Raw genomic sequence first — 142,664 nt, forward strand, 5'->3', positions numbered from 1 at the left:
ATGACCTGAGCTGAAGGCAGACGCTTAACGGCTGAGCCACCCAGGCGCCCCGAGATAAAAATATTAAAAGTACAAACCCCAGGGAGGTGACTGTTATCAGAAGTAGAACAAAAGGGGGAAAAGTTATTTGAAATTTAGACAAATGAAAAAGCCCGTGGCTTCTCCGCAAATATTAGTAGAAAAATTTAGTCACCTCAGCAGGTAACCTTAACTTATTCCATCTGCCAGAAAAATACTTTGGATCCAACTGTTCTTTATAAGCTACAGTTTTGCATTATCACACCCATCTCAATGCTAAAATTTTTATTTTTTTCAATGCTAAAATGTTTAAAACAACAAGTCTGATTGTATGTTTCCTGTGTGTTTATTGTAATGTGTGACATTTTCTACCTCCAGATGGTATTACCAAGATGAATGTGTAAAAGAGCTCTATTTCACTGGCTTAAAGAAAATTGTTCATACAAATTTGGAATTCATAAAAATTCTCAAAAATAAAATAGGAATTTAATCCAAATGAATTTCAGGTTCCCACAATCTAAGAAATAGTTGGTATTAAAGCTAATTTAAGGTCGCTGGTTTGATTAAAATAGGCGCATAGAGTCATCAACTTTGGGTAGAATGCAGACACTCTACCTGGTTTATTAGCCAGATGAGTTCATGTTATTTATGTTTGCAAAATTTGTCAGCCAAAAAATACCTTATAATGATGGATGATTTTGTCTGATGTCTTCTGAAATTTTCATGAGTAATTCAAATATAATCGTTGGAAGTAAATGATCTACATGGATGTAATAGTTTTTAGGTGAACTTTGTAGCAGGAATTATGTTTTGTGGCATGTGTACTTGAAGATCTTTTGGGAACCTTAGAGCTTTGTTAAGTTAAATGATAGAAATTCATTGAGTGTCTAGATCATTTCCAAGTAGGATCAAACAATGAAATATCAATTCCTTAAGCTAGGTTTATCTACTTTGGGGTTCCTTATGACACAGAAGCTAAAGATAAATTTGGGTTTATTAGTAAACATTTTTCCTGCTTTATTGAAAGATTGTGCTATGAAGAAGTCTATGTTTCTGCAAGTTATGAAATGTAATTATAAAGTTGCCAGTCTAAAGAATGCTGGTGTGTTCACAATGGCTTAGTACTTCAAATTAGTACTAGGAATTCATTTCTGAGGATTAAGGATTCTAATTTCTATATGTGGCTAAAACTACTAGAAATAACAAGGGAAACAACTCTGTATATAAGGAAAGTAGATGTGTTTTGAGTAATAAAAGGCATGAAGTATGGAGAATTTTTATTAAAAAAAATAATAATTTTGTCCTAGAGCAATGCTGTTTATTTAAAGAGAGAAAATATGTGGAAAAAATCTGAATGCTAAAAGAGAAAAAGTTGTAGAAGGTTTATGCAAAAGAAATCTTTGAAAAGAAATTTTAATGTGTGATCAAGCTAGCTAAGATTAAAAAGAATTTATTTTTTAAGATGGATTTATTTTAAGATGAGCTTTAATATCAAAAGAACATTGGTACAAAATTAGAATTTGGTTTTTCTCTCTGTTAAAAGGATAAAGTTTTCTTAGATTATTGGTCAGGTCTTAATAAGAAATTGTAAACAAAAGTTTTTCTTTACCTTTAATTTAATCTGCCTAGAAAAACAAAGATTCTTTTTTATGGCTATTTAACTTTCTGTATTTGCCTACAAAGTCTTTAACTGTCACTTCGGTTAGATGGGTAACAAAATAGTGTGTCACAGTGACCTATGATCCTATCTTACCAAGTGTTTTTAAAACCTTACTGATATTTTTGACAAACTTTCCAAAACTCAAATTCTAAATAAAGTCTTTTTGACCTTTAACTTTGAGTTTTTCCAGGGATTTCCTGCAACAGCTCAAAGATTTGTTTTGGCTCCTTATGAAAAGGAAGCTATTCAACGAGGTAGGCTTATTTGAAAATTACATGGAAAGCATGGTCAAGTAAGAAATAATACTAAGCCTTCTTTATATTGTGTCTGGATAGAAATTCCAGAAACCATGCAAAATTTCTGGAAATCCGGTATGTCCACATATAACGTTAACCCTTGTAATTCGAGTTAGTATCTTCAAATGTGTGTCCCCCCATGTAACCAAATGTCCTTGTCCATGGCATTACAATGCACTCTCATCAGATCTCCAACCGTGGCCATCTTTAGGTTTTTCGTCATTTGCAGACACTCGTAGCTTTACTCCGATGCTTTCACAGAAGCTCCCTGCACAGATGTCTCATCTTCAGAGAAATTCGTGGGAGAGAATCTGGCAGATAGTCTAGAATACACACGTCTGATAACTGTCAGAAGGCACAACTGAGCTGGGAAGAGCAAAAGACTGCCCTGCGTGTCCTTGAAGGGACTCTCGCAGGTCCTCCTCACTAACCAGACAGCGGCCAGACTTCAGAGACCCAGCCTTGAATCTGACAGCGGAAGAAGGCTCCACCTGCCATCTACAGATGCTGGAGGCCTTCAGGTCAAATTGACGGGGAAGAGAAGTAGCCGATGTCGAGGTAGATGGCTTCCTCCCAAGACACTGGGTCAAGCATGACATGCTTTCGTCTTCTCTTTCTTTCCTTTATGTGGATGCTGGTCTGGAAAGATAATCCCATAGTCTGTAGCCCCCAGACCACTGCTAAGGGGGTAACTTCGCCTCTCAGACTCCTGGATGTGTCTTCGAGAACTCCCATCTGTCCGCTAACAGAACCACCTAGCGGACACGGTCTGTGCCCCGATGGGGTCTGTCTGCAGGTGGTCATCCTATCCTTGCACATCACAATGTCTCCAAGGCTGGGACTGGGCCGGGCAATGCATCTCACACTGTCTAGCCGTGCCGTGAAACACAAAGTGCTGTAAGACATCTCACTGGTCGATTCCGCTGGATTTACAGCACCGAGTTAGAAAAAAACCTACCGGAAGGCATTTGTAACTCAGGATTCACTTCCTTTGGCCTCACTTCCTTGGTTAGAAATAATAGAAATAAGAATGTGACCAGAAACCTCTCTCTAACTCTTGAAGAGATTGCAGAACCCACTGCTAAGACCATAGCTGCCTGACAAAGTCCCTTAGACCCTGGCCAAAGTTGTTCTTGATAACAGGACAGCTCCCGATTATCTGTCAGCCCAGCAAGGAGGGCTCTGTGCTCTGGCCAGCACCACCGCCCGCACCTGGACGGACACTTCTGGGAAAGGTGCATCTCAGTGACATAAGATCACTGAGCAAGCCCCCTGGCTTTAAAAAGTGGCTCCTTCAGCAAGGTCTTCCTTTGACCTGATCGTTATTGGTTTGGGTCTCAGGGACCATGGCTTCGAAGTGCACCCCAGACGTTGGGAATTATCCTACTTGGAATAATCATGATAATCTCCCTGGTGCATTGCATTTTCTCAAAAGCTTTAAATGCGTGTTCGTGACCACTCGCCACCAAGCACATGATCCCCCCCAGACTGAAACCTCAGGAAAAGAACAAACAGGACAACCGACCTAACAGTCATGAGCCTGAAGTCCTGATCTGTGACTATCACGGAGAGTGAACAAAACATCTCGTCCTGGGAACTCCATGCCCACGGGGAGCGACAGAAGAGGTAAGAACCACGGAGCCAAGGGGACAGGGGCACCAATGCCTTAGTTTTGATCACATCTCTCAGGTAACCAGACAGTGTGATCAAAAGGGGGGATTAGAAAAAGCGAATGGTGGGACTAGAATAGAGTCACTCACGCCCGGGGCAGTTGAAACTCCCCCGCGCCCCCAGAAATGTGACCTTTAACCAGCCAACCTGGAATTACCTGGTCAGCACTGGGAGGTGATCCACCGATAGATCCTTTCTAGTCCCCTTGGTGGGGCAACCTTGCCCAGGACAATATGTGCTGTGCTCATAATTTCCTTTTTTCCGCTCCCTTTCTGCGCAGCTAGATGGAGCTCCCCTCTGCTTGCCAAGACGAGACACTGCCTGATTCATGAACTATCCCATCGAGCCCCTGAGCTCTTCAAGTCTACTTGGCTGAACGCTGTTTGTTAGCGGTTAGAACTCCCCTAGGCCACATCTGTGTGGTGGGCGTCCCACTATCGCATGACAAAGCACTAGAGGCCGGTGTAGACATCCACACAGCACCAGCAGGTGCAGTCCCCTCGGGGTCTGGTGCCTGAGACCCCGACAATCCCGCAGATTTCTCTCCCCGGAGGTCCACGCGGGGCGAGCCCTCCACTCGCCGCCCTGAGCGCCTCACTGAGCCCATGAAGCCAGGCGAGCAGGGTTCAACCAGCCGCCCTTGAAGAGAGAGAGGACAGGGGCCACAAGCCAAGGACACAGGCAGCTTCTAGAATGAAACAGAGTCTCCCCCAGATGCTCTGGAAAGCGTCTTGCCCACACTTTGCTTTTAGTGTTCGTGAGACCCGGGTCAGATCTCCGAGCCTCAGAACTGTAAAATAAGACATCTGTGCCACCAAGTTTGTGGCAATTGCCGCCGCCAGAGGAGACGAATGCACGTCATCTTTGCATGGCGAAGGGGCCACAGACGGCCTCTTGGCAGAGCAGAGACTGCTGCGAGGGGCCTCCCGCCTCCGTCGTCCAGAAGCTGCCCGCACATAATGGGCACGCAGTCCCCTGGTGTCCGTTTGGCTTCTGGTTTCCAGCACACACACGCTTCAGCTGGGCTGGTTGCAGTGTCTTCTTCTCCTTCTTCTCCTCCTTCTTCTTCTTCTTCTTCTTCTTCTTCTTCTTCTTCTTCTTCTTCTTCTTCTTCTTCTTCTTTTAACTAAGCTTGAAAAAAATAGAATGAGTTTAGAGGTGAAGTCCCAAGATCACAGGTTTCCTCTTCCTGCCAAAAGCCAAAACTGGATGTCACTTCAAGGCATCCCATGCCTCTGCGGGACCTGTTTCCCGGGGGACAGCCCCCTCCCCAGTGAGGTTACCATTGTATTCTGAAAACAGCTCTGTGAGGAGTCTTCACCTGCTGCCTCCACCCTCATCTTTGTTATTCAAATATTCCAGTGGACAGAGAAGGAGCCTTTACTCCCCTGAAAATGGGAAAATGTTGCATCGTAGCGGGGAGGGTGGTGCTATGACCAAGACAGTGTGGATGGTTCTACAAATACCGAGCAGTCTGAAAGGGCCGCTTTCCACACTCACTTAAACTCGGCAGACTTCAGTGGGGAAGAGTCAAGAAGCAGCTTCTTACAAGACAAGTAGTTTACCTGAGGAATGAAGGGACCTTTCCCTAAACGTTTTGAATGCAAAAGCATAATGGACAGCGATGAGACCTTCCCTGAGTTTAGAATGCAAAATGTGGGGAATTTTAGGGGAAAATTGGTGGCTATGGGCATCCCTAGATGTTCTTGGGGGTGGGGTGGTTTGACGTTGTTTTATTGGGATACTTAGGTTGAGCAGAGAGTGCTCCCTGTGAGGTGTAGGGGTGCTCCGTCTGTCAGGGCAGGTGGTGCCCGGTCATTTCAGGGGATGACCCAGAGGGAGGAAAGATCGGGAAGGAGGGCTATTTCAGAGAGAGATGTTCAGAGGGCTGGGAGCCCAGAGACAGATGGTAAGGAGATGAAAGGCAAATACTGAGTCAGAGCAAAGCAGGAAGACAAAAGACAAGAGGATGAGATGCAGAGGGAGGAAGAAAACAAGACATCCCACGCCGGGCGGTGGCCCCTCTCCCAGCAAGGCTGCAAGGACTGTTGGTCTAGGCCACCGCCACCGTATTGTCACCAGATTCCAGACCGGAGGGTGGTCTGATGATGCTGGGAGGGGCCTGACATGTGGGGTCCGGCCAGAGCCCCCTCCCTACCGAGGGCCCAGGTGTACTCGTTGCCCAGAACCAGTACCCGGCAGAGCAAGGAGATATCACATCATCCCTCCTCCAGCCTCTGAGAGCGTGTCCTCAGGCCCCAGGCCCGGCTCACCCGTGTGCGGAGAAGCCAGGGTGTCCCAGCCCGCTCTCTGTCTCCCCAGCACCTGCGTGCTTTCAAAGGAAAGGACGAAGAGGTCCCTGGTCTGGGTCATCCAAAGGGACCGGGTGGTCCCAGAGGCCCAACAAACAACATCCTTCCCTTGGAGACTTTGGACATTTTTTTTCTTCTTCTCTCCAAATTTCCCTTCTTGTGAACTATAAACCCGACAGGTAGCTTTAGCCTCTCCCATCGGGAGCCAGGGGACAAACCATGTCAGGACTTGGCCTCCAGCCGGCCATGGATAAGCCCCAGACCCTCTCTTCATTCCTGTGACACTTACCGAGGAAGGAAAGGCTTGCATTTAAGGTTTTCCCCTATAAGATGGGAGTCATGGTGGTTTAGAGGTGGTTTAAGTGAGGGGACATATGTAACCACCCCCCCCCCGACATAATAGCATATGGCCTGTAGACAAGACCCCAGGAGCCTTAGCTATAGTGCCGTATGAGTTTCCCATCGTTGCAATAACAGACTATCACATACCTAGTGGCTTAAAACCAGGAGAAATGTCTCCTGTTACAGTTCTGGAGGTTAGAAGCCTGGCATGGGTCTGCCTGGGTCAAAATCAAGGTATTGGCAGGGCTGTGCCCTTCTGAGGCCTCGAGAGAGAACCTGTTCCCGTGCCTTTCTGGCTTCCGAAGGCATGTACCGCCCTGGCGCCTGGCCCTCCATCACCGACCTCCCTCCCGGCGGCTCCCTTCCTTGCTTCCGAAACTCCCACCACCTCCTTCCCTTGTAAGGACCCTCAGGCAGCTGACTGGGCCCTTCGTAATCCTGCACAGCCCACAAGAATTCGTGGGGACACTGTTGGGGTTATTCTGTCTTCAACGGGTATGGAAACAGGATGCAAGCATCCTGAGGCTTGCTACAGTAAAAGGAAAGGCCTGGCTGGGCAGAACTCAGGTGGGATTGAAGGAGCAAGCCTCGGCCCCCACACGGGGAGTGGCATGGGGCCCCTGAGGGGTGTCTGCGAGGACACTGAAACGGACCAAACAAGAAACAGGGTCTGGAACGGTGACTAGGAAACCAGCAGAGAAACTGGACAATTTCTGCCAAAAGCGGAAGGAGATGGGGACAAGCAAGTAGCAGCTTAAAAAAAAAAAAAAGTGAGCTGAAACAGCTTATGACTAAGATATAGTCAATGCATGAAGTCTGAAAGCACAGGATGGAGAGCTCCAGAAATGGGGCAAACACCTGTTTAGAGCTATGGAAATAACCCCCGGCAGAATTACAGATACTCTCTAGCATCACAGAATTCCCTCCCTGTCCCCTTTCTCTCATGCTGTTTGTTTGGTTGTTGGCACTTCCCTTTTGCTGGAGTAAAGCATCCAGAGACAGAGAGCATCTTTTGGGGTCCCTGCTTCTTGCAAATCCCCCTTGTTTGGCTCTCCCAGAGCCAGGTTGCGTCTTCTGGAAACCTGCAGACAGATGACGCTCTTCCATGCTCCCTGCTGCGATGCTTGGGTCCAGCTCTTCAAGCCCTGATTGGTGGGGTCTCTGCGGGGAGGGGGTAAAGGCGCGTGTGCTCAGACAACTGCACTGAAGCAGAAGTTCAGCGGGTGCGTCTGCGCAGGCCTGCTCTGCTTTCCCGAAACCAAAGGCGTGAGCCTCATGACGGCAACTGTCCCTGACACCTTCATGCCTTGTACTCCCGGGGTGCACTGGAGCCCCAGCTCAGGGAAGCAGCCCCCTGAGGCTGTACTTCAAAAAAATGTCTTAGCACCGAATGCATCATCGATTTCCTTTTTTAAAACTGTGAGGCCCAGATGTCTTACTGGCGAAAGAAGTACGTGGAAGACGTGGCCCGGGGTGTTCCTGGAAGGGGGTCAAGCGTGAGCAAGAGGAACTCGGGAACCTCTTCTGCCTTTTGTTGTATCCCAGTGGTTGGACACGGAGGCGGGGGAAGCGGTGTGCGAGCCCTTGCACACTCGGTTTCTCACATAGCAACTGTGCGTGCGGCCCAGCAGGTACCACTCAGGGCCACGACGCTGCAGCCGCATCCTGGGCCACAGGCAGACAAAGGTGCTTCCGGGATCCAGAACCAGGCGCTGACCACGAAGGCAGGCAAGCCAGGCCGATGACCCCAGGGCCCTTAGGGCCTGAGGAAGAGGGTCCCGAGTGAAAGGACTCAGAACCCACATTCCTAACCCCTCAACAGGGGAAAGCACAGGAAGCAGGGGCTTCCTGCCAGAGGATCCCGAGATCCTGTTCACCCTCTTTGGATTGTTATCTTTATTAGTGTTTATTTCACTTCTCTCCTCCCAGAATGTGAGTTAAGTCATTCCCGACAAATCCTCTGACGCCTTCAGAAAGTCCCGAACACCTGTTAGATGCGGAGACCCACTGTTTGCCATCCTCCTTCCCCCAGGAGCACACCCAGACGTGAGACCCCAGGGAAGGAGGTCGTCCGGCAGGTGCAGGGCACCCAGCAGGCGTGTGACAGGGAGGGGAAGGGACCAGAAGGCAGCAGGTGAGGGGCACGACCAGGCTGCCATCCCTGCGGGACCCTGGAGCTCCACCCCCTTGCAAGTGGAGACCCTCCCTCAGCGGGGCCTGGGAGATGGGCATGTGTTCACCCAGAGGCCAGTCGGCAGGAAGGCACTGCCAGGCTGTGAATTCCCATGTCTGCATGGACGTGGACAGAGAGGCCTCCCGAGGTTCGGGAGGTGATGCTGGGCAAAGAGGAAATGCAGGTAGAATCTGGGCAGAGCCCACAGGCCAGACAGCTATGTTGGTGACTCATCAACAGCTCCTGTGACATTTACATTTCGAGGGAAGCTTCTGGAACCTACCAAAGGCAGATCCGGGTAAAGACCGTTCCTTCCAGTAGGTGGCCTGCACAAACCAAGCCTCAGAGGACTCACTGTTGCCGACCCTGAGGGCGGTGGGAACGGGGGCCGACTGTGTGGGACGAGCCCTGCTCTGCCCCCAGGAGCTCTGTGATCTCCAGCACGTGGCTTAGCGTCCCTGTGCCTCACTTCCCCCCTCGGTAGCATGGGCTTGATGCTCCTCCTTCCCTGGGAAAGTCCTTGGGAGCGGCTCACACGGGCACATACATAAAGCCCTTAAAGAGTGCCCAGTTCTCATTCTCTATCTTTCATGAGTTGCTTTTGTTTATGAATGCTCTGACGGCCTGGGCGCTCAAATGAAAACGAGGCATCGTTCTGCCACGAGCCCGTCTGCAAGACCCGGGGTGCGTGTGCGTGCGTGTGCACATGCATATATGTGCGTGAGCCCAGGAGCGGGCCACACAGGCCACCGGCCACCCGAAGAGCCCCTCCTACTTTATTGGGATCATCTGACCTTCAGTTCTGAATCCCAGTAGCTTGTAGGTGTACATGAAAACAACCTGCAAAGAAATGAGGTTGTACGAGACAGCCTGAGACAGGCATGCATTCTTTATGTTGGATTTCGGGACGTTGACCGTATCCAGTGCTTGGTGATGGGACACCACTGCGCTCAGCCGTCGGGCACCGGCCGCTCCAGCTTCCATTACAAGCATGTTAATAACTTCTATAAACAGACGTGACGGAAAGCACACCACCTTCATCACTTCTTTTCATGCATGGAATAAAACAAGAAATCTGTTTGCTTTTATGCCTTTCTTACACCTTCCAAGGAATAATGTTCAAATGGTGCCTCCTAACAAGATAGGATTTCATCTGAATCTATTGCTGGGCACTCTTCCGAAACCCCTCCAGATTCGACCCCTTTCAGCGGAGGTTGGTTTTTGCTGGAAGCGGTTAGATCGTGGCAGGTGTGAGCCTGCACTGCCCTCTGCTGGACGGTAGAGGCCAAGTCAGGCAGGGAAATGCTTCATTTTCACTAAGTTTATAAAAAACCATACAGGAGCTTTGCCTGGAGAGCAAAGGGAGGCTGTTACAGTTGCAAAGTCTCTCACTCTTGAGAGGCAAACATAGGAGGTCAATGGTGCACTTGGAGCTGGAGGGACCGTAGGGGTTGCAAGGACAGCTAGGTTCCAGATGGGCCAGTCCCAGAGGTGCCATCTTGGGCACGTTGGTCAACTGCTGTAAGCCTCAGCTTCTAACCTTGGAACTGGGTTAATCCATAAGGATACCCCAGGATTACAGAAGAAAATGTATGCAGAGTTGTTCGTTGGCAGAGTGTTTTTCCATGAACGCTTGTTATCATTCCTTAAAAAAGGCAGAAACTCGAAGGACTTGGCAAAAGATCCCAAAGTCATCTGTCTGCTTAGGGACAGAAGAGAGGGAAATCCAGGCCGGAATCTTCCACCTTCCCCTGGTCCTGGGCTCCAGTGAGCTCCTTGTGCTCCCCAGTTCCTGCCTCAGTGGATACTTGGCCTCGACCCTCTGTCTGGGCAGCCCTGTCACCCCAACAAGGAGATGTTGCCACACCTGGGCTGAGCAGTGTGCTGGTGGGCGCTGCAGAGACCAACGTGAAGCTAGCGCAATTCTCAAGGTGGGGAGACATTCCCATGCGCCGTGCGTAGCTGGGTTGGGACAATGGGGTCTGAGAGCGAGGACCATCGGCTGACTGAACTTACTGAACCATACAAAAGTTCACTCATTCACTTTATAGTCATTTATTCACAATATTGATGAACACCACTTGCCAAGCAAATCTTCTTGGCACTCATGTTGATGGGGCTCCAGATGGCTTCCACCACGCCCTCGCACACCTGGCGGGTGGACTGGTTCCCCTTTCATGTGGTTTGTCACACCCCCAGGACTGCCTGTAACCCTGACCGGGGCATGCTCAGAAGATCCTGCAAAGCGAGCAGTCCCTCTGTAAACAACTGAAGCAGCTGAGGGCTTGTGTTGTCTTAAGCTGTATGTCACCAAAGCCACATATGTGCTAGCCGGGACCATCCAGGCATCGTCCCAACACCACGGCTGTGCTTTCAGTAGATCCCACGGGCACAGCGACCACTGCGCCTCGGGCCCTCACGGCACCGGGGCATTGCACAAGGATGGATCTAAATCACCACCACTCACCGTTTGGATTGGAATTCCAGAAATAATCCCAGTGGGGCCACCTTCCGCCGAGTTCAATCTTTCTTGTCACACACTTCTCATCAGATCATGAGAATGATCATTTTTGTCTTGCAAAATGGTTGTAAGAAATACAGATAGCAAGTGTCAAGTCCCTGGTTGCACACTTAGAATGGGCACTAAGTAAATGGTAGCCCCCCATCATTTCTCACCCAGACAGAATACATATGTGGACTGTGTGGTGCAAGGTCACGTACCTACGTCGGTGCAGATAAAAACATGCATGCGGATTTCTGATATTTGTATAAAATATTTACTGACACTGGAGAAGAGGAAAGAATATACACTTGAAATTATAAGGGGTAAATACATTTACTTAGCCAAATGAAAAATTGAAAAGACACTGCCTTGGGGCGTGAAGACAGCTGCTTTCTCTGTCTCTTGAGGCAAAGGAAATATCTTTTATGGAAAGCTGTGGAGATTGCCACTAAGTAAAAATGAGATTTCAACTTGTTTTAAGGAATGAAATCAGTGTTTCCCTTCACTTGTCTTCTTAAGTATCCTGAGGATAAAAAAGAGATCTCATCTACGGGGATGTATTTTAGATTGACCGGCTTACATTTCCGCCGTGCAAGGAGTTATAATCGTGCTGTAGAAATGCACCGTTCCTGACACACTCAGCAGTCATTGCCTCCCCACCCCCAGGGGAAGGTGTCGTGCAGGAGCACCTGCTACTTTTGGACAGACAAGTGATGGCAGGAGGGAGTTACGATGACAGCATCCTCATGCGTGAGGTCACAGGGACAGCCAGCCTCTGACATCAGGAGCCAGACCGTATGGTTCTAGCACTTCCCAGCTGTCTGACCTTGGGCAAGTTCCCCTCCAACCTGTGCCTCAGTTTCCTCTATATAAAATAGAGATGACAGCACCCCAACCCTATTCTAAGAGTAAATCCATTAATACCTAGAGAAGCACATCATTACTACCGTTTGTGAAATAATGCTTTTGACTTTACTGATATTTTAAAACCCCTTCAACTCAAAAGAGATGCCAAGGCTTCTTGTCTTGGAGAAGTTGACCTTGACAATAATAAGGAAACTCTCTCAATCAAAAGCATGGAAAACATGTAGCTGACAGCATACTTAATGATGACATAAGGAATGCTTTTCCCTAACACTGGGAAGGAGATAGGAATGTTCACACTCACCAGTTCTATTCACTGTTGTATTAGAGGTCTTAAGTATTGCAATAAGACAAGAAAAAGGGAATAAAAGATATTTCTAAAAAGCATAAAGATAAGAAAGGAAAAATATAACTGCCTCTGCTTGCACGGGATATAATTGTTTGCATCGAAAATCTTAAGGGATCTACGAAGAAACTATCATAACATACAAATGAATTTACTAAGGTTTCAGGACCCAAAGTAAATGTACAACTTGCCAATGTATACCTATATACCCATAAACCAACAAAAAACAACAACAAACTCACAAAAACTTATACTATCTTACAATACTATTAAATTCTTAGAAATACATAAAGTAGTGCAAGACCTAGTCACTGAAAACTATAAAACACTGCTGAGAGAAATTAAAGAGGAGTGAATTAATGGAGAGGTGTACTATGTTGATGGATTAGGAGATTCAACATCGTTAAACTGTCCCTTCTCCCCATATTGATCTATGGAGTCAATTCAACACCAATCAAAATCCATGGAGGAAAGAATAAGCTAAATGTTTATATTTATATGGAAAGGAAAATGACCTAGAATAACCCAGACAATCTCAAAAAAAGAAAATCAAAATGAAGCAATTACAGTCCATGCTTTTTCTTACTGGTGTAGAGTTAAACATGTAGCACGGTATTTATTTAAGGTTAAATAGATCATTAAAACCAAATAGAAAGTCTAGGTGTATATGGTTAAGTAATTTTTAACAAAAGCATCAAAGCAATTCAAAGGGGAAAAGGGAAGTCCTTTCAAAAAATGATGCTGAAACAACTGAATATTTGTATAGGAAAAACAACAACAACAGCAAACAAACCACAACTTCTATCTTACAGCATACACAAAAAATATTTCCAGATGGACCAGTTTCATTAAACCCACAGCTGTAAAGTTTCAAAAAAAAATCTAAGAGAATATCTCATGAGGTTTCAGAGTTCTTAGACCAAAGATAACACTAATCTTAAAATTTAAAAAAAAATGATCAATTTGACTTAAAATTCACAAAGTCTGCTCTTTTAAAAGAACAATAAGAAAATAAAATGGGAGAAATTTTTTGTCACGTGTTTATCTGACAAAGGACTTGAACCCAGGATATATTTTTAAAAATCTCACAAATCAATAATCTAAAGATGAATATGCTAATATTTTTAATTGAGCTAAATATTGGACAAGCACCTTACCAAAAATAATAATAATAATAATAATAATAATAATAACAGAAGGGTCAATAAGCATCTAAAAGTATATTCAATGATCACTGGTGATCAAAGTAACTAAAATCACAGTGAGATACCACTATGCCCCCCACAAGAATAATTAAAGGATAGTCAGGGAACATCCCCTGTTGGGAAGGATGGAAAGCAACTGGAATTCTGCAAAAATCTTATACTTGAGATGGAACAACTTTGAAACTCTGTTGGAAGTTTCCCTTAAAGTTCCATAGAATCTATGATTTGGCAATTTCCTTCTAGATCCTAGAAATTAACCCAAGAGAAATAAAAATGTAAGTGCACACAAAAAAAGACTCATGCAAGAATGTCTGTAGCAGCTTTATTCAGAACAGCCAAAAACTGGACACAACTCAAATATCCATCAATAAGAAATGGACAGATAAATATATATTTGATAAAAATAAATGGAAAAGCAACATAGGTGAATTTTTAAGAACCTGACATTGGCGAAATGAAGCCAGACACACAAGAGTATACAAATGTATGATTCTATTTAAGTTCAACAATATGGAGGGAGGGAGGAAGGGGGAGAGGGAGGGAGGGAGAGAGAGGGGCGGAGGAGGACATGCGGGCTTCCATAGCTGGAGCAGAAGGTAGAGGCTGAATGGACTCCGGCACAGCCATAAGACCCCGGGTTCGATGCCTGTGAGTGACTCCCCCTCTTTCTTGCTCCATTCCCCTAGCTGCCTTCTTCTTGGTCTTCTCTCCCCCTCCTATTTGCTGGCCCCTTTCCTCCATCCTCAGGCAGGCTTTCTCTGTGAGCCAGGAGATAGGGGGCTGTGTCCTCAGGGCACTCAGCCCAGAGGAGGAGAGGCCCTCCCTTTCCCGGAGTTCCGATGGCAAATCTGGAGGAAGCTTCCGGGTGGGGTCTGCATTACATGCCCGCCATGTGCCCATCACCGCATGGGGTGGCCTGATGAGCCCAAAGATAGCCGAAAGGAGGGAATAATAAACATAATAGCAGAAACGGACAAAATAGAGAATGGAAAAAAAATCAACAACATTGACAAACATTTAGCTAGACTAAGAAAAAAAGAGAGAACAAGTCAATAAAAATCGGAAATGAAAGAGGAGACACGAGAACTGATGAGAAAGAGATGAAGAGATGGTGAGAGAGCCCGGCAATCGGCACGGGGGGTGGCCGTCTCCACGCGCCCGTGTCCTGACAAAAGAGGGTCTGAGCCCCAGAAGGCAGCTCAAACCCCAGAGGAGACAAGTCTCAGGAAGTGAAAGTGTTGATCAGTGGAGGAAAGAACGCTACAAAAATTGGAGTTCCCCCAAAATGGAACAAAGATTCTAGGGCTTCTCAGATTCTCAACGCAGCCCCCTTGGAAGGAAAGTGCGGGATGCGCCTCTGTCTCCGTGCAGGGAGCGAGCCGCCTGGAGCCAACTCGGGGAAGGGGGTCCCCGGCCAAGCCCAGGCCGGAGCCGACTCGGGGAAGGGGGTCCCCAGCTAAGCCCAGGCCGGCCAGGAGGGGAGTGCGGTGTGAAGACAGTGGACGGGGCTGCGCTGGCCCCCCGACCTCACACTCTGGTGTTTCCCTGGACCCTGCTGGGCTGTGGGTACTTCCAACGGGCTGTCCCCAAGGTCATGGACAGAGTGATGCTGTCTGGAAACCGAGTGCTTTCTTCAAACCCAGTTTCCTCCACTGGTAGAAAAAGGGAAACAATTTCACATATAAAAGCACGTGCTCACTGTGAAAGCTCAGCCAACACAAGGAAGCTGATGTGTTCCCTGTGGTGTAACGGCCACTTTTTCTGAGAAGTCTTTTTTGGGGGGATTTTCGGCAAGGTTTTAAGTTTGAGGCTCCTGACTTGAATTTCCAGGCATCTGCAACTAAGCAAGCTGTGGTGATTTACTCCCTGCCTGAGGCTGATCTGGAACAGGGACACGGCCAGCCTCAGGGCCTCACCCCTGCTCGCAGGGTGAGAAGAAGGGGTACCCTGGGGAAGCCAGCGCCCCGGGAGCCCACACCTGTCTCTCCTGCGGCAGCCCAGAGACCGCCTACCTGTGATCCTTGCTCTCACCCCCGATGGCCCTCAAGCTCGTCACCAGGTCCCTGATGGTCAGGGCCGGTCAAACCCAACCCGTGATTGTATTTTTAATCATTACGATGAGAAGCTCTTTGCTGTTTCTGCTCAATTGGACGGGCACAGAAGGGATTTAATTTGGAATTCAGGAAGAACTTTGCAGTGATGGGAGTTTTGCATCTCTAAGAAAGATAACTGAGGGTTTCCTTCTGTCAGTATGGGCGGAAGATCCTCGGTTGCTTAAACATAAGCAGGGGAGTTTTTCGTCTCCCTCTCGTGTGGTTTTTTTCTGTATTAGCATCAGAGAAAATCAGATCTGAAAGAGGGCTTCAGATGCAGAAGGCAGGTCTTCCTGCTTCAAAACCCAAGGATGAAGGCGATACTGTCAGTCATGCAGTTTAAACATGGAGGGATGCTGAGTGGGCGTGGGGTCCGGGTCAGGCTGCGGGGACAGGGAGGAGAACATGCTGGAAAAGCCGGCGACGTATGAGCAGAGCCCTGCGCTGACAACAGCCTTCATCATCAGATGCCATCGCACTTGGGGGAAGCCGGGAGAGGCAGGTACGGCCACAGTCCGAAACATCTCTGCCACTTTTCTACAAATGAAATTATTCCCAGACTAAAAGTTTATTAAAAAGAAAGGACAGAGCAGACGCCCGGCTGACTCAGTCGGGTCGAACATACGACTGACTCGTGATCTTGGGGTTGTGAGTTCGAGCCCCACGTTAAGCATAGAGATAACTTAAAAATAAAACCTTTTAGAAAAATAATAAAGGACAGATTTCCATTTATTTGTAGATTTCTGAGTCAAATTTATTTTCTGTACTGAGTGATAATACATGTTTAACCCCGTAATGTATATGTAAACCAGGACCCCCAGCCAAGATCTCCGAAGGTTAGACAAATGAAGAAACTTCGTCCTCATTGTCATCTGCGAGATAAAATGAAAAGGTTCAAAACACTTAAAATCTTAATGTAGGGTAAGAAGAACTTAAAGTGAGCACCACACATTGAAACAAAAAATAATGTTTGAACCTGATTCTGCCATGTAAGTACGTAATTACCCTGCTATGTAAGTACCATAATTTTTTGAATAGAAGCATCCTTTTAAGAAGTTTAGGTAGTAGCAAACCCTCCAGGGAAGGCAAACAGAACTTTCTGTTTGCCTTTTACATTTTTGTTTCCGTCCTTTCATTACGCTACAGGAAAGAGGGAGAGTGGGCAAGCCTGTGGCAAACATCTCAAGTTTAACATAAGATTTAATGTAGGCCCAGATAGAATCTCCGTCTTCTGAAGGTGGGGGGTGGCGGGGGTGGCAGGGGCAGAAGAAGGTGGCTGGGGGTGGAAGGGGGGTGGCGGGAGTGGCAGATGTCTGACCACAGGCAGCCCCAGTGGGCTCTGAGGGTCGTGAGACCCATGTTTTTTCTCCCTGACTAGGACCTACCAGCCAAGCCAGCTCAGAATAGCTGCTCAGTCCCAAGAGACTTGAACGTGCTTGTCAAATTAGAACCCACCTTCTGGTGACACGGACGTCGCACCGTGCCCCGCCCCCCGCCGCCCCGGATTTGTGTAAGGCATCAGCTCCTTGAATACTGTAGGTCTTCCATCCCAGAGGTCAGCACACTTGCTCTGTACGGAGCCAGACAGTAAAAATGTGAGGTTCCAAGGGCCAAATAGAATCTCTGGAGCCTCATCTGCTTTGTTCAGCATTTGTGTGTGTTTTTAACAACTCTTTAAACATGCAAACACCGTTCTTGCCGTGGGAGGGCATATAAAGGGGCCACTGGCCAGGTTTGGCCTGTAGCTCTAGACTGCCAGTCCCTGATGCCTACGGACATCATCTGTAATTTTTATGTTTTATAAAAATATCTCAAAGGAAAAAAAAAAGGCAAGTCCCCGTCAAAACCCTTTCCGTGACATGACCAAACATTCCTAGACCTGCAGGGCCGTTGCACGGGGCAGGCCTTCTTCTGACCCTGGCCTCTGAGTTCCGGGCAGGAGGGCTGTGGGTTTGTGGGGTTTGTGGCAGAGAGCCACGGGCTCACACAGACGCTGGTCACGGACCTCCGTCGAGGCCCAGAGGGACCCAAGAGCTCCCCAGGCTTTGAGGCTGCGGGGCCCACTGCCTCCTATCTCAGGTGCTGCCAGGAGTCTGAGGGTGTTCCCCCGCTGTTCCGTCACCTGAGCCACACGGCCAGCTGCCTCCCCGCCTGTGCTCGCCTCCCTCTCCTGCATGCCCCCTCGGACCTGTTCCGACAGCTACGGCAGCAGCCCAACCAGGAAGGACCTTCAGAGCTCTCCTCGCAGCTTCTCCGCTGAGACCCCCTGCACAGCAAGGATGCTGAGACCAGCTGGACAGCACAGGGCCGTCCCGTCCCAATAGAACCATCATCCCTTGTCCCTGATCCCTGATGGCGAGTTATTCCAATGCTTGGAGTGCTCAGGATGTTTTCAGCCCTCAGTGCGGCCTTTGATGGGTCAGGAGAATGCAGAGTGAGGGACGCGTTAGGGATGCCCCCAAACCACAGCTTACAGAGGACCAAGGCGGACGCGTGGGCAGCTCCCAGGCATGGCGCAAGGATGGAGGGTATGGATATACGTCCCATCTCCCACTGCTCCAAGCTGCCCATCCTCTGACCGTGACCATGGGCACTACCCCTTCTAAATTCTCAAGGGTCTAACCACACTCCAAAATGTTCCTTCTCTAGTACAGAAGGTTAGAGTAGAGAACGTGTGTATATGGTACCTTACGAGCTGTGTTCCCCTTAACTGCAGGCAAGATCAATAGCGACCTTGAAGTGCTCGGGTTCTATGTGGCTGGTGCGTCTGTTTGATTTAACAGAAAGGTTGTTCTGGTCTATATTTCCTATCAAGGAGTCTCTATCATGCCATCAAACACCAAAAGGGGGGAAGTTAGTTAAATCAGTCACTCAAAAAGACAGCAGCCATCGGCCTCTGGATTACAAAGTAAACTAACATAAACACATTCTATATCACCAATTATAGTTTAACAAACTTATAATAAATATTCATGTGCCCAGCTGCATCTGTGCAAATACAACGGAGTATGGAGTGGTCTGTCCTTGCTTTTTTTAGCTGCTCATCCTAATGCAGGTCACCAGAAACATGGGAAAGATTTAACACTCGGAATGGATCACCATTAGAGAATTAACACGTGTGTCCAGACTCACTTTTCTACTCGACAGCCGTGAACTAGAGGGCAACGTGCCTCCATCTCCCTCCCTTACCTCCTCCAAACTGAATTCAAGAATCTGTGCTTGGAGAGTCCACACACATATGTGCTTGCTCAGAATCTACTGATATTAGAAGTGAAAATCCCATCATGCCTAGGGAGGGCTGTTCCTACCAAAGAAGAGTTTTTCAAATCCTGAAAACGCATTATGTCTAATGAAGCAAAATTACAGAGCTACCTCAATACCTCGCATATTAGACAGATGAGGGCAACAGAACAGAAAGGCCGGAAATAGACCCAAGTGGTGATGTAATTTGGTATTTGATAAATATGGTATTTGTCTTCCTCTGTCTGACTCATTTCACTTAATATAATGTCCTTGAGGTCCATCCATTTTGTCACAAATGGCAAGATTTCATCATTTTTTATGGCTGGATCATATTCCACTGTATATAGATCTCACGTGTTCTTTATCCAGTCATTCACTAAAAGACACATAGGTTGTACTCTGCTTTTCTCCGCTGTATCTCTGTTGTATCTTACTGTATCCCTACAGTAAATAATGCTGCAATAAACATAGGGGTGCATATAACCTTTTGAGTTCGTGTTTTCCTGTTCTTCGGATAAATATCCAGAAATGCAATTTCAAGATCGTAGGGTAGCTCTATTTTTAACTTTTTAAAAAATGTTTTAAAGATTTTATTGATTTATTTGACAGAAAGAGACACAGCGAGAGAGGGAACACAAGCAGCGGGAGTGGGAGAGGGAGAGGCAGGCTTCCCGCAGAGCAGGGAGCCCGATGCGGGGCTCGATCCCAGGACCCCGGGATCATGACCTGAGCTGAAGGCAGACGCTTAACGACTGAGCCACCCAGGTGCCCCTGCTTTTAACTTTCTGAGGAACCTCCATGCAGTTTCCCACAGTGGCTGCACCAGCTTGCATTCCCACCAACAGTGTAAGAGGGTTCCCCTTTCTCCACATCCCCACCAACATTTGTCGTTTCTTGTCCTTTTGATACCAGCCATTCTAACAGATGTGAGGCAACAACTCATTGTGGTTTTGATTTGTATTTCCCTGATGGTCAGTGATGCTGAGCATCTTTTCATGTGTCTGTTGACCATCTGTATAAATGAAGAGAATGAAAATTTTTCATTCTTAACTGAGTTTCAAGGTAGCGACCTCCACCCTGGATCAAATCTGAACATTCAAATCAGTCAAGTTTTCAAACCTTATCCACAGAATAGATGCATAGACAAGCGGGAAATTCCCATTCATTGAAATGAAACATATTTTGAATCAGAAAACATTATTTCTGTTCTTTGTTCCTAGGCATATGTTTTTCTGGGCACACTTAAAATCTATTAGGACTCCCAGGGTAGTAATATTTAACTCCCAACACACTTAATGCTTTACATTAGAAGACTATCCTAAGACAATGTTATATTGCTCATCAAGTTAGTTACTATATACTTAACTATAAATTGCAACTGAATTTAATTAAGTAATTATATTTTTGAAGAGTAACCTTTTAGGCAAATACATGGTCACCTGTTGAGATATTTGATCCTTTTTAATCTCCGGGGCTTAGGATCATGCCTGGCAATAACAGACACACAGTGATGGTTTGTTGATTTGAATTTCACTAAAAGTAAGAAATCAGAGGTGCGGGTGCCTGGGTGGCTCAGTCGTTAAGCGTCTGCCTTCGGCTCAGGTCATGATCCCAGGGTCCTGGGATCGAGCCCCGCATCGGGTTCCCTTCTCGAGGGGAAGCCTGCTTCTCCCTCTCCCACTCCCGCTGCTTGTGTTCCTGCTCTCGCTATCTCTGTCTCTGTCAAATAAATAAATAAAATCTTAAAAAAAAAAAAAAGAAATCAGAGGTGCACGGAGGAGCCACACACGCCTAGGAAAGTGTGGGGACGGTGGCCTGGGCTTTCTTGCCCCTGCCAGTGCCATGAGCCCTGGGTGTAAACCCAGGCCATCCAACTTCAAGCGCTATCCTCAGTCCTCGAGTTACCTTTTCTCTTCTTTTGCTCAAAACCTCCCTGACAACAGAAAAGGAAGGAAGCCCACCATTTGCAGCTAAAAGGTCACTTTTAAATCCCAGTTCAACTGGGGAAGGAGATCCAGCTGAAGGAGCTTTTTCCTCCTACCACGTTCTGTAGGATTTTTGATGTGATCAGAGGTGGGACTCACTGAGATTCAGCTGTGTGGGTTGATCGAAATTAACTTGCTTCGTAAGACAAGATAGGGTTGAGTTATTACATTTTACAAAGGTACCCTTACACCTTCAAACAGTTAAAATGGTGAAGTCTGTGTGGTGTGATTTTTCTTTCAACTTAAAACAATTTGTATTAAAGTATAGCTAGTGCTTCCTACCTCTGGACTTTGCCCTTTCGTGCACCAATAAAATCTTGCTATTTCAGGAGCTGGAGCTGAAGAGTCTTATTTGCAGCCTGAAGCATCTTAACACATAGATCGTGTGTAACTTGTGTTTTTGAATCCGAAAGAGATGAAAAATGCAGAGCTTGCATCCTAAATAGTAAAATGTACAATGTATCGTCCACACATTCTGTACATCTATAGTTTAAAAATGAGTGTCACTAAATTCTGGATAAAGGTGGTGAACTCTTCAGGGCCCAACTACCTAAAAAAAGAAAAAAGAGCCCTCTCTCCCCCTCCCCCGTCTCCCCAGGAAAAAAGGGAGGGGCAGAAAACAAAAATATAGCAGTTACCAAGAATCACCAAACACAAAAAGGAGAAGCACTCAGCGAGCCGAACTTGGAAAGGTGCTGGCTCATATGAAAAACGGAAGTTGGAGAGAGTCATGGTGAGGTCACATCCCGCCTCCCTGAAACCGTATCTTGTGAGTCTATAGAATCCCCGCAGTTCTCACTCAAATCTTGAGGGGATAAAGAAGAGTCATTGCATATTCTCAGTTTTTCCTGATTTTGACTGTGGGGTAGTGAAAATGGCCGCAGTGGGGATGAGCAGAAAAAGAAAAATGTCAGCACCTGGGCATGGCTTTGTCACAAGTGTGAAGACTGGGGCCCCACAGGAATTAGGGAACTGACCTGATGCCCAACGGTGCCTCCAAAGGAGTGGGCGAGCTCCTCCCTTTCCCTCTGCCAGCGAGGAGCGGACCCCCCTGCATCCAACCCAGAGTCCTGTGGGCAGGGGGGAACCCCGTTGGCACAACTCATCTTCAGCTAAGCCTATCCCCCAATGCTTGAAGGCTCTAGAAAATTAGTCATAAAAGGAATATGAAGCCCCGGAACTGTAGCCCTGAAAGAGAAAGATCTGCCATAAGGATCAAGGAGCTGTCACCCTCCGAGGAGCAGAGCAAAAACAATTCTGGGAAAACCCTGCCAAGCCAGGGCAAGGTGAAAACAGTGAAGCAGTCACCATGCTAACAAGGATAAAGAATCAGAATAAAAAGACCAAGAATAAAGAACAAAGAACCAGAATGGTTGGGACCTCTGGACATCAACACTTGAAGCAAGAAACCAATAGAATAATGACTTACAAAATGTTACCAAGAATCTGCGGGTGGGGCACTGTTTTATGGGAAAATTTTTTTTTTTTAAAGATTTTATTTATTTGACAGAGAGAGAGACAGCGAGAGAGGGAACACAAGCAGGGGGAGTGGGAGAGGGAGAAGCCGGCTTCCTGCTGAGCAAGGAGCCAGATGTGGGACTCGATCCCAGGACCCCGGGATCATGACCTGAGCCGAAGGCAGACGCTTAACCATCTGAGCCACCCAGGCGCCCGTTTTATGGGAAATTTTTAAAAGAAGGCTGTTCAACCCAAGAACGAGGAGAGGGGATGGGAGCTGAAGGCTAAGAGAGGTGTTCTCAAAATATTTTTAAAACTGCAGTAAATATTAAACTTAATGTATTTAGCTCCAGGCATGAGGGCCGGTTGTGGGTGGAAGGAAGCAAGTTAAACTCACTGTCAAGAGCCCTGAAATAGCGAGAGCCCTCAGAAAACGGCGTTGGAGAAGCCGGGCCGTGCAGCGGTGCGCAGGGAAGTCTGCTGTTCGCCTGGAGCCCGGCGCAGGGTGGCACAGGGCCTTGTGGTCACAGGTCAGCAGGGGCGTCTTGGGTTGGCGACTGGGAATACACCACACAGTGAGCAAGATGGTCTTGCCAGGCCGTGGCTCGGCGAAATGGGCGCGCCCCTGAGTGCTGTCGGCCCTTCAAAGGCCCAGGGGGCAGGCTGGCGAGGTGGCCCGAGGGTCCTGTTGCTGGCAGCGCCCCTCGTCCTATAGGAAGGCCCCTTGCGCGGCCCTGCTGCGCCTGGACGGCAGGGCGCAGGGGCGCAGGGGCGCAGGGGCGCTCGGAGCCACTGAGGCGCAAGGGCGGCAGGGCGGGCCGGGGCCGCGGGGGCGCCGGGGGCAGTCGGAGCGGCTCCGGGGCGGGGGGACACTCGGGCGCAGCGGCGGGGGTGGGGAGGGGGGCGGGCCCGGGGCGCTGGGGCGCGGCGGCCGGGAGGAAGTGCGGGGCTGCCCGGGCGCATTAAGGAAGTTGCCCAAAATGAGGAAGCGCCTCGCGCTGGGCGGCTGAGGCGACTCCAGCAGCGGGACGAGCGAGGACGAGCGAGGACGAGCGCGCCGGCCCGCGCTGCGCCCCGAGCGGTCCCGGCCCCGGCCCCGGCCCCGCGCCCCGCGCCCCGCCCTCGGCTCACCTGGCACAGGTAGGTGTGCCGCGCGCTCCCTCCGCCCGGCAGCGGGGACGCGGGGCCCGCGGGCACCCTCGCGCGGGGGAGATGCGGCCTGCGCGCCCCCACCCCCGGGCCCAGGTCTGGGCCGCCTCCCGGGCGGGGCAGATGCGCGCAGGGCCTCAGGCCTTTGCCAAAGGAGGGATGATCTGATCGACTCTTGTGAATCAGAGCCGGTAGGTGCTGCCAGCTTTTGTCCCAGACGCAGCGCGTCTGGGGGTCGGGCGCGCCTGTCCGGGCAGCGCGAGGCCGGGCGCGGGTTCGGAGAAGCGCGGGCCCAAAGCGCACATTTTCGTTTGGCCGTTTTCAGATCCGCTGGAAAACTCCACTGTATTTATGGGAGTGACTCAAGGTGCACATGCTTCTGTGCCTGCGGAGGGTTTAATATATCCACGCCTTTTCCTACGGAAAGAAAGAGCAGTTGCATAAAAACACGAAACTTTCTTAGCCACCGCTGAAATTTAGCAGGATTGCTCACTGTGACACATTTTCATGCTAAAGTAACTTAATTAGCCAGCAAGGGACTTGGAGAGCCAAGTGTAAGTTTGAGTTAAATATTGTTTTGGCGAAATATTCCAAAACGTTAAGCCCACCTACATTACTGCACAAAGGCAGTTCAGTTTTAGGTTTACTCGAATGTTCCAGAACTAGAAAGCCCGTCACTAGAGAAGTTACCGTTTGAATCTTTTGCTGCAGGTTATTTTTATCAGTTTGCCTGAATCACTGAAGATTCCACTGATCCCTAGCAAACCTTAACTGGCAGGCGTTCCTTTCCTTAAACCCTGGAAGCATGTCAGCGCGTTGTTAGGAGTTGGAGATGCCCCACATCTCAATTTTCTAGTTAAAAAGGAGTTCATCTTGTGATGACTTGGAATTCCTGGAAGAAATGGAAATGATTCTAGAGGCTGAAGTCTTTGTTTTCGTAAGAACAAATTCATTGCTACTAGGAACACAGCATTTCAATTAAATGCAACTGAATTCATTGATCTGCCTCGCCCCCCAAAGAAGTCCATATAATGCACAAATATATTTATCCTTGAGCTAAAACGTTGAAAAACTTGTAGAGTATTAAGTGTTTTTAATGAGAAATCCTGTCTGTTAAAATTATTTTATCAAACAATTTTGTCCCTCCTCCATTATACTTTTGTTTTGATGTGTTTAGAGAAATTTTGCAGTAAAATAGAAATGGATTTGGATTCTCTGTATGTGGAGTGCTTTCAGAGGTAGGATTTTATAAATAGGCTTAATAACTAGAATGTTTTTAATGTTTTGAGCTAGGGTAAAAATTGAGGTATATACTTTAGGTCTTCCCCTTTCCCAAGGGATGAAATTGACATAATTTTATTGCTAGATCTGTATTTAAGAAATAACTCACGGTAGCCTCCTTTAGGCTCATATTTAGTATTCTAAGCACAGGTCTGATTTCTCTGTTTTTATTTTATTTTCCTTTTTTTTTTTTTTAATTTCTCTGTTTTTACACCAAAAACTTCTTAAGTATGGTGTCACTTACGCAGTACATAGCGCGTCCATACTTATTTTCCAAAACCCTTGTGCTGCTATGTTTTGGAATCGTGGGTTGTTCACAACTTAGAATTCAAATTGAGGCTCTAAATTTCAGTACTGAGAAAAACATTTCTCAGAATTTAGAAAGGTACTGCTCCCTGGGCAGCCTCCTACATTCCCACTCGTTCATATATCTGCACTAACAGTGTGATTCGTCCCGCTCAGTGGAATAAACAGACTATAAATAGCTGTGTGTCTGTTTAGGGCAGATGTTGTCACCAAGTGAGTTCCCTAAAACTTACCTCAAAACCTTGTTTCTCTGAGCTTTTGCGCCTTAGGACTTAAGGGACCCTTTAAGACTCCTAGGGGCTATTGTTTACTTTCGGAAATAGATTGCATTTCTACTGCGCAGTAGCTCACACCTTCTGCGATTAAAATGGGCAGTTGTGCCTTTTCGGGGAGTCTGAAATAGCAAGACTTCGCTGAAATTTCGGTGATAACAATCACAGTACAGATCCCGGTGAGAATAGGATGTTTCTGATACACAGTGCTCTCAAACAGCAAGGGTTCCGAGGTCGATGATTTCAGAGCAAGATCACAGGGAGGGTACTGCCATGCTTTATAGCTCCAGTGTCTTTGGAAGAACCACTGTTCCTGTCCCCTCCACGCCTGGCTCGCTGTCTGCCTGTTATCTGTGCCTAAGGAATGGCCGAGTACTTTTCCCAATCCGAGCTAATTTTTGCTTCATCCTCACTCCTCTCCCCCGGATCCCCATTTGCAAGTTTTAACATTTTCTTCCCTTTCTGGATTGGTTTCCCTGTAAATGAGTAGAGAAACAATGAACTCTTTAGGCCCTTGGGGGAGAATTATTTTTTAAACATTCACGCACTGAACTTTTTTTTTTTTCTTTTAAAACAATTGAAGTCAAAAGGCAGAGTCTTCTTGAGAGACTGGAATTAAAATTGCCCAAATTAACGGTGCCTCATCTCTTGCTCTTCTGCCTTGCCTTTCAACAGGTCGGTTCTTTTTCACTTAGAAAAGCAGGTTTTTGTTTTGTTTTGTTTTTGGCTAAGAATTGTGGAAAGATTAGTATGAAACTAGACTGAGCGGATTTGAAAGGAGAAGTTCATTCATTCATTTGGGTGTTATATTAGCAGGCGCATTTTCTTTCTTTTTTTTTTTTAAAACTTTTTTTTTTTAAGATTTTATTTATTTATTTGAGAGAGAGAGCACATGAGAGGGGGGGAGGGTCAGAGGGAGAAGCAGACTCCCCGCCGAGCAGGGAGCCCGATGCGGGACTCGATCCCGGGACTCCAGGATCATGACCTGAGCCAAAGGCAGTCGCTTAACCAACTGAGCCACCCAGGCGCCCAACAGCAGTTTCTAGGAGCTTATAGTTTGTCTGACAAAATGTTAGCTCGTATCCATTTGAGAGTTGTTTGCCTTTAGAAATTAATTATGTAAGTTTTTTCCTATGGATCTTGAAAGGTGGTTGAATTGGAATCTTAAATGCAGTCACACTTAGCTAAGGCCTAACATACGAGTACAGGAAAGAATATTGAAGTTGTATTACAGTAGGTTTAACGAATCAAAAATGGCTCTCTCTTGATCTGTCCATTTCTGGAAACCACCAGAAATGGGTTTTGGAGGCTGCCAAAGGCTGATGGTTGGGAGGAGGAACCGGGTATTGAACAAATATCAGTGACACCCCAATTACGAAGGAGGGTGGACTAGCAGCTTTTATGACGGATGGTATCTGGTCAGCAGCATCATCTGTCCTGGGGTCCCTCCCTCTGACACTGGGGTCCCGGGCGCTGAGGCTGGAGAAGGCGCTAGCCCCCTCAGGGCTGTGCGGGAGCATTGGAAGGGGCCCAGGGCGGGAGGCTAAGGGAGGCACAGGCCCAGGATGGTCAAAACAGTGAGTGGGGAGCAGGGAAGGATGGCCGAGGGCCCCAGGCCCAGTTTTAGAAAAAGCCACAACTTAGATATTGGCTTGTTTATCTATGCCCTGTGTGGCTACAACAAGCGCTTAAATGTCCAACATGTGACCTTCTGCTCTCCCACTACGGCTGTTTGTCTTAATTGATAAATCTTCATTGCATTCTGGTCAGCCTGATAATTTCTTAAAGCTGTCTGTTTCTGCTAACTTGTCGTGGAAATGCTTTGGTGTGGCCAGAGTTGAGTTTTGCTTTTATGAAATTCTGCTTTATAACAATACCTTCCCACCCTCCAGTGCTGCTCCCCAGAGCAATCTTTTCATCTTTTTAGCTCTCTCTTCTAGAATTCTCCACCTTATTTCCTGATAATACGCTCGTTTGTTCTTGGTTTTGATGTGTCCGTGTTAGACCGTGTCTGTCGACTTCCTGCCCTGAGAAGGGAGCACTCGGCAATCCCAGACCACCACCACCCACGGTAGTCATGCCGTAACTGGGGGCTAAGAAGCCTCCTTGGAATTGATTGTGATTATACTGATTGCTAGAGAGAGGCGTGTAATATGGCTCCAGGTTATTTCTTGGACCCCTTTGTTGTTTTTCCTGGGTAAACTCTTGCCTCTCTGTCTTCTCAGCAGGCTCTGTGCCTATGACAACGTCTCCCCAACTCTCTGACGCAAACCCAGCCCCCCCACTCGCTTTCCCGCCGCACCATGTAAACCAGGCGATCGATCCGTTCCATTGTTCTCTTTTTTTTCTGGAACGCCTCATCTTCTTGCTCGAGTCTGATGGCTTCCCCTGTCTCGCTGCACACATATTAATAAGGGAAGCCTGTCCGGGGAAATTGCTTGACTAAAGACATTTTTCGCAAAGTGCCTGTCAGATCTTTGCTCTACCTTTGGGGTCTTAACATACCTCTGATCGGCAGCATTCACGTACAGTGTACCCATTAAAAATCCATGGTAAAAAAAATTTTTTTTTAAAGATTTTTTATTTATTTATTTGACAGAGAGACACAGCGAGAGAGAGAACACAAGCAGGGGGAGTGGGAGAGGGAGAAGCAGGCTTTGTGCTGAACAGAGAGCCCGATGTGGGGCTCGATCCCAGGACCCTGGGATCATGACCTGAGCCGAAGGCAGACGCGTAACGACTGAGCCACGCAGGCGCCCCAGGGCACCAGTTAAATTTTATTCTTTATTTTATTTTTTTTTTATTTTTTAAGATTTTATTTATTTGACAGAGAGAGAGACAGCGAGAGAGGGAACACAAGCAGGGGGAGTGGGAGAGGGAGAAGCAGGCTCCCCGCGGAGCAGGGAGCCCGATGCGGGACTCGACCCCAGGACCCTGGGATCATGACCTGAGCTGAAGGCAGTCGCTTAACCAACTGAGCCACCCAGGCGCCCCATGGTAAAAATTTTTGAAAGCATTTCCTCAAAACTTTTTATTTCTGTAAGATATATATATGTGTATATATATATGTGTGTGTGATGTGTATATTATATATAATATATGGTCATTCCAGTTTTGGCATCTGCATTTTATTTTATTTTATTATTTTTTTTTAAGATTTTATTTATTTATTTGACAGAGACAGAGATAGCGAGAGCAGGAACACAAGCAGCGGGAGGGGGAGAGGGAAAAGCAGGCTTCCCCCCGAGGAGGGAGCCCGATGCGGGACTCGATCCCAGGACCCTGGGATCATGACCTAAGCTGAAGGCAGACGCTTAACGACTGAGCCACCCAGGCGCCCTGGCATCTGCATTTTATATCCGTTTTCCTGTCACCTCTGTATTTGCCGTGACACTAGTGTTTTATTATTCAGTTGATGGGAACATGTATTTTCCCAGGAATGGGGAGCCCACATTGCTTTTTTTCAGATGCTTGGCCTGGATCCCTTGGTCCTGAAGCGTGTGCTGTGTGATTTTAAATGACATTCCCAGGGGAACTTCCCTTGCGCTAGTCACGAGATGCTGGATGGAATCATGTTGCCTGAGCAGGTAGCTGTTGGGGGAGGGGAGCCATGGTGCAGGTGACCCGCCCGGAGAGGGAAGGCATCTGTCAACACACTCACACCTCCGTTGGTTCTTAGAGCATCTTGGGGATCAGAGCTCCTGAAGTCCACTTTGTGAAATGATCGGTGACCTCCTGCTGCCCCTTTATAAGATCCTCGGGTGTTGCTTGGGTGGAGGTAGATGTTGTGGTTATTTTCATCTTAAATGCTAAGAATATTTGAATCATTTGATTGTTATAGGTCTTCCTGAGTATCTTTGTCAACAGTGGGTGAGAGTAGGGGTCCGAAGCTCCTTTGGGTTCAAGTCCCATTCTGTTTTGAAACTACTGTTTTGGTCTGTAGGAATGGAACGATCACAGGGGGTTTCATGGTGAGGCACCACGGGGACCCCGGGTGCAGCGCCCATTCCTGGCCTGTGGGTAGGACGGACGTGGCCGTCTCCGCCTCTCCCAAGGGAGTGGCTGTGAATCTTCTGCAATCTTGGGGGGAGGCTAGTAATAGCACTCCCAAACAGGTCACAGATGAGTAAGTACTACTTCTAAAGTGCGTTTCTCTGACGTCCAAGTTGGGAGAAGCTTCTAGCATTTTTTTTTTTTTTAATGTGTTAAGTGCACGACATGCCCCAGTACGTGTCCATCAGGGAAGAATTCAGATTTGACAGTACCACTAACACTCACCTTGACCAGCTCCCTCTGCCCCAGCCCACCCTCTGTGGGAGGGAGGTGTGTTTTCTTCCAGCCTTGGTCCTGTGCGTTGTATGTGTGCGTGTGCGTGTGTGTGTTCTTAACACTAGTATCATTCTGCAACTTTCTTTTTCTAATCAACCACATGCCTGGGGGTGAGGAGGTCTTCCTATCAGTGATCACTGCAATTTATTCCACAGACTAGAAAATAAGCTCATTTACTGACAGACATCGAGGGTCCCCCCCCACCAATTTTTGATATTATATTAACACCAGGCCTCTCACCAAGCGAGCTAACCAGCCACCTAATTTTTATGAACAAAGCTGCAGTGAATGCACTTTTTCTCTCATTTTTTTTCCTTCTTTTGCCCTTTGCATTATGTTTCACAAAACCAGCAGGTTACTCCTCATCTCGAGAAAGATCTTAGCCCTGTCCATCCTGTTACAAAGTCCGTCTACAGAAGCTGTTATATTCCAGCAAGCAGGTGGTTAATTTCTAAGGAACGTAGTTAATCCCTTATTCTTTTTACATTTGGCTTTTGTGGTTTTTCCTAGTGGTTCCAGCTCAGACACTGTCTTCTTACGCCATAGCCTCTGTCTTCCTTTGGTATCGGCTCATCTGTTGGCTCATTTGGTGCCTTTCCTTTATGGAGCGAGCTTTCCTGCTGTGCTTGGTGTTTCTAGGTTGTGTGCTGGTCTTTTTTTTTTTTTTTCCCCTGAGGTGCCCTAGGAGTTCATTTTCTGGGTCTGCATTTGTTCTGTGGCTCTCACTGAGCCTGTCCCCTTGCAATAGGAAGGGTGAGGTATGCACAGGGCAGGGGGAACCAGGAACCAGGAACCAGTGTGTGGGCTGCAGCCCTGCGTCTCCAAACGTGTGTCTTTCCTGCGGAGGGACTGCTTAGCAGGGAAGGGGGGCAGTGGCCGAGGAGCTGGAGAGGTTTGGGCTGCCTGGCTGCTCCGACCCCCCCCCACCCCTGCCCTCCAGGGCTCTGGCATTCCCAGGGCACCACAGCCTTGGGCCCGCTCCCCCTTCACGGCTGCCCCCCTCCTGCACGTGGACTGTGGTTTCCCTCGCCAGGCTGAGCCCATCTTGCTTTGTCTTTTGGGGGGGGCAACAGCTTGCCGTCCGCTGGCGGTATGCCTCCCTTGCTTCCCATCATGGTCACGGACTCACAGTCTGTCTTACCGTCTTAATGCTGTTTCTTGCCTTTCTCGGCATTTATAGCTGCTGCACAGGCTTGGAGAGGAGCTCCACCACTTCCTTTTCTTAGCAACCCCGATCAGCTGATGGTCCTAGCTGTGGAGGACGTGACAGCGAGGAGGAAGGAGGGGAGCTTGCTAGAGCGGCCTGGACTACAGGCCCGGCGTGGCTTTGGGGTTCGCGGTGGCCTGGGGAGCTGCCCCAGCCACCCTGGGGCTCAGGCAGGAAGTGCACCCAAGGAGAGGGCTGCCCTGTCACGTCTGGGCTGACGATTAGGATGTGGCCGGTCCAGAAGCATCGCTCGCTCAGAAGCACGTGTAAGGATGCATAGGGTGTGAGGGTGGGAGGGGGCTTGGGGACCATCTCACTCGCCTGCTGAGAAGGTGAAGTGACTTGTCCAACTGCTGAGGGGTGTCACTGGATTTTGAAGCCTCAAACCGATGTGCGGCTCATCCAGACCCGTGATTCTTACCTGCTGCTCTGATAAGGCACGTACAGGGATCTGCCATGGTGCCTATCGAGGAGGTGGAGAGTCCTGTCCACGGACACGAGGAAGCCCAAGGAGGCAGGGCGGGGGAGGGGAGACATGAGCTCAGTGTGCCAGCTTTGTGTTGGGAAACTAAGCTAATTCAATAGGAATTGGACAACAAGTCTTGAACCAATGAGAGGTTAATATGAGAACGCCGGATGCTTTCACATTTTGGCTCCTTTCAACACACGTGAAGCTTACTTCCAGGTTCCCCATCAGAGTAAACCAGAGCCACATGGAAGCTAGTTTGACAGGGCGCCCCGAGGCGCCGTCTACACCGCAGGCCGCCCCACAAAGGGAAGAGTCGCTGCTCCCTGCGGGCATTTCTGCCGCCAGCGCTGGGAGGGGAGTACGAGGCCTCCTGACCCGTGGAATGGAGCAGGGGGAAGGGACGTTTTCCAAATCAGTGGCGTCCAATTGGGGGAACACTTGTGATGCAGGCGGAACTGAAGTGGTCCGGTCAGCGGAAGGCAGCTCGCAAGCTGCTGGGAAAGGATGCACTCTAGAAGGAAGGCAGAAGGCCATGTGGGGTTCCCGCCAAGGGGTACCAGTGTCTGCAGACCCACACGCACAGACACACGCGAGCGCGCGCCAGTTAACCCTTCCAGCTCATCTCTTCTAAGGAAACTCTGGAAACACGTGCATATCCATCCAGAGAAGAATGGTATTCGTTTGCTAGGGTTGCTGGAACAAAAGACAAAAGACTGGGGGGGGGGGGGGGGTTACATAAAGGTTCTGGAGGCCTGAGGTCTGAGATCAGGTGTCAGCAGGGAGGCCTGTCTCTCTGGCTTGTGGATGGCATGTCCGCCCTGTGTCCTCACACCTTCTTCGTTCTATGTGCCTCTCTGTGTCTTAACTTCCCCTTTTTATGAGGACGGCAGTCATATTGGATTAGGACCCACCATAATGGCCTCATTGGAACTTAAATCACCTGGGTAAGAACTCTCTTTCTAAATAAAGTCGCATTCTGAGGTCCTGGGAAGTTAGGACTTCAACACACAAATCCGTGCGATGTGGTGGGTCAGCCTGGCTCCTCCTCACAGTGACCTGCTGCCAAGAGCACAAGGGGACTCCACGGGCCTCACCATGAGAAGACCCAGGGACACAATGAAACACAGGGTGGGTAAGGGGAGACGGGTTCCACGGGATCTTAAGACACAGGTGCAGTGGACAGTGGAGAAACAGGCCCAAAGTGTGGAATGTTAGTGCAAGGCAAGCAGGGCATCTGCCATCTGTCAGGGAAGGGAGCATGGGGTATTAGTTAGTGGCCTTGGAAAACCTTTACTTCTTATACCAAAGTAAGTTCCAGGCTGAGCAGAAGATAAAAATATAACAACAAGATCATAAAAGAAAAACTTGGGCAAGTTTTTAAATAATTATGGTGTGAAGAAGGCCTTTCTAAATATGATAGAAAATACGAAACCAAGGAAAAGATTGATGAGTATCATTTCCTAACATTTTAAGCAAGTTTCTATACAAATGATAAAGAATGTATAAACAGGTGGCAAAAACCCTGCAGAAGATTTATTTTCAGTGTCCGTGGTGAAGGACCAATAGCCTTGACATGCAGTGAGTTCTTTCAGATCAGTGAGAAAAATGAACACAGTCCAATAGAAACCTCTACCAAGGATACAGACAAGCAATTAAAAAGGCAAATGAGCCCAAAGTGCATGGACATACCCTGCCTCTCTGCTGTGAGTGTTGATTTAAGGGTCTGCTGTGTGACAAGGTGTGGGGGAAGAGAGACACACAGGTGGACGCAGGCAGGGTTGTCTTCTGAAATTTAAAACACGCATGTGCTTTGACCAAATAGTTTCACTTTTAGGAACTTACTACACATGTAAGTTCACAAAAATGAAGCAATATATATGCATACAGTAATTCGTTGCTACGTTTCATTTTGTAATACAAAAAAAAAAAAAAAAACAGGAAAAGAAAGGAAAAAAGAAATACACATCACAAGAGGGCCTGGTTGAATCAGGTGTGCTCTGTCCATGCCTTGTAATCCCGTGTGGTGGTCTTTCTAAAAACGTGGGATCTTTGTAGACCAAGATACAAAGATGTCCAAGTTATAGTCGGTGAAAAAGCGAGTTGTGGTACATCGCTATGTATTTTCTTTTTTTTTTTTTTAAGATTTTATTTATTTATTTGAGACAGAGAATGAGATAGAGCGAGCATGAGAGGGGGGAGGGTCAGAGGGAGAAGCAGGCTCCCCGCCGAGCAGGGAGCCCGATGCGGGACTCGATCCAGGGACTCCAGGATCATGACCTGAGCCGAAGGCAGTCGCTTAACCAACTGAGCCACCCAGGCGCCCCATCGCTATGTATTTTCTAAAACACATTCATACACATGACGAAGGAGGCCACGTGGATTATTTCCTACATTTCGATGGAGGTCTGTCCGCTCAGGTATGCACAGCACACGCACAAGTACGCGGCGTGTTCTGGAAGCAAAGGCACCGACTGTGAGCGGCTGTTACCTGGGGAGGGCAGTAACATCAGTTTAGAGAAGGAGTGACATGCACCTTTTGACTCTGCACACAGAAGTTTTTGGTATTTACAGTGATACTGATAAAATGAGGAGGTTTGCTTGGGCTGAGACTGGGGGAGAGCAGACACAGGACAGAGCATCCCCCGTGACTGGATGTCGGTCCCCGAGCGAGGAGGTGGGCCTCCAGAGGTTTGCCAGCTTGCTCGAGGTGGTGCAGCTGGGGCCCTCCCGCGTGCCCTGGCAGGTGGCTCGCCTGTGGACATTCGAGAAGGCTCCCGCCCCTTCCCCCACCGAGTGCAGCAGCTGAGGTTGAGAACAGGTGAGCAGGGCTTTAGAGCACACAGGCACATCTTTAAAGCCTAGCAAAATTGCCATCGAGTTTGAATGTGTTCGTGCGCTGGGCATAATGGTGGCTGTGTGTGCCTTTGGTCCGTCCACACCTGTGTATGGGCGCGTGGGGAGAGCGAGACCTCACACGTCGTCACACTGTGGACACCCCCTTCCTTTCGCACTTGCATCACGAGGTCTGGATGTCCGAAGTTGGGGAAGAAGGCGTGTGAGCCCAAAGGTCGGGGCGTTCACTGCACAAGCCGGCAGACTGGCAGGAGGTGCAAGCATGAGGAATGATTCTCCGGGAAGGAATGTGCGCCCGGGTCTGATAGAAACACTGGCCTGTCAGAGGGCATTGCACGGTTTCCACTTGTCAGATGACTCTTCAGCATTACCCCAGCTCCCCTGTACTTACTTGAGATGGTTTTTTCTCACGAGGACTAGAACAGTTTCGCTCAGGGTTGAGAGCTGAGGCCCTGGGTTCTTGGTGGCTGCGGCGTGGCTTCGGGGCCTCGCCGGCTGCAGCGGATGGTGACTTGGGGCTTGCTGTCACTGTGGGCCATTTGGGGACAGTCTGTGGCTGTGCTTTCCCCGGGGCTGACTCTGTCCATCCACGCACGCACGTGGGACACGGAGCTGTACTCCCACGGGGAGCTCCCAGGACTCATCCCACGTGTCCATGTTTGTATTTGTAACAGAACTTTTAGGACCACTCCAGTCCCTACCCCCAGAGAGGGACTGGAGGACCCCGGAAGTGGTCCTCCAGTCCCTCCCTGGGGGCAGCATGGTTGGCAGAGGCAGACAAGGCACGTGGGTCTGGAGTCCATCATTCACGGAAACTTAGGTTCTTGCTTGCTAGCGCATCTCCAAAACGAAGCTGGAGGATTCCAGGTGCAAGATTCTGGGGCCTGCAGATGCAAGAGTCTGGGGCTCACAGATGCAGGATTCTGGGGCTCACAGATGCACGGTGCAGAGCACCAACGTTCTGGCTTGCCTGCAGGATGGTCGTGGCTCGGTGCGGGGAAATCCAGGCGTTTACATAGTAACCTCTGTTCGCCCAGGGAGTGAAAAAAGGGGTCCTTTAGGAGCAACATGATTTTAGAAGACCGTGGGAGGGTCACAGAAACAGAGTAGCCCTTACCGAACAGTGTCACTTTGACTCCGAAGCAATCCCACTGCTCTCTAGCGATGCATCTGGGAAGCCTGCTGGGTTTCACCAAGCAGCAAGCGGGGCATGTGCTTGTCCTCCTGTGCCCAGTCATTGGACAGGGACACACCCGCCTCACAGGGTCATGGCCTCCCTCCTGCCCTAAAGCACCGGAACACTTCGTGGCATTATTTGGGGCCCTGCCATGCACTTCTAAAACTTCCACTTGGAGGTTGTGCTACAGACATGTCTGCGTGCTCTGTGCTCCCAGCTCAGCATCGCTTTGTATGCACACATTTCAATGTATCACGTATGCTTTGGATACAGTGACTATTTGCTATTTGGTGTAGGTATTTGGAGTAAAATGTCTCTCCCCTTAGTAAAAAGAAAGCCCACACTTGGCCTCAGGAGGAAAAATGTCTGAAAGGGAGAGATGTCTCGAGGTGACTTTGCAGGATGATCCCCAACTGTCCCATCATGTCGGTCACGGGTTCCGCTGCTGACACCGGACCCGGGTAGGGACAGAGGCCTTTCCCTTGCTTCCCTGCCAAGGACCGAGAACCGTGTGGTTCCGTATAGCGCCGCCAGCCACATGTGGTCATTTACATTTCAAGTACTTAAAGGGAAATAGTTTTGTTTTTTTTTTCTTAAGATTTTATTTATTTATTCGTGAGAGACAGAGAGAGAGAGAGAGGCAGAGGGAGAAGCAGGCTCCCAAGGAGCAGGGAGCCCGACGCGGGACTCGATCCCAGGACCCCGGGACCATGACCTGAGCTGAAGGCAGACGCTTAACCATCCGAGCCACTCAGGCGCCCTAAAGGGAAATAGTTTTAAGATCAGTCCTCTGCCATGCATTCAAGGGCGGGAGCCCCCCGTGGCTCGTCGCTCCGTGGGGGGCAGAGAGTGGAGCAGCCTTTCCCTCGTGGCCGCACGGGCTAGCCCCATGCTCTTTCTTGCTCTTTCTTCCCGGAGTCAGGGGACACAAGCTTCTACCCCCTGCCGCCGAAAATGCTGCCTGTGGAGAGTGGATTGTAACAGTTGCCACTTTTCCACATGGGGACCTGGATGCCTCCCGTTTCCTTAAAGGGCTCTGACCCCAGGGCGCCCACATCCTTCCGATGAGACCCAGAGTTTTGCCCACAGGATCTGGCCCAGCCCAGTCATCTGCATAGTGACATCTGCACTACAGCCTTCCCCGACACACGCATGCACATGCATGTCACACATGCACAGAGCACACCTATCACACGCACGCGGGTACACACACACACACCAGGATAGCCTAGCTCAGTGACGGGTCAGCATGAGCCGCAGAGAGACTGGAGTGGTTTCCGGTTGTTGCCCTGGCGCGCTCCCGAGGGAACACAGCCTTGGAGAGTTACTAAGTGACGTGTCCTTAGGTAAGCATACTTGGTTCAGTATAGCTCTGGAAGAATCAACTAGTTTCTTGTTCAAGAAGATTTTGAGGTAATGGAGAAAACCTTAGTACTTGTTCACTTCTCTGCAGTTAAAAAAAAAAGTCCAGCATCATTATCTCAAAATATTTGAGATCGGAGTTTCTGTCCATTTAGAAAGGGACGTCTGAAGAGGGAACACGTTCCAACTAAGGCAGAAGGAAGAAAATCGTGCAGATCCCATGCCGTGCAAGAAAGCAAGGTCTTTATTTCCGGGAGTGTGCACCGTGTGCTCACGTGTGCTGAGCAGAGGGGCGGGCGTCCTGGGGAAACTTTGACCGCACAGGTGCCCATCCCGCCAGGCGGGACCGCCCCAGCTGGGCGCCTGTCCCTGTCCCCGAGGCTCCAGCCCTGCCTCGCCCTCCATCCGTGCACTTTGGCCTGTTTCTGGATTCCTGTGCTGCTTGTTTGGGCGAGAGATAAAGCGGCACAAGATAGCAGTTCTGAAGGGTTGGGGAATTCTAGAACTTTCTTTCATGATTCAGCCTGTTGTCAGGAAGTGTAGCAACAGGGGCTTCCTAAACTTAGCTCCGCGCCCCGCCGAGGCAGCCCGGGGCCGGGCGCTCTCACCTGCGGGACTGTGTTCGCAGTGCTGCTGTGTCTGAGGATTCGGGGTGAGGATCCCCTTCAGGGCAAGTGTTTGCCGGAATGCCGCCTGCACATTGCTGCCTCTTCCCCAGCAGTGTTACTGCTCACCACCCCAGGCCGGCTCTGTCTGGGTCAGCGTGGAGCCCCAGAACCTTCGGTGCAGGGGAGGCCGGCCTGGAGCAGCGGTTCTGCGTGCCCCCTCCTCCGCTCCCCCCCCCCCCGGCTGCACCAGTCACCGGGAGAGCTTCCAAACCCCACAGACGGCTGCCCCCCCCCCCCGGGAGGCTCTGAGCAATTGGGGCTGGAGCTCCATCACCAAGCACTTAAAACAATGAATCACCCAGGCTATTCTAAGCTGTAGTCAGGGTGGAGAAGCATTGCTGTGGTCTAGAGCTTTCTTGGGTTTGTGAGTCGAGCTTGCTCAGGAACGCAGACCTCTTAGGATTCCTGCATGAGGAACGCCTCGGGCAGCAGGTGTCCTGGGGCTCCGCCACGGTGGTGGTGGTGGGCACGGCGTCTGCACCAGAGACAAGCGTCTGCAGTGGTTTTGAAGCAGGTGTCTGGAAGGGGGGGTAGCCCTGCTCGGGCCTTCCGATTCTGGGTAGACCATCAGAGCCTTCCTACCATCCATGGCACTGTGGCCCAAGGTCCATGTGCCCCCGCCCCCAGCCCCAAGCCCGCTGGACCGGCTGGCTCACGCTGGGCACACGGGCCTCTCGGGACCGGCTCCCATCCTCCGGCTTCGAGGGTGGCCGGGGAGAGGTCTGAGGTCAGTCATTCACGCTCCCTGATAGGCTCCCGGGCTAGAGAATCCAGGGGAGAAGTCCTCTGGCTTCTGAAAAGTGACTTTAATTAAAGCTCTAAACGTCTGTTCCATTCCTTCATTGAACTTGAACACTTCGGGGACATGGATCTTGCCTATTGGGGTCTCCTTTGTCTTTCTAGTGTTTTTGTGCTGAATTCTTGGTGGATTTGCCTTTCAACTTTCTCGAGCTACTCCACCCTGTCCTTCGTGCTCTTCATAACCAAGCGCCTGTTCTCCCTCTGCTTTCCCACCTTCCCCGACCTCTGCCGCTGACTTCTCGTGACCCTCCTTGCCTCCCCATCTCCCCCACTAACGTTTGCATCTCCGGTTTGAGCTGCTGTTTTAACCAAGCGATTATTCTGGTAAGTGCTTTGATCCCATGGCTGTGTGTGTGGCCTTGACTTCATCTGCCCCTTGGGACAGTCTTCCGGTGAATGTTCTTTATGCCCCACCTGTCTCTCTTACTGCTTCTCTCCTTGGGTTCTCTTAGTGTCACTGTGCAGACCCAGGGCAGGTTCCTCCCTTGGAAATGAGTCATGTTAGGGAGTGGCCCAGGGTGGGTTCCAGGCCAGCAGAGTTTTCCTCTTCTCAGTAATGCTGTGTGTGTGTGTGTATGTGTGTGTGTGTGAGAGAGAGAGAGAGAGAGAGAGAGAGAGGGAGAATTGGCTTAATATTTATTTCTTCCCAAGGAGCCTGCCAGCCATTCAGAATCTCTTCTTTGCCCTCAAAACATGGTTGATCCTCCACTGCTCTGTGGGAGCCCTCCTCTGTGGGCTTTGCCCAAGGTCTGTAGCTGCCCCCATGTTCCCTGAGGGTCTTCATGCTCCCGGGGTGAGCCTTTGCTGCATTGGGTCCTGCTCCCACAATCTGGTGTTTGGGGTTAGAGGTGTCTACTACTGATTCCCTGGCATGTGTCCTTCTGTGGGGTTATTTCAGAGAGCAGTTGGTCGTGACATCCTTACTTTGTCAACACGCATGCTATCTGATGTTTTGCTATTTATCTTACAGAGCGTTTGCCATTTTTTATTAAACGACTAAGTTTCTGCAGGAACAGTTAAGAATAAACAGAAAATACATTCAGAATGACCAAAAAGAGTTCATGTGGCACTCTTTGCTTCTACCAGCCTCTCCGATCTGTGTGGCCAAGCAGGGCTGTTTCCTTGGCTGGCTCTGTGATCTCTTCAGCACATTGATTTATTGACCAAGTTCTAGCAGCCAGGAACAGTGCTCGGTGCTGGGGCTGTAGCAGTAGCCAAGATCCTTCCCTGCACTCAGTCTGTTTCTGGTCAGACTGCAAAAAAGAACAGGAGCCCAGCCCCAGGCCTCGATCACAGATGACCTCATTTATTCCTCATGACAACCATCTTTTGGGGGGAAATTTTAAATATACAGAAAAGTGCAGCCACACTCATAATTAACAAATGTTGCCATTTTACCTTTTTTCTTCCTCTTTTTTTTTTTTTTTTTTTTTTTTGCCCTTGTATCTCCTCAAAGAACATTCCACATAAAGTGAAAGCCACATCCTTTGTATGGAGAGTAATTTGCCCAACACCAGAGAGCTGGTGAGCAGCAGGGCTGATGTTTAGGCTCGGGTCCCTCCGGGGGCAAAGGCTACTCACTCGTTCTCTTGTTTACTTTGCATGTTGTCGTGTTGTTTTAGGCACACAACATTGATTGGCTGGCCTACAGCAAATATCAATCTGTAATAGTGGGCCAGGCAGACTTGTCTCATGCCGTGGACCGATTTTTGATATATGTATATAAAACCTATGTTTTTGAGGATGCCAGGAAATTTTTGCAGAGCTGACAAATAACAGCAAGACAGGGTCGTCAGGAGCGAAGACTAAGCGAGGTTTAAGTTTTGCAATACTTCTGTCTCCTTACCGTTGTATGCATTTTACAATAACTACTTGCCCATCTCATCTGTGTGTGACCGTGGATGCCCTTGTGAATGTTCTGGAAGTCACTCAAAATGGGTGAAGGATGAATCTACAACTTACATTTAGCATCTTCTATAAGACAGGGTACACTCAGTCCCCACGAGTCGCAGATTCTGTGTCTGCGAATTCACGTACTCGCTGAAATTCACTCGAGGCCGCAGACCCGAAGCTCACGGGCTCTCGAGGTCCTTTTCGGACGTGCAGACGGCGTCAGGGCGTTGACTCACCGGGCCACGCACGCTCCCGCTGAGGCGGATGAGGCGCACTCTGCCCACGTGTCATCTTTGTGTCAATCGAGTTTCACATTTTAAAAAAAATTTTCTGCCTTTTGTTGGTGACTTTGCAGTTTAAACCTGCCTGTGACCCTAGCGCTGGAGTGCTGCATGGTGCCCCATGGGCACGAGGCTGTGATATGCCTTCTGGGGAAAATACATGTTAGATGGGCTTCCTTTGGGGAAGGGGTTGCCATTTTGCTGGCCATGGGCCCAGTGTTAATTAATTAACAATATTCAATCAAGTGTCTTAAAGCAGAAACACACCTAGAACAAGACTGTGCATTGATTGGTTGATGGGAGTGTATGACCACAGACCCCCAAGAACAAGCCTGTGTTTCCTCTCGAAGCAGTGGTTCCTTATCCACTAACTTGGTGTTCAGGGCAGCTTTTTAGGACATGATTACCACACACAAGGAGAATTGACTGTATTTTGTTTCTTTCTTGTACAAAGCAGGGAAATTTTTAAAACCAAGTTGGATTAGACTGTTTTTGTAAGAGACATGATTTTGAAACAAGTGAACCATTTTACAATATAGTGAAAATCCCTTAGCCGTGCATTTCTTATTAATTAATCAGGTGACAGATTCCTCTTGAGCTCCCACAACGTGCCTGGCACCAGGCTGCTACCTGGGGGACATCAGTGAACAGGTGCGGAGGTCAGATCACAAACCTCAGGATTCAAAACAGTGTCGACGACTTGATATTTCTGTTTAAAATGGTAGCAAGCCCAGTGAGTTCCCCAAACAAGAATATTCGAATTCTCACACAAGTGTTTTTCTTTTTTTTAAGATTTTATTTATTTGACAGAGAGAGAGACAGCGAGAGAGGGAACACAAGCAGGGGGAGCGAGAGAGGGAGAAGCAGGCTTCCCGCCCAGCAGGGAGCCCGATGCGGGGCTCGATCCCAGGACCCTGGGATCAGGACCTGAGCCGGAGGCAGACGCTTAACGACTGAGCCACCCAGGCGCCCTCATAGCCAGTATTTCTGAGTAAATATTTTTCTCATAACCAGGGACTGACTTTATGGCGGGTTTGCTTCCAACTGCCCGAGTTGGCAACTGACAATGATGTAGTAAAATGCACACCCACTGGGGGGGGGGGTGGCCCCTGCGGCTCACACTGTTCAGGCCCCCAGGTCATGGGAGGTCACGTTCAGCACAGGCTGACTCAGAAGGTGGGAGGCAGAAATCTTGGGGGCACATTAGGGCGGCAGTGGGCATTTTCCTTCAGTGGCTCTGTACAGCTTCATACAGCTCAGGGGCAAGGAGATGGGTCCACACCTGCAGCGTGCCCAGGTCCCCACCAGAAGCTGATCCAGAGCTTTGTTTTTTATCAGGTATGTTGAGATCTTCCAATGCACATGCAATTTATAAACTAGGGGATAGGAAAGGAGCTCTTAAATGGCCATTTTGGTGAATTTCTGAAGGCTGAATGTGGGCTAATTTGAGAGAGAGAAACTCCCATGGGTTGCAGACTTAAACAAGGCCTCCACCTGCTTGGTTTTTTATCTCTAAATGTCTCATTTTAATGATACTTGGGAAATGTTTTACTCAGGTGTGGTAAGACACACAGACATGGAAATGATTGTCATGAAGGAAGAAGTCTTTACGCTCACTGTCCACAGTTGCCAGAGACCTGGCCCTAGGGTGTGAGAGCCCAGTGGAGGAGGTGGATGCGGGATTGGTTGGCTGGGATAAGAAAGGCTTACTTGTAGGAGAGAGAGACCTTTACTGTCTGCAGAAATTGTCCTACCCTGCGAAGGGCAGTCTCTCTGGGATCAGCAAGACCCAGGCATCAGAACATCAGAAATACAGAAAATAAGAAGAATAAGAAAATAATGAGAGAAATGACTTATACAAACGTCCTGAGGTTCTTACAGCGACGACTGAGAAAGAGCCCCTCATGACTGGAAAGGGGAGGAGAAGAATCATTATGAAATGCACCCAGAGCCTTCCCCACAAGAGGCTCCTCTCCAGGGAGAAGACCTTGTCACTGCTGTGTCCCAGCTGAAGCAAAGGGATTCTTCATACTCCACCCCCCTCCTTGTGTCACCTGAAGGCCAAAAACTCACACACCCGTTGTTAATGGGGGTAAGGCTTCAGGTAAATGGATTGGAACATAGCAGACAGGAAACGGGGTGTGGGGCTGGGAAAAAAAAAGAAGCTAGACCACTGGAGTAACACTTGGGAAGGTCACAGCCTTGTGGCCCTGGCTCACTGAGAGCCTGAGAGTTAATGGCAGTGTTCTGGGAAGCTCCCCTTCCTGTGGGCCTTACCCCCACACCAATAGGGCATAGCGTAGCACTGGATGGCAGCTGAAAGAACAAGGAGCAAACAGTCCTCTGAGAAGGGGTAGTCGGGGAAACCCAAAGGCAACAGAAGACATAGAAACAGGACAGAGAAGAATATGTAGTCTTGCCCCCGTAGCTACAGAAAGCATGAAATCCTAGTATAGGAAGGTAAATCCTCACACCTCGGTTCCTATTACCTGATTCAACACTGCCAGGTTTCCAACAACAGTAACAACAACAAAACAAACAAAAAAAACAAACACTTCCAGGTTTCAACAAAAAATTACAAAGCATGCTAAAGGGGAAGCGAAAATACAGTCACCACATTGAGGATCCAGGAAACCCACAGAAAGAACCTAAAGACAGAGGGAAAAATCTTGAAAAAAGCCAGAGAGGAATGGAGACCCTATGCACAGAGAAACGAGAAGAGTTATTTATGGCAGACTTCCCCTGATAAACTGTGCAAACCAGAACTGGCATTGTGAAATATTTGAAGTGTTGAAGAAGACTCCACAGGCACAAACCTAGACTTGTAACTAGCTCAAGTATCCTTCAAGTGTGAAAGAGAAATCAAGACTTTCTTGGACAAACCCACACTAAGAAAATTGCCCACCAGCTTACTGGCCCCACCAAAAAAAAAAAAAAAAAAATACTAAAAGAAGTTTTTCAGACAGAAGGAAAAGGATAGAGATCTGAAACTTAGACCTGCCTAAAGAAAGGAAGAGCATCGGCGAAGGAAAAAGTGAAGGTAAAATAAAATATTTTACTTTTCTTGTTCTTAATTGATCTATAAGGCAGATCGGTCATTTAAAGCAATAGAAGTAACAGCATACTAGGGGTTCTCACATGTCTGTAAGTGGAAAGAATGACAGCGTTGTCACAGATGTTGGGAGGGAAGAATAAGAATGCTGTTAGGAGGTAACTGTACTGTATGTGAAGCAGATAGTGTCTTTTGAAAGTTAGATTTCAAATTTAGGTTTTAAGTGTATACTGTAAACTCCAGGGCAACCACTAAAAATTTTTAAAAGTTATGCTGGGAGGATCTACTGTGGAATCACATAAAATGCTTAAGTAAAACCAGAGAAAGCAGAAAAAGAGGAGAACAAAGAGACAAAGAACAAATGCAATGAATAAAAAAGTTACAAATGTGTTAGATAGCAGTCCAACTAAATCAATAATCACTTTCAGTGCAGATGTTCTAACTGTACCACTTAAAGTACGGCGTTTATAGGAGTGGGTCAAAAATATGACCCAACTGTATGTTGTCTACAAAAAAACCTATCTTAAATGTAAAGACACATGTGGATTAATAAAGGAATGGCGAAAGATATTCCCTATTAACACCAATCAAAATAAAGATGGAATAGGTACATTAATTTTAGCTAAAACAGACTTGAGAAAATAGAAGACTATCGGGGCTAAAGAGGAGTATTGCATAACAATAAAGGATCAGTTATCCAAGGAGACATAACAATCTTCAATGTGTATGCACATAACAAAGAACATCAAAATACACAAGGCAAACACCAATAGAACTGAAAGGAAAATAGGCAAATCCACTGCTGTAATTGGAGATCTCCATCACCTTGTCAGTAATTGGTAGACTAAGTAGATAGAGACTCAGTAAGGATACAGATGACCTGAGCAGCACCTTCAATCCCATTGATCTACTTGACACTCATAAAATATTCAATCCAACAACCCAAAAATACACATTCTTCTCAAACTCACATGGAACATTCATCAAGACAAAGCACATTCTTGGAAAACATATGTAAACATACTTAAATGAATAAAAAATAATATAAAGTACGTTCTCAGAATACAGTGGAATTAACCTAGAAATCAGTAACAGAAGGATAGCTGTAAAATCCCCAAATATTTTTAAATTAAACAACAGACTTTTGAATACTTTGTGGATCAAAGAACAAGTGTGAAGAGAAATGTAAAAGTATTTTGAACAGAACAAAAGTAAAAATGCAACTTAAAATTTATGGGATTTAGCAAAAATAGTGCTTAGAAGGAAATTTATGGAGTTAAGTGCAAATATTAGGTGAAAGGAATATGTAAAATTCATAACCTGTGCTTCCATCTTAGAAAACTGTAAAACAGGGGCGCCTGGGTGGCTCAGTCGTTAAGCGTCTGCCTTCGGCTCAGGTCATGATCCCAGGGTCCTGGGATTGAGCCCCGCATCGGGCTGCCCCCTCAGCGGGAGCCTGCTTCTCCCTCTCCCACTCCCCCTGCTTGTGTTCCCTCTCTTGCTGTGTCTCTCTCTGTCAAATAAATAAAATCTTAAAAAAAAAAAAAAGAAAGAAAACTGTAAAACAAAAGAGCAAATAAGGCCTAAAGCAAGAAGAAAAGAAATAATTAAACTGAGAGCAGAAATCCTTGAAATTGAAAACAGGGAAACAATAGAGAAGAGACAAATTACCAGTATCAGAAATAAAAGAGATATCATCACTACTAATTTCATGGACATCAAAAAGACAATGACCAAATAGTGTGGAAGATTCTGATCTCACAAATATGACGACATACATACATGCAACAGACTAATTCCTGAAAGACACAAACTACCAGAACTCACAGAAGGAAAAATAGCCTGAATAGCCCTGTCTCTTCAATTTAAGTCAATAATTTAATAACCTCCTCCCTGCCTGAAAAAAAAGTTCCATGCTCAAATGGTTTCAATGATGAATTACACCATACATTGAAGGAGGAAATTATACCAATTTTCAACCATTTTCTCTTCCGGAAAATAGGAACAGAGGGATGGAGACATCAGTGTGACCTCATGTTTAGGTTAATATAGATGCAGATGGATATATAGAGAGAAATACTTCAGATGGTGCACAGATACCCTGAAGTGTACTTGTATGCATACTTTCTCTCTCTGTCATCTGAGAGGATCTAGAGGCAGTGACATCCTAGGAGCAGTGAGCACACCTTGTGCCCAGATCTTGGTCTCTAACACCACTGTCCATCACAAGGAATAGAGAAATGAGAGAGTCTGGGAATGGAACAAGAAGCATACTTGAGAAACCTGCAGTATCTTTACTGCCAGAAATAAGGAAGTGCCCCCCCCCGAAACAAAACAAAACAAAAACCACAATGCTAGAGGCATTTGAACAGGGCACAGGAACCAGCTGGAAGGGTTCCCAGTGGCCACACTGGGACTGTCAGAGCAATAGAATAAAGTAGTATTGGTTTAAAACCTGATGCATAAAATAAATATCCTTGAATCCATACTTACAAAAATAAATGATTGAATAAATATATAAAAGGGGGAGAATAGACAGTTCTACTCTGCAGAAGGATTCCAAATAACTTTGTAGATACTCTGCACTCTAGGAGTTGAAACATACCTGCCCTCTCCCGATGTGTGGACTGCACAGAGTTTCTTCCTTCCAAAAGGGGCAGGACGGGAGAGGAGGGGGTGAGAGATCACCTTTACAGTGGAGAAACCCGACAAGCACCAGCTCTGCTAGGTGTCAGAGATTAACGCTAATGGTGATAGGTCACGTCGATAGCATGCACCCTTGATCTGATGTGAGGAGGATGGCACTTTCCCTGTGTGGTCTTTCTCCCCGAAATACATAACTCCAGTCTAACCATGGGAGAAACATCAGACAACCCAGTTGAGGGACCTTCTACAAACCACCTGAGCAGTCTTCCTCAAAACTGTCGAGGTCATCCAAAACAAGGAAAATCTGAGAACCTGTCACAACCAAAAGGTGCCTAAAGAGGCATAAGAACTAGAACTAAATATAGTGTGGTGTCTTGGGGGGGGGGGTCCGGGAACATAAAAAGAAGGCATTAGGTAAAAAACTAAGGAAATCCAAAGAAAGTAATAAAGTGTGGGCTTTAGGTAACAATAATGTGTCACTGTTGGTTCACTAGTTGTGAGGGATGTACCGTAGTCCCGTAAGATACGACAGGAAAACTACGTGTGGGGTGTATGGACGCTGTACTGTCTTTGCAATCTTTCTGTAAACCTAAATACATCCTAAAATTTCAAGTTCATTTAAAAAGTAAAAGAAAGATGGATCGATACCATCTCTGCCCTCCTCGGGGAGACAGGCATTCATCAAATATACTCATCTAAGCAAAGATATATTAAAATTAAGTCAGAACTGTGGTCAGTAGTGCAAAGGAAGGGGCAGGGTACCTTGAGGGGCACTAGGTGGTCTGGGAGCATCCGAGGGTGCCGTACTGAGAGAGCCCAAGGGGAGCGACTGGCGGAGAGCCGATTGACCCTGAGATCAGAGGGCGGAAGGTGGAAGACCGGTCCATTAGCAGAGAAGTGGTGTGACCAGGTTTTGTTCGAAGGGTGGGCATGTTTGGAAGGGTGGAAGGGAAAATGGGTAGGATTGGTGACGCAGCGACACGGAGTCTTGAGCTCCCTGAGAGGACGTAGATTTTTGTCTTGAGCAGCTACATGGATGGCGTTGTGGGGTGTGAGTCCTCAGACGCGAGCATGTGAAATCACAGATGGCCGGACCCCACCCCCACGGCTTCTGATTCTGCAAGCCACATGGAGCCTTGACGTTTCCATTTGCATTTCTTGCAAGCTCCCCGTGATGCTGGTGTTGCTGATCTCAGGGCTGCACGTGGAGAACCTCTACTGTGAGGTGACAAGGAAGGAGCTCGGAGTTTGGCCAGAAAGGCCTGAGCCTGCGTTAGGTTGTGCTGGCCGAGAGGCCTGTTCCCACGCCCCCAGGTGCCTCCGAAGTCTGTAGCTAAGGAAGGGCTGGCCTCCAGCCCTGGCTCTCCCATGACTACCCGTGTGTCCTTTGGGAGGTAACTGACCTCCTGGGCTGTGTTCATGCCAGGCTGATGAACTTGGGTACCACTACTTTTAGGGATGTGGGCAAGTCAGCTGATGCCCTGTGAGCCAGCACTTGTGAGCTTCCCTTTGCCATCCTGTCATCCGGGTCACCATCCACTGTTGCCCTCACGGTTCTCATTGGCCAGGCTGGCCCTGAAGGTGCATACCTGGCCTCTCTACAGCTCGAGTTTATCATCTGTAAGATGGTAATGAGCTTGCATAGAGCTGTCATTTCTATAGGCCTGGGATGCAGTTTGGCTTCTGTTACTTTTCCAAACACATCCTTGTGAATCTCCTGGCCACACCAAAGTAGACCCTCCACTGGACTGCTTCTGGCGGCTGCTGGCATATGGTGAGGGTGTCTCTCCGCGTTGCACCTCCTGTGATGTTTCAGAGTGGGGGCTGGCCTCTCCCAGCTCTCTTCCCAAGTGTGGGAGACAGCAGAGCCTGGATGTGAGCTTCAAAGTCGTGGCTGTGTGTCCTGCTGGTACCTCGAGTGGCCGCCTCCCAGGAGATCTGGGATGGGGTCAGAGAGAGCTGGTACCTGCTCTCACTCTGCACATGGGCCCTCCTGACATGAAGACCAGGTGTGCTCAGCCTTGCCAGCCCCCTGCCAGGAGTTGGCATCCTGATAAGCTTACTCTAGGATTTCTCTCCTATTTGATCCAGTTTTATAGGGAATTTGATACTTGCAATGTCTTGGGGCTTTTAAAAAATATATATAAAATACCCACGAAAATTTTGGCATGCCTTACTTAGCACCTAGGTTCCTTTAGCAACACAAAGTTCATTTAGTAAGAACTCTTGGGGCCATGCAGTCCCTGGGGACTCAGTGCAACAGGCTCAGTGGTGTTCACTGGTGCTGCCCTTAGAGGCTAGTCTGTTCCAGCGGGATCGATGTCCTTGGGGTTGGTTTCATCTGAATGCACCGCTGAAGGAAGCCCGTGGCGTGGAGGATCGGCACCTCTGCTTTCCGGTTGGTTTTGTGCTGAGGCTGGAGGCGTAGGCCCACTTCCCTAATTACAGACACGGTGCAGCTGCAGGAAGGACTCCAGCTTGGAGGGGCTTGTCTTCTGCTTTGTCTCGTTGCCACTGTCCTCCCTTTGAAAGCTTCTCCCCATCTTTGTGGGCTTTTCCCCCTCCCACACTCCCTTGCTGTCCCGGGCTCCTGATTCCAGACCTGTGCTTAAATCCAGGAAAGGAACGTAGGTGGAATGTGTGGGAGTCGAGCACGTCCAGAACCCTGGCCTCCCGCTGTCCACCCCCCACCCCCAGGGCGTCTGCAGGAAAGGGGCTGAGCTCAGGTTTCAGCAAGTCCATGTCTGTGCTCGCGTTTTTCCCCACTGCAGCCCACGTTCTTCTGCCGAGCACACGCGAGTGCCATTCCGGTCCTTTCCTGCCCAACCACCCTTCTTCCCGTCATATAACCTTGGCCACCTACTCAAGCATGGGGTGTGCTTGTGTCATGGGTTCATGACATCCAAGAGCATCATCCTAAACTTCTGAGATGTGGTGCAATCATGGGTCCCCCACAGACATGCTTGCCCGGACTAGGGAACGGTGGGTGTTAGTGACTTTTAATATATATTGAGCAATGCTTTCTGTGCATGTCCTAACCCTCGTTAGCTCATCCCTACGTGTTTAAATCAGGTGGTTTGGTTTCTCCAGCAGCCACAGGGCCCCTGTGGTTTGTGTGAATGAGGGGCAGGGATGGGAACCCCAAAAATAGTGTCCAGAAGCTAAAAACCTCAGCCAGGCACCTCTGGATGGGATAGGAGGAGCCTAGTCTCTGTGGGGTGACCAGGGCTTCCCTGGAGCGTCCCCTGGAGCAGGACCCAGGAACACAAAGCTGTTTTGCTGCTTGTCCTGTTTCCCTGTGTGGTTTGCCGCATGAAGAGGCCGTGAGAGGGATTGGTCACGTCCGGTGTGTTGTCCTGTTACTTCATTGTTTTTATTTCTCCTGCTTTTGGGACACCGTGGCTGGGTGTCCGGGGACCCGCTGGCTGCAACCCCACCCCCTCCCTTTGCAGGAGAGCAGGAGAGGGACGTGACCTGGTGACGCCTTGGACGGCATCCTGTGCTCACCAAGTCTTCACTCAACCCAGCTCATGTGTTAACAAGCACGTCCTCCCACCTAAGTCCCGCCCGGGCTGTGAACGTTCGTGTGTGCCAGGAGCCCTGTGGAGAGGCCGGGCAGATGCAGCCCTGCGTCCCCAGTCCAGGCTCGGCCCGCCTGCCGCCTCCTTTCCTCCCTGGCCCCTGGGGGTGGACATGGCTAGCTCATCTCTCTGGTCAGCCCACGTGGAGTGTGAAATGCCGGCTTATAGCAGATCTCTCAGCAGTTAGAGAGCTCCCCTTCTCCAGGGAAGCTCTTTGCAATCCAGACTCACCCTCTCTGTGCTAGGCCTGCTGGGCCTGAGCTGGGGTGGGACCCCTGCTTCCGGAGCTGAGTCTGGGCCAGGCCTGAGGGCCGCATTCGGCAAGCTCAGGGTGTAGGTGAGCCGGAGCTCCCTCCGAGAAGCTAAACCTGCATCAGCTTTGGCCAGTCCCAGCGGGAGGCAGGAGAGGTGTAGACAGCCGAGGCCCTGGGGTCCTCGCAGTCCTGGGGTACACGCTGGGCCCCGGAAGTGGACCCCCGCTCCCCTGAGCCACCTCTGCTGCTGCTTTTCTGGAGGAAAGAGACTTTCTTTTCCCAGAAAAATCACTTGCACATAGATGCTCAACAAACATAAGGAACACATGAATGATTTAAATTTTAACGTTAAATTCACTTACAGTGGGCTGGTCGCTTATTTGCAACCAAATACGTTGAGAGTGAACATTTATGTTGACATCAAAGCACAGTATCTGTGAGTTGTGCTGATACCTCAAGGAAGAGGTATTGGGTCTGCTTAGAAGCAGGGTTCTCTTGTGGAGCCTAAAACTCCAGACGTTGGCTAAGAGACGTCTGTCTTTCCTCGGTGCATTGTTAGGGCCCACGAGTTCTGGAAGATCATAAAAGGACTCAGGTTTGAAGGTTTGGATGATATTTTCAAGTATTGAAACTTCTCCTCTACTTCTAAATATTAGTAAAAAAAAAAGTCACTTTCACCAGCCTTAGATTTACTTTTTGTTTCTGGAAATGTGTGTCTCTGTATTCTGAGAAGCTGTGCTTTCCCCCAGATGCAGAACGGGGGAGGTCGGAGGAGATGGCGTTGCATGGCTCTGCCTGGGGAGACCGGGTCTGCTGCGGTGTGGCCAGCCGGCGGCCTCGGGGAGGCTGGGACAGCATTGTGGGGTGGTGTCCCAGAGGGCGAGCCCGTATAGCTCAGGAAGCCGGTGGACATGGGCCTGACTCAGGCCGGGCGCCACAGGTGCTGTTTGTCTGTGGGCGGCCACTTCCCACAGTTTGTCTGTGTCCACGTGTTTTGTCCCACACGGCGAGATCCTGCTGTGGGAGGCAGCGCCCACCGCCCTCTGCAGAGCGGCCCGGGGTGGTTGTCTGGCTGCGTCTGCCCCTTGCACCTGCCCAGGCCGGGTCATCTGCCGTAACTAATCAGCCAGCCCCTGCCCAGCCCAGGAAGCTCTATTGCCCCTGTAGACTGGGCTCTTTCCTCTTTCTTATGAAAATGAATCAAACCCACAGATGAGGTTGTTCCTTTTACCCAAGTCCCACACTGAGTTTTCTCAGCTTCAAGCTACAGAGGGAATTCCCAGGCAAATTTCTATCGGGGCTGCTTTGCATTGAGGTAGCCGTGTAGCTCTGAGCGTCGTAAGCCAAGGTATCCTTTTGTTCCCCTCCACGGCAGGGCTCTGGCCAAAGTGGTCCCCAAATCTTCCCCAGAGTGCCATGCATTTCTGCCACCTCAGTCCATATTCTTTGGGAAAGCTCTGGGGCACAGTGATGCGAAATCAGCCACCGTAGCCAGCTAAGCACTGATGGAGATGTTCTCTGCAGGAAGTGGGGGAAACAGCACCTGCAGGAACCACGGTTCAGCGGGTCTCCAGAAGAGCAGACATCTTCAAGCACTGGTCTGGGCCTCTGATAACCGGGACAGATAGGGCTTAAGAAAAAACAGAAGTACAAAGACACAGCCCACCTCTTCACAGACTAAGGTTAAAAGCACTGAAACAAACATGGATTTAGGGAACGTGGTTTTATTCCAAGGCAGCGTTGTGCATCTCTATCCGGAGAGAGTGAGCAAAATCGGGTAGTCGGTCCTCATTATGTACAGACTCCACAGTTGTGAATTCACCTTCTCGCTGAATTGTTTTTGCAAGCCCCAGTCAGTACTCATCTCGTCTGCGTGGTCATTTTTGGTCATGCTCAGAGCAGTGAGGCTCCTCGCACGCCCGTGACGAATGGGAGGAACCCACAGGAGGAGTGTGAGGGGCAGTTTTAGCATGCACGTCGAGGGTAGGGACGTGCTTTGGCCACTGTGGAAAGGGCAGCATTCATTAGCTAGAAGGCCAACGTCAATCCTGGGGTGCTGAGGTCACCCACCTGGGGGACACCAAGCGCAGACTCAGGAGTGGCCTGTGCCCTGCTTGTTTAGGTCCCCGTGGTGGTGACATCAAAGCTGGCCACACTTTGAAGAGGGTCCTGGGTGAAATGGAACCATGTAGGCAAAGTGCCCAGGATGGTGAACGTCCTATAAGTAATGTCAAGTGAGGGAGGACCCTGCCCCAGGAGCAGGGCTGTGAGCAAGCATGCGAAGATCGCCTGGGGAAGCAGAAGTATTCTGCAAGCGGAGGGCGGCGGGGGGGGGGGGGGGGGCAGGCTGGAAGAGGAGAGGCAGGGAGTCAGGCAACCAGGTCCGTCCCCCGCGGGAGTGGGTGCCCTCAGGGAGCAGTGAGCCAGGAGGAGGTTGGACCCGTCCTCCAGGTTCTCTGATGCTGGGCTGTCAACGTATTGCCAAAGCAGCCTGCATTCACCGCAGAGACTCTAAAAAGGAGAGATGAGCATGTTTCCATCCAACAGGCATGTGAGAGCACTGGGAAGCCCCAGGGCGCTGGGGGTGCACGTCAACACTCCCAGACTTTGGAGGTCCCGCTTTAGGGTGGGAAGACCTGGCTCGTGGTGAAGGTGATGAGGGAAATAAACCCTTTCAGAAGCTAAAGATGAGTGGGGGCATGTCGTCAGCTCATGCCTCTCGGAGGAGGTGGAGGAGCGGAGACCACAGGCCGGAGAAGACCAGCCAGCCGGAGGAGGGCGGGGTGGCTGGACGCGGTGAGCACAGGTATAAGTGGGCAAGATGAGGAGCGGCTCAGGCCAGACCAGGTAGGGTTTGGGATGTGGCGGGGACAGGGAGATGGCTCGCCAACATCACCCTGCCCACCATGTAGGGAGCAGACCGTGAGGAGGGCAGGTGGTGGGGAGAACTGGGCCAGACCCAGCGACATGCTTTCACCAGGGTGGCGTTGGGGCAGATGGTGAGAAGCCATGGCTTTGGGATGTACTTGGAGGAAAACTGATGAGAGCTCCCCGGAGAGCACCTGATCCAGCCTCCTGCACGGAGCTCAGACGTTCCCGGGAGCGAGCACGCCGTCTCCTGACTCCATGGGTTGCGCTGTGACAGGGAGGGGTCTGCAAACTGCAGGGTCTCGTCCCCAGCAGCTGCCTAGGGCCGGGGTCCTACCCCCAGTTAGGACAGGCTGAGGGACGAGCTGTCTGAGCAGCCGAAGCTCCCTTCACGCACGTGAAGTTGAGTTGCTTGTTGGACATTCAGGTGGAAACGTCAGGTGAGCAGCGTTCAGGTCAGGAGCTCGGCACAGGTGGGTGTGGGATCGGTGGGCATTGCCGGTATTGGGGGCCGTGTGCAGGAAGAAGGTGAGGCTGGAGCCCCAGCCCCAGCACCAGCTTGCAGAGTAAGTGAAGGAAGGAGCCATGGAAGAGGGGTCGGCAAAGAAGAGAGACTGACCCGCTGAGGCAGGGCCGCTGGGCTCCATCCAGTGCTCCCGAAGGTCAAGCCAGATACAGCAGGCGGGTGACCTTGGGTTTGGCCACTGGGTGACGTTGGCAAGAGCATGGGCAGAGGACGTCGGCGGGAGAGCAGAGGGACGGTGCGGGGTTTGGACACTTACAGAGCAGAGGGGGGTAAGGCCACCCACGGACCTTCCAGCCCGGCTCTCCCTCCCACTCCTGACGTGGGCAGGTTTGCCTGTGCGTGTGGGTATCAGCTTCTGCAAACAGAACTCGATTACTCTGTACGCATTATTTTGAAATCTGCTTTTATTAATCAGCCAATATTTGTGACCACCCACCTCGTGCCAGGAGCGGTTTTGGGCGCCCAGAAGGGGCGGTGAGCACAGGCATCTCCGTGTTGGCCCCAAAGCCGGCATGCTGGTGGGGGGGCAGATGGGAATCACACTCGCGGGAAGGTAGGACGTGGGAAGGGATTGTGTGGCCTGTGGAGTTGAGCTGGGGAGGGGAGGGGATGAAGCAGCAGAGTGGGAGATGCCCCAGGCATCACAAGACATTATTTCATGTCATAAAACGTTTTTCTGTCACGAACTGCACGTTGAACCTGGGTCATAAAAAGGCCCCCGAGGGGTCAGTGAGGCTGCCATGCTTTGAGGAGCTCACCCCGCAACATCCTGCAGCCTAACCTCATTGAAAAGCTGGGTGCACACGCGCGCGCTGGCCGAGGTACGGGGGGCACCGGGGGTCCGCTCTGTGGGATCCAGAGGGCCCCTCGGTTTCTCAGTTTCGAGCTTTTGAATAAAGTGGTTTCACACGTGGAGAAAAGTAACTGGGAATGTTAAAATAGACAAAAATCCGTGGGGGTTAAACGCAGTCTGAGCTGCAGACTTTCCCTGGGGTTGGAGGAAAAGGCAGATTTGACCGGAAAACAAGTCGCAGGCGGAGGCGGGGGTGGGGCTGAGTCGATGGGCACAGTGATGGAGGAAGGTGCACAGCGGGGAAGCCAGCTCCGTGGAAGGCACTGCCGGGCGGCGGGGGGCGCATGGTGAGCCAGTGCCGGTGTCCGGAAAGCAGGTGAGGACAGCAGTGTGGTGATGAGCCCGGGGGGACGCCGGCTGGAACGAGGGGGCCTGTGCGGTGCAAAGGAGGTTGGAGACCAGGAGAAGGCCGGGTGGGTGCTGGGGGGGCGCATGAACGGGGCATCACGGACCGTGTTCATGCCCCAAACGAAGTAGCCCAAGCTTGTGCCCTAATTGTTCTTGCTGGAGCCTGGGTCAGAAGCACCACCACCGGACAAATGCGCCCCATGTCCCCTGTGGCAAGTCACCCCCCAGGAAAGAGCTGCTCAGCTGACATGTGCCACCTGCCTGGGGACGAGTCTGAGCTCCATCAGGGCCATGCAGGAGCATCCCCGCTCGCGCCTGGGGGGCGGGCCCCGTTCAGTCTTACGTGATGCCTTTCCACGCACCCATCACGCCGGAGCGCCAGGCCCAATGCACATAACCACAAACCAGTGAATTTTGGGAAAGGATAGTCGTGTTGTTAGGACTTACCCAAATTAAAAAGTACTTGTTCGCATTTAAAGTAGTGTTCTTGAGGACTCACGGGTTTCAGCAGAGGCTAATGCTGGGACAGGTCTGCAGGTGGGTCTGCAGAAGAGGACAGCTGTGGCCCGTGGACTGTGCGTTGAGGGACGAGGCTGCCAGGCCGGGAGGGACAGGGCGTGCTGGAAGGGCCGTGGGGCTCCTGGGCAGGCGGGTGGAGGGGGCGTAGGAGGGCACAGGATGCCGGCCAGCGTGTGCAGCTGGGGATGATGTGTGAGGCCAGACGGCAGTAATGGAGAGAAAGGAGCACACCCCAAAGCCACTTGGAAAACAAGCCTGAAAGAACACAAGGACCACGGGCTCCTGGCTGGGGCGGCCCCCAGGCCGGGGAAGGCCGACGGGCAGCACGTGGGGGTCTCGGCCTCAGGTACGGCGAGGGGCACACCATCCGCACCCCCGAGATTGTTGGCCCTGGAGCGCCACGTTTTGACAGAGCCCGGATCATGCGCCGCGCGTGGAAGTGGGCAGCGCTGGGCTGCAGGCAGACAAGCTGGGCATGCACGCAGGTGGTGGGGGCCCCGGGAGCTCCACGGCAGGGACACGGCCGGGTGCAAGGAAGATGTGCTCAGGGTCCTAGCTGATGGCGGGCAGTGGCCCAAGTTGGGGCACGAGTGTTCCAGGAGGATTAGCCGAGAAGGAAGAAGACTCGGAAGAGAAATCCTGCTTCTTCCCAGAGAGGTCTTTTTGTTAATGGCATCCTCAGACTTAGGTGCAGCTATGGACGGCACGGAACAAAGCAAACCTGGCCGAGAGAGGAAGTATTAGAACTTTGGACAGGGAAAAACTGACGGTTGGTCGTCGAATGCGAAAGAGGAAGCTAGAAAATTGTTTATATCATTAACTTATAAAAAAAAAAACTGATGGTTTTGGGGGGGCTTACTCAGGAGGATGGATTTGGCAGTTCTGCCTGGAGAAAATCGCTACCTCCATCAGTCAGGTGTTCTTATCTTTTATCGCTGCTTGTAGGAAAATCCGTATCATGGAGAAGCTATTAGGCACGAGTGTGTGTGTGTTCGTGTGCATTTGAGTGTGACACAAAGGGGCGTTCACTTTTCTCCCTAGGTATACAGATGGAGGTACCTAGGTAGTTTTCCGTTGGTGGCAAGCCCTTTTGGTTAAAATGTACACTTCTTTGGATATTTTTGGAATTGGCAGCACATACACCCTTCTCATCTACTGCCACAACTGAGGGAAAAGAAAACACTCTCCCAGTTAAAGATGCGTCCTCTGTCTTCGCGCTTCCCCCCAAAGTGTGTGTCCGCGTGGTGCGGAAGCGTCTCCTCTGTGACAGATGTCCTCATCACGTGTGGACCCTGCACTCTTTCTTTAATATCTGCCACGCAGATGGTGCGTGGTGGGCGCTGGGAAGTGGTCTGGGGAAGCACAGGGAAGGAACCGCCTGAGGCTGGGGGCTCTGAAAGGCCAGCCGTCTTCAGCCTCAGGGCAGCGGCTTGCGGGCCTCCCCCCGAAGGTGCGTGGCCGTGGTGCGTACCATCCCCATCTTTTTATAGATTTTTTTTAAATTTATTTATTAGAGAGAGAGAGAGTGAGAGAGAGCGCGCAAGAGGGGGAAGGGTTAGAGGGAGAAGCAGACACCCCGCTGAGCAGGGAGCCCGATGCGGGACTCGATCCCGGGACTCCAGGATCATGACCTGAGCCGAAGGCAGTCGCTCAACAGACTGAACCACCCAGGCGCCCCGCACCATCCCCATCTTACGTGGTATGTGAGCGTGGCTCGTTTGGGGGCTGTCTGGTGTCGGTCTGCCAGACTAGACCCACGAGAACCCGGCGTCCAGGCGCAAGAGTGTTCGGGACCCGGCCCGGGTTTCGGAGGGTCGGTGCTTTAGCCACTGTCCTTGCCGCCCCAGGCCTGACCGATGTCCCATCTTTTTTTTCTTGCCAGGAAGACTGACGGGGACACGCCAGCATGGCGGGGAGCACGGCCGAAAGCGCCAACCACCTGCCCTTCTTCTTCGGCAACATCACCCGGGAGGAGGCGGAGGACTACCTGGTCCAGGGGGGCATGAGCGACGGGCTGTACCTGCTGCGTCAGAGCCGCAATTACCTGGGCGGCTTCGCGCTGTCGGTGGCGCACGGGAGGAAGGCGCACCACTACGCCATCGAGCGCGAGATGAACGGCACCTACGCCATCGCGGGTGGCAGGCCGCACGGCAGCCCGGCCGAGCTGTGCCGCTACCACACCCAGGAGTCCGACGGCCTCGTCTGCCTCCTCAAGGAGCCCTTCCACCGGCCGCCCGGGGTGCAGCCCAAGACGGGCCCGTTCGAGGACCTGAAGGAGAGCCTCATCCGGGACTACGTGAAGCAGACCTGGAACCTGCAGGTGCGCCCCGGTCCCGGGCTGGCCGCGTCTCCCCGCTCAGCGGCGCGGGCCAGAGGTGCCCGGCTGCGGGGGGCGCAGCTCCCCTCACCCGGGGGCCCTCCCGCCAGCGATGCGGGTCACCCAGTCACCCCGCTCACGCGCGGCGCCCTAGACAGCCCTCCCGGGTGTCTGGTGTTTTTATGCCCCCGAGGGCGTCGCTCTGTTCAAGCTGATGGGCTCTTGATCCTGTAGCTTCCTAAGGTGTCTCCAGCAGAACGTTCTGGGTGAGCACGCATGTAGCTGCAGCAGCCCGTGGATGGAGGGCTGCCTGACATCCCTCCCGCACCCCGTCGCTCACCTGCCTGCTACCTGGTGGTGGGCACTCAATGCCGCTCGGGACTTCCCTCTGCCCATCGTTCCCAGCCTCTGGACAGGATGGCCCCGAGCCCGTTGGGCTGGCCACGGGGACGGTGCATGGGTTTCATGAGTACACGGTGACACGTTGTCATCCGAAAAGGCCCCAGGGCAGGGTGGCGGGGGGACAGCTCAGTTCCTGCCACTCTTAGCAGCCCCTGATGTCAGGAGCCACCGGGCTGGCTGAGGGTCTCCTGCGCGGACCTGTGTGTTCAGACATCTCTCTTGCGTTTCCCGTTCTGTCACAGATATGTGACAGAACAGGTTTTTTGAGGATTTTACACAGGGACTGCTTTTCCCTCCTCGAATGGGGTCTACGGGAATTCACCCTTGCAGACAGATAGCAGTACCCTGGTCAGCAGTTGTTGTTAGTATTATTGGATAGGCCTTAGACCATCTTTTTATCTTTTTTTAAAGTCAGATCAGATTTATGGAGGTGTAGTTTATACAGGGTAAAATTAAGCTTTTTAGGTGTACAGTTTTGTGATTATTGACCAATGCAGAGCACCACGTAGGTCCCACTGCAGTCAAGATAAGTTACCCCCACCCCAGCCCCCAGGGGCCCCCCCACCTGCTTTCTGTCCCTACAGTGTTGCCTTTTCCAGAATGTCATCTATGAAGGGACACACACGTCCCCTCGTTTGGACTCATTATATTTTTATTTTTACTTCTTCTTGTCCTTCTTTAACGTCCAATAACCCAACACGGGGTCTTCATTTACAGCTGCAGAGAATACCTCTGCTTCTCCCGCTAAGCTCGGTCGGGAGGGGACCTCACCCAGCTGTCAGCCCCCTCCCGGTTTTGTTTTCCACATTGTCACAGTTCACGTCCTCCGTGCCCTGTGGCCACATCCACAGGTACGGGCAGCAGAGTGAGCGCTGGGAGGAGGCCTCAGTGGGCAGACGGGAAAGCCTCGTCTCCTTTGTGGCACGCACCCTGGGGCTCCTGAGCTGTAGGCAGAGGGGCATCGGGTTCTGACAGTTTAGTGCAGGGCTGCGATCCACGGGAGCAGGAGGCCTGGTCTCTGGACCTCAGGGATCGTGCCAGATGGTTTCTAAAGCCTCGCCCAGCTTCAAAAGGCCAAGCTCTAAACTCTACGTTGTTACTTATATACTCAAAGGTACTTAAATCATGTATAAGGAGCTTACAGTTTTCTTTATGGTGAATGAATGAATGACCACGTCAGGACTCGGGACAGATTAGAAATGATTCCTGCATCTTCTTCTCATTTTTACTTAGTACTGCTCTGCGCCCTTCTCGTGGCAGGGTCAGGCTCTGGAGCAGGCCATCATCAGCCAGAAGCCTCAGCTGGAGAAGCTGATCGCCACCACGGCCCACGAGAAAATGCCCTGGTTCCACGGGAAAATCTCACGGGTTGAATCTGAGCAAATTGTCATGATAGGATCCAAGACAAACGGAAAATTTCTGTAAGTATGGTGTCTTTCTCCTCGCCTCCTACTGCTGGGCCCATGCGGACGGTCGAGGTAACTCAGCTTCCCCATGACTGGAGCCCACGTGGCCCGGGGAAGACTCACGTGCTGTCATCTGACAACACGCACGCGGGCCCGCCGTAAAGACGTTCCCAAAGCCATCCCTTGTCGGTGTGTGAGTTTTGCCCAGTGCGACCCCAAAGCAAATGCTCTTCTTGGGTACTGAGGGACGTAAGAGTTAAAGAAATGTTATTCCGCCACGTGTTTTGCTTTTCGCGGCAAAGACAAGATGCATAATGACATCTGTGGCTATCCTTCAGAAGTAACAACACTGCAGCTCATTCACTCAGAGCCCCCACCCCCAAGATCTCAGGCTTTATTCTCTTGTGTCGCTTGGAACTAAATGGCAGGAGGGCAGATATCAAAGAAAATGTGCTGAGCATTTGAGCTGTTTCCTGTGAAGGATTTGATCACACGCAGGTCTGTGGATGTCAGCCTTACAAACGCAGAAATGATGTGTGCATCCCCAGCTCTGTTCATTGTCACCCTAGCGACCGATGGGCCTCAGGCCTCGAGACCCTGGGGACGGGGGCCCCCTCGGTGCAGGGTCAGCAGTCGCGGATGGCATGGGGCCATCTTAAGCGGCTGTCAGCCATACCCCCCGGCGTGCTGTGGCCGAGCTAACACCCCGGCGTGGCTGGCGGGGCATGCTCACCTCTTGTCACTGCTCAGTGACCCTCCAGAACAGAGTAGCCAGCTTGGCACGTGGTGGGAGCTGGGGTGGCGATTCAGTGGGTGCAGTGGCAGCCTCGAGCAGAAATCCTGCGGGAGAGAGTTTTCCCTCGTGTGGCACCACCTGTCTGCTCATTGCCTCCTGAGGTTCGGACCTTTACCATCTTCTTAGGGCTAATTTGCAACACAAATGTCATGGGACCGTGCATGTCCCACGCACCAGCATCTTGGTGCGTGAAGTCAGCCCCGAGTGGTCTAATCCGAAGAGTGATCGAGGCCTCTCGCCTTCTCGCTGGGTCAGACACCAGCTCCCAGGCTCACTGGGGACCAGCTGTGGTCAGAACCAGCTGCCTGCTCCCCACTCACATGGGGGCCCCCGGGACAGCTGAGGGCTCAGCTGCGGGTTCCTTCCCTGGCAGCGTTCTCACACCTCATCCACGCTTCCCTATAGAATGTCGTTCCTGCCCACTTTCCAGTCCTGCGGTTGTCCCTCCATGGGGCAACCATGCCCTCCATGGGGCAAACATGCCCCATCCATGAGGCAATGTCCATTAGAACCCACAGTTGTGGGGACTGCTGGCTCCAGTCTGCACTTAGAGATGGAGCCACAAAACCATCTGCCTCCTGAGCTAGCCTCTCAGTGGGGGGAACAGACACCGTACGGTAGGCTGGTGCACAGAAGGGAAGGGATGGAGCACGCCGCGGTGGGGGTATCAGGTTCTGTTTTCTGCAGAGACGAGGGGCCCTGCTTCAGGGAGACCCTCGAGCAGAGACCTGGAGGCCGTGGGGAGCCGTTGGTGGGGAGCAGCGTGTGCCCTGGGCAGGGCGGGCCTCAGAGGGCTGGTGGGCACCAGCAGTGAGTCCGTGTACCTTTGGAAAGTGTTAGGGCAGACCTGGCTGAAGCTCGGGGGGACCCGTCCGGCTGGGTGTAAGAAAGAGTCCGTACAGAGGTTCAGGAGTGAGCACACTCAGAGGCCACTCGGTGTACATTCATACGTACTTGAACCAAAGTGCGATGTTCATTTTTCTGTAGATTTCTGGGCCTCCGCCTTCTCAAACCTGAGCACAGGAACTGTGCGTGACGCTTGTTGGAAGACAGAGTGGCGTGGGAGCTAGTGCGTGGCCCAGCTGCGTGGCCCTGCCACGTGGCCCTGTGCTGTGGCCCTGCTCCGTGGCCCTGCCGCGTGGCCCTGTGCTGTGCTCTGTGCACCTGGCTCCGGTGAAGGCCAGGGCTCTGGGTCTCTTCCCTGCAGACGTGGCCTCATTGTGAGCGCGTCTCCTCCATGCCCTCCGGTGTCCCTGGCACAGGCTTCAGTGAGGAGGGAGGCAGGGTTTTGGGTGGCGATGGCCGTGTGAGATGCTGCACTTGGCGAGCAGACCTCACGTCAACCCTGTTTCCCGATGTTTACGGTTCCTTGTCCAACCTCACCTTGGGGCCTGATTTGCCCCACGTGGGCCAGAGCTTCGCTCTCTGCGTTGCTGGTTTCCTACACTGGTCCATTCCCAGTTCTTCTAGGACATGGTCTGGCTGCAGTCCATGGCCTGCTGCATGTGCCCCACCCCCCCGGTCCCCTCCCCACTGCCTCGCTCAGGGGTACTTGTTCCTGGCACGACCCCGTCTGAGACCGGCCAAGGCCAGCCTTCCCTCCCTGGGGCCCCCGGAGACCTGGCAGACAAAAACCAAGGAGGTTCTCAGATCCTGAAACAGAACCTCATTTCTGTGGCTCTGAATGCTGGGCATCACGAACTGGATTTAAGATAATTTAATGCATGTCAGCGTGCTGGGCATCATGTTAGCACTTCGTAGATGGTTAATAAATACAGATCTTCCTCAACGTGTGATGGGTGACATCCTGGTCAACCCTTATTAGGTAGAAAATATAATAAGTCAAAAATGTGTTTAATGCCCCCACGCTACTGAACAAACACCACGGCCGAGCCTAGCCCACCCACCGTGAATGCGCTCAGAACACTTCACGTGAGCATACGGTTGGGCTAAATCATTGACATGAAGCTTATCTGATAGGTGTTGACTGTCTCATGTGATTTATGAAATGCTGTGTGGAAAATGATGGAACGGTTGGTCATCCACCCTCCCAATGGCGTGGCTGCCTGGGGGCTGGAGCTGCCCCACCCAGCATCGCAGAGAGGACCGCACCTACGCACATCACCCGTCCGGGGGGAGATCCACATTCAAAATCTGAAGTATGGTTTCTACCGATTTCGTATCACTTTCTCTCCACCGCCGTAAAGTTGAAAAATCACAAGACGAACCAAATCATGAACTGGGGACTCTACAAGCTGGTTTGGGGTCTTGAACAAACAGGCAGCCGAGGCCCAGGGACGCCGTTGGGCAACGCTGAAGGCTTGCCATTTCCATGTAGAGAAGAACATGGAGGGTCAAATGGCGAAGTGCAAGAGTTCATTCTGGAACCTCTGATTTGCATTTATGGTTCAGTGTGGCAAGACCCCTCTCTTGGGAAAACACATGCCCCTGCCCCCCATGGAAGACATGGATGGGAAGTCAGCATGTTTCGAAACATGTGAGGCCTGCGTGAGGTTGTGAATCTTCACCAGTATGGCTCAAGACGCAGGAGATAAATCGCAGAAACGCCCATCCCACCAGGCTGGGGCATGTCGGGCGGATGCTGGCCCACTCTGGTCCAGTTTTCTCTCCTCATGAATCAGGGTGTAAAGTCCATGTGTAGGGCAGAACACTTGGACCAGAAGGGACCTTACTGCTCATGGGTGTAAATCCTGGATTTTCTGAAGGGGGACCTAGGCACAAGGGAGCCTGCCCACGGTTGTCAGGCAAGTAGGAGATGAGAATCCAGATCCAGGGTCCTGAGGGGTCTGGGCTGAAGCAAGTACAGGAACCCACTACCAGCAGCTCACTGCTCACCCCCACTCCCCATGCAAGGTGTGGCGCCAGGCCATGTCCACAGGAAATGTCGGCTCTCCCCTGTCTATCTCCTGTCCACACAGCCTGCCGGGACCACACAGCAGTGACTTTGAAAAGGCAGGCATCTGGGTCTTTACACTGTGCTTGAAGAATAAAGGGTATGAGTGTGAAGGTCTTTACCGCAGAGATGGATGGTGTGGGTCTATAGACCCTCTTGTGGGGCATCATCTGCGGTGTTTCTAGGGATGATTATTCATCACCTACTGTTATGGGCTGGATGCTTATGTCCTCCCCAAATTCATGTGGTAAGCCCTAGCTGGTGTAGCAGTGTTTGGAGGTGGGCCTCTGAAGGTGGGTGGGGTTAGAGGAGGTCGTGAGGGTGGGCCATGAGAGGTTTGGGTTAGTGCCCTTTGGGGGAGAGGAGGCTGGAGGTGTCCGTGTGTGCATGAACCAGGGCCTGGCCCTGTGAGCACGCAGCCAGATGGTGGCACCGACTTGCCAGCCAGGAAGCGGGCTCTCACCAGACCCAGAATTGACCGCACCTTGATCTCGGACTTCTGGTCTCCAGAGCCTTGAGAAAGAGATGTCAGCACTTAAGCTGGTATTCTGACTAAGACACCTGTTCGGGTCTGGGGTCTGGCCGGCCACACGTGAGGACAGGGACCTTCCCGGTACCTGCCCGCCCCCCCCCCAGCCATGGTCCTGTGGGTAGGGGTCAGAGTTCTGCCTCCGTGGTGACCCCAGGGACCAGGGCTCTGCTGGGGGAGGGCAGCCCCTCTGCTTACTGAAGCCTCCCATGATGACATGGTTTGTCACTTTGAGAAATTAGTCACAGCTCAGGTGTAACTGAAAAATGAATTTGTTAGAAAAGATAAACAACTTATTTTCCAAAAATTACATATCCCTCTCCTCCAAAGGAAGGACCCAGGATTGGTGGGGTAAAGCATACACAGTTTGGAGATCCTCTTTTAAAAAAATACAAAGTTGGGTACAAAACATATTTTTTATTTTATTTTTTTTTAAAGGTTTTATTTATTTGACAGAGAGACACAGTGAGAGAGGGAACACAAGCAGGGGGAGTGGGAGAGGGAGAAGCAGGCCTCCCGCTGAGCAGGGAGCCCGATGCAGGGCTCGATCCCAGGACCCCGGGATCATGACCTGAGCCGAAGGCAGACGCTTAACGACTGAGCCACCCAGGCTCCCCAAAACATATTTTTTAGAGTAAGAAAAGAATTGCAATATATTACAATTTTTTTAAGCTGGGAAATAGGGCAAACATACAAAATTTAGAAAACAGTAATGTAATCTTTGACCTATCTGCCTGCCATCGTTCTGGGCTAAGGGACATTTAAATGTGCCCTGAGCAGTGAGGAGAACAGAGTTAGTGCAGAATGAAGTGCAAAGGGGGGGGCAGCAGGAAGTGTTGGTGCAGAGCCTTGGGGGCCAACATGGTGACCTGAGTGTGGCCTGGCCAGGAGCGGAGGCTGGAGCGACAAGCAGGCAGACAGGACAGGAAGCCCTTCCTCATCTGAAGGGCGGCCTCTGAGCAGGTGCCAAGTAGGAGTGCAGCTTGCCCTCCAGACACCCTTTCCAGCTCCCCTGGAACAGCAGATCCCCCTGTGTGGCATGCTCTTAAGTGCCTTGCATCTGAAATTCAGGTGCCCCCCGACATTCCTCCCCTGTCCCTTCCAGGGAGAAACAGACACTTTCATCTGAATCACCCCACTTTATTAGCCATTTCCAGGTAGAGTGTGATACTTCCGTTGTTTCTGCCTTTCCTTCCCGCCCCTCCCATGCCCTTCTCCATCATCCCTCCCTTACACACCCATGCACACTCTTGCACTCACGCCTCTTCCGTTCCTGGCTCCGTGGGGCCCCCTGCAGGTAAAGCAGGGGCAGCATGCGTGGAGGGCCCAGTGAAGGTGTACAGCATTCTGTGCACAAATGGGGACTAGAAGGTTCAATGAAGGTGGTGGTCAGTCCATGCAGAATTAGGGGTGCGCACACATCAGAGCGCTGTGGCCTTCATGTAGGATGGACCCGGCGCGGGGATAACAGACAGCCTGTCACCCTTGAATATTAGACAGTTTATTCCTTCAGAGGCTCCTATTAAATACATAGTAGACCTTAATCCATCCCCTATATGGTTCCTTATCTTCTATCGTCTTTTCTCTGCGTGCTGGACCGTGTGATGTCTTCTGAGTTGTTTTCCAGTTCCCTGAATATCTCTCCATCTGTGTCTAATCTGCTTTTAAACTCAACCACTGATTCTTTTTTCCCCACCAATGACATTTTCTTTTTAATTCGTAGCTGTTCAGTCTGTGGTAGGGCTTGTTTCCCAGATATTCCTGAGCATGTTTAGAGTGGCTCACTGCCTGGCCGCGTGTGTGATGCCGTCCTGTGTTTCCTTGAACACTTCATGTGTAGTCAACTGATCTTCCAGTGACTGACAATTCCTATATGAAATGCCTTGGGGGCACAAATCTCTGTCTCCTCTGCTCTTTCCCTCCCTCCCCTGGTTCTCATGACTCATGCTTGCTTAGGTCTTCATGATCTTTTCGAGCTCGTGTTTGATTGATCCGCGCCTGCGGGGATCCTGAGTGTCCTATGTTGGGAATGCGGCCTTCCAGAGTCGGAGAGGACTTCTTCTTCAGGTCCTGCTTTAAGCGGGACTCTCAGGGGCTCAGGTCCTGGGCCCACCTGCTGGCCCAGGATGCCGCCCCGTCCACTGCGGCACTGATGCTGGTGTTTGCCCTTAGACCAAACTCACATTTTTTGTTGTTGTTCTTATTTAATACCACTTACTTTCCCCTGCTCAAATTTCAAGTCCCTTTTTGTTATAGACTTAAATTCCAAAGGCAAAGTGTGGTTTTTTAGAAAAGCCCTTACTCTTGTTCACTATGCGTGAGATTGCTTGTGGCTGGCCTGAGCCCCACGTGCCGCGATGAGCGCCCAGGGCTGCTGCGCCCTCACTGGGCAGGGGAGGCCGTGTTATCTGACGTGTGTGGTTCTGTGGGTCCAGGTCAGCGTCTAGGCACGGCCTGTCTGAAGTAAGAGCTCCAGGGGGCTGTGGACTGGTGTATCAGCTCATCAATCTGACCCAGGCCTCCGTGAAGCTGGACGAGGGGGCAGACCTGGAGGTGGGTGTGGGGGGCTCGAGGGTCCCTCCAGCTCCTGGGTCCTCCCTTCCCCTCCAGGGCCTGGGCCTACCCAGCACACAAATACCTCTGACTTAGGAGGCCAGGGGAGGGTGGACAAGGGGCTCAGTGCCTCCAGGCTGGGGCCGCAGGACGGACACTCCCCCCACCTCACTGGGCCAAGTGCTTTGGCGTCTGTGAGACGCAAGGCCGTGAGCCCGAGGCCTCCACCCACGGCGGCGGGGTGGCTCCCCTGCCCTCTGACCCAGGAGGGTTGCCGTGCCTCGTGGCATCGAGAGGGGCTTAAGGCCAGTTAGGATGCCTTCGCATCCTCGCCACCATCCAAAGCTCAGAGATCCTGCACTCCATGATAGCAAAACGCAAACGCCTTGTGAGCTCAGTCCTTCCAAGAGCCTCGCTGGGAAGAACATTCCCGAGGCTAGCTGAGCCCGGGGCCAGGAGGGAGGGGAGGGGGCTATCTTCCCCTCTTCGGGGGTCTGTGTGGTGGTTGTGCGGGGACACAAGGAGCACTCAGAGGAGCAGGGATGGGGGCAGGAGGAGGGGCTACCTCAGTTTCCCCAGCTGCAGCCTTCCAAGTGTGCTGGATTAAAAAGAACCCCGCCCGGGCGCTGCCTGAAGCCCGCAGACACTTCATCGCGGCCTGCCCTGAACGTCGCCCGGACTCTGCTCTTTGCCACCTACAGAGGCTGGGCCTGTGGCTTTCCCTTGTCTGCACTTGCTTCCTGCCCACTGCCTGGGGTGGGGGGGGGGGCGGGGTGCGCTGCGAGGAAGCAGGCCTGCTGTCCAGGGAGCACACTCCCCAGGGTAGCCTCATCCTGGGCGCTGGCGAAGGCTGCCCGGAAGGAGCTCCCGGACAGAGGGACTCCCCTCCAGGACGCATGCCCTGGGCCGTGGGGTGGGGGGGTGCCTTCGCAGACATCACCTGTCCAGAAGCAAGACACGCTCTCTTTCCGACGTGCACCAGATCTTTCCATCCCGTCTTTGCCGCGAAATCGAACGTGCGCGAAGCCGTGCATCACTCCGTAGGTGCACGTTCACCACGGTTCACAAGGCAAACAGCCGCAGCGTGGAGATGGCAAGTGCCCCCCTCACAGGACGTCCGCCCCACTCACACCTCCAGGACACCACTTCCTGGATGCTCATGTCCGGTGGACCCTTTGGGTTTTCTTTTTTCTTCTTTTTTGGTTTTATCACCTAGGACCTAGGTGTACATCTCTAAACAAACAATTTGCTTTAGCCTGCTTGGGACCCTGTGATTACAGGACTGTGGCCTGTGTCTTATGCCCATGACAGAGGCCTGTGTTTGCTGTTTGTCCTCCTCAGTGTCCTGGGATATTCCGTCACATGAATGCCCCAGCATTTATGTGCTCGTTCTGCACGTGGTGAGCATGGTAGGTTGTGTATGGGTTTTTGGCTATCACAGATAAGGCTGCTGGTGAACACAGCAGCATTCTTTCTGGGTGTGGAGGGCATAAGTGTTGTGGATCTTACAAAAGATACAGAGAAAGATGTAGCTATAGAGTGGATTTCTGAGGATTGAACAGGTGTGGTCTCCGTAGAGAATTCCAGCCTTCTCCCGAAATGGTCAGACTCACACTCCCAGCCGCAGAACAGAGGGACCCGTCGCTCCGCTCTCCGGCAGCACTTAGGATTAGCAACCTTTTTAATTTTTGCCGGTGTGAAGGGTGTGCAAGGGTATTTCCACTGTGGTCTTACTTGGCCTTTTTTCAGATTTCTGAGGAGGGGATTGCACGAGCTCACTGGGCAATCTGCAATCCTCAGGCTCAGTTTTAACAAGAAAAGGCCAATGAAGGCTAGGGAGAGGTGGAGTGGTGGGATTTGGGCATGAATTCAGAAAACCAGAGTTTGGATCCCTTTTCTTTTTTTTTTTTTTTAAGATTTTATTTATTTATTTGACAGAGAGAGACCAGCGAGAGAGGGAACACAAGCAGGGGGAGGGGGAGAGGGAGAAGCAGGCCTCCTGCGGAGCAGGGAGCCCGATGTGGGGCTCAATCCCAGGACCCTGAGATCATGACCTGAGCCGAAGGCAGATGCTTAATAACTGAGCCACCCAGGCGCCCCTGGATCCCTTTTCTTATTTCCAGGACCCTGAGGTCAAAGAGGGGAAACACTGTAAATCAAGGAGAATGATATTTTGGAATGGCCCATGGATATCATTCTCCTGAGGTCACCTGTCGTAAGTGTAGGCGTAAATTCTTAATGCTTGGTATTCATTTTAGGCAGTTCTCTGTACCTCCAAGCTATCCTTTGTGGAGGGCACTAATGCTTATGAAATACATAAAATATGAATAGTCCCACATTCCACATTATAAGATAACTTCCTATCAAATAGACTGAGCTCCCCTCCCCTATGAAAACAGGTTTTACCTTTTCTGCGTGGCTGTTTTTTATTTTGACAGCAAGCAGCAGGCCTTAACGGGCTGTGGGACTGTGAAGACGCAGGTTCACACCCGGGGTGCTGACGGCTTGGTCGGGTTGGGAGGAAGGAGCTGTTTTCAAGGTGCAGAAGGTTTCGGAAGAGGCCGTGCCAAGGACACAGGGGGTCTGGGTGTGTCCAGAGCTGTGGGCTGTGGAGGGAACCCGTCCATCCTGCACGGCCAAGCACAACCACATGGGAATTTTATTCTTATTATTTTTTAAGATTTTACTTATTTATTTGTCAGAGAGAGAATGAGAAAGATCACAAATGGGGAGCGGCAGGCAGAGGAAGAAGCAGGCTCCCGGCTGAGCAGACAGCCCGATGAGGGACTCGATCCCAGGACCCTGGGATCATGACCTGAGCCGAAGGCAGATGCTTAACCAACTGAGCCACCCAGGCATCCTGGGGAAATTATTCTTTTTTTTGCAGGGGGGGGAATTATTCTTAAAACAGAGTTCCAGCTACACAACCCAGCTTGGCCCTCAGTCTCGGGCAACCTCTGGAGAGGAATCCACAGGCAAGAACAGTGCCAACACAGTTGTTTCCAGAGCCCATCGTGGGGGTGAGACCTCTTGCCACCCAGAGGCAGCTTCAGAAATCTTCCCAAAACATGGAAATTCCATGCAGCTTGGCACTTTTGAACCCTTCCCAAAATGCAGTGCATTGGGGCACACGCTAAACATTTTGGGGTCTCGGTTTCTTCGGGGCCAGAAAAGCTTTCTGGAAGCGTCCTGACTCACCCTTGCCCAGAGCCCCTGATTCCCAGGGCTTGAGTTGCTGCGGGGCTGAGGTGGGCGGGGGGAGAGTAAGAAGCTGCACTGGGGGAGGAACTTATGGCCAAGTCTTGCTCTGCAGTCCCCGCTGCCCCCTGGATCTGCCCTCCCAAACCCCACGGGCCTTGTCCTGGGCCCTCTCCTCCCCGTGCGGCAGCGGGTGAGTGCTCGGCTCCCTGTTGGACCAACAAGTCGTATTCACAGGGAAGGGGTTGGCACCAAGGAGAGCCCGCAGGGGCATGGAAGCAGAGCCTGCGGGTCAGCACAGCCCAGCCCCGCCCTGCCCTCCTGCAATGGGCGATGTGAGGGGATGCAGAAGGGCCCTGGGGAGTCGGGGCCCGCACCCCCCCTATGCTTACCAAACACCCCCACACCGCACCCCGGCAGCCGGCGGAGCGGCAGGTCTGGGACTGTGACCTCGGGGAAGAGAGGCGAGTGCAGAGACTCTCCGTGTCCCGTGGGTTCCCTGTGCTGGTGGCCTGACCGTGCGGCCGCTCCAGGTGAATGGAGACTCGCCCGCAGGGCCCAGGCTCCCCTGCTGTCCACCCAGGGGTCCAGCTGGGCCGTGGCCGTGACCCACCCGCCACCACGGCATTTCCTCGTCGTGAGCTGCCGGGGCCGCCGACCTGCCGGCCGGGCCTGTCCGGACACGGGGCCGAAGCCCTTGACCCCAGGCCGGGAGGGGCCGCTGCCTCTCGCGGGGTGGGTGTGGCTGTGACACGGGGTCTCCTGTCTTGTAGGATCAGGGACAGGAACGACAACGGTTCTTACGCCCTGTGCTTGCTGCATGAGGGGAAGGTGCTGCATTACCGCATAGATAAGGACAAAACCGGGAAGCTCTCCATCCCCGACGGGAAGAAGTTCGACACGCTCTGGCAGGTAGGGGCCGTCCTCACGAAGGAGAAAGCCCCCCTGGGTCCCTGCCCGACACGCACCCAGGCAGGGCTCCTTTCAACCCTCAGGTGCCTTGAAGCTCTGGGTGGGGGCTGGGGGGCGGGGACGGCAGGTGGACGAGGCTCCAGAGGCCCAGGACCGCTCAGCTCTCCGCACCACGGAGGTGCCCACGGACAGCCGTGCTCACAGAGGCCCAGGAGGCCCTGCCGTTTCTCCCTGTGTTCCAGACCGAGTATCAAGGGTCAGGTGCCTTGCTCGCTGCAGAAGGAATCTCTGTGAAATTAAGGCAACTTAGAAAGTAGGTCAGCGCCGCCTGCGCGTGCTCAGGACGTTTTCAGCTCTGCTCTGAAAGGGTTTTATTCTTGACCCCCCTGTTAGGAAACCCCCAAACAGCTCCTAATTTGGGAGGCACGTAGGGAGTGAGGAGCAGGGAACGGACGCCATCACGCTTTCCTGAGGGCCGAGGTGGGCACACGCCACTCATCTGCACTTACGTCATGGCTACGCATGGCCGAGGCCACACTGTACGTGCCACCCCAGCCCAGCACCCTATAAACATCCGGGCCCGGCAGCGCAGTTTCCCTGTTTCCCTGAGAGTCGGGCGTTGCTGCCCTTGGTGGAATTCCTGACTTTGGAGAAGGAGCCAGCAAACCCCGAACCCAGCCTGGCCCCCAGCCTTTTTTTGTGTAGTTCTTGGAGAAGTGTTTTTTTCACTTCGAAGGATTCTTTACAAAATAATAATAATAATAAGTAAAAGGTTGTGTAACACGGTACGCAAGCCTAAAATATCGCTGTCTGGCCGGTTTGCTGACCCCTGCCCTTGAGGGGTATTCTGACAGGTTTGCCCACCTGTGGGCACCCTCGTCCAGCACACTGTCGGAAACCACAAGATATTTGAGTGACACTGGAGCGCTGGACGGGAAGCCTCTCTGCCTTAGGGACCCCAAGACTGGCAGCCTGAGAGCACACAGTTGCATTCATCAGAGCAAGCTGAGCCCCGGTGTCAAGCATCTTAGGGCCGGTCACACTGCAACGTCTGCTTAGAGGGTAGATCTCACCACAATAAAAGACAATCCTTCCTGGAAGGATAAAATATATTCATTCAGGGGCACCTGGCTGGCTCAGTAGGTAGAGCAGGCAACTCTTGATCTCAGCGTCGTGAGTTCAAGCCCACCTTGGAGTCTACTTTAAAAAAAAAAAAAATAGATATTTTTTTTTCATTCAACAAAGATTGACCCAAGCAGGGAAGTTTTGAGAGGAGAGAAGATTCAGGAGCAGGGTCCTTAACTGGAAAAGTTACCAATAAACAGATAAGGAATAGATACCAGATATGAAGATTATGAAGATTCTAGGTTGTCCAAAGAGGAAATGTCTGTAAGAAAATGTGAAATACCAAGACTGTCTTCTTACTGTGTAATTTGGATGAGATATAAATAAATCTATGTGCCATTACTTAAGTTTTGATGGACCAGTTGGACATCATGGGTCACAGTTTTCTGGGACCCATTAGCCAAGGATGGCCACATTCTCTCAACAGAAGGCCCCCTTTCCCCGTGTCCCAGCTCTGCTGTCTTCTCCCTGGAAGTCTTGGGCTGAATGACTTGGTCCCTCCGAGAAGCCATTGCCAACAACCCCCGTCAGCAGTCATTAATAATTAACAGTATATTGCGATTCCTTTACCTGCCTCTCCATCAAGAAAGGAAGTGCCTAAGGGGTAGGAAATGTATCTCATTCACCTTTGTTTGCCTTTGGTCCTGCCTTGGGGCCCAGAGGGTTTGTTGAATGAGTCTATGAAGGAATAAGTGTTGACATGCTGAATTTGTTTTTATAACATTACATAAATAGAGGAGAAATAAATAAGTGTAACTTGCTACCAAAAAAGGAAGGGAGGGAGGGACAGAGGGAAGGATGGAGGGGTGGATGGATTGAGGGATGGTGGGAGGGAGGGAGGGATGGAGGGAAGGATGGATGGAGGGATGGATGGATGGATGGATGGATGGATGGAGGGATGGATGGAGGGGTGGGTGGGTGGAGGAGTGGATGGATGGAGGGATGGTGGGAGGGAGGGAGGGATGGAGGGAAGGATGGATGGAGGGAGGGATGGATGGATGGATGGATACAGGGATGGATGGAGGGGTGGGTGGGTGGAGGAGTGGATGGATGGAGGGATGGTGGGAGGGAGGGAGGGATGGAGGGAAGTATGGATGGAGGGAGGGATGGATGGATGGATGGATGGATGGATGGATGGATGGATGGATGGATAGAGGGATGGATGGAGGGGTGGGTGGGTGGAGGAGTGGATGGATGGAGGGGTATAGGGAGGGTGGGGCAAAGTCCAGAGGGGAGCTGGTGAGTGGACTCCTGTCCAGGATGTGAGTGTGGAGCGGGAGAGGCATGAGGAGGGACCAGGACGACCTCCCGAGGAACCATGTTTTGTTGTTCAGGGGTATCCTCGAGTCACGTTTAAGGTGTGCAGGGGGAGTGGGCTGCTCCAGGATTTCCCTATTTCCTGCCTCCGATGTTTATGGCTCTTTCCTTCTTCCCTTTCAGCTGGTGGAGCATTACTCTTACAAACCAGACGGGCTATTAAGAGTTCTTACAGTTCCATGCCAGAAAATTGGTGGGCAGACAGGTGAGTTCCTGACCTTGAAGACTCTGTCTCTGGGATCTTGACAGTAATCAGCCTGGCTTTACAGTCAGCCTGTCCCAGATCCGGGTGGGATGAGGGCTTGCTTTTACCGGTTGATGAAAGATGACGTCGGGTCACTCCGGTTAATCACACTGTAGCTGATAGCTTTAACTGGAGAAAGCGGGTTAGCTCTCATTGCCCGGGTGAGGACGCTGAGTGGAGGAGGAGAAACTGCTTCTTGGGCAGGCTAGCTGACGGTCCAGCTGAGTGATCTGCACCCGGGCAGGGAGCCGCTGGGTGTTGGGGATTTAGCCATGACTGTCCACGCTCTTTCCACCCAGGAAACATCAACTTTGGAGCTCGCGCGCCCCTTCCAGGGGGCCATCCTGCGGTAAGTTACGAGAGCTGGGCCCGCGGTGGAGCGGCTGCATGCTAGAGCCAGGAAATCATGGGTTAGCGCACAGGATAGCCATGATTGTTGTTCCTGCCACCCTTGATAACCTGGGGCCGGGGAGCGTCAGCTAGAATCAGCCTACTTTCAGTTGCAGGCCAGCCGAGTTCATTTCTTCATAGGTTAGACAGGGACACCCGGTGTTAAATCAGAAATATGCCTCCTGGCGGCTTTGGGAAATGATGTGCAGGATCCAGAAGACCGTGCACATGGTCCCTGGAGTGAGTCTGCTGTGCGAGATGTCTCACTGAGCTCGTCCGCCCAGCTCTTTTGGTTAGATCATCGTTAACAGAAGCATCGACCTCTCCGGAGAGTGGGTTTGACGGTAGCTTAGCAGGGGAGGCTTGGTTGGGGGTGGGTGGGATGCTCAGCAGCATCAGATGAGAGAAGCCTCTAGAGAAGGCCAGAACGCACCTCTCCCTCCGCGTCAGTGGGAGGTGAGAATGTGACCTGTCCCCACGTCTCCATGTGGGCTTGCCCAACACACGCCCCCCTCTGTCCCCCCACCCCAAGCCAACAACCAGATTTATACTCAGAGAAGGAATTGGGTCCCGCTCCTTTTTGGGGACCTCAGTGTGGACCTTTGGTGTCTTTTAATGCCATCTATAAAGTATAAAAATCCCCCTATCGTGAGCTGTGTGCCCCACGTCTCCCTATTTGCCTATTAACCCTTAAAAAACAGAATCAGCAGAAATCGGGATGTCCGTTCTGCCCACAATAAGGATGGCTGACCGCTCACAAGCCGCACCCAGATTGAAGCAGGGAACCTCTCTGGGGGCAGCACCTGTCACCAGATTGGGGGTGGGGGGGATCGGAATTTGCTAAAATACCAGTGAACTTCTGCATCAACGTCTAAAATAGAGCCCCTGTATGGAATCATTTTATTTTACCCTTCATGTGGCTCCTGGGCTGGCACGTCTAGATGCTCCATGCTCCATCTACCATACGTCACGGTAGATGCTCCATGAGACAGATTGATCTTCCTCCCAGATGGGTGAGGGCTGAGGGCTAAGAACTCTTACAAGAATATCAAGCCCTAGATGCAGCCGTGCATCACCCAGTAGCTTCAAGAAGTTAGGTATTTTGGGAAATCTTTTTATTGACTGTCTCAATGCATACAGAAAAAAACACGCATGCCCTACGTGTCCAAATCAGTGAATTTCCACAAACCATGGAACCAGCCCCCTGAAGAAGTAACAAAATTGGGCACAGTCAGACTTACTTCTAGTTTCTTTAGAATGATTTGTCGTGTTTGTGATTTAGTAACCTATATGAGACGGGGGCTACTTAATGTGACAGCCCTAATTCTGTAGCTTTCCATGGAAACTGTTAACCAAAGTATTTTTCCAGATCCTTCTGCTCAGGTGGCAGGCTTATCCTGAAGCATCCCTAATGACCAAGTGTGGCCGGCAGCCAGTCTCTGCAGCAGAGTGTGGAGGGGGTTGGCAGTTAATCACAAAGTGATACCACAAAATTAAATAGCATGTCACGTGTTTGCTTTCTGAGATACTGACTCTTCCCTCTTTGCCGTTATGGTTTCTAGATGTGGTCAGCGGGTGGAATAATCTCCAGAATCAAATCATACTCCTTCCCAAAGCCGGGCCACAGAAAGGTGCTAATGCGTCCCCTGCTTCCTGTCCCCCTGCCTACGTGGTAGGACTGTCCCGCACGCGGCGCCTGCACTCCGGCCCCGGCTGCCCTCCGTGCGCGCTCCCCGCCCCGTCCAGCCACTGTGCTCTCTCGCCTGCCGTGTGTGGCCCCAGGTGGGCAGCCTGCGTCCAGTGCTCGCCGTGCTTTCCATGTGGGTCCTGGTCCCTGCCGCCCGGTCCGCCCCCGCCAGCGTGCTCTCTCTGCTCGGTGTGCGCTTGAACGTCCCAGGGTCGGCGCGGGAGGTGGGAGCCTCGTGTTGGAGAACCTTCTCCGAGCAAGCCAAGTGATCTGTTGTCAAAATCACAAGTTGCAGAGCAGGGGGGTCGATTATATAAAGTACGTGCTGATGGAAAGGGTGCCGGGGTCTTGTGGGGGCTGCACAGGGAGCGTCTCAGGCCGTTTATTGCGTGGATGCCAAGGACCACAACACCTGCATCGAGGCTGTAGATTTCCAACACGGAACTTGACTATAACACACAAAAAGACAAGCATGGAATTGGAGGATTAGAAGCGCCCTGTTTCTTTCCGAGGCAGTTAAGGTTGACCTGGGATTCGTTTCTGTATTTGGCTGTGTGATTGAGTTGTGAGGGAAAAAGCAAAGTTTTTTTAAATGATTTATAATGAATCATCTCCGTCTATATATATATATGTGTGTGTGTGTGCATATATATATAATATGTATGGGTTACTATTTTTTCCTTTGTACTTTTTCCATTGGTGGTAGAAAGTGGATTTTTTTGTTAATAATTCTTTCCATTTTCATACCAATTGATATTTTTTTTCCAACATTTCCACCATACAGTTGGGCATCAACTGATGAAGCAAGTTGCTGAAAGTACTTGCTAGGAACAACAGAAAGAAAAAGCATAAGATCCTCAAGATTTTATTTAGGAAGAATTTTCCAGGTGGGCAGTCGTACTCTGCATGCTCCCGGTCTTGTTGTTGATAGATCAGAGAAGAGAGTTGAATGTGATGGTCGAGGGGCAGGTTGTCTGACGAACGGAGCGGCTGTCTGTCTGGATGTCACGTGGCCAGGCGGTGTGGAACAGCTCGTGGAACCACAGCGAGGACGTGACAGCGCTTTGGCAGAACCGCAGTCAGGGCCGCCCGCACCAGGGCAGGCGTGTTAGGAGTCGGGGACCAGGTTGTCAAGGTGACACATTCTCTGTGTCCGGTGCCCCTTTGTCCCACGCTTGGTGTGTGCCTGAAGCCACCGGGCCCAGGAGGTGATTGAGGCTGTGGACCAGAAGAGGTCAACATCTGCCGTGCCCCGAGGTAAAACCCTCCGGCTGCCCCCTTCCAGCCCATGTGGCCCAGGACCCCCGTTGGCTTGCGCCCCTTCTCTTGGGAGAGGGCTCCGCGTGGCCACCCGGACGGCATCTAACAGGCCGGAGGTAGCCTTCTGATTCAGGGTGCATTTTAATCAAGAAACACCTTTTCGAGGCTGAAATCACAAATTTAGTTCAAATTAGTGACTTCGGTACCACGGTTTGGTGGTCAAACACAAGATGCAAGAGTGTTTAATTGAATGTTGCATAGACAGTGCTTCGTAGGACAGCTCAGGGCAGGACACGTGGCCTCCACAGTGCCCAGAACCCCTTACTCGCCGGCTTCCGTGGCCCCTCCGTGTTCAGGGCTTGCGTGGCAGCCGTGGAAGAAGCCCTGTGGACGTGGGCCACACTGCCGGTTGCCACCACTTGTCTATTCATTATTCCCTTTATGATGTGCCGACACACAGCCCCCTGTCCAGGTGCGGTCCCACAGATGGGCGGTCTCACTGTGCACGGACCACATGCCGTGCGTGTCTTAGTTCTCTGGCTCTGAGTGCAGCATTCAGGGACCCTTCACGGGAGCATGAGCACTTAGAGGTTTGTGTGTAAGACAGATAAACACAACCATGTATCTAGGTACATATATGTCACACACACATATTTATATACACACACATCTTAACATGCATGCACCCCCACACACACAAACCGGTTTATCACAAGGACTTGCCTTACACGATGATAGGGGCTGACTAAGCAAATCCCATAGCTGTAGGGCAGACCGTCAGGAAGGGTAGATCAGGAGCAGGGTGGAACCCCTTGGGCATGGCTGAAGTTGTCGTCCACAGCCAGGGGTCAATACGCCCTCCGCCTTTCTCTGTTTCTCTCTCAGGAAAGCTGCAGCTCTCCCCAGAGGACTCTCAACTGATTAAGCCAGGCCCACCCAGGGTAATCTCCCTAATCTAAATCAGCTAATTAGGGATTTTAGTTATATCTGCAGAATCCCTCCATGGCAGTAGCGAAATGACAATTTGATTTGATCATGGAGGACTGGAGCTCAGACTAACCATGTGGACACATCAAAAAGCCAGGAAACAGTAACCCAGCCTAGTGAGGAGACAAGACTCACTGCCACCCCGTCGCTGTCCCAGGCAGGCTGAAGCAGGCTCACGTCACTCGCAGTAACTAAGGAAATATACAGAAAAGAGGCAGTAGATCTTTGTATTAAAGGAGAGCATGTCTCTTTCTTACACTATCAATATATCAGTAAAACTACCTAAAATATCAGTAAGACTACCTAAAAATAAAGAACTATCATCAAAGGAAATAACAAACTGGGAATAAGTATTGGTCCCGATGATACACAGGCAAGGTTAAGATCTTTGATATATAAAGAAATTCTGTAAGTCCATAAAAGTTTTAACTAACAGGCAAATGGCAGAGGATGTCATTAGGTAGTTTGTAGTAAAGCAGATATAAATAGGAAAAACGTAGGAAAACATAAAAATAGGAAAAGCTGTTCCATTTCACAACAAGAGAAATGCAAGTGAAAACTAGGTGCCCTGTTACCTCCACCTGTGAAATGAACCCAAGTAAAAAGCAACAGGATGTGCAGCAAGGGTGTGGTGAGTAAGCCCTCCCCCACTTTGCTGGAGAAGTGTGAGATGATGCAGCCTCAGAAGAAGGCAAGTTCACAACGTCCATCCAAAGTAAAACCACATATGGCGGCTCAACTGCAATTTCGTTTCTAGGTATGTATTGTTCTTGCATTTGTGTGTAACCAGGTATCCATGAAAGTGTTTATTCCAGCATTGTGTAACTGACAAAGTCTGGAAACAAATTAAAAGTCTGTCATTGGGAAGTAAACCAGTTACAATAAAATTCATACCGTGAGAGGCAGCTGAGGTCTAGAATTATTTCCAAATTCCAGTGTTAATTACAAACAACCGATATGTGCTGATAGAATGTCAAATATTCTGGAAGAAATACAGAAACACAGCAGTAACAGTAGTGACTGTTAGGAGTGTCAAGGAGACTTACACTCTACCGTAAACCCCGTTGTGCCTTTGTAAATTCATACCTCTCGAATTTAATCAATTTTTTAAAAAGATAATTAAATAGTAGAAAGTAATGAATCTGATTAATACTGTGAAAATACTTTTCTGGCAAAAAAAAAAAAAGGCTGTTGCCTATTTAAATTTATAACAACTTTGAAATATGCATTGAATTTTCCTAGATGCCAAAAATATTCATAAAGAAGGATTGTGTGATTTAAGTTATGGATTAAATGTATTTTAACTGCTCATCAGAAATATTTTAGGAGAGCTAGTGTTTATGTTTTCGCAAATAGAGGAGGAATTTTCTATTAATTAAACAGTCATGAGAAAGCACTTACAGGAATTATGTCAGCTATCCCATCTGTTTAGATAAGGTGCAAATGACTTTCTTGAGTTTGTTAATTTGATCAGTATACGTGGTTGTTTTTCATAATTCAGGCCCAAAAAGGACATGTCAGAACTTGAATTAATTCTAGCGTGTGGGTAGTTACTGAAAAGTATGTTTTGACTTGAAGAGGACTGTTAATTAGATATTAGAGATTTCCTAATAAAAACTTAAGGACAGGTCTATTTTAAATCTTTTCCTTAGAGACTGGGAATACTTCCGTCCTTAAAAATACAAGTGAAGTCAAGTAACCAATGTAAATAATGATCCACCCTCTTCCCTGCCCTCCGTAATAAAAACTTAAGGCGCGGGTCTATTTTAAAGTTTTCTTTCCATGTTAGTCCTTAAAAATATAAATGAAATTAACTAACGAGTGTCTGTGGGATCCACCCTCTCCCCTCCCCTCCCAACACTTACTTTAAAGGCTGGACGTCCTTAAATGAACGAAGTCCCTCCCAATCCTAGAACGGGAGCGTCTGTCTTGCTCCTTCAAGTACAGAAACCTTGGCTTCGTGTGAATAAGAGCGTCCTTATAGGAGCGTTCACCTCCTGTTTCAGAGGCACGCTCCCTAAAACGCGACACAACATTTACCCGTAGCTCAGTGGTGGAAATGTGTTCCAGAATTTCAAATTCAGACCCATTTCTCATGCTGTATTCCAACCCCTGCACTGATGATTGGATTATTTGAAGGCTTATGTGTAAATACACAGTTGGCTAGGGTTGCGCTGGAAGAGCGAGAGAAGGAGAACAGTTGTGAGGTCACCATCAGGCGGTGACGCCGAGGCACCAGGACAGACCCCGGAGAAAACGTGTTGCCCTGTCATCGTCCGGGGCCACGCTGCAGCCCTCCGCTCCTTAGGTCGGGACGATTGATGGTGGACGTCCGGTGTTGGTTTGAGTGGACGGGAAGCAGACGTGGTCTCGTTCCGTGCCCTGGCCCAGGAGGGTCTGCCCTGGGCCGTGGGGTCTTGTCCCCCCTTGGGACCACAGCCCCTCTTGCAGAGACCAGGGCCGTGCCTGCAATGGCAGCCCGCGGTCTGAAGCCTGCGGGCTCTCTTTGGCACTGTGGCTGTGACATGTACATGGTCCTCTTTCCTGCTGCTCTCCCTGATGCGGAAAGGTCTGTCCAAAAGCCTAAAAGCGAAGGTCTAGAAATGGATGTTAGGACACAGCACGATGCTCCCGGATCACCAGGAGAACGATACCTGTGTACCTTGTTCACTTCTGCCTCCCCCCTCAATAGGCACCCAGCGGATAGCTGTCGAACACATTTCAGTTTGCAGTTAAGCCTGGCCGGTAAGAGATCGGGGATCATAATTTAAGACCCAGTTTGGTCTTATCTTTAATTACTGTGGAGTGACCTATTTTTACCTCCATTTATAAAATTAACGATCACTCTTGTTCTCTGGGAGGGAGAACACGAAGGTCGCTAGTGCCATCTAGTGGTGGCCCGCAGGTTTTAATCGCCGCAAAAATGGGAGGAAAAAATGCACCTGCTCACATTCCATTGACTCCTTATGCTCTGTGCGGAAAAGGAGATGGTATTCATTGGGGCAGAATAAATCATCAAATATAAAGCAGAAAGAATAATGACAGATGACAGAATAGGCCAGCAATGTGTTTTTCATTAAATTCTAACGCCAATCAGTACGTTTATAATTTAGCATCATTCTTTACAAAGTCTTTGAATTCTTTTCCGCTGGGCATTCGAACCCAGAGGGTGTTTGGTGTCGTTCTCCTCAGTGGCACACCCACCAAACACCTTAGGAAAGATGGAATTGTGTTTTGTACTTTGCCTTCATCATAACGTCACCACCACCCTGTTAATTGACGCACCAGAAAATCTCCCATTTCTCCCAAAGAACATTCTCCCGAGTGTCCTGCCAGCTTCTATGCCAGTGGGGCGACCCAGGGGCCCGGGCAGGGAGTGGATGTGGTTGCTGAGGGACTCGCGAGGCCCCAGCCAGGCTGGTAAGGCTCGTAAGGGCACGGGGTCTGCGTGACCTTCCAAGGGAGACCCCAGCCCGTTTCCTGATGCCTAGCCAAGGCCGGCGAGGGTTGAGCGCCACTCTGCCCATCAGAGTCTGCTCTGCTCTGTCCAGGGCTTTAGGCTCAGTGTGTCCAGCACCACCAGCTCTCACTCACTCTTGTCACTATTTGTACACTCCCACCTCTGCTTTAGAAGTCTTCCCCACAGGCTTCCAATGGCAGGTCATTGCATTCTGGCTTAACCTGTGAAGTCCTGGGGCTCGGGAGAGCATTCGCTCAGGGCGGAGCAGTCGTGGTCCCGGGATAGCCTGCCCTCGGTGGGCAGAGGGCAGGGCTCAGGGCCAGCAGAAGGGGTGCGGGCGTCTCTCCATATCTGTGACGGGCGGTCCTGGCGTCTTGAAGTCATGTCTTTGGATCTCAGAGTTTCCTGCCTCCAGGGAAGATCAGAGACGTTGAAATGATTGTATATATGAACCTAAAAGAGGCTTTTTTTTTTTTAATTGAATGCTATTTCCACCTTGGAGTTTGACTGCAGCTGAGCAGAGAGTTGATGGGAGGCCTTGGGGATTCCCAGTCTCTCCGAGGATAGTTCTATCGAGACAGGGCAATTATCTTCTAAATGAGAAGTGGACTCACAGGACATCCAACCGCCCTGTAATCACAGGCCAGTTTTTAAAAAGAGGTGGTGGATCGTCATTTGGGATTATCCACGCCTATTTCCCTCCATTAGGGTAAAGCCTGGAGAGATCACTCATTTCTAAACCACACTGACTTACACTTCCCATCTCCCAGTTTTAAGACACTATCCCCATTCATTCATTCATTCATTCACATTCATTCATTCATTCACTCGTTGGTGTGTGTTTGGTACATTTTTTTTTTTTTTTTTTGAGCTCCAGCTCAGTGAGGGGCCTTACGCTGTTTTTACTCGTGATACGTCCCAGCGCCTCCCGTGGAGTGTGGTAGGAATGCGGCAGGAACGCCGAGAGAGGCGGAGAAAGTGGGGCGAGCACCCTCCGCTGACACGGGAGAGCGGGCATCCCGTAGCCCCGTCCCTTGGGCCTTTGTGCTGTGGGCAGAAGCTTGGTGGCGCTCGGCAGATGCCGTGAAGGAGGTCCAGGTTTTGGAGACAGGTGGTGGCCATGGTTCCTTGTGACTCCATTATTGTCCTTCTGGCTCCCGGGCCTGGGACGTCAGGCAGGCAGACGAGGACCCCGGGTGTGCCACGAGATACGTCACCATGTACAGTGAAGCTTGATGTCTCTGTGTCTTTACGTGTCTCCAAACCCTGGCAGTATCTCGTGTCTTCGTGGCCAGTGTTTGGGCCCTGCTGAGGTAAACGGCTAGGTGACCCTCCTAGCGAACTACACCAAAAAGCAAACAAAAAAAAGGTTTGAATTGTGATTTTTTTCCCCACAAACCAAATGTAGTGCAGTACCCTTGTGTTAAAAGGAGGGGCAAAGGCGGGCCAGGAAGACTCAAGATAGAGACTTTCAAAAGGGAAAGGTTACAGGGATGTAAGGAGGAGATCCTTCCCCCACCCTGTTAATCCATCATGCAAATTAATGTAAATCAGATCAAGCATCAGGAAGATTGCTGCCCTCCGGCATCCTATCCCGTAGCTAGATCTCCATGGAAGGTCAGGTTCAGGACTTGGATAGACCCTGTGGAGTCAGGGAGTAGGGGAAGCAGCTGGTGGATACTGTGTTTCTTCTTACATAACTTTATATGACATTAAATTGAACAGAAAGGATGGATGGAGGAAAACGAATCCCGGGGGGGCGTGTATAGGCAGAAATGGGGTTTGAAAGGGCCTGTGACCGGGGCCCCTCTGAGACCGTGCAGCCCCTTGAGACAGAGCTCCATGTAGCCCCCGTGGGGTCCAAGCAGTCGCCCGAAGAATGAGATAAGCCATGGTGTTTTTTTCTGTCTCTCTCCCTGACGCTTTCCCTTGTCTTCTCCGCATAAGTCGTAATGTGATTATTTGAAAACAAAAGTCATTGTGCAGATCAGCGCCACGGTGCGTCCGCGGAGGAAAGTAACCTGCTGTCCTCTGTGTACTTCAGTCCTCCTCGTCCACAGGGAGCCGGCCCGAGAACTCCGTGACCTTCAATCCTTACGAGTCAGACCGGGGGCCCTGGGCCACGGACAGAGGTGAGCCACGCGCGGTCACATCCCCGGCCATTCGCGGCACAGCAGTGCCCACAGCCCTCGACCAGACTTGCCATCAGCAGTGGGGCCTCAGCCGGACCTCCTTGGGTTCTCTGCGTGGCTCCAGGTTCTACCTGGTGCACTCGGTCTGTTTATTGCTACAAAAACGGCCCCCAAATGTAGCAGCTTCGGGCAGCAGTCATTCAGTTACGTCCTGCAGGTCAGGGGTCTGGGCCAGGCTGGGCGGTGGGGAGGCCGTGGGGAGGCTGGGGCACGGGGCTGGCGGGCATCTCGGCCTCCACGCCGACGGGGCCCCTCCCTCGGTGTCTCCTCGAGGGCTGGCTTGCACTTTTTCCAGCATGGAAGGCACCCGGGCACCTGGTGTCTGAAGCTTAAGAACCAGTCTTCCGGCCAACAGGGCAGAGACGGTGCATGGTCCTTTATAACCTTGCCTGACTATGTCGCCAACGTCATTTCTGATATAGTCCATTGGTTGACACAGTGACAAAAGCCACTGGGGGCAGATGGTGACATAGACTTCACCCCTCGATAGAAGGAGTGTCCGTTTTCAGACAGTGTAAAGCCGTCCATTAGGGAGGCTTCTGGCATGAACGACCCCTTTTCTGTGCACATCCGTGCAAGAACAGGGTCGAGTCCCATGGGGGTGAGGGGCTTTTGGCTGCTGCCCCCTAACAAACCGGGAGAGACTGTGCCCTGAGCGCTCACCGGCATCGCAACCGTCAGAGGTGATCAAGGTCTGGAAAGGCGAGGTGTGCCCAGAGGAGGCAGGAGCGGGAGATGTGGGGATTTTCAGCAGGGACCCAGCCCCAGGGTCGGGTGTCTCTTGACCGCCCTGCAGAAGCCCAGAGAGAAGCCATGCCCATGGACACCGAAGTATACGAAAGCCCCTACGCTGACCCCGAGGAGATCAGGCCCAAGGAGGTCTACCTAGACCGCAAGCTGCTGACCCTGGAGGACAGTGAGCTGGGCTCTGGCAACTTCGGGACCGTGAAGAAGGGCTACTACCAGATGAAGAAGTAAGTCATGGCCACGCCGCCGCACGGCCCGTTCTCCCGTGAGCCGACGTTCTAGGAACTGCCACACTCCACGCATCCCGCACATTTAGTCCCAAACACAAACTCTAACCCAGCAGGGCTGAATCCTTCTTCGTTAAGGGTGTATGGTTGTTCGTTTCTGGTATAGCTACAATGCAAGCATTCATTGTGTATCCTAGCTTTATATACACCAATTCCGTGTATTAGTTTGCACGTAGGAAGCGTGCCTTTTAGAGCATTAGAAAGTAGAAACAAGCAAAACGTAATAAAATGAGAACATCCTGTTTGTACCATCCAGATAACCCTACTGTTAAGTAACAGTAGTGTCTATATATTATTTGGGTCTTTTTATGCACACACATACACGCATGTATTTTTTAATTAAAATGCAATTACTCAGGGGCGCCTGGGTGGCTCAGTCGTTAGGCGTCTGCCTTCGGCTCAGGTCATGATCCCAGGGTCCTGGGATCGAGTCCCACATCGGGCCCCCTGCTTGGCGGGAAGCCTGCTTCTCCCTCTCTCACTCCCCCTGCTTGTGTTCCTGCTCTCGCTATCTCTCTCTGTCAAATAAATAAATAAAATCTTTAAAAAAAAATAAAAAAAAAATGCAATTACTCAGTGACAGTAACACAACATTTTCAGGTATTTTATTTTATTTTTTAAATCATGTCTCGTTTCTCTTACCCAGAAAATTCTTGATTATGGACATCATTAGTGTAATTATTTATCTGCTTTTTCCTATAATTTCAGATCACAACACCCACCATATAATAGTTAGAATTGCTGTGTCACTGAAATCTCTGTTCCTCATTTGCTCTTTAGAAGGTGTCCTGCATAGAATGTTCAGTAAATGTGCCGGACTGTATAGTCCTTTGAAACAGACCCTATCTCTGAGTCTGTATGTTTGAATTAATAGGTTACTGATACGAATATAGTTGGGTTTAGTTGTTTGATATTATTTTGAATTATGACATTTTATAGATGTTTTATCTTGAGTAGGTAAATTTACATTACTCAAGTGTCAAGAATGTACGCAAAGCATGCACGGAAACTCTTGCTTTCAAATCCCGTTTTTCTGGGTGCATGTAATTGACTGATAGGCTTGTTCAAAAATCCGTGCATGCATATATCACAGTCATTTGTGGGATGAATATAAATTACTCTGTATTAAGGTATAAATTTCCTCAATTAGTTCGTGACACTTAAATTCCTTGCTTAATTAAATACATATATTAACACAGACATAACTATGGATACGTAATTTCAACTAGAGGGCTTGGGGAGAGGAGAGGAGATGTTTTTAATCATGGATGTGCATTACAGCTTATTGAGTACTCGTTTTCTTCTGCTGAGATGACCTTATGGTTTTTCTCCTTTGTTGTGTTTATGTGGTGAAGGACACCGATTTTCATATGTTAAAGCCACCTCGCCTTCTTGGAATAAACCCATCTTTGTTCTTGAATTAGATATTCATTTTTTTCATAAATCACTGAATTGAATTTACTAATATTTCTGTTAGAATATTTGCATTTAGGTTCACAAGAGAGATCAGTAAATGATTTTCTTGGAAGTTTCTTTGTCTGGTTTTGGCATCAGGGTATAATGCCGGCCTCAAAGTGAATTGGGAGGTTTCCTTCCTCTTCTCTTTTCTGCAAGAGATTGTGGGTGTTTTTTCTTCCTTCACTACTGGGAAGGATCGAGAGGTTTCTCTTGTTCATTCTGACCCCTACCTCACGCCATACACAGAGCCAGTTTCAGGTGGCTGGTAGTCGGAAATGTGGAAAGGTAACATGATGCACTGACTAGACAGAGCATAGAGAAGTAGCTCCATGATTGTAGGAGGGGGAGGGATGCTCCTGGGGGTGCTTGTGTAGGGTCTACAGCTTGCATTCGGTGTGGAAACACTTGTTAAACTCTACACTGAAGTGGTCTGGGTTTTTGTGAATGTATGTTAGACTTACCCAGTTGTTCTCTTATTTTACCATCTTTTTGGACAGTTCTGTTTTTATTCTCCCATTTCGGAGTTCAACAAAGGAGACGTTCTTCCTGCATGTGTTGCGAATCCTTATTACAGAGAAATGCACTTTTTTCAAATCATACAGAGTTAACTTCCATTCAATTATTTAAGTCTCACTATATCAGAATATTTTCAGGAGGTCAAACATGACCTGTGGGATGTTTTTATAAGAAAGTGAAAAACGATTTTTTGCAAAGTTGTTGAAGCTTGCTTAAAATTGTCAATGCTCAGTTTTAGAAAGTGTTTTGTAAACTGTGAGCTTTAACAATGTATGCTTTTTAATTCTGCACCTGGGTATGCTTTATAATTCCGCACCCGGAGGTTCACTTTCAACATATATCAAAGGAATGTTGTAGTCACACACATTACAGATAATCTGAGATGGCAAATCTGAATATGTTGCAGGAATCCATGCATGTTGCAGTTTGTGAGGTTTATTTGAAAATTATTTACATATCCCGTAATATTTACACTCTGCTTGGTTGTGTCTTTTTCAGCACCTCGCCATTGTCTGTAACTAATACAGTGTTACTGTTTGTCTATAAAATGAGAGAACAAGGTTGTAACTACCTCCATAACACTGTTTCTAGCACAGCAATTATGCTTCGCGGAAGGTGATCTCCTAGAATTAGGGAACTTAGAATTTAGCCACTTTGGAAAGTTTCTTATGTGTTGTGATTTCTTACGCAGAGTCGTGAAGACAGTGGCTGTGAAGATTCTGAAGAACGAGGCTAATGACCCAGCTCTTAAAGATGAGTTATTAGCAGAAGCGAACGTCATGCAGCAGCTCGATAACCCTTATATCGTGCGCATGATTGGGATATGTGAAGCCGAGTCCTGGATGCTGGTCATGGAGATGGCAGAACTGGGTCCACTCAATAAATATTTACAGCAGAACAGGTATGTTTTGGTCCCCCAGGAGCTGATGCTGTGGTGGGGCAGGGCCCGCCTGCCCAGTGTATGTCATAGCCCGATGGCTATGTTGGCCCACACTCAGGGACCTTGAGGGAAGAGAGTTGTAGTCTTTGGATCAAAAGCTCTTTTAGCTCTTATTGTGCTCAGAAAAACTCTAGTCCAACAATTTGGTCTTCATTCTCCTTTGCTCACTCTATATTGTTCGGCCTCAGAATATCCTGGCAATCAGTCTCTCCTCACTAGGCAGAACATGCCATACCTAGAGAGAGAAATATTAAAATAAACGTTTTAAAAGGGAGTAACAGTGATTGATGTCTTATGCGTCTGGCTGACCTCTACGTTCCTACGAGTAATTCTGAAAATAACTGTTGCTGTTAATGGATTACAAGCATTGCTGGGGGATTCATGCTGTGCTCATTTACAGCCATTGTTGAGATGGAGGAAGTCACGTGGGATAAGTCTTAATAATAGCCACTGATCACTTGGTCCCAGTTGATACATTACGCGTGTACTCTACTTAGATTGTGCCTCTAATCAGCATAGGAGGGAAGAGGTGCCGTTAGCCCCACTTCGCAGGTAAGAAACTGAGACTCAGAGGTGGTTTTGTTACCTGTCCAATGTTGGAACAAGGATTCCAACCAAAGCCTGTCTGTCCATGAGTCAGGTCTGTCCACCTCAATTATACTGCAGTTCAATTCAATTCATGCAATTCAGAGCACACCTTGAAAATCATATCAGTTGAATACCAGGATAACGGTGCTCAGTTCTGAGCAGCTGTAAGCTAACAAGGTTGTCACCACTTGTTACTCTTAAGGAAAATAGGAAATGAGAGGATCCCTCCGCGTGCACGAAGAGCATGGTTGGCTGGTCCCATACGGACTGCAGTCCACCATCACTAAAGACACGTCTATAACTTTCAGGCACGTCAAGGATAAGAACATCATAGAGCTGGTCCATCAGGTTTCTATGGGAATGAAATATCTGGAGGAGTGCAATTTTGTGCACAGAGATCTGGCTGCAAGAAATGTATTGCTGGTCACTCAACATTATGCCAAGATTAGTGATTTCGGACTTTCCAAAGCACTTCGTGCTGATGAAAACTACTATAAGGTAGGAATAATTTCGCCAATATGCAAAGCAGGTGGTGAGAATCTGAAATGCAAGTGTTTATGTTCTTTATTTGATTATGATAGGATTTCAAGAAGCAATTTACCTATCGAATTTGCCTATGTAAAAAATGTTCTTGTTAAGCTTTGATTATGTTGTTCTCTAAAATGAAAATACTCTAATATATCACAACTTGAGTTTACTCTGAATAGTATTTTCCAAACTATATTCCTGGGAACAAAAAGGAATCAAAGTATTAATTGATGATTCGTTAAAACACACACACACACACAAGAATAGAATTCCTTCCTTAAATTACTTTGGAAAAATGTGTTGAACAGGTTGATCCTTATAGGATTTCTCAGAGCCCCCCCTCAACCCCCCAGATGAACTGATAGCAACTAAAGGAAGGGAAAAACATAAGAAAGTCTCATATGAACTCAGTCACAGTGTGTATGTTGAGTCTAGGTTGATCAACTAGAAAATGTAATGGGAATGAAACTCAGATAGTGAAAGAGGGGGCCAAGAACAGATTTCCAACTCTCCAGGTCCCTGGGAGAGTCGAGCATTCTCAGAAATAGACGGCCCACCCCTGAAGCTCTCACTTGAGGATGGCAGGATGGGGGCCGTGGGATTGCCCTGGGCTCCACACCCTGGAGTGCCGGGTCCCCCACTCACCCACCCACTCACTTCTCTCTGGGACGGCTGCCGTGTTCGGCAGATGGGGACAGTGGGTCTTGGCCGGCTAGGGACTGGCATAAAGGATGAGCAGCAAGAGCAGAGCTGTCCAGCAGTACTCCATCCTCCAGAGAGAAGCTGGCCCCAGAACAGAGCCCCTTCAGAGATGAGCCACCGTTAGAAAAGCACCAAGTGAGCCCTTTACAGACACTGCAAGGAAGTGAAGCAGAGGAAACGGCAGCCTAGAGGGACAAACCCAAGCACGCCCGAGAAAAGCAGATGTTCCGTCCGGAGGTGCTTTGGAACACACGCTTCATCATGATAATTAAAAAGAGAGGAAAATCTAGACTGAAACTAGGACTCCAAGAGGACACAGAGAGGTTGAGATAACAAATCGTCCCCAAACTTAGTCATTAACACAATACCAAGTGTTAATTTACTCACAGTTCTGCGGCGTGGGCGGGGCGTGGTGGGGTGGCGCATCTCCGAGGCTCACGGTGTCTCGGGGGCGGTCCCAGGAGGGTGGGAGGATCCACTCCCACTCTGCTCACTCACACAGCTAGAGCCTGATCTCACATGGGCCGGGGCCTGGGCCCTCCGCTGGGGTGTACCCAGCTCACCTGCACGTGGCCTCTCCACGTGGCCTTGCCTTCCTCACAGCATGGCGGCTGGGTCCGGAGAGCAGGTTACTCACAAGGCAGGAAGTGAGGCTGCCCCTAAGGCCGGGGCCCACAAACTGCCTCAGAGTCATATCCACCCTGTGCTACAGGTCAGAGCATCCACAGCCCACCCAGATGCAAGGGAGGGAGAAGGACAGACCCCACCCCTAGTGAGGACGAACGTTAACACGAAGGCCAATGTCTAAAACTGCCAAGATACTCAACAGCATACTGTTGAAAAGGAAACCAGTGACTCTCTGAAAATTAATGAAGCAGAGGAAGAAAATATTGAAGACACTAGAGAAATACAAGCCAAAGGATCTGAACCAAGATAGTGGGGTAGGAGATCCCAGCCTCCATCCCCTGACAAAGATCAAAAATTAGATAGCCATCCTTGAAGGAGACCACTCTGGGAGAGCTTGGGAATCCACTTTAGAAAAAGCTTCAGCAACACAGGGCAACAGCAAACCTCAGAATAGCTACACAGAAAGAGACGGGAGAACAGCGCCATTTTACCTGCCCTAGCCCATCCATGAAAATGAAAACAAAAAGTAGCAGGAGTAGCTATATTTATAGCAAACAAAATAGACTTGAAGTCAAAATCTGTAACAAGAAACAAAGAACGTCATCATATAATAATGATGGCGTCAATTCATTAAGAAGTTATAACAATTCTAAATATATATACACCCAACGTTGGGGAACTTTCTGAATTTAACCTGAGTAAACAAATACTAACATATCTGAAGGGAGAAATATACAACTATACAATAGTAGTAAGGATTTTCAGTACCCCACTTTTATCTATGGATAGGTCATTCAGACAGAAAATCCATAAGGAATCATTGGACTTGAACTATACTTTAGGCCAAATGGATCTTAACAGAATTCACAGGTGAATTCTGCCAAACATTTAAAGGAGAATTAATGCCAGTCCTTCTCAGACTCTTCCAAAAAATGGAAGAAGAGGAAACATGCTCAAACTCATTTTCCAAAGCCAGCATTACCGTGATCCCAAGGCCAGATAAGGACAGTACCACAAAAGAAAACTATAGGCCAAAATCCCTGCTGAACATACATGCAAAAATTCACAATAAAATACTGGCAAACTGACTTCAGCAACATTAAAAGAATCATACACCACAATCAAGTGGGATTTATCCTGGGATGCAAGGATGGTTCAACATCTGCAAAACAATAAATGTGGTACACTGCATTAATAGAATGAAAGATAAAAATCATATGGTCATCTCAATAGATGCAGGAAAAGCATTTGACAGATTCCAGTATCCTTTAACGATGAATACTTTTTTTTTTTTTAACGATGAATACTTTCAACAAAGTGGGTATAGAAGGAACATGCCTCAACACAATAAAGGCATATATCACAAGCCCACTGCTCACATCAGACTCAATGGAGAAAGATTGAAAGCTCTTCCTCGAAGATCAGGAACAAGGGAAGGATTCCACTCATACCACTCCTACAGTATGGAGGTTCCTCAAAAAGTTAAAAATAGAGCTACCCTATGACCCAGCAAATTACACTACTAAGTATTTATCCAAAGGATACAACCATAGTGATTAGAAGGGGCACATGCACCCTAATATTTATAGCAGTAATGTCCACAACACGTGGTTAAGGAGAAGAATTAAAAAGTAAAGTGCAAACCATAGGTCCTAACTTCTCTACCTCCCAAAAGATATATGTTACCTATCTGTACTTGGATATAGACTTTTTTCTGGAAAGATTCAGGAAAAATGATCAAACGTGCCCATCTCTATGGAGGAAGATTTGAAGTTGGTGGAGAGAGACTTCACTTTTCGACATATTTAGGACTCGTCAAAGGGTCATCTTTGTATCACCTCAAAATTCAAATTAAAATTGAAATAATACATATGACTAAATTGTTCACAACTTTGGAAACCAGAATCTAAAAATAATGCATTACATGACTGAGACAGAAGGGTAATCAGAGTGTCATTTACAGACACCCATGGTGCCTGTGGTCTCAGAGCGATGTCCCGGGCTGGGCCCCTGCTGACCCACTGTAGGGCAGCCCCCCTCCCTCCCTCCCCCCAAGGGTGCTTGTTAGCGTGACCTCCCCAGGAGGCAGCCGGACTGACTTACTCACCGAACTCCAAGCCCCAGAGGAAAGAGTTTCTGCTGGGCACAATTTTGATCTCCTTACTACCCCTTGCTTTTTTAAATTAGAAAGTTGAAAACATTTTTGGAGTGCTGGGCTGTCTCCGTCGGTGGAGCGTGGGACGCTTAATCTCAGGGTTGTGAGTTCGAACCTCATGTTGGGTGTAGAGATCACTTAAAAATAAAATCTTAAAAAAGAGAAAAGTTTAAAGCATTTTTAAAGCCATACTAGCAGTTTGTGACAAAATAATTAACGTTGGCTGAAAACTGCCGACAAGTACCTAGTAATAGTTAACTATTCTTGGGAATGGCCCAGTATTTCTTGGAGGACAACCATAAGGCTAAAATTCAGGCTGGGTTCTTGTGTTGGCACAACAAGCCCCATGAAGCTGTGAGTAGCCAAAGGAAGAGGCGAGAGAAACAGACAGAACGGCACAAGAAATACAGCCTGAATCTTAAAAAAATATAATGAAATCTTAAAACTTTAATTTTTTTTAAGATTTAAATATCTATTTTTAAGATTCGGACCAAATACATACATGCAGACATGCCCAGGGCATTTCGTGAGTCATTTTATTCCTGTCTTTTTTATTATTTTGGTTAACACACATCAATTTTATTTGTTGGCATAAATTTTACCATCTGAACTATTTTTAAGTGTGCAGTTCAGTCATGTTAAGAACGTTCCCTGTGCTTACAACCACTCTCCAGAATTCTCTGAAACTCTGTCCTCATTAGATAGCGAGCGACTCCCCCTGTCCTGCTCGAGCCCCCCAGTCCCTGGCGATCGTCCCTGTGACTTGGACCCTCTAGGGGCCTCGGGTGAGTGCTTTCATGCAGTATTAGTACTGCAGGGACTTGGCCCGGCTGATTTCCCCGAGCCTGATGTCCTCAGGCTCCATCCATGCTGTTCCGTGCGCCAAAAGTCCCTTCCCATTGGAGGCCGGGTGCTACTCCATTGCGTGGATATGGATGGACCTGCTGTTTATCCAGTCCTCCGGCAGGGGATGCGTGGGGGCCGCGCAGCGTTTGCTGCTGTGAACCCGGGCGTCCACAGCCCTGTTGTCACCGAGGGTCTCTGCCTGCTTTGCTCTCAGGCCCAGACCCACGGGAAGTGGCCGGTGAAGTGGTACGCTCCAGAGTGCATCAACTACTACAAGTTCTCCAGCAAGAGCGACGTCTGGAGCTTCGGCGTGTTGATGTGGGAGGCGTTCTCCTACGGGCAGAAGCCCTATCGGGTGAGCTCCTGCTGTTTGGGTTCTAGCTATGTGGCCAGCCCAACGGACAAGCCCCGGATGATTGTCACAGGACGCCGGAAATCACAAACTCGTAAAATCTGGGCTCCCTGTCTGAGTCTTTCACTGTCTTTTGACAGTGAGCAGTGGATATGGCCTCCGTTTATTCTAAACTGAAAAAAAAAAGTGATATTAACTGAACAGCAGACTTAGTTTCATTGTGCATTACACATATAAATACGCATAAAAGAGACCCACGTCGACATTATAATTAGAGTGGAAATAGAGATATTCATATATATATATATATATATATATATATATATATATATTAACTGGCAGTTCAGTTAAATATTTTAGTTTTTTTTTTAATTTTTTTTTTTAAAGATTTTATTCATTTATTTGACAGAGAGAGACACAGCGAGAGAGGGAACACAAGCAGGGGGAGTGGGGGAGGGAGAAGCAGGCTCCCCGCGGAGCAGGGAGCCCGATGCGGGGCTCGATCCCAGGACCCTGGGATCATGACCTGAGCTGAAGTCAGATGCTTAACTGAGCCACCCAGGCGCGCCTATTTATTTATTTATTTTTAAAGATTTTATTTATTTATTTGAGAGAGAGAGCACGAGGGTGGGGAGGGGCAGAGGGAGAAGCAGACTCCCCACTGAGCAGGGAGCCTGATGCTGGACTTGATCCCAGGACCCTGGGATCACGACCTGAGCCGAAGGCAGACGCTTAACGGCTGAGCCACCCGGGCGCCCCAAATATTTTAGATTTTTTAAAATCAAAATATGCATACCAAAAAGGGTACCTATGCTAGAATACAGTTTGATGAATTTTCACAAACAGGTGTGCCCATGAAACCAGCCCCCAGATGATGAACAGAAGGCCCCCCGTGCCCCCTGCACACACAAGCTGTCCCCCAAGGGTAACCCCGTCTGACTTCTAGATCATGGGTTAGGGGCTCCTGTGTGTGTACTTTTTATAAGTGAAATCGTGCAGCGTGCACTTTTGCCTCTTTGGGGCGGGGGTAAGACTTACCTGTTGTGTTTTGTTTTGTTTTGCTGAACACTGCCTTAAACAAGCTCGGGTATGTTTTGTATTTTAGGGCATGAAAGGCAGTGAAGTTTCGGCTATGCTGGAGAAAGGAGAGAGGATGGGGTGCCCCGCGGGGTGTCCAAGGGAGATGTACGAGCTGATGAAGCTGTGCTGGACGTATGAGTGAGTACCCAGCGTGCCCTGCAGTTTATGCAAAGGCCCTGGGGCAGGTGGGAAGGCCCTGGAAAGTAACGGCGCCTCGGTCTTTCCGTGAACCAGGACTGTGCTCCCTTCTAAACAAAGAGCGGTGGGGTGGCTTGCTTCCCGGACCAGGCACTCCTATTCTCCGATCTAAAGAATAAGTTTAGACGATGAGCTCTGATCCAGGGTCTCTAAACTTAAGTGTAGATGGTACCAGCTGGGGGTGAGGGCGGTCAGCGTAGAAAGGCGTTGGCGGAGTCCGGGCTGCTGCTGTGTTGCACTTTTGGCAGCAGGGGCTGGCGGAGTATCATACTTGCCCGATTCCTGACCACCCTTCCAGGCAAGACCAGGGGTGTCGTCCAGGTCGCAGGGGGATCGGCCAGGGGAGCGCTTCCCCAGAAGTGACAGACCTCGGACAGTGGCCCTGAGCGTCTGCCGCGTGCAGTCACGCGTCCTGCCTGGGGGAGTGCGTGTGATGTTGTAGGCTGGTGGTGTTCGGGGCAGCTCAGCGGGCCACAGACGTGCACCACAGCTGACAGTCAGGGACGCGGCCTTTGACCTCGCCCGGATCGGTGGCCTGTGCGTGGGCCGTGGGGAGCCCCCGAGCCTGGTCTCCGTGTCTCTGACCCCGGCGTGTGCCTGTGCGCCCTCGGAGCTCCGAGGTGCTGTGGGTCTGTGATCTAGAGGAGCCGTGTTCTTGCCCTTCCGTGGCCTCAATACTTAGGGTCAGGTTTGCTGTCAGAGACGCGGGCTGATGGAGCAGGAGCATCTGGAGGGTGAGGAATATTCCAAGTGCTTTCAGATGCCGCCAGGGATTCTGTAACTCCCTGAGGACCATCGTCCACTACAGCTGGGAGTGGAAGTAAAGAATGCCATCATTATCTAGAAGGGACTCAGGGTCCGCCCCCAGGGCAGAGGGCGGATGTTTCCCTGGCTGACGCTGTGGACACAGTCCAGGGAAGAGGCCTTTGGCAGGGGTCCAACGGAGCCGCTGGGGACAGCCCAGGCTTGTTCTAGCATCCAGCAAGCACCGTGCACCCTGCATGGCTTTGGAGACCCCGCAGGCTGTGAGGATTCTTTGGGAGCTGACCTCCAGGTTGGAAATGAGCTCACAATGCCTTCCCTCTGTGCACTTGGGTCCCAGCCTCTGGCCTAAGCGACCTCTCCTTCCCAAGGACACTGGGTCGGGTGACCCCCAGCAGCAGGGCGAGGCCACGGGTCAGGCGCAGCCCTGGGGGAGGGCACTTACTAGAAGTAAGTAAACTTGTAGAAGTACCTTCTCCTCCTGTGGAAGGTTTCACTTCCTCCGGGAAGAATACTCTTGAAATCATTCTGAGACACATTTTAAAACCTGAAATTAAAATCAGCTCTCAGGGAGGTCGTTAAAATTTGTGTTTTGGCATTTAATGCTAAGACTGACACATTTATTTCTGTCTGCTGTCTTTTGTGTTTGCCAATGAGTAAGGCAAGGGTGGGCGGGAGGGGGCTCGGGGCGGGGGCGGGTGTGAGGGGTGGGCCCCGTGGGGTGGGGCAGCCAGGGCGCCACCTTCTGCCGCAGCTCCCGCCTGGCTCGGGGGCCGTGAGCCTGCCCAAGCCGCTCAGCACCAGGCGCGCTCTTCCTGTGACTCAGGGCATCCGGAGCGGGCGCTCTGCCCACCTGTCCCTGCGGGACCCGAACAGCTCCTTGCACCATTTTTGGCCGCATGGTCCCCAAAGGGAGGACACACAGGGGACACAGGGCTCCTGAGTACTCACCAGACCTGGGGTGTGTGTGCTCACCGGGAGGCTACGGTTACATCAGAGTGAGGCCTACAGGCAGGGACGTCTTTCCCCCGGCTTCCAACCCAAGCATGCGCTCTGGTGAGTTCCATGTTGCTAACGGAGAACCAGCCACAGGATTTAAGTATCAGCCAGGTAAAAGCAGTGATGGCAGTCCATGCCCGAGATGAGAAATGATGAGTCCTTATCAGTCTTGGATTCGTTTTCCAGCAAAGCTGTATTTCTGAACGTTCAGGTTCTTCTGGTAATGACCCGACCGACATAGGGTAGAGGACAGGACGGGGGGTTTGGAGACTTGGTCTCAATGTAAGTAGTGAGATGATGTGCCCTTGAATGACGAAGCACCCTTTTCTTGGGCACGGCCACCAAGGAGCCCTTAGACACCAGGCGATGGTCTGGCAGCCAGGTCCCTACCCAGGGCCCTCAGGGCGGCGCCTGGCCAGGGCCACCGGCAGCCGCTGCATTCACCCAGCCTTCCCTGCGGTCCCACAGTGTGTCCTGGAGCAATATTCTGGGCACTTTCCAGGGCGGGGGCCGGAACCCTGTGCAGGCGGACATCCCCCCTGGCTCTCTGGTTTTGCGGAGGGGAACAAGGCATTCCGAGCAGCACGTGCAGAGGTCGCACTGAGGGCAGGGGGCAAGTCAGGGCCAGGAAGGGAAGATGGGCCCCGAGGGAAATGGGGAGCAGCAGGGCTGGGGGCTTTGGCTGTGTTTTACAGAGTCAGTGTATGGCCTGTAATTAGGGATGCCAGTGGGAAAAACCCTTGCTAATCGGGAGAAGTTGGGTCTCTTCACCCTGAAAAATGGGCTCCTGCCTAATGGAAAAAAGCCCGGGACATTGAGGATCTCTGAGGTCGGGAATGATCTAGAGGGAGCTCGAAGTGCTGCTTAAAGATCAGTAAACCCGAGCAATGGGGTGACATTGCCTGGACCATCTGGAGGCCCGCCCCTGGCTCCCTGCTCGGCTCAGTGCCAAGTCTGTTCCCTCTGAGCACCCCGTTCCCTCTGAGCGCCCTGTCCCCTGAACGCCCCATCCGCTGAGCGCCCCGTCCGCTGAGCACCCCGTCCCCTGAGCGCCCCATCCGCTGAGCACCCCATCCCCTGAGAGCCCCCTCCCCTGAGCGTCCCGTCTGCTGAGCGCCCCGTCCCCTGAACGCCCCGTCCGCTGAGCGCCCTGTCCGCTGAGCACCCCGTCCCCTGAGCGCCCCGTCCTCTGAGCGCCCCATCCCCTGAGCGCCCCCTCCCCTGAGCGCCCCGTCCGCTGAGCGCCCCATCCCCTGAGAGCCCCCTCCCCTGAGCGTCCCGTCTGCTGAGCACCCCGTCCCCTGAGTGCCCCCTCCCCTGAGCGCCCCGTCCCGAGAGCCCCGTCCGCTGAGCGCCCCAGTGTTCACGTGGCCCGCACTCACCATTGGAGATGCTGTGTGCAAGCCACCATCCCATCCCCCGGGGCGGGGGTCAGCAAGCCTCGAGGAAGGCCCAGACCCTGCCCTGCTAGAGCCTACAGACGAGGGGAGGGGCGAACAGGCGATAAACAAGCTAAGGAACCCATGTGCTCTCAGAAGGTAATGAGTCCAGTGGCATTTCAGTGCCGAGGCCACGGCCCAGGAGGGTGTTGTACGTGTGAGTGGGGTCTTAGAATACCCCCCGTGTGCAGGTGCTTTCTCACACAAGGAGATGTAGCACCGGCCTGGGGCCCAGAAGCACATGGAGCTTCCGGAACCTGGTGGATTCCATGAAGCAAATACAGATGAGCCCCGTGTATTGTCCAAGCTTTTTGAGGCATTTTTTGTTGTTCTTGTTTTATCCATTCTAAACAGTCAACTAGGTGGATGGATCAATTAATACGTGATAGATGGCTAGACAGATGATGGATAGGTAAGTAGGTAGGTAGGCAGACACATACACACACACTTCAAGACTTACCACTGACACACTCTATTGACCCCCCTCCACGTATGTACTGGTGGACACTTACCTGGAGGAGGTCATGATCCTGGGCTGGCTGTGCTGGAGGACTAGGTGTTGGGAGGCAAACGTGCCACAGATTAGCCCCCCATAAGCCCGTGATCACGCATGACTATCTTTTGGTTAGAGGTTCACATCGGCCTCCATCGGGGAGTGGCGTCCCATCTGAGGACTGCAGGATAAGGGGCAGGGGTGCAGGCAATGAGGAAAGAGGGGCTGCTGGCCCGAGGACCCGAGCGGAGAAAGCCCCCCAAGGCCCCGGGAGGCCGATGCGGGCAGGTGGGGACAGACAGGAAGCTCACACACGTGTAGGACGCTTGGCCACACTGGCTAAAGCTCAGCATCACGGCATCACGCTCAAGTGTCGAGGAGAGATCCCCTGGGAGGCCGGACCAGGTGTCCTTGCCGAGCGCCGGTCTGTATCCCTATGTCGGATGGTTTGCTTGGTGCCTGGCTGCTGGGTGGATGGAGACTAAGGAGCTCCGTGCATTTGGGTCCCCAGAGCTGGAGGGGAACGTTCGGTTTTGCAAAGATGAGGTGTGTTGTTTGACTGTAGAAGGAGGGAGGCTGTCCATCTGGGTAGACGCTGCGTCCACCTACGCTCCTGCACCCGGGCTTGGCCCCCAGCTCTCCTGGAGCACAGCTTGGTGGCCAGAGGCGTGGCCCCCTCCCACAGCAATGCCCAAGGTGGCCTGTGTCCCCAGCCAGACCGCAGACGGCTGTAAATTCCAGCAGTCCATTATGGTTTTTCCTTACTCTTGAAAGTTGTAGGTGAAACCATTTATTTTGATGGCATTTGACAAAACCCATTTGGGTTCCGTGAAAGCCACGCTCCTTGCAGTGGTGAGTGATTCTGGGTCCCCGTGAGCCTGCCCCCTGGCCGCCCCACCAGACCCACACGGAACCTCCTGAAATTCCAGTCTGAATGTGGACACTTCCCCCAGTGCGGCCTCAGGTTCTGTTTCACTTACTGGGCAACTTCACCCTCGGGCAGGATAGCCCCAAATCCCGCAATGTAAGCAAAATTACTTCCACGCCGGGGCAGGTTCTCACAGTTTTAAGAAATACTTCCTTTCAGCTGATGCTGTCCTGTGGGAGGAAGCAGAGAAGTCTATGACAAGTTTTGAGTTTAGTGCGAACCCGTATCAACAGCACGTTTTCAGAAAATCCAGAGCTATCCGACTGGGGTGCGGGAGAGGGTACTTTAAATTGTGTCCATCTCTTTCTAACAGGATTCCGAGTCCAACTTGAAATAGGTCTGGGGCCCATCGACCCACTAAGTACTTTTAGGCATGTTCTATTTTTGCTAGATCACAAGGACAGAGTCTCCGACCTGGGGCTCAAAGATCCCGACTCTGAGAGCAAAACGGCTCCACGCTGAAGGTGGACACGAGTCCGTGGGGAGCCTGCTGCAGGCCGGCGGGGCGCTGCGGGGGCTCCTGGCCGCCGGGTGCAGGGGCTTCCAGGGGGCAGGGCCCCAGGCACCTGTTGCGGGGGCTGGATCACAGCGCGTGCACGGACGGACAGACCGACAATAACGCGGGTCTTCCCTTTTCCAGGGTGGAGAAGAGACCCGGCTTTGAAAACGTGGAGCTGCGGCTGCGCAATTATTACTACGACGTGGTGAACTAAGGGCCCCGCGCCCTGCGCCGCTGCCGGGGGCCGGGGAGCGGTCACAGCAGAACCCGCCCGACGCAGGGATTTCGAGAGCGTCCACCTCCCTCTCTGCCGTCGGGAGAGCCAGCCTCGTGCGGGACATGCCCGCGACCGTTGTCCCCAAGGCCTGCCCCAGAGCACACCCTCTGCAGAGCACACCCTCCCCGAGGAGCCCGGGAAGAAAGCCGGCAGGACCGGGGGGCCCGTGGATTCCGTTGTGTTTCTCGCCTGTGCGGTTTGAAGGGCAGGTTCCGCTGAGGGTCCGTGTGGGCATCTGAATCTGCAGCAGCCGGGAGGCGTCCCGGGCTCACCTGCGCCGCCTGCCCTGCAGGGAAGGCGAGCGGAGCGGGTTTGGCTGCCCCCAGAACCTGGCGCCGACAGGTCCAAAGACTGAGCCCTCCCACGAAAAGCTTTCCTGGCCATGAAAGTGCTTTGAGGCTTTAAAAAAGAAAAGAAAAAACAAAAACAAAAACAAGCTGGACCAGTACAGTTTCTAAGCATGTAGCCAGTTAAAGGGGGGGAAGAAAGGTCTGGATACTGCATTTGCTCTGTGCGTTCTGAGACACAAGACTCAGATCCACGGGACAGATGGGGCTGTGGGCATGAACTGGCTTGGCGTGCCTTCCCCCCGAGAGCCTCTCTCCCGCACACCCTCCTGGGACTGTGCTTGCTTGGAGGTGGTGGAGGGGGGAGGGTGTCTGTCCTCTCGGGCCTGAGCAAGGACAGACGGCAGGTGCATCGGGCTGTCCTCTCCTTAGGGAGGTCCCAGCTCCCCTCCCCTAGACAGAGGGTACCTCCAGAATCCCCTGACTTTTCCTGTGTTCACAGCGGGGGTGGGGGGTGGGGACAACCCGGGGGCCAAGGTTGTTGGCCTGAGTTTCCTAAGGTTGTATTAATTCATAATAAAGCCACAGACCCTGAGCCTCGCCGCAAGCATGCCTGAGTGTGACTTTGGGTTGAAGATACGAGACTGGGAATTCTCAGCTAGCTCCCTAGTCTTAGCGGAGCCTTGAGTCGTGTGTGAGCTTATACAAGTCATCAGCCCATGTATGGCAGTTTGAAAGTCAGAGGGAGTTAGCTGTTATTCATAGGGCAGCTGAGACCCTGGGCTGGTGTCAGTCATACCGGAGACATTTTAAAGTGTACGTCCGGCCTGCTGTCGGGAGAGTTTCCCTTCTCATAGCAGGGCATCCAGGCACAGGGAAAAGCAGCAGTCAGCACCCTTGCTCAGCCAGGAGACATGAGTCACTCGTCGAACTGGTGGGAAAAAGCGTGTAGAACCCACCTGGGCTTTTTTGGAATCGTGCTAGCTGGTGGATTAATCATCTTGTTAAAGAGAGGGTCCCGGCGTGCTGAGCAGATACTCAAAACACGGGCGGCATACATCAGAGTCCCTGAAATTAAAAAGCCGAGTGACAGAATCTCTGCGGGGGGCTGTCTGTGGATTTGGAGTCATGCCTGCAAGGTTGGACCGAGCGCTGGTGACCTCTGAGCCAGTGGTCGAGTCTCGGGCAGAGGCCGTGCATGGAAGGCTCCGTGATGTGAACGTGCGCAGTCTGGGAGGTGAGGATCCTCACTGGGCACTGGCCGTGGCTGGAACTCACAGGCCCGCCACCCTCCTGACGGTTCTCTCTCCCCAGGCCTGAGCGCCCTCCCGGTGCCTTCCCCTTCTGGTCCTTGTTCAGGGGCAGCAAGACGGCCTCTCGGACAGACACACCACTCCGGCCAGAGCCAGTCACTGCTGGTGCAACACAGACCGTGTCCCCACCGGGGACAACTGTAATCCATTCTACGGTGACAGGGACTGCTTGTGGTTTTCAATGTGAGCGTGTCCCCACGTGGGCTGTCACCGGCCTCGCAGTTCCCCCAGCCCCCGGTGGCCGCCGCCCTGCCTGGATGTCCACGCGCGGAGGTGACTGCTGGGTCCTCCGCCCCCCGCCCCCCCACAGAGCACACGCCACCATTTCAGAAGAACAACTTTTTGTCACTGGACTTGTTTTTTTTTTAACTGTGATTTTTTAATAAAACTTTTAAATTAGCTTTGTGATGATTTTTCATGGATATTATTGGAATGCTGTAGGTTGCACTGTCAAATAAACAGTGTTAAGCAGCGTCGTTAAATGTGAAATGTGTTTTTTTTAAAAAATGCTAAGTGCCCAGTTGAGTCCTAAAAAGCCGGATGCACACAGATCCCTGGGAGCGGGTCCGGGAGCTTCTGTTGTGCAAAGGCCTACCGAGGAGGGGCCTGGTGGGCCGTGACCCCTGTTCCTGGGGGCTGCCCAAGGAGGGCCTGACAGCCCGCCTCGTACCCTCAGGGAAGAGGGTGATGATCCCTGAAATCCCCACAGGCGCCAGAGCCCGGCTGGGGGTTGTGGGCTTCCCCCTTCCACGTGAAGACAGCGTACGGGGCATCGGGGAGCAGAGGAATTCAGAGAGTCCCCATCTCCACCTGTTTTATTTTATTTAATTATTTATTTTTTTAAAGATTTTATTCACTTGACAGAGACACAGCGAGAGAGGGAACGCAAGCAGGGGGAGCGGGAGAGGGAGAAGCAGGCTCCCCGCGGAGCAGGGAGCCCGATGCGGGGCTCAATCCCAGGACCCCGGGATCATGACCCGAGCCGAAGGCAGCCGACTGAGCCACCCAGGCGCCCCCTCCACCTGTTTTAAAGGGGGTCGCACACCACACTCATACGCTCCCATAAACGTGCACACCACATATGTACGCGCACCACATGCACACATGCCTACATATCGCTCACAGGTAGACGCACACACCACACAAACATACACACCACACGCTGAACCCTACTCCCAGTGACCCTCTAAATGCCAGTGGGGCAGTCGTCCTGCCGCGGGGATGCGCTGCTGGCTCTTTTTGTCTCTGCCTCCTCCTCAGGCGCGGGGTGGAGCGTCGGTGCCTCTCCTGGCCACCAGCCTCCCTCGGGGACCCGCTGAAGGGCCTCCTGCTGCCGGCAGGCAGAGTCTGGAGGCCTGTGTGGGCCGGCCTCACAGTCCCGTGGTGGCCCCGAGACCGGGACAGCCGCGAGACGGGGGCGACACAGAGCGGGCTCGTCAAGTGGCAGTGGTAAGAGTATGGTCAGCTGGTCCCCAGCGCCAACCGTAGCGGGTCCCCTACACTAGGGGAGGCTCACCCACCGACCTGCGTGGACACCTGTGAGTACAGATGCACAGGCCATGGGCCCGGCTCTGAAAATATCAGGGGGAGCCCCACCTCGTGGGGACCCGAGGGCCAGCTGGGTGGTGACCCAGGAAGCCAGCGACCTTGACTCTGAGCCTCCGACCCCGGGGGAGGGCGCAGGAACCACAGCGCCACGGAGGCACGGACATGAGACAGATCTGTCGCTAAGTGAGCTCGGGCAGAGGGGCTTGAGACCTGCGCTTGCAGTTCCAGGGAGTGGACAGACTTCAGAGCTAGCCGATGAACGCATTCTCGGTTCAGGGAAGGAAGAAGCCTTTGCCGAGAGCCAGAATGAGAGTTTGCTTTCCTGCACGCTCTGTTAGGGTAGGGGTAGACAGTGCTGGACGCTGCTCGTGGTCTGGGGAATGGTGGCCAGGGACAGCGGGTCCTACTGAGTCCCGCATGTTCTCCGGGGATGGGAGCCAGGCAGAGGCGGAGCCCAGCCCTGCTTCTGCACCTGTGAGTCTGACGGAACGGCTCGGGCAGCTCAGCTCGCCCTGCCTGGGAAGGGCCCCGGTGCCAGGCAGCCCACTTGCAGTTTGAGGAGCTGGGCAACAAAGACCTTTCCATGCGCTCTTGCCAGCTCAGCGTTTCCCCGACTTCTCGGACCACAGACCTGCCGCTGTGCTCAGTGCCCGTTAGCAAGACGGAGCTGGTGTTCCGCACATAGGCTGGGAAACTGCACACGAGGGAGGTGGCTCTCCTGGGGACCTGGGGCGTGTGTGGGGAGCTAATTCCATCCCTGACATCAGCCGGGGAGGCCATTCGCTGCGCTGTTAGCTGAAGAACCAGCCCTGTCCTGATCTCAAACGTCGGCTGCTTACACACACCATGTTCTCGCTGTCTCTCTCTCTCTCTAACACACACAGGATACATATAAGCAATCACTCCTTCAAAAGAAAAAAAAGAAGAAATGGTAGCATCTCACTACACCTGGGCTGCCCAGGGCACATAACTTGGTGTTTCGCCACCTAGAGCTGTTTGGGAGGCCACTTAGGATTTTGGAGTTTTGCAGAATTAGCCTAGAGGGAAAAAAGCACAGTTTTCCGGAGCAGTGGCTGCCCAATCGGGCGACATCCGCCTGGTTTCCCTAGGTCAGTCCAGGGTGTGCAGACCTGGTCTTCCCCCACCCCCGGCCCCCAGAGTTAATCCTACCCCCGGTGTCCCCCGGGGGGCTGGGCCTGGGGCTTGTCTTCCTATTTCACTTCCCAACGAAAGGTCTGCTTTTCCCGGGCCGCTCAGAGACTGCCCGCCCGCTCCGGCTCCCGGGGAGGGTGGGTGGGTGCCGGAGACCCGAGGGTGGGGGCCATTCTCCGCACGCCTGCGGGCACTTTCTCTGTGGAATTGGACCAGTCCTCCTGCCCTCAAGAAAGCAGCATAACGGGCAGAACAGGCTTTACAACAAATACTTCATCCCTCACGTGGTCTCCTGAGGCCTTGACAGTGGCCCTGTGGGTCCCAGAGGCCGCTCCCTGCACTGCTGGCTGACCGGGGGGATGCCTCCCCCGCCTGGGCCCGTGGCCTTGGCCACTGGTGGTTCTGGAGGCTTCCGGGAGAGAAAGCAGTTCGCCGCCTCGTCCGCGGCACTGGAGAGTGGCATTAGGATCTGTGGGTGTCCTCGTCTTCCTTCTCCTCACCCCCAGCTTTTGGGAAGCCCCCAGACGAGCACTCAGGGGTCAGAAATACGGATGCCTACACGACGCCCTTCAGTAGCATCGGCCCCACCTCTGACCGCCGGCAGCCCGGCGTGCAAAGGGTCTCACGCTGCGCCATGGACAAGCCGTGAACACACACAGTGAGAGGCTTTGGACCCCAGGCCCGTGGGACGTGGTGCTGAGGGCCCTGTCACAGAACTTTCGTTTGCACGTTTCACAGCTAGCCAAGTGTTTTCAGGCGTAAAACACTATTTTAAGTCTAAAAACAAGCAACTTTTGAGACAGCTGTCATTATTAATTCTTCATTTGACAAGTGAAAGGCCATGATTCAGAAAAGAGCACCAAAAAAGAGCCGGAGCCCCATTTCTTATCTCACAGCCCTGGCTCCTAGGCCAGGCTGCCCCCTAGAATCTTGAATGGAGCCTTCAAAACGCAGGTGCCCGGGCTCTATTCCCAGAGCACGGCCTCACCGTCTGACAAAGAGGGGGTAAGTTCTCGGCGGCACCGGTGGGCGTCAGGAGCCGTGCTCAGCCCAGGATGACACGGAGGAACCTGTGTGATCCAGGCCTCGCTCGGGAGAAGAATCCGGGGGACCCCAGCCTCGAACGCCACACCCAGCACCTGTGTCCCCAGATGGTGCGGGGATGCCTGGCAGGGAAGGAAGCCCGAGGTAATTTGTACCTGAAGCCATGCCCTGTAAGCATCCCAGGCAGCTCTCCATCAGCCAGACGGAGAAGCCTAAATGAGTGACTGCCCTGAGCAGCGAGCTAAGCATCGTTGAAGGCTTTCCCAGGGCAGATGCAGCTGCGGAGTCCGAGCTCACACACACGATTGTAGAGCCAGCTCTGAGAAAGCGCATTTCACTGGATGCACGGGAGCGGGCTCCCGGTGTGCACGAGCTAAGGCCGGGCCCCGCACGCTGGCAGGTACGGACCTCCCCCGACAGACGGTCCTGAGCGTGGGATGCCTCCAGATTTGGCTCACGGACTGTGCATGCTGGTCATTTCCACTCTACGTGCCTTCCGTGGAAAAAGAAAAGCGAGCACAGTGCACCTACGATTGTATAACTTTTGTTGGGCCATGTGTGTGGCCGCCAGGGGAGTCTCGCTTCCAGACGAGAACCGTCCCTGCTCCCGCCGGGAGGGAGCTTGCCATAATCACGCTTCCGGCTCTGCACGCGGCAACTGTGTTCCTCCTGCACATGCACAAGGGAACACGCCACCTTCTGTCTGTCGGTCCGTCTATCAACTCCCGCCACCTTCGCATCTCAAGCCAGGTGCTCAGGAAAGTAGGCGGTGGCCGGGCTCGGGAGACACAGGACCCAGGACCCAGGCAGTCTGCACCCCCAGCGCGTCTTTCCTCCCCCGAATCTTAACAGGGCTGCCCAGGGAACGTGGAGGGGAAGGAGGCAGCTGTCTTGAGAGATTGCAGATACAATTTCTTCCCCTGGGAAGCTGTATTTAAACGGCATGACTGTATTGTTAGGTCTTCTCCCAGGACCTTGGAGGAGCCCATTCGAACCCTGGGCACTGAGGATTGTACGGTATTAGCTTCCTGGTGAATCGTCGCTGCCAACGGCCAACAGGATAGCGAGAACCTGAGTATTAAGAGAGTGAGAGACAGAGGAGAAGGAGGGGTGAGGAGGGGAGGAAGAGGGGACAGAGGAGGAGGGGAAAGGTGGAATTGGGTGTAGGTAGTATGGGGAGGCAGATGGATGGTGCCAAAAAAGAGGACAGAAGTCACCTGCTAGGGCCACACTCTAGTGTGAGTTCTGCCTGTGTCCTGCCCACTCCGTCCACTCCCCAGGGCCGGCCCCGGTCAGTACATCATCGTCGGGGTCTGAGAAGGCCCCTCCAGACACACACCTTCCCCACCCTCCTTCTCTCCAGGCCCCCCACCTGTGCATGGAACCAAGGCCAGGTTCATACAGAGGATGGAAACGTCCCCAGCTCCCCCTCATCTAGAGACGGCCCGGCCTGCTGCTAAGTGTCCCCCGGTCTCACATGTGACCCCCACAGACTTCCTGTCCCCCGAGGTTGGAGAGGCTGATGGGGCTGTGGGGCAGAGCCTGCCCCGGAGTCCACACGGAGACCACGGTCACCGGCCACGACTCACAGGCCTGCCACGTCAGGTTCCTCAGAGTGTGTCTGCCACACAAGCCCGTGTGTATAGGGGCCGTGGTCATCGGCCGTGGCCCTGAGACCCCGCCCAGCCATTCCCTGAGCTCGGGAGCACCCAGTCCGCTCCCGGCCAGCATCCCCGTGTGTGCCATTGTCTCAGGGCTGCCAGAATCAACACCACCCCCCGGTGCGGCTTAAACACACATTCGTGGGCTCACAGTCCTGGAGGCGGGAAGCCTGAGATCTAGGCGTGAGCAGGGCTGGTTTCCCCTGAGGCCTCTCTCCCTGGCATGCAGAGAGTCGCCCTCTCCCTGGGTCCTCATATCCTCACATGCCTGACCTCCTGTGTGTCTATCTCTGGGTCCCCATGTCCCTTTTTTATAAGGGGCCACCTACTCCCCTATGACGAATTACACCAGCAGTGACCTTATTTCCAAATAAGGCCTCCTTCTGCAGGGCTGGGGGTTAGGACTTCGACGTGCGGATTTGGGGACACAGCTCAGCCCATAACACGGTGCAGATGGACTCTTTGTCATCCCTTTCATGGTTCATCCCCAGTGCCCAGTGCCCAGAAATGGCCAGGGTCCTGCTAGGGTCTGACCGGAGCCTTGCGCCCAGCTCAGAGAGGGTCTAGCCGCTGGTTCCCTCAGGGCAGGGTGGTTCCCGAGGCCAGGCCTCGAGTTGGCAAGGGCGTCTTCCCAAGGCCAGAGGACACAGCTGGAGACACAGCTGTGTCCTGAGGACGGCATCTTGTTGCAAAGCACATTGTGCCTCAGTGGGTCTGGGGCGCGGCCTGCATTGCTCACAGCTCATGGGCAGGCCGATGTGGCCCCACCTGGGGCCCCACCTCTGGTGCTCTCTAGACTTGCCTGCAGGGCTAGTGATGCCGGCCTCCCGGCTCCGGCCCGTGGCCTGGGCAGTGCCAGTCAAAGCCTCCCGGGTGTGAGACCCACAGCTCCCGGGAGGGGGACACTCCCTGGGTGTTGGGGGGAGCGATGGCAGCTCCTATTCCGGGGGGCCTGAATTTCGTCCAGTCTGGGGCCCTTTATAAGATCAGACACGTGCAGATACTCTGGGAGGCCGCAGAAGAGAGAGCACATCTCCTCGGGCTGGTCGGAATACGTCACATTCACTAAAGCATCTGGTCGTGTGAGCACGTTACCAAGGTCCTTCCCACGTCCGAGAAGCAGCAGATGAGGGGTCTCAAACCCAAGCATCTCCGGATGTATGATGACCCGCCTCTCGTCCTAAGTTAGGGCCCCTGGGGGGAGCTCCGGGGACTGAGCCCAAAGGCCTAAAGGCTGGATCTCAGAGTCCTAGGGACCTGGACTCGTCCCGTGGGAGTTAGCTCACCTTGGGGCTTCGTGAGGGAGGCTGGGGGTGGGTCCTGATGAAGGTCTGTGCAGGTCTGGCCATTTTGGCCCCCCTGGGACAGCTCTGCTGGGCCATGCTAGCCCTGAGCCCCTGAGGGGTCGCTGCTGTGCACCTTCTTGCGTCCACCCCCGACAGATGCGGATCCCACGGCCCTCACCGACGATCCCCGCCCCTACCCTCCCTCTCAGCATCAGTGTCCCAGAGAACCACCTGCCTGGAGGTTCTTTACAAAGACCCCGTGCACACGGGACTTCACTCATGTGTGGCCCGTGCTGGGGTGAGTAGGCAGAGTTTCGGGGTCAGATACTGGGAGTTGCCACCCAACCGTCCCCAGGACCCCACCGCTGGTCACTGAGAGGGTCTGTCTGTCGCCTCCCACCCCCTCCCACACTTGGGGGCTTCCAGAAGCCTGAGCAAACGGAAGAAACGATTCTGTCCCTATAGAGCCCCGAGCCTGGAAGGGTCAGGGTCAGGGTCAGGGCCAGGGTCAGGGTCAGGGTCAGGGGTGGGAGGGGAGCACCACGCCGCCAGGATCCTGCCCACCTCTGTGCCCCAGTGCCTGGTGCAGGGCGGGCTCAGGACACAGTACTCTGTGGTGGGGCATTTGTCGGGGGCTGGGACACCTGCCATTCCCTCCCACCTTGTCTCCTGGCTCATCCCCAGAGCCGGTGGAAGCTTCCCCTCGAGAGTGCAGGGTGCTGGCCAGTCACCACGGCGCTCCCAGGAGAAGCCGCCTGCCGTCACCACGTGCCTGGACGGTCCGCTCCTCTGTGCCCTTCGTCCCCGACAGCGGCTGGTCCCGAGGAATACTCGAACTCAGAAGATCTGGGATTCAGCCAACCGCAGACGTGACTCCATTAGTGGGAATAAAGGCTTTTTACCAGGGGTTGCTGCTGCTGACTGTTAGATCAACAGTCCCAGGAGGACACTTCAGCCCTGCCCTCCAGGACACCCCGGGCCCCGGGTGCTTACGGGCAGGGACTTGGGGGCCCTCGAAGGCTTTGATCTTTTGAGGTCTACATTTAACAACCTAGACGCCCCCTTTCCCAGCTAGGTACGTGCCCCTCCTCACCCCGGCTGGCAGGTCCCCCCTTCAGCCAGCTTGGATAGCAGGTCCCGCCGCCACTGACAGAGCGGAGGTGGGGGCCGGAGTGACGTGGCGAGGAGGGGGCTCTGCTGGAAACCAGGACGCTTCCCCCTGCTTCCCCAGGTCCGGTCCATACCACACAGCCCCCACGGGCTTTTAGAAACAGGACCAATCGTCCACGTGGAGACACGGGGCCACGGGGCAAAGGGGATGCCAGCGTGGGAGCCAGGCCCAGTGTGCGAAGGGGCCCAGGCCCTGCTGTCCAGCCTCCCTGCATTGAGCTGCCGGTGTCCAGCACAGGCCTTCAAGGTGGAAGCACACAGGCGAAGGCACTAGAAGGTGTTTCCGGAAGGCCCCGCCCACCTGGACAAAAGAACAATGACAGGCTGGACAGTCAGTTGCTCCCACGCCCTCTCCCCACAAGCCACCGTTCCCTGCTGTCATCACGGTCTCTGCGTGGCTGTGTCCGGCCAGGTCTGTGGGGGCTTTGCCCTCTCACCCCGCAAGGTCGTGAGTTCTAACCCCACCCCACAGGCCCCGGGGGTGCAGCCCCCCTGCTCAGCAGCCGGCCCCTCCCAAGTGGTATGGCCCAAAGACAGTGAAGGTCAAAGGCAAGTGTCACCCTACACGCCCATTGTCATCCTTATTCGCAGGGTCAGAGTAACCCTGGGAAGGCTGTCCGGCAGGTTTATATGTGGGGATTTTCAGATCCTGGCACTCGGCCCCATGTGCATGTGCGTGTGTGTGTCTGTGTATGAGAGAGAGAGAGACGAAGGACAACGGAAGAAAGAAGAAAAACCCAGCAGGACGTTTCTAGAGCCCAGAGAAGTCGTGTCTGAAGGAGCCTCCCAGGTAGTACTTGGCTCTTAGGCGGGCGGATCCCAGCCCCGAGGGAGGGCCCCATGTGGAAGCAGGAGCCGACCACGGCCCGTCCCTGGCTCTGCCTCGGCAGGCAAGCCAGTCAGAACCCCCACATCTGTGCTGGCGGGCACCCGGGGAGATGCTGACGGGACGCTGTCTGTAAAGACTGAGGGAGGCACGCGGCAGGCGGCTCCCTGCCACCCACAGCCCACCCGTCCCTCGGGCCCACCAGCCTGAACGTCCAGGCGTGGATGGCGGCTCTGGGCAGCGGCCAGGCTCCCAGATGGCACCTGCCTGGCCCATGCCATGCGTCCCACGGGAGCCACCAAGTGACAATGTGGTTGGGCCAAGTGCGGGGCCCCTTAGGGGGCCTGTTATAAGGACCTAGTGCACTAGGGGGGCCGGGGCAGAATCCCAGCCCCCAGGTGAGCCTCATTCCTGAAACCCTGGCGGGGAGGGGGCCTGCCTTCCGGAATGGAGCAGCGCGACCCGACGCCAGGGGCTGAATCCCTCTGTGCCAGGCCGTCCCAGGGTGGAGCCTGGGCCTCTTTCAGGAGGCAGGAGGGGAGGGAAAGGAGGCCGGCCTGCGGGCGCACAGTGTCCCTCTCCAAGCACCCGCTAGGGGGCAGCCGACACCCGGGCAGGAGCTCGCCAGTCCTGGCCACGCGTCCACATCAGGCCTCTCTGCACAGACCCCTAAAAGCTGCCAATTGCAAGCAGTACTGGAAATCACTTCCGACAGGTGTAAAAGGATGTTGTCAGCGATTTAGTTTCAAAGTAAGTGGCTGGCAGCTGGCTACTCTATTCAGGGAAGCAATTCCTAATCTGCCATTAGATATTGGCCGGTAAAGGGGATTTGGAAGGTTTCTTTACGTCCTCTTGTTAAAGATCTGCCTGGCACGTGTTCATTCCTGCCAGCTTAACCTTGAAGCGTGCTCCCTGTGAGGGGGATGCTGCTCGTCTGAGCTGGAGGGGCCCCTCATCCAGGCCTGGTGCCCCTGGGAGCCCCGGGAACTGAAGGACCCACCAGGCGTCCCTGGAGAAGGCTGCCAGGACCGCAGCAATCCTGGGGCCCCTTAGTGGGGCTCGCATAGTCTGGGCCTCTGAGGAAGGGACAGTCTGGAAGCACTGGCCATGACTATGTAGTCAACACCGTTGGGAGGATCAGCCCTTTCTGAACATGGGCCCAATACACCCGGTTTTCCAGGGGAGGCAACTGAGTCCCCCAAACCCGAGGTGGCCCAAGACCGGTGTGGACAGACACGGTGGACCACAGCGCCCAGAGCTTGGGAATCACAGTGCAAGGCCTGCTCCTGCCTTCTCTGGATCCCAGACAGGAGGCAAAGCCAAGGCCGACCCACCCCCGACACCCCGGGGATGGTATTTGAGAAAGGTCGAGAAGAGCAGCTGTTGAAAAGCTATGTATTTCCACATATTTGCTCGCCTCCTTCCCGCTAAGCGGTAGCAGTTCGGGACGCACCACTCAGAGGTCAGGGACGTAGAGCCCAAAGGCATTTTGTCTCCAGGTCCATCCACACTCGGGCACGCCGCTGTGGACTGTTCCAGGCGACACACCCGAGCGCTGAGGGCCAGCCCTTTCACGCCCAGCCAAGCTCCCGGCCACGCTCGGGGAGCTGTGGCTCGGAACCTAAGCTTGTGCCCTGCACGTTGCCGCCTCCTGCCGTGGCAGTTTCTGCGGCCTGAGAGCCTGTGGTTAGAGCTGATGCACCAGACAAAGGCGCGCGGTGGGGAGGGAAGGGCAGGTCCTGCTCCACCTGTTCCCGTGAGAGCAGAACAGCCCTCATGGAGGGGACGGTCAATCCACACTGGTTTCTGTTTCTGAATGACTGGACTTGGAGATTTCACGGTGCCGGCTCTTTCCAACCACGTAGAGAACACTCAAGCACCGTCCACTCATCCCTCCCTCATCCTGCTGGCTCCGGGTCCAGCCTCTGGTGTAAGACACGTTCCCGCCCGTGACAGACCAACAAAAGCTTGGCCAGAGCCAGTCATTCTTTGCAACAATCTTCACCACGGGGGTGGTTCAAAGGCATCTTAAAAGCCGGGATCAAAGACCACCACGTGGCTCTCTACTTTGCACGTGGACACTGATGCTTCAGCAGCCAGGCTGTGTTAGAAAGGCTGACTTCCCCTTACCGAGGTCACTTTTGCTTCCCTCCTGCCAGGAGGCCTAGCAGACATGCCCTGCACCGTTGAGTGTCCCCAAGAGGCCACCGAGAGCTGTGAGCCGGGGTCGAGGGACCGGCCCTGCCCCGGGGTCCCGCCCTTTCTGCTGGCAGAGGCCTTCCAGCTTCACCGCTCTGACCCGTCAGGGAGGGTCAGCTGGGTGTGCGGGAGGAGCAGGACCCTCCTGTCCTGTCTCCCGGCTGTCCCCTGCCTCATGACATCTCAGCCTCCGACACGAGCTCTAATCAGTATTTCCAGACCGCGTTCCGCTCAGCGGACAAGCAAATGCCCCGTGGCTGAATACTTCTGGAAACCTCTGTAGATTGTAGTCCCCCGCTGCGGATCCAGAGAGCATATTCAAAATGCACGGGATTCCTGCAGCATGGAAACCTGTCCAAGGTCCCGTCCCCCCACGTGTCCTCGGGGTCTTTGGCCCGGAGCCATCCTGCATGCCTACCCAGTGAGGGCGCCCCATCTGCCCGCCCTGGCTCCCTCCTGGGCCGCGCTCCCCTCCTGGACTCCATGCTCCTTCCCCTGCTGCCGTCCACTGCCTGACATCCCCCGTCCCTGCGGGTCCTGGACTGCGATGTCCCCTCTGGTTCGAGGTGCATGTTTGCTGGACATCAGGCGTGCACCCCGCGAGGGCAGGAGCTGCGTTCTACCCCTTCCCTGGACACGCGCAGTGAGCAGGTGCTGCGAGTGCTATGCAGGGCACCCAGCGGCCAGGGAGCTCCCCCCAGCCCGCTGGGTGCCCCCGCTCCGTCGCCGCGTGTCCCGCCTCCTGGACGGCGAGGCTGGCTTTGCTCATCAGCACCTGTGCAGGGCTTAGGGGGAGGGACGGGCGGACAGCAGGACCTAGACTCCCTGGGTCCTGCGCCAACTCCTAATTCTGGCCAAAGCAAGTCCTGTGTTTCTGTACTTGAAGAGCCAGAGGAGAAGTCTCCATTGCCGTGTGCGTCTGTCCTTCCATGTGTGTTTGTGTCCGGCTACAGATGTGTCCACAGAGGAATGTCGGAATACGTACGTGTCTGTGTCTCTGTGCAGCTACATGTGTGCACGTCTGCTGTCCACGCCCTCGTGAACCCGGGGCACACACGGCGGGCCTGGCCTTCCTCTGACACGGGAAACGTGGTCTCCCAGGCAGCCCGAGGGTCCCTCAGTGCTGGCCACGTCTGTCACAGCCTCCCCGTGCCGCCTCCATCCTCCTGGCCGAGCCGGGCGGCCCGGCGCCCGGGCGGTGGGGTGCTGCGTCCCGACATGTCCGCAGGCTGGGCCCGCGAGCACCGCAGCCCTGCGGGCCAGGCCAGCGGAGGGAGCTCCGTCTGGAACCTCTGGCCTGGGTCCAGAGCCTGCCCCGCAGGTTCTGCGAGGAGATGCCCCGGGGATCTCCCTAGCAGCCCGCCCTCTCCCCCCACCGCTGGCCTCACCACCTCCTTTGCTTCCAGGGGGGAGCCCTGGAGGGCCCCCCAGGGCCCGCACCCAAGTGGCTCAGTGCTCCAATGACAGGATACTTACCCGCTCGGCCACCGCTTACCGTGGTCACTTCCATTTCTTGAAAATGGACTCTTCTTTTTCTCTCTGGAAACCTCAGAAATTCCTCTTTACCTCTAAAATTCCAAAACAAGTCTTTTTAAAATGCATTCTGCTATGAATTTGCCTTTTCCCACAGGGCCACACATCTCACTTGCTGGCCTCTGTGCAAAAGTAACTGGGGGACCCCGGTTCAACGCAGGACAATGGTGTACTTAAAGCTCCCAAAGTAGGAAACTCTCCTTTCCTTCCCCATCTTCCCTGACCTGCCACGGGGGGGTTGCTGTGCAGTGTGGCATTCCAAGCAAAGAAAGACTGATGCTGCACAAGACGAGCTCCCCATTCACGTTCACCCCGAGTCGGGCGTGCTCTGCAGGCCCTCTAACTTCGACTCGCCAGGAAGGAAGAAGGACCCAAGGAGGAGGCGCAATGGGTCTCCGCGCCTTTCCCTCACCTCCTGCGCCATCGGTTTGGAGGACGCAATTGCTGATCCCCGGTGAGAAGGGGCAGGACGAGGAGGTGTCTCCGAGAAGGACACAGCCGTCCTTCTGGCCTTGGAACAAGTCTGGGTCGAGGAGAGAGTGTGGCCTCTCGGAGCTGACAGTGGCCCACCTGCTCAGCCGTCTGGGCCACACGCTTGTCGGCACCTGCCTTGAGTCTCTCCGAATGCCCGCAGGCTGGGTCCCCAGGACACTGTATTTGCGAGGGGCTGTGACACCATGGGACACCAGTTCTGCGTGGGATCTCCACTCACACGCACGCTCCCTTGCCCCAGGAACTTCACTTAGATCAAATTATTAAGGATTTCGAGATGCTGGCCTCTGTGTATTAAACCCAGCGGGTTCTTTCCACGCGTGGGGCCCGTGGGACAGCAGGCCACACAGCCGTGAGGTCAGCCCTGCCGAGGACGGGGGACATTCTCACGAGTGGTCCTCTCTTCCTTAATTGATTATCTGCCCCCGGACTCTTTTTCTTCTCCTGGAGTGCTGGCAAATACACGAGGAGACTTCTGGTCCTCCCCTCTGCAGCAACTCTTCTCTCTGACCTTCGTTTCTTTGTCCTCATGAGCGTGCGCAGGAAGTCCTTGGCCCATTCTAGAATGCCTTCTCCTGTCCTGTCTGTGTTGCTAGTGAGCCTAGACACTGAGCTTCCATCAACCGGTGTTTCATAAAGCTCAGCGTTCTTCGGTTCTTTTTCGTACCAACCTCTTCTTGGTTTGTGGAGAGTTCATGTTCTCCAACCCCTTGGAGTGGACTCCTTATAACCAACTCTAAGACTTTAGTCTGCTGTGCGGGCTTTTCCACGGGTGGAATTTGGTTGCTACTTTTTCACAGTGATGGTTCTCCGATGTCTGGCTGTTCTTGGCGCCCAGCTCACCCATCTGTTTGAGAATCCATGACTGGCACGTCCCCCCGGTTTTCTCATTTGTAAAATACAGACCTCAAGGAGGTCAGTGGTTCTCAACTCCTCTTAGCTTTGGTAAATGCTGTCGGGTGCACACATATTTGTATGCGGGAAACACAGTGAGTCCACGTCGGGGGACGGGGCAGGTGCCAAACGGGGCAGCACAGCTCCCGGGGATCCCTCTGGCGGTCTTGCCCTAGACGGGCCGCACCCCGCGGCTCCTGGGCCAGCGACCCAGGCCCCGTGCGGCTAACGGACCAGATGATCCAGATGGCCGTTGCAGGCTCCAACACTGTTTGATTCCTTGTGGGGAATCCCCAGACTTGAATGTCTGTGAAATCCCTTCCTACATACTCATTCTGGCACCGTTCTAGAAAGGGACTCGCACGCCCTCGCGCTCTGGATGGGAACGGAATGCCCGTCCGCGGCTTCCAGAGAAAGTCTCGACACAGAGGGCCGCACACAGCAGTGGTGATGCGTGTCGCCAGGGGACACATCATTCATTTATTTTCCTTAAGTGGACCTCCTGATTTCAAAGGAACCGTTTCCAGAAAAGACTGGGCTCAGCTCCAGTCTTGGCCTCTGTGGATCGTATCAGCGTAGATGCTATAAATTAGTCAGTTCTTGGCATTTTATCACAAGAAGGACGGAACGGCCTTGTCTGCTGGGCCCACAGCTGCTTTTTCTCAGCCCCCGTGCGGAGCAAGTGCCAGGTGGGGCCGGCTTCGTGGACCTGCGATCCCGTTTCTGATCTAGAAATAAGTCAGAGCACAAAGATGTGCAAATACCTGCTGTTCTTAAAATAGTTCTGTGTGTCTCGGTGGTTTTTTTCTTTCCTTAAAGGCACTGGAGCTTCAGCAGAGGGATGAGGAAGTGAGAGTTTTGAATTGGCTTGTCCTCTTCTATTGGGGGAGGATGGTTCTTTTGTTAAGGGTTTCTGAGAGGGAAACTGAATTTCTTCCTCTTAAGAGGATCGGTTTTGCATGAACCCAACTCCCTCTACTACTACTATTACTACCACTAATAATAAGAGTAAATACTGGAATATAGCCCCTGGAAAGTCTGCAGTGGGAAGTCTGTTTGCTGGGCTCTGGAGGTCTCCAGCTTTACCTCCTCGAGCCCTGGGGCCAGGGCCACCCCCCACATCCCGTTACAAACACTCTAGAAGAGCCCTGGATCTTCCGCGTCAAGTGCCAGGATGCTCTTGGGGGGGTGGTCACTGTTCTGGATAACGTGCCGTCATACTATTGAAAGCCTCCACAACAAAGATAACCTTTTGGTCTCCCCTTGTGCTGGGAACCCCAAAGCCATGACCCCACACGGGAGGCGCTCAGAGATAGTCACTGACAAGGAAACACAGCCCAGAGCGCCAGCCGGACAGAAGCACCGCTGGGCAGAGAAAGGTGGTGTGTGGAGAAGGCCTCTCCCACCAGAGGCCCACGTGGGTCTTCTGATCCGCTCGCCCCACGACGGAGCCGGCCCTCGCTCTTCTTATTCTCCCATCTAAGACGCACATGTTTCCTAAGCGCTCGGTGGTTGGGTCTCAGGACGTGCTGCTCATCCCACGTGTTCAGCCCCAGGATGAGAACAGACCCCAGCCCCACCACAGGCGGTCACCGCCCGCCGCATAACCCCGCCCGGGTCACCTCTGCCCCAGCTTCTAACTGCACGGCTCAGTTTCCCTGGACGTCCTAGCGCTGGAATGAATCATACAGCTTCTACTTTTCCCTCCAGCTTCCCGGGCTCAGGCTGCGTTTGCAGGATTCCCATCTGTGTGTGTCAGGCACTTGGAGGGCACCGTGTCCTCGCTGTTCCTGGCGCGCCCGCCGCGGTGGGACAGAGCCGGGACACACCCATGCATTCGTCTGCGGACGGCACCCGTGGGCTGACCCCTCCTCACTGGGGCGACGCGCTGGCCGTGGCCTTCACGTGGAAACAGCCAATGTTGTCTAAGAATTTAAGGAACAAACCAAACCCAGCGCCCCAGGTGACCCGTTGAATCAGTGCAGGAAGGGGAACAGAGCCACAGGAACTCACAGAAGGCGTTCACACGGGGGAATTCAGAGTCTGAATTCTCTGGTTGGTGCTACCATAACCTCCTATTACTACTTCTGCTGGATGCATGTTAACTACACGCTATTATCTGCTCTTTGCAGGCTCCGGGGCATCTTTTTCCCCAAAAGAGTGCCATTCCATAAATTCATCCAGTGAGCACAAAAGTAAATGGATGTATTCAACAACGGAGGGAGTTTGTGTTCCCAGGTTCACCTGACCTCCGGCTGGAAATCTGGTTGAATTTCAGGACGTGATTCACTCCTGGCCCAAAAGGCCCTGCTGTCTCAGGGGCACTGCCAGGCCCTCCGTGTTCCAGGCATGGGCCCCGTTCTTGTGCAGGGGTCCCGCTGTCCTCCTGGGGGTGTTAGGTGGCTTGTGCTCACCCCAGCCAACAGCAGCACCGCAGAACGCCCCCCGGGGGTGCCTCGGCCGGGGCAGGTGGTGCTTGGCAGCCCGCGGCTTGTCGAGCCTCCTCATGTGACCCCCAACCACCGTGTCTCTGGCTCCACAGCATGGCCTGTTCTTCTCCACTGACCCCAAGCCAGACGAGGACACGATCGGTGGAGAGTCGTGTTTTCAGACTGAAAAATAACGTGTTTTGATGATGTTGCTGATCTCCAAGCCAGTAATGATGGCTAAGAAAAGGTGGTGGTGCCGCAAAAGGATTGAAAAGCCTCTTTCCTTCTAAACCTAGTGGATGGAAAGCCCCAAGTAGAAGCAGGAGGAAGATGCCCGTTTAGTAAGAACTGAGGAGGGGTCAGAGCACCCACCAGATGGGAACAGAAGAACCTGGGGAAACCACTCAAGCTCGCGTCATTAAAGCATTATCAGGGGAGGGAGTAATGAGGTGAAAGTCCAAACATGGGGGCCGGGGGGCTGTGCAGAAATCCCTTCCTAAGTGATGTGGATTCCAGTGTGTGGACCCGTCAGAGATGAGAAAACCTGCCCGAGATGTGCAAGGCGGTTCCTCCTGACGGCTCCAGCGAGGCGAGCTCATCACTCAGATGTAACTTTTTCTAACTGTGCACAGGATCTGACCTTCATAAAAACACAAAATATGTAAGAGGAAAGAGGAGGGCAGAGGGCTGGTGGCACGTTGGAAGAAAGCCATCCCCTTCCCATGGGGCAGAAGCGTCCCCAGCCGCAGCCTCCTGCAGGAAGAGCCCCTCCAGATATTAACGGATGGGCTTTCCTTCCCTGCATCCTCCTATCCCTTCCTCGCCTGTCAGACAGGTTCTCGAAGACGATGGCTATTGTAGAAGGAATTTACCAGCAAAGAAAGAGCCATGTGCAGACTCTGACTTCCAACCGGGAAGTCCACACTTTGAGACAACAGCATCCAAAGTCAAAAGCTTGCATCTGTAAGAGAAGAGCATGGTGACCTAAAACAGTAATCACAAAAGGGTTTGACGCTCAAAGATGCGTGAGTGGGACGTCACATTGTCCGTGAGAAAGAGACAGCAGGTGGAGAACAGGCCCCGTCCAGAGAGCAAGGGGGACCATGGGGTTGTGGGCTCAGCACCCAGAGGAGGCTGGTGGCCCTGTGGGACAGGGAGGGACTGCCTGTGGCTTGCAGGGCCATCAGTCTCGCAGGAGCGGGGCCCCTGCCTGCCAGTGTCCATCTCAGTCCCGGGAACCTGGAGCCCATACCCATGAAGAGAAGTGACATTCACACCTTTGGGCTGCTGACCCCCAGGCACACTTCAGCCGCCCTCATCCGCTTGTCACATGAGAGAGGCTCGAAGGCGTGCCCAAAGACAATGTGCAGCTTTTCTCAATAATCCCGTGTCATCCAGAACGTTCCTGAGTACCCCCCCGAACAGTGGGCGAGGCCCCAGGCACCCCAAGATTGAGCCATGGGAGGAAAGAAAAGTCCTGGTGAGGTTCATGTGTCAACTTGGCCACCCGCTGGACGCTCAGATTAAACGTGATTCCAGGTGTGTTGGTGAGGGTGTTTTGGGAAGAGATTAGCATCTGAGTAAAGCAGATTGTCCTCCCCAGTGTGGGTGGGCCGCATCTAATCAGAGAAGCTGGGGCTGAGGAAGGGAGGAGAAGGTGTTGTCTGAGAGTGAGGCCCCACCTTCCAGCCCAAGCTCCTGAGGGACAGGGTTTAGGTTTTCAGTGCAAGCTTAAACTCCATGTGGTCAGAGGTGTGGTGGGCAGTGGCTGAGGTGGGGGCTCTCAGAGGGGGAGGCAGAGCCGCAGACAGATACTAGCCGCGGGTTTTGGTTCACACAGACCAGGCGCTGGGAAGCCAGGTGGGATCTGCTGGGAGCAGTTACATGCTGACAAAGTGGAGGAGAGGAGCAAGGAGCCGACCCTAGCCCAGGCCTCCAGGGGGTCCTGGCCACTGAATGGACCCGCCCACCCAGGGCTTGGCCACCTCTGCCACAGTCAGGAAATTCAGTGACCCCGAGCAGGTGTGGGCACCTCCAGCTCCGAGAGCCCCCACCTCAGCCTCTGGGGGCGCCCACCCCTGCCTCCACCTCTGAGAGCCCCCATCTCGGCCTCCGAGGGTGCCCACCTCCACCTCCACCTCCGAAAGCCCCCACCTCGGCCTCTGGGGGCGCCCACCCCCTGCCTCCAGCTCCGAGAGCCCCCACCACCTCCAAGGGCGCCCACCCCCACCTCCGCCTCTGGGAGACCCCACCTCGGCCTCCAAGGGCGCCCACCCCCACCTCGGCCTCCGGGGGCGCCCACCTCTGCCTCCAGCTCCGAGAGCCCCACCACCACCTCCAAGGGTGCCCACCCCCACCTCCGCCTCTGGGAGACCCCACCTCGGCCTCCAAGAGCGCCCACCTCCACCTCCACCTCTGAGAGCCCCCACCTCGGCCTCCCGGGGCGCCCACCTCCGCCTCCACCTCCGAGAGCCCCCACCTCAGCCTCACAATGCTTACAAGATTTTGAACTATGAAGTCAATACCCAAAGGGGAAGAAAGTCCATTTGCTTTCCCTTGTGTAAGAGCCCCCTCGCCATGACTCCTCTGCTGGGGGGCTGCCGGGGGCCCCTGGGGGGGACGGTCCCAGAGCTGCTCAAGCCAAGGCATCACCATCACCGGCCCTACCAGTATCGCCAGCGGCAACGTCTGAGAACTGGCTAGAAATTAAAAATTCTCAGGCCCCTCCCAAACCTCCTGAAGCAGAAGCTCTGGGGGTGAGCCCAGAAATCCGGGCTTTCACAAGGTTGGGGGTGATTCTCAGGACTGCTAAGATTTCACAAGCACTGCCCTTCGTATTCCCGAGATCTATGCGAGTCCGTCTCTTGCTCGCGCTGCAACAAACCGGTTCCAGAGCCCGTCAGGACCCAAATCTCGCCGGCGCAATGGTCTCACTCTCTGTGTGAATACTGCGTCCCGAAAGTTCTCCACGGTTACTGACACGGTGCTGGACCACCGTCAGCAGAGTGTTACGCCGTCCTCTGAAAATGTACGTGCTGAGGCCTTAAACCCCAGAATTCCAGACTGTAATGTATTTGGAGACAGGGCATTTAAAGTGGTAATTAAAATAAAAGGAGGTCATTTTATGGGCCCGAATCCAGTAGGATTGGTGTCCTTCAAGAAGAGGAGATGTGGACACAGAGACAGGCATGTGAAGACACCGGGAAAAGACAGCCGTCTGCAAGCCGGGGAGAGGGGCTGGCCCAGATCCTTCCCTCAGACCTTCGGAAGATACCGACCCTGCCAACCCCTCTATTGTGAGCTTCCAGCCTCCAGAAGTGCCAGAGAATGTGTTCCTCCTGGTCAAGCTGTCCACTCCGGTGCTTCGTCACAACAGCCCGGGTGAAATGCCACACAGCAAACACCTGCTGCCCGTGAAACAGGGAACTCCCACGTACAAAACACTCCGTGAGAGGTAGCTTCCAAGTTAAATAATATTTGAAGAAAAGAGGGAATGGCGTGTCCCCGACCACCGCGTAGGATGAGCGCGCCCGCCCGCTGCAATGAGCCTGCAGACCCCACCCCCACAGCACGGAAGCACCTGTTACCCAACCTGAGCAAGGGAGTCGTTCCATGACAGCGTTTGCATAAATGCGCCCACATCGGACCATGAGTTCAGCTGTATAATTAAATAAATTGAGAAGGCATGGCTCCTGGATCAGATAGCTTATCCTTACGTTCGTGACTATATTTGCTGAGAACATTAGGCATGATAAAGATGGTTCCAGAGTGCTTAATTTGAACTGTTGTTGGAAGCCGTGTCTGTCACAACCAATGCATTAGGGAACCCCAAGTGCCAGTGAGGCCCTGGGGAGGAGGGCAGTTGGGGCTGGGGTGTTGGGGGGGCTTTTCAGAGGGCAGCTGACCCCCCTGAAGCTTGGTTGTTCACCCCAGAGTTCCATTTCACTGAAATTGGCCCATTCTGGTATTGCTGACTGGGAGAAAGGGATGCATTTCCTCCACCTCCCTTAGGTGGGCCAAGCCCAGGTGTCTGAAAAGCAGCCTCCCATAGGGGAGCTGCTACAGAGAACCGTATCCGGTGACCACCTGATGCAACCATGCATCAACTCATTACGTTACCCTGAACTGCCTACCCATTTGCAGAACACAGAAGACCAGGAGCATCCATCAGTGGCTCCCTACTTCTGAAACATTAAGCTGATTTTCAGAAAAGCGAAAGTAATTTACTTTTTTACTAAACATACTTGACGCTTGGCAAAAATCAGAGCTAGCTGCCAGTGAACCAGTACCTCTGTGTGGATTAGAGTCCCCAGTGCATTTTCAGATGGCTGCCCACAGGCATGTACATCATCCGCACACCTGCCTGGACGGCTCAGCAGTACAGCATTTGGGTGTACCAGAGAGTACAACGAACCGATGGTGGGGGAGGCCCCAGCCTTCAGATGACTGCAGTCCCAGCCAACACCCGATTGCAATGACAAGAGAGGGATTCGAGCCAGCCATGCTGCTCCCGAATTCCTGACCCACTGACACCATGAGAGATGATCGACTATTTGCATTTTATTTAATTTTTTAAAGATTTTATTTATTTATTTGAGAGAGAGAGAGAGCACAAGCAGGGGGAGGGGGCCTGAGGGAGAAGCAAACTCCCCGCTGAGCAGGGAGCCCAACCTGGGCCTCGATCCTGGGACCCTGAGATCATGACCTGAGCCGAAGGCAGACGCTTAGCCCGCTGAGCCACCCAGGTGCCCCAACTACTTGCATTTTATACCACTAAGTTTTGGGGTGACATTTTGCACAGCAATACATCATTAATGCACATCTAAAGCTCTTTATTTCCAAATATATAATCCAGTGACGGCTCAGGCACTGGCTAGATGCCTGCCACGAAAGTTAAGTGGTGAGCATACAGGACTGCCCATTCCACCAACTCGTGACCGAAGGTCAGGACCCGAGGGTCGTAGCAGCTCCAAGCTTGTGATGAGAAATCACACGCATCTGGCTTCTTCCAGCCATTGGTTCTCATCCCATCGCGACCTCCTTCCCACGCCACCCCCTCTAGATGCTCAATTACTCGATTGCTCCTCCCCGTGCTTGTCTTCTCCGTAGCCTTTCTGATAACTTTTGTTTTATACACTCACTTACTTCCCTCGCTGTCCCACCCCAGCCCAGGGTCCTCGGCGCCTCAAACAGGGCCTGGCACACGCTAGCTGGCCAGTAAGTACAGGTTGAGTGCATGAGGGAGCCTAGAGGTTGTCCGAAGTATTTAGAAGAGAAAAGACAAGCTCTTCTGTGTGTTGGAGCAGAGCATGGAGGGGAGCAAAGGGGCCTCTTATATTGACGAGCGTCTTCTGCTCCATCTCAATATGGATCAAGACGTGCGGGGTTGATGAGACAGCTCATTTCTATGCGCTATTCACGACGCACAGAGCATTCTAGTAAACGTGGCTTCCCTTGACCTTCACAACATCTATGAGATAGAGCAAGAAGAAGCTAGCTATTGTATGGGCAACCGTCCCACACTCTACTCGCTTCAAACAGCATCTACTGAGCTCGCGGTCCAGCCGGTCAGCATCTAAGGCTGGGAGTGGCCGGGCGGTTAGGGCAGTTTGGGTTGTGCTCGCCTCTGTGCCTCTGAAAAGCTGTGGGCACTGGCGGGACCCCCGCGAGCTGCCCGCTGGACGCCTCCGTTCTTCTCCTCGCAGGCCGGCCCAGGCTCGCTCTTGGGCGACAACGAACGAGCAGGAGTGAACAGGGGCACCAGCCTCCGGGGGCCCAGCCTCCGAGCGGGCTCCCTGTCTCGGCTGCGGCGCTGTGGAGGCCAGAGCCCATGACAAGGCCCCGCAGGGCACGGCACGGGGAGACAGGCTCCACCACTCAGGCGCAGGGCTGAAAAGTGACACTGCAAAGGGCGGAGGTACAGCGGAGGGGGTGCAACTGGGGCCGATTTCACAATCCATCCCTCACGTTCACATTTTACAGAAAAGGGAGGCTCAGGGAAGATGGAGTGCCTTAGGTCACAGGGCTCAACCGGAGACTTGAACGAGAGTTTTCTGCCCCCTATTCTCATGACTCAGCTCCCAGCGCAGGCTTGTTCCTTCCCCTTCTCGACGGAGCAGCTGGGGGCTGAGTATTTGCCCCCAGGGCATCTTCACCTCTGCTTCTGGCGGAGACTTGGATCCATTCCGACGTGGACCAACCACAGGCCCGGAGAGGCAGAGGGTGTTTCTCATTGAGCGAAAACATCCAGCTTTGATTTCAGTGTCAATGCCATGCGAGCAGCATGGTGCTTCTGGCTCGAACGTAATGGAATTCTCCACCACAGATGGTGCACGCAGGCCTTTTGTTCCATGGTGGTGACGCTCGCTTGGCACCCTTCACGCACCTCAGAACTGTGTAGGAGCCCCAGCTCTCGGGGACGGGAAACCTCGGGGACGGGAAACCACGAGGCCGGGCAGACATGAAGACAGCAGGTGACAAACAGGAAGGTCCGAACTCCTTTCAGAGCTCGTACAAATAGGAACAGAAAGAACCACTGGAGTCTGACCCGCCCACGGTGTCATTCCATTGGAAAGTTCCAGCACAGTTACACAGGCAGCGAATGGGACCCAAAGAGCAGATGTTTTGTATGGTGGGGAGGAAGGTTCGAGGCTGCCTTTCCCCTTTTTTGGCCAACGAGAAAGAGATTAAAATGTAACGCATCGCGTTAACTAAAAATGGCAATTAAAAATACCGTGAACACGTGTTTAAATCAAATAGTGCCTTAAGACAACAGAAGAATTCAGCACGATTTCCCCAGCTTCTGTCTCCCACAGAAAATAGCATTACCAATCAGCTCAGACTGGGAGTTAGTGAGCGACAGCCCGGGGGCCAATAAAGTTTTATGTGAACTCTTTCATTCACCTTTCTCTGTGACCAGAGTTTCCATCTGTAACTATAGGGTTGAGGAGTTGAAATGCAGAGCATCTAGCCTTCAATGCCAAAATGATTTTCTACCTGGTCCTTTACAGCATAAGTTTGTAGAGCCCGGATCTGCACCCTCGACCATGAAGCTCTGCAGAAGGTCCTGGGACGTGAAGATGGGGAAGCCCGTGCAACTCGTGAGGCATGACTAGCTAGCCTCCAGGTCTCCCATGCCAGGCCGGCGTTTGCTCAGCAGAAGGGAGAGAATGGAAGCCAAGCTCATGCCCCAGGGGAAGAGCATGAGGACTGTGATTCCTGTTGGTCCAGCCAGCCAGAGTCCAGAGAACGAGTTCAACCCAGGTCCCGAAGATCTGCCCCAACTCCTATAAGGCAGATCCGCAGTATCTGTTCCCATTGGCGCTGGGGCGCCTCTGAATCACAAGACCTTCCTGGACCTCAGGCTGCCGGGATGAGGACCCCAGCAGCTTGAGAAGGGCCCTAACTTGCTGGAGGACCAAAGGACAAGCTGGCCGATGCTTCAGAAGGCTTAGCTTGCCCCTGATGCTGCAGCTGGGCATGTCTACACCCCAGCTCGGGTGCGAATGGTTCCCAGGGTCCACACATAGCCACACTGGTGGGGTTGCTGTCATCTCTGATGAATGGGTGCATCTGAAAAGGCTGCATGATGAGGAGCCCCTCAAGCCTGGTTTACGCCAGGGCTCCCGTCGGTTTGGGTATCTGATGGAACGCTCCAGGTGATGAAAGCAGGCAGGGAAGGGGAGGCCGTGCTGGGAACACCTGTCCCAGGGGCTGAGCAACGTTGACACCTGCCTCTTGCTCGGTGGCTGTCCTCAGCCCCCTTTCTCTTCTGCTGGCGTCCTTGCTCCATCTCTCCCCAACCTTCCTGTCCTTCCCTGTACCCAGGGCCTCCGCCGCTGGCCTGTGAGGCCTCTCCTTCCTCCCCTGTCCCACCCAGGCAGCGCTCAAACCTACTCTGCCTGTGCCCTTCCAATCCCGTCAATTCTCAGCCCCAGCTATCTGGGGGATGCTGATGGGCACACCCCAGACCCAGAGAATGAGTCTCAATCCAGCCTTCCCAGGGGTTGGATCAGGTATGGATATTCCAGATCACTCTGTCAGAGACACATGAGGGTGTCTGCTGGTGGTCTCTGGGGAAGGGTGTCTTTGCCGCGGAGAGACAATGAGGAAGGGGCAGCGTCTCCCCCTTCCCTGCCCGCGGGCAGCTTGTGGGGAGGCTAACAGGCTGGGAAGATGGACAGAACCCACATTCTTGGTGGTACCAGGAGATGAATTAATCAACTCTGGATTCACCCCGACTCCAGAATTTGCGCTACGTGAGAAAAGACACTTCCCTTGTCACCGAAGCTATTTTGAATTCATTTGCAGGTTACTCGCAGCTCATGTCGTCTCTGCTTCAACAGGCTTTGGTGGGCCTGCCACCTCGTGAACGCCCCGCCATGGACCCCCGGCCTTCCCTTCGCCCCCAGCCGTGGCGTCTCCCTCTTAGCCTTACACCCCGCAGGGATACTTACACCACCCCCAACACGAACGCGCTCCCTGAACCCGCAGTGGGCATGTACTTCACCAAGAAGCCCTCACGCTCCGCCGGCCTGTGCCCTCCGCTTTCTGCTGTCGGATCCGAAGGTGATCCTAATGTATGTAAAACTGAGTCACGGGACTTCTGCCTCTAGTGGTGATGAGCCGGGTCATTGGAAAAGGAACTCCCACTGGGGGCAGGAGAAAAGCTGGGTGGAGACGTAGATCCAGGGGCGCCAGGGAACTCACAGGACATCCGAGAACTGCCGTGCCAGATCCCAGCAAAGATGAAGCCCCCAGAGGTGAGCTAACCTCGGCAGCTTTTTCCCAGGGGCGCTTTCCCACTTTATAGAGAGCAGCTGACGACGGGCAGGGTGGCACATTCCACACCCCCGAAAGGAGTAGCTGAGGTCAAGGTCTGAACGGAATATGAAGCCACGGAAACACTGGCCGAGTGAAAGACAAGACTTTTCAGCAGGTGTGGCTGGGTCTGCCAGAGAGCCACATGGAGCTACGGGAAAACCAGCTCACGCCGTGCACGCACCCTGCAGATCCAAATGTCAAAGGCAAGACAAGAAAGCTCTTAGACAAAAATATAAGAGGATCTTTTCTTGGAACACAGGACAGAGAAAGACGCATGCAACAAGACACAAAAAGCACTACCTGCAAAGAAAAAGACTTGATGAATTGCTCTGCAATACTTGTCAGACCCTCTAGTCACCAAGAGGCGCCAGTAAGAAGGGAAGAGATGATCAGCCAGAAGGAGAGAGGGCATCTGCAGTGCACCCATCTTACCAAGGGCTCTCTCCTGGTGTATAGAAGGGTTTCCTACAGATTAACGAAGAAAATGACAATCAGACAGAAAACTGAGCAAGAGCCTACACGCAGACAGTAAATCTACGAACAGGTGCTTAAAGAATCGCCAAGGCAAGAGGTGGCCAAAATGGAAAGCCTGACAGCACCAAGGTGCCGGTGTGGACGTGAAGTGACAGGGCCCTCGGAGCCTCGGGGAAGCTTTGGAAGACAGCTCGGCATCATTTATTAAAGCCAAAGACACAGACCGTGTGGGAACCACCACGTTCACCTGTAAGTGTGTTCCCAACAGAACTGTGTGGACACATGCACCAGGGGTTCAGCACAGTAACACCCATTCCTGCAGTATTACGGCCCCGAACTGAAAAAAAAGTGCTTCAGAGACGGAGAGACATTTGTAAGGTGCATAACTAGACAGGAAGGAAAAGGAATGATCTGCAGCTAAATATAGCCAGCCCGATACCAAAGAGTACTTACTGCATGCTTTTATTAAGATAAAAATCAAAGCCAGCAAAACTCAACCACAGCATTCCGTTGTTAAAGCAAGAAAGTGATTTCCATCAAAGGCAGCATAATTGTTACGTTTAGGGGCAGGGACAGAAGCCGGAGGAGGTCCTCGGGAGTGGCCGTGTGCTCCTTCTGGCCCCCGGGACTGGCTATGCAGGTATTTACGTTATCTCAGTTCTGCACCATTTTCGGATTGTGTTTCATGTTTCACAATAAAAGCAAGATAAAAGGAAAATTTGCACTCAGCCCCACTCAGTGAAGCCTGCTGGGGAAAGGCCTGCCTGGCTTCTGACTCTCCACACTCGGGATTCACACACAGACGCACGGCACAGCGCCCTGCTGTGCTTTTTCTTCTGGACACCGTGGGTCTCCTCCCTGTTCGCGTCTCCTCCTTTGGTTCCAGTCCCCGAAGCTTAGTACACCTGCTAAGGATACAGTCGCAGGCCCTCTGTGCGCGGGTCTTACTTTGGTATTTATTCTACTCCTAATCTTTGAGTGAATCGCTGATTCACTCAACCCAAGGACCTGTGTTTTGATGAGTAACTTTATCTTTTTTCATCTTACAGCAGTGTTTATAGACGGTACTGTCTCAATTATCCGTCGCTGTGTAGCCAGCAACGCTACCATTTAATGGGTGCAGACGGTGATGACTGGCCCCCCTGACTCAGCTCTCCGGGCTGGGCGCCGGGATGTGCTGGGGTTGGAGCACCCAGGATGGTCTCTTCAACCCGCTGGGGCCGCCTGCGCATTCTTCTCCGCACACGGTCTTCCCAGCGGCGCAGCCGGACCTCCTCTCATGAGACTTGGGGCCCCAAGAGACGCTGTCCCAAAAAGACTAAGCTAATCTGCACGTTCGTGAAGCCTCTTTGTCGTGCTGGTTAACGTTCCGCTGGCCAAAGCCAGGCACACGGTCAAGCTCATTTGGAGGGGACAACACAAGGATGTGAATACCAGGGCTCAGTAGGAGTCATCACTACAAATACACGGGCATCATCATCATAAATGTATAATAGTACATCTAAAAATACAAATACAGGGGACCAATCAAACACATGTATCCAGGAATACTTACAGCAATAGAAAGACTTAGCAGGCTTGGATACATCTGTGCACTTTTTCCTTCTTTGACGATTTGACCAACAATTCACGAAAGACAAAAGCTCTGCGGGTTGAGGACGCATTCACAGCAACACTGGCTAGAAAGTTTTCCAAGAGTAGGTGTTTTCATGAATATTGTAACTCTCATCAACTTGAGAAGTGGAAGTTTTAAGTGGGAGGTCTCGAGCCCCATGGACGTACTGCGAAAGGACACAGCCCCTCCAAAACATTCATAGTGAGCTGAGCACTCAAGGTGTTCATGCCTTGCCCGAGATCTGGGGGCTCTGGCCACTTTCCCTAAAGCCTGGCTTGGACTCAACACCTTTCCTGGGCTTCTCAGAGTGCCCTCCCCCATCAACCTGTCCCACTGCTAGAAATCACTGTCTAGGTATTCGCAATCCCACTGTCAGAAATCGCTGAAAGTGCAGGAACTGCTGGGACATTCACCTGAACAAATAACGCGAGAGAGCCCAGCCCTGAGGCTTCCTCCTCAGACCATGGGATGGCGTAGTCTGGGTGGAAAGTACCAGGGCTGTACAAAACTTTGAATTGCTATTCCGCAATCACCAGGGGCAACTTCCTGGAAACCCTCCGGCAGAGCCCCTCTCCTCCCTGCCTCCCCCACGAGCGGTGTGACTCCGGGGCCTGTAAACGCTGCTAGCTGGCGGGGAGTTCGAGGCTGCACACTGTTGCTTCTAAACAGCTCTGGGCTACAGGGCTCCTCCTCTTTGGGGGGAGTTTCATGGAGCGGCCACCTGGTGCGCACCTGCCTGCCTCCTTGAAATGGAGTGGTCTCCACCCAGGCACCGCCCCTGGCATCTTATTTCGTGCTCCATATAAGCAAATGCCTCATGAATAATGCTGGCAGAAATGTTTAAATGAGAAACAAATGTGCTTTAAAAGGCCTTGCATTTAGCTAAATTTGTGAGGGCTCACGATATGCCGGATGCTCTATTTATTACCTGACTTGACCCTCACAATGTTTGAAAGAGGCATCACGGTGCCCATTTTCACAGCCCTGCAAACTGAGGTGCAGAGAGGTGGGTCACGTGGCCCAGGCTGCACAGCCAGTGACCACAGGAAGTAGGACAAAGTCTGCCTCTCTTTGGCCAGGAGCCTAGTTCCCTCTCTCCATTTACCACCCTTCCGGGCACGGCAGCTAGCCCAGAACTCAGAAATCAGCCTGGGCTCGTGTCTAGAAGAGTCCTGTCCCAAAGAAAGAGAATGCAAGTCACAAATGTGAGCCCCATGGGGAATTTTGAATTTCCTAGTAGCCACCCTACAAAATGAAAACAAAGTAAAATTAGTTTTAATAACATATTTTACCTAACTCAATATAAGGAAATACTATTCCAACATGTAGCCAGTGTAAAAAAACTACTAGTTAGATCCTTCACTTTTTTTTTTAAACCAAGCAACCGTCTGGACTGGGACTAGCTGCATTTCAAACACCACCGGCTGTGTGGGCTAACGGCCACCCCATCGGACAGTGCAGATTCCAGTTCTTTGAGATGTCACGTTTCTCAAAATGTGCTCAGAACAATGTCAACTGTAGAGATGGACTTGTGCTCCAGACATGGGTGTGCGCGGGCACAAGGAGGAAGAAACCAGATGTGATAGAAATCAGTCAAAAGTAGGGTACCACCCCTGCTACAGGCTCACATAGTCGCCAGTCCAGCATGGGCTTCAGGCAGGGCTGTCTCAGGGCATGTAGATGCGTTAAATTAATATAGAAAGGGATAAAAACACTCAAATATTGGGTCACAAAGCAAAATCAAACAATATGCTGTATACTTAGAAATACACCTGAAGCGAATCGAAATGTTTGAAGGTAGAAGGACGAGCAGAGTTACAGCAGAGGATACAGAGAAGAAAGCAAGTGGGTCACGGTCTAACGAGGTGAGGATTCTGAAAGGGACATCAAGAGAGAGACAAAGGAAGATGCTTCACAATGGGCGATCCATAGCGAAGACACGCCAGTGCATCTTCATAACAGTTACGGATATCCATCCGCCGAATGAAATAGCACCCTCCCTCCTAAAGGATAAAACCAGCCGTACAAGGAAAGCTACACAGAAGTATGCCAATAGAGATCTGAACCACTCAGGTTGTAACAGAGGAAGCCGACAAAAATAAGTTCTAGAAGATCAGAATAACAGAATGAGTCACTTTTTTCAAGTGCCAATAATGCAGAAAAATTGACCATTTCATAGGGTACACAGGGAACCACCACATACTCCAGAAATTAAGCAAACACAAACATCATTCTCTGGTCAAATTGCACGAAAACAGAAATTAATAACAAAAACAATAAGCAATCGAAATAGCCATCAACAAACAAACAATCCCTACGACAGGGACGTTTTTAACCCATCTCTTAACCAATTCTTAACTCAAAAAGGAAATGAAAACGGGAGAGGCCGTGGGGACCCCAGTGCAGCTGGGGGATTAGTTTTGGCAGCAGACGGATGGAAGGAAGTGAGCTGGGAAGGCGGGAGGAGGGGGCCCGGAGAGCAGGACCCCCGTATAGGGGACTGTGAGGATTGGAAGGACCCGTCCTCGTAAGGGCAGGATTGAGACCCTGGGGGAGGTTGGGTGGGGGACAAGAGCACTGGGGGGCAGGGAGGACCCTCTATGTGGCCACTGAAGTCAGGGAACATGATAAGGGGAAGGGCTGGACCAGACTGGAAAGATCAGAGAGGAATATTAGAGGTCAGGTGGGGTCGGCAGGGAGAAGAGGCCACACGTGGTGGATCTGAGGTCAGGAGCCTGAGACCTGAGGGGGAGGGGCGGTGAGCGAGTCGATGGGAGAATGTCCTGAAAGTGAACAAAAAAACTCGGATCCTCTCCCTGATTTAACGAGGCCCACCCAGAACCATTCTGGAGCTTTAGCAGGGGTATGGTAACTTCTGTTACGTCCAGCCTATATAGGACTTCCTCATGGGGAATGGGATGTTAACAGGGAACTGTCTCCCTCCCCGTCTTGCCTCATTCCAAAGGGATGGCAGTGATGGAACGTCCAGGTGCCCCATGGGGAAGGCAGGGTCCCCTGGGGTGGCAGTCTGAGGGATGAGCCTCTAGGGCAGTGCTTCTCCCAGAGCACTGAGATTCACTCAAGGTCAAGTCCATGGGAGAGGGAGGGGTGCCCACTTTTGATCACGGGCCCCTTTTTTTTATCAAAGGCAGATGCTGGGGACAGTGTGAACAATAAAATGCCCTGTCTTCCCCGATGTGTCAGAGACGGTGATTAAATCAACAATGTTGAGAAGTGCCGGCGTGAGCCCCCCACTCGTCCAAAACGTGGGCCGAGCAAGCCCGGTTCTACACCTTGCACGTTACCCTATTTAATATTGACAACCCACCCTATGATAAAGTAGCTACGCCACCTCCCCATTCCACAGATGGGGAAACTGAGTGCTTTGCCTCGACTTACAGACTGCTCGAGGGAGCTGGAGGTCTGGTGCAATCCCAGGAGCCTGCCTGGACACTTTGTACAGAGCCCCCTGCCCTCCCACCTCCAGCCGGTGTGCCGTTTGTGACTCGTGAAGGAGCCTGCAGACCAGGCTGGGGCTGGGGCCTGCTCCTTCCAGCCCGAAACACCCCAGGGTGCCCGCACCAGCAGCCCGGCCACTCCTTCCAGCGTGCAAACAGCCCAGAGGGTGTAAATCATAAATCCAATCACACCCTGACACTCGTGGGGGAGACAGGTGGGGCTCGACTGGGCCACAGAGGCAGCCAAGCATTCAGCTCAGAAAGAGATTGTGTGGCATCCCAGACACGTGACCTGGTTGGGATTTCTGTCCCTCGAACTTGAAGAGTGGGCACTGGGTGCGAGGCTCCTGGACCAGCTCGGTCTCCCAGGCAACCCTGTCTTACTACACTTTGCACATACCTCGCTATTTACAAATTGAAGGTCTGGGTTAACCCTGCATCGAGTAAGTCTCCCAGTGCCATTTTCCCAATAAAATTTGCTCCCTTCCTGTCTCAGGGTCACATTTTGGTCATTCCCACAAGAGTTCAAGCTTTTCCATTATGATGATATTTGTTACACTCACCTGTGATCCGTGGTGACGACTCGCTGAAAGCTCAGATGATGGTTAGCAGTTTTTAGCAACAAAATATGTTTAACTAAGGTGGGTACGATGTTTTTTTGGACATAACACTACTGCACACTTCACAGATGACAGTACAGATATAACTTCTATGTGCACTGGGAACCAAATATTCATCTGACTTGCCTGCACGATTTGCCTCATTGCATTGGTCTGGAATGTGTAGATACCAACCGTATCTCCAAGCGGTGTCCTCAGTCAGTCGACGCTGGAGCTGTCTCCTCTCCCGGCGCTGGGCTCATCCCCACGGGCCGATTGCAGCACCCACCTCTGCAAGGGTGGCACCAGGCATAGGACTCGCCAAACCCCTGTTAGCGGCTCCAGGGTGCTCTGAAAGTGGCAGTGGCCCCCAAGTGGTCTGCAGGAGGAGGGGGCAGGCGGTGCCCCCAGCAGTCGGGGGGAGGGTGGGCACCGCGCAGGAGAGCGGCTGGGGAGAGTCAGCATCTGCGAAAATGTTAGGCGGCACAAAGAATCCCGCAGATCTGTCTGCAGGTGCACACGGCCACTCACACTTGACCTGCACGGGAGCCCAGTGCGTGGCATCTCCGTCCCCGTGGAAGCCAGGCGGCGCTCCCACCGCAAACACGGCTGAGTCTGAGGTATACCGAAATAGAAAGCTTTCCTACCGAGTTCATAACACAGGCTTCTGAAAAACGCAAACTTCCAGTTCTGTTGGGGAAAGGGCAGGCAGAACAGGCAGCAGGGACGGACCCTTGTGCCTGTAAGACCTTATTCTCCCAGAATGAGTCCGTTTCCCTGGACCACTTTCAAAACACGCACCCCAGGTAAAAATTAGACAGAACAAGTAAAATAAAATTCTCTCTATATATACTAAGATTTTGATGAGATTTGCTGAAACAGATCTCTTCTTTAGAATCAAGCAGAATTTCCCAAAGTGATTCCAAATGTGACGTGAACAACCCTTGTCACCTAAAAGCTGTGTATTTATGTTAGAGCATCTTATAAAAAACATAAGTAGCACATCAAACCTATGACTTTAGGAGTGATGTAAAGCTTTCTTTGTAATTTTACATAGAATCATGTTAAGCTGGTAACCTGCCCCAGGTCTTCAAGGGCCCTGAAATAAAACACAGCAAGACCCCACAGGTGACGGGGCTGTGTGCAGAAATGTGAATTTTTTTTCTTCTGAGCACAGAAAATCTCAGTTTTTCCATATTCCTCAAGCTCAAAAATATGAAAAAGGTGTTTTGATGTTTGGGGGTCATGCAAACACCTGAATCCGGCTATCCCGGACAAAAATGAGGTATACGTGTCAGATGCTGGTGGAAAGCCTGCTTCAGATCCCAGTCCCAGTGGCGATGTGGCGGGCAGGATTCTGGGACACTCCGAGGCCAGCCTGGGACGTGATGGAAGTCACATCTGTCACTGTGGTGTCTTCCATGGCTGGGTCTGACCTAACCGCGCGAGGCTTTTAAAAACACAGAACTTCCCTGGCTGGTTGCAGAGGAGGAAGCGGGAGGTGGTCTTGCTGGCCTGGGAAAGGAAGCAGTGAGCCCCTGGGGCAGCTCTGTAGCCACTATGAAGGAAGCCGAGAGCTCAGTCCCACTGTCCTACTGCCACCAGATCGGAGCCAGAGACACGGAGAAGGGGCCCCAGGTAACTGACGGAAATGTGACCCGATGCATCTGCAGGGCTTTGTGCTTCGGAGTTGGTGGTATTTGTTACACAGCCACGGGGGACACGTGCAGTGACCACGGTGCCCTTGAAATGGGGCATCCGTGACAGGCCCTTCCCACTACACCCGAGTCCACCCAGAGCTTCGGTGACAGGCACTCTGAGCTTTGCTTTGGCAGCCTGTCGACATTCATCAGATAATCTCTCCACCGATTATTTCCTGAACCAACAACCAAACTGGCAAAACAGCTCTGCTCTCCGCCCACCACCAACAGGCCAACGATGACCTCCTCCTGGGGCAGATCCTGCTAAGTTGTGTCATTTTTAAGCAAGCCGAATTCTGTAAGAACACACCTGGAGACGGGAGAGCACCCCGAGGCTCAAGCACTGCTTCGGAGGTTGTGTGCTGGGGAGGTGGGGAGCGACTGTGCCTGGCCGGCCGGGGAACTATCACAGGTACACAGCTGGTGGGACGCCAGGCTGGTGGGGTGGAGACTGACACATCACAAGGCTGTCCCCAGCACATCTTCTTTAGCTCAAAGTCTGCTGATGTGTTCATCACATCTAAAAAAATACCTTCCCCGTGATCTAGACTGGTGTTTGACCAAACAGCTGGGCACTGTAGCTGAACCAAGGTGACAAAATTAACTATCCCAATCATAAGACCATTAAAAGCGATATTACTTGCATAATAGCCTGAAATTTATGGTTCAGTACTTACTCCCTTGAAAGCAAAGGCAGAGAATGCTATTCTCTGTGCCAAGATGAAAAATAGGGGCTATTACTGCATGTGCTTGTGCTTGCATATGGAAAACGTGGAAGGGTTCACACAAAGCTCGAGCAGGCGGAGACCAGCCCCAGAGAAGTGTTGGGGCAGAGAAAGATTCGGGCACAAAGTGTCACTCGGGGCCCGATGGACCTAGGAGCTTTTTTTTTTTTAAGATTTTATTTATTTATTTGAGAGAGAGAGAATGAGAGAGAGCACATGAGGGGGGGAGGGTCAGCGGGAGAAGCAGACTCCCTGCTGAGCAGGGAGCCCGATGTGGGACTCGATCCCGGGACTCCGGGATCATGACCTAAGCCGAAGGCAGTCGCTTAACCAACTGAGACACCCAGGCGCCCCCCAGTCATGTTTTTTATAAGATGCTCTAATGTAAGTACACAGCTTTTAGGTGACAAGGGTTGTTCTTGTCACATTCTGAATCACTTTGGGAAATTCTGCTTGACTCTAAAGAAGAGATCTGTTTCAGCAAATCTCATCAAAATATTAGTATAGAGAGAATTTTATTTTGCTTGTTACATCTGATTTTGACCTTGGGTAACATGTTTTGAAAGTGGTCCAGGGAAACGGATTATAATTTCTCCAATGGAGGACTTGCCCCCTAAATGTTTGAATCTATCCTAAGGAGAAAAACCCGAAATTAGAACTAAAAACATACAAAATGGTAGGTGAAGTTTTCCCCAATCCTTAGCAGGCAAGAGCAGGATGTGGGAAGCCCCGAGCCAGCTGAACTCACCCCGTGGGTTCTGGCGGGTCCTGGGGCCCAGCCTGGCCGGGGTGGGGGTCTGACCTGCAGCGGCATAGGAGGCTGCATAGGGGGTCTGGCCTTCTGGCTTGTATGGGAGTGCGACCACCTGGTGGTCTGCATCCCACAGCCCTGGCCTCAGTGGGAGACCCAGCGGCCTCCGGGAAAAGGCCCGCAGACAACCCTCACACTTGACCCCAAGCTGACCACTTCGCCTGCTGGGGTGCTGCTATGGGAGGTGGGCAGGGAGAAGATGTGTGAGATCGCCCTGGGTGAGAACGAGTGTGTTTTAGGGCAAGATGTGGGAACGCTTGGTTCCCAAACTCGTCACACCCTGTCTCCCTCGCAGAGCCGGCAGGACCCCTGCCCTCAGCCAGTTACAGGGCTGCCACCTTCCGTGGGTTCAGGAGCCGTGTCTCTGCATTCATCCACAGGGGGCCTGTCGGTATTTGTCCTCCATGACCTCTCCTCCAGACACCCAGTATCTACGTGTGGGACGATTTTTCTGCCCCGATATTTTAACTAGGAAATTTCCAGATGACTAATAACTCAAGGTATGTTTTTCAAGATGTGCTTTTCATTTCACTCCACCACTATGCCCTGCGCAAAGGGTATTAAGTTCTGTTCCAGTTATTACTGTGGCCTAACAAGCCACCCCAAACTTGGGGGTGTGAAGTAATAGCTCATGCTCACAGGGTCTGGGGGTCAGGGGTCAGCATTGGGGGTGTTAGGGAGGGAGGCACCTCTCCTCCGTGACCCCTGGGCTGCTGCTGGGCACACTGCAGTGGCTGAAATCATCTAGAAGCCGTGCACTCTCCTGTGGCTGGGGCTTCTCATGGTATGCACGCAAGTGGAAGCTTCAGAAGGCTCTTCATCACTTGCCAGCCATCCGTCGGTTACCAGTCTCTATGGTGGGGCAGGTGGAGCCCACAACGCCATCTCTTTCTTCTGCGCCTTTGGCTTCCATGACTTCTCTACACCAGCAACTTTGTAAGAAAGAAATCCTGTGCACGGAACGCCCACAGTTTCCTGGTCATTGGTTCTTCCCGACTTTGTCAGTTTCCATCTTTCTTCTTTGTGGACGGAATGTGATGTGCACATGAGAAACAGAAATGTGATTTCTTAATGTCTTTCTCTTCAGGTTTCTGGATGAGAACTGACAAGCACGTGTACGGCCCATCTTAGCAAGCCCTGTGTGTGGTGGAGGGTAGGGGATCGAGCGAGTGAAGCTTGTCCTCTGGGCCCCATCTTTACTTTGGGGGGGGTCCCTCTTCTCTTTTCCCTTTTCAAATCCTTGCCCTGTCAGTATTTACCCACACCTCTTCCCACTCTCGACGTATGAGTACCTTTGCCTGGCACTCCGTAATGCTGTGATCTGCGGGCTACTGTTTTGAGAGATGCTAATGGGAACTCCAGCAGCAAAGTCTATATGGTCATATAATTTATGCAAATCGCACCCTCTGTCCTGGACACGCACAGCATACTTGGGAAGATTAGAGACTCTCCATGAAAAAAATCACCTTATAGATGTTTACACCATGTGTTTGTCAAATTTATTTGAGCTGAAAACACAGGTTGATGAGGCCCTCTTGGAAAATGCCCATTTAGTCCCGCTGCATGTGCAGAGAAAGCCATGAGCTCCAGAGCCCAATCCCAGCTCTGCCATGGGCTCTGCATGGGCCTCAGTTTCTTTGCTTAAAAATTGGGTATCCTATTACATACCCCAAGGGTGAGTGTGGAAGAACATACGTAAAGTGTGGTGCCTGGCATATAACAATAAAACTCAACAGAGAGACTTTATTGTTTTTGCTGGACAGGACATCATATAAGAGGAGCTTGGTGCACCGGTCGGACAAGTGGTTTGTGTCAGGGGTGGTGAAGGATTCTTCCGGAACCCTCTTCCCGGCTGATTCTACTAGTATTTATTGGGTCTGTGTCTTACCCACTGAAATGGCTTTTGGGAAGGTCTGATTCATTTCTGCCTGATTCTCACCTCCCAGTTTGTACAGTATAAGCCCCAAAGATAGTATGGACTCCTGCTGATCCCTGCCCCGCTTGGCTTTAAGCCAAGCATCCCGAGAACACAGCGGTAGCCAGCGCCTGGCTTTGGGATGTAGTGAGACGGGACCAGCCAGGAGTGTCTTGAGTCTCCAGGTGAGTCATGAGGAGGCGCAGCACCTGGGGGTGGGCCCTGGGGGTTGTCCCCTTCAGCCCCACGTAGCCCTGCTATAGAATCTGGGGGCCCCAGTTGGCCTCCCCGTATTTGAGAGATGCCTCAGGCAGTTTAAGGGCATCTGCTCTGACAGTCTCCATGACAACCATGGGAAGCCTGGAGTGAGTGACAAATAGCCCTGGCCAGCAGGAGACCCATCCCGCTATCTGGATGTTGTCTATGAAAGATCCTACCCGGCGCCCAAATCAAAGGGGAGCTCCGCACATGGATCTTGCCTGCCTTTTTACGTCGGTACAAGTGAGTTTATCCCTGGCATGGGAACGGTCCTGCTTGTAACGCGAGACCTTCCCTAACATCTGCTTGAGGTCCTTAAGATCCCCAGGAGGAGCTCTGTCATTCCCGTTTTGTAACAGACTTGACCGGAACTCAAGAGTTCTTATTTTTTGGGCTATTTCAACCAGAACAGATGCTTATTATTCACTTATTGCTCACAACATAATAACAAAATGCCAAAAAAAAAAAAAAAAAAAAAGGAAGGAGAGCGGGAGGGTGGGAGGGAGGGTAGGAGGGAATGATGCTTACATGGTGTGGAATTATCAGAGTGTTACTCACAGACGTTAGCCATAAAGACCCAATCCCACCCCGTGTGCAGAATCTGAGACAAGAACGTGTATTCTCAGTGCCCTAAAGCACAGTTGGCCACTGATGACCATCCCCCCAGGGACCCCACAGTTCTAGCTCCCGCTTAGATGGGTGACAACTCGACCATGCCCCACGTGTTGTTAAAACGGTGGGAGGATAAGGCCATGTGGCCACACCGGGTCCCCCACCAGCGTCCTGTCCCACTTCACAACACGCTTCCGTTCCCCATGGATGGCGGCCAAGGCCCTTGAACCCAAACCGGCCCTCCTTCGGGCCTTCGGAGCTACCACATAAGGGTGCAGTATTAACAAGTAACAAACCACAAAAATATGTGTGTATGGTGTGGGGAAGACAGCGTGTCCTGAAGTGAAGGCAAAGAATTTGCGCTGAACAAATGTTTTCATTCCATTCATTCTAAAAATAGACTGATAGAAAGTGGCTCCTGATAGTTTATGGGCACCAAGGAAATAAATCATCTTGGGGCAAAACTGTTTAGCAAAAATAAATTTTTTTTAAGATTTTATATACTTATTTGACACAGAGAGAGGGAACACAAGCAGGGGGAGTGGGAGAGGGAGAAGCAGGCTCCCCACCGAGCAGGGAGCCCGATGTGGGGCTTGATCCCAGGACCCTGGGATCATGACCTGAGCTGAAGGCAGACGCTTAATTGACTGAGCCACACCAGGCACCCCTAGCAAAATTTTATGGCCGACTCAGAGATTCTAGAAAGGCAGAGGGAGTTAATATTGTGGAGATGATGCTGAGGTGGTCGCCAGGTTCACGGCAGCGCTGGTCCATGCCTGGTGAGACCCTAGAAGGCAGACGTGTGAGACGGGGCTCTGCCTGGAGGGACAACCCTGCAAGCTCCATGGAGGCCAGTGTCTCACATGACGTGACCCTCCAAGGCCCCAGTGCCCCTGTGATGGCCGCAGAGCTGGCTACAGCCTGCGCCTGCCGCCCCAGCCTCTCCGAGTCATTGCTCTGTGCGTACCGAAGGCCGGCAAGTCTCCGCCCGAGTTTAAAAGTGGCGCCGCTTCCCCTACGAACACGGAGCCATTTTTCTCTGTTAACTAAGTAAGTCCCACTGCTGCATTGCAGGGATTAAATGATGAAAATGTTAAAAAGTTAAAAACCTTAAAAACGTAAAATAAAAAAAAATATGTACGATGTGTAATAAAATAATGCAAATGGAAGATGCTAGCAAACTGGATCACACTTAGATGTTTTCTTGGGGGATTCTGTTCCTTGTTTTATTGCGTCCATATATTTCCCGAAGGGGTGGTCCTATGTTCCCTCAGACAGAGGCAAAATAGCAATTGCTCCTATTTACTATTTGGTATTTGGCAGGTGGCTTATACACCTTTCTGGCCCAACTCTGTGGTTACTTTAATCAGTAAAGAATGGAGTAGAATCTTCCGGTCTGCGTTTTACAGATGAGCACCCTGAGGCCCAGGGAAGTTGAATGATTAGCCACATGTCCAGTTAGTGGATGAGATTCAGAGGCAGGCTTTCTGGACCTCAGCGCTCCCACCGGTGCTCCCCCTGCTGCTGCCTCCACCCCGTCCCCTCGCTGCCGGGCAACCTCTGCTCAAGTTCTCGGCTCCTGAAAGAAGGAGCCAACCTTACAGCATTTCTGCAAAATGGCCCGCTTCCTTGTGCAAATCCAGAACAAAATCAGGAGAGGTAAGAACTCAGTTTACCAACAACAGTCAAAATGTTTCTTCTGCAAGTGCAAAAAAAAAAAAAAAAAAAAACGGTATCACAAGGGGAATTTGGAAAAAATGATCACATCCATGTTTAAAACTATTTACTGCCAACAACCATCCTGCTCATTCACATTCCTTAAAAGAACGGTCTAAATCAGGAGGTGTATTTACGGAAACTTCTTGTACGACTTACAAAGGCTGAGCTGTGTCGTCAGCCCTTTATTTGTATGTGCATGAATGCATCTGCACTGTGTGCTTCCCGTGAGCAGTTCATCGACCTGCCGCGGTCACCGAACATGCTGGTTCCAGGCATCCAGACTCACTTTCTTATAAACCTAGTTTCACAGTAACCCGGTGCCCCCCCGGCAGGTAAATGCCACTGCCCAGTGGCCACAAGGAAGTGTGGCCTGTGTGTCCCCACCACTGTATTTTTTCCATCACTGCCCCATGGAAAGGCAGAGACAAGAAGGGGTATATTCTTCCGGAAAGAGATGCCAGGGGGCACAAGAATAAAGACTTTCACGAGGCCGGCTGGTTCCTTGTCGGAAGAAGAACTGCAAGGAGCCTCTCAATTCCTATGCCCCGGGGTAATCAGCACGGGGTGGGCAGGGGCCGCCACTGGTCACATCCTTCCTGCCGGCTGGCTGCAGCCAGGCCTCAGGACCCAGGCATGAATTCACCCGATGCCCTTTGCAATAGGGGCTGCTCACGGGCACATGGGCCCCGTGGAGGCCGGTTGAGCAGTTTTTTGTTTTTTGTTTTTTAACAAAACTAAACATACTTTTACCATAGGATCCAGCAACTGAACTCCTTGGTATTTACCCAAAGGAGTTGAAAACTTCTTTCCACACAAAAACCTGCACACAGATATTTATAGCAGCTTGAGTCCTAACTGCCAAAACTTGGAAGCAACCAACACGTCCCGGGTACGTGAATGGATAAACAGCGTGTGGTCCATCCAGACAATGGACTAGTCCTCAGTGCTAAAAAGGAATGATCTCTCGAACCACGGCAACACCCAGAGGAATACTGAATATATATTCCTAGTTGAAAGTAGCCAATCTGGAAAGGCTGCACACTGTATGATTCCAACCATGCGATATTCTGGAAAAGGCAAAACTAGGGAGACATTAAAAAGATCAGTGGTTGCTGGGCATTAGAGAGGAAGTAGGGACCAAGAGGCGGAGCACAGGGGAATTTTAGGACAGCAAAAGGACTTTGTATGACGCTGTAACAGCTGACACGCGACATTATACGTCTGTCCAAACCCACAGAATACCCAACACCGAGAGGGACCGCCATGTGGGCTCTGGGCGATGACGATGGGTCTGCATAGGTTCGTCACCTGTCACTGATGCCCCACTCTGGTGGGGGTGTTGATGGTGCGGGAGGCTGTGTGTATGGGGGGCAAGGGGTATATGGGAAATCTCTGTTCCTCCCACTCAGTTTTGCAGTGGACCTGACACTGCTCTAAAAACATAAGTCTTAAAAAACAAAGTCAATTGGCAGATTCAGCAGAGTCAGGGATAAGCAGTTGATCCTGGAGAATGTGTTTTTTTGAGGGAGAAAGCAAGAGGGGGCAGGAAGAGCCGGCGACCGGGTCCTCCTTCTGCTTCTCTCTCGTTGGCAGACACAGAGGAGGAAGAAGATAAGCAGCCTGGGCCTGGGCCTGCCTCAGAGGCCCCCAGCGGCTGACCAGCCAGCGGGCCCTGCCTGTGGCCCAGCTCCGCCCACCAGGCGCCTTCTATCAGGTTCCTCATCTGAGGGCGAACAGCTGGCCAAGAAGATAGGCCAAAAAGCACCTCCACACCCCCGTCTCCGTAGTTTGGAAATCCACGTGCTTGAACGTAGTTGATCTGACTATGCTTGAAAATCCAGCTAAGTTTCTATAAGGGGTTCAGTCTAGTTACTTGGTTACTAACTATTGGTTTTCAAAGGAATTTACTATTTGTGGTTTTCTTCCCCATGTCCAGCTTTAATGGGCAGACTCAGAACTTAAAGCACTCGGAAAACATAAGCATGGAAGGTGGATGCACTAGAGCAAGGGGGACAGAGTGGGAAGGCTAGCCCCATCCCGCAGGTGTCTGAAGGAATCAGACTGGCAGCCTGCAGAGCCACGGGGAGCTGGGGGGCTCCGATGCCCGGGCCTCACCCACACCCAGCTGGTCACAAGCCGCCGGGTGGCTGGCAGCGGGCACCTGCATGGTTTTCATCCCCTCCAGGGGACGGCACTGCCCAGCCAAGCCTAGGGGCCCCTGCCTGGAGCAGCTGACCCGAGAACGTCCTGGCTGAGCCCTTCACGGGGGGAAAGACCCTTCCACCAGAAATTAGAAACTAAGCTATTCTGCAGCTTGGAAAAAAAGAAAAGCAGAAGCGTCATCACCAAGAATGCTTGTTCTTGTCTCATGGCAACTGTGAAACTGTCTCACCAGAAAGAGTGACAAACAGAGTGACTTCTGTTTCCATGACCTCGTAGAGGACTATGCCCTATGCCAGTGGGCTTTGCCCCGGGAGAGAAGCAGGGCGCAGTCTGGGAGAAGCAGGGGTGCGGTGCCGCTTCCAAGGGGAGCCGCGGGGGCGCAGGGCCGGACGCTGCTCTGGCCGCCCTGGGCGGCATCTCCCCTCCCCGGAGCTCTTGAGTCTGGGGCATCACCACACGTGTGCGCGCAGGGGTAGCTGGGGCTCAGAAAGTCCCCAAAGCAAAGGGGCTCACAGGGTGAGGAACAGAGTAAGAAGAAACCCCGCACAACGAGCGCAGGAATGCCAAGGAAGCCGGCTGCTTAGCGGCTCGGACCGTCGCCAGCCAACGGGTAACACACTGGACCCACACAGCACTTTCTCAAGAAGACTCCACTGAGTCTTGGCCGCATTTTTATAAGCTGTGCAGGGATCAGGGATTTTCTCTCTTTTTTTAAGGAGAAATGAAATGAAATGAAATGAAATGAAATGAAATGAAATGAAATAATGAAATATAAAATAAACAAGGACACGCAGAGAAGAATGAAACTTGCGACTGATGCGTCTTCCCTGGCGGTCTGCACCTGCGGAGACCCTTCTCGGCTTCCAGGGCCGGCTCCAGGGAGGAAGGGGTGAATTCGGCCAGTGGCGTGGTGGGTGTGCGCCGGGTTAAACATCCTCCAACAGTGGATACTGGGTCTCGAAGGAAGGAAATGCCCAGGCTGCT

The 142,664-nt window shown here is 52.0% G+C and overlaps 1 protein-coding gene across 1 annotated transcript; it reads left to right on the forward strand.

Moving 5' to 3' along the window:
* The first annotated feature begins 23,163 nt into the window (after positions 1-23,163).
* SYK (spleen associated tyrosine kinase) lies at positions 23,164-101,050 on the forward strand. Its single transcript, XM_045882130.3, has 14 exons — positions 23,164-23,309; positions 56,747-57,184; positions 58,844-59,004; positions 69,753-69,891; positions 72,457-72,538; positions 72,877-72,926; positions 74,530-74,598; positions 82,406-82,493; positions 83,350-83,527; positions 86,253-86,462; positions 87,398-87,587; positions 92,162-92,302; positions 93,405-93,517; positions 98,839-101,050. The coding sequence occupies exons 2-14, from the start codon at positions 56,771-56,773 to the stop codon at positions 98,909-98,911; spliced, it is 1,908 nt and encodes a 635-aa protein (XP_045738086.1). The 5' UTR covers positions 23,164-23,309; positions 56,747-56,770; the 3' UTR covers positions 98,912-101,050.
* Positions 101,051-142,664: the final 41,614 nt, after the last annotated feature.

This window comes from Mirounga angustirostris, unplaced genomic scaffold (genome assembly GCF_029215605.1).
Source record: "Mirounga angustirostris isolate CCGP_5_RB_7025 unplaced genomic scaffold, mMirAng1.0.hap1 SCAF_15, whole genome shotgun sequence".
NCBI classification, from domain to species: Eukaryota; Metazoa; Chordata; class Mammalia; order Carnivora; family Phocidae; genus Mirounga; species Mirounga angustirostris.

Bases quoted from the DNA above. Each gene is read 5' to 3' on its own strand.
- SYK (XM_045882130.3), top strand. From the start codon at position 56,771: ATGGCGGGGAGCACGGCCGAAAGCGCCAACCACCTGCCCTTCTTCTTC. The intron at 72,927-74,529 runs GTAAGTTACGAG...TATGGTTTCTAG, and splicing joins TTCCAGGGGGCCATCCTGCG to ATGTGGTCAGCGGGTGGAAT. The intron at 87,588-92,161 runs GTAGGAATAATT...CTTTGCTCTCAG, and splicing joins CTGATGAAAACTACTATAAG to GCCCAGACCCACGGGAAGTG.